At 37.2% G+C, this 144,179-nt stretch overlaps 1 protein-coding gene across 1 annotated transcript; it reads left to right on the forward strand.

Moving 5' to 3' along the window:
• Positions 1–23,457: 23,457 nt before the first annotated feature.
• LOC127080594 (uncharacterized) lies at positions 23,458–80,204 on the forward strand. The gene is made up of 3 exons (XM_051020909.1): positions 23,458–23,742; positions 78,708–79,514; positions 79,593–80,204. The coding sequence occupies exons 1-3, from the start codon at positions 23,458–23,460 to the stop codon at positions 80,202–80,204; spliced, it is 1,704 nt and encodes a 567-aa protein (XP_050876866.1).
• The last annotated feature ends 63,975 nt before the right edge of the window (positions 80,205–144,179 follow it).

The raw sequence follows: 144,179 nt of genomic DNA on the forward strand, positions 1-144,179 counted from the left end.
AGTTCGTATTTCCTCAGCAGGGTTGATCTTCAAAGATGGTTGATCTTCCCCAGTAGATCGCATTGGTTTCCCCACCAATCGTTATTCAACTTGCTCCCACTCAGAGTTTCCTCCTGGTTTCTGAGCAGCTTGTTATGATCATTCTCTATAGAGTTGTCTCCCATTTTTATGGTGTTGACCTAAAATTCCCCACAGATTGGATGTTCTTTCCTCGACATATCTCCTCCTTCCCCAGCTAGGGTTGAGTCTTGGGGGTGTTGATCTCTCTATTCTCTAGCATTTGTCTCCATATTTTGTGGATTGTCCGAGGATTGTACTGGTTGTTCAAATTCTTTGCGACACCTTTGTATCCTTCGTGATCGTTTTGTCAGCATAACCATCATGTATACATATACATTCATATAATTTCATAATTTGCATATTCTGCATCTCCATATTTGATTTGTTTGAGATTCTTATTCTCTGTTATGGCAGTATTTTATCCCCATTGTAAAGGCAAAGTGTCAGACAACGCACGATCGCAAGTTTCGATGATGACAAATGACCACCATGCACGTCTACAAACAAATGCAACACATTACTTATCATATCCTTTCCTACTTATCTAAATCTGTTATAATTCTTAAAAACATATGTGGACCAAGTGTGATCATGACGAAATGCATGAAAATCACAAAACACAATTTTTTGCAGATTTGAAGACTTTGAGTCGACCATAAGGGTCGGCGCATAGCTCACGGGTCAGCGCAGAAATCAGAAAAATTTGAGATTGGTCAGCGCATGCTTGCTTGAGTCGACCACAGGTCGGCGCATGGCATAATGATGCTAGCCACGGGTCAGCGCATGAAACCCTTGAGTCGACCCTAGGTCGGTGCATGGCATAGTGATGCTATCCACGGGTCAGCGCATGAAACCTTTGAGTCGACCATAGGGGTCGGCGCATTTCCCACGGGTGAGCGCACGCCGACCTATGGTCGACCGCTCGTGTGAAAACTCAGTTTTCTGAGTACTTTCTACTGTTTGAAAAGCTGTTATTTTTGGTTGGTTTGCTAGTTACTATAAATAGAAGTCAAAACACTTTTATCAACTAACATTTTGCAAATTTAAATTCGAGTGTTCAAGGAAACAAGAAAGAGTGAAAAAGGTGTCCAAGATTCATCATCTTCATCTTCAACATTTCACAACACATCAACTACAAACAATCATTTTTGATGTGGTTCGTGATCGATTAAAGGTGATAAGGTTCGAAGCTGTGATCGGAGAATCCGGTTCGGGTTGAAGCTTGTGGCAGGTTCTTTCTTGAATAAAACCGTTAGGGTTTTGTCCTCCAATACCGGTTTGTGTTTGAGGGTTTTTGGACGAATTGCTTCATCAATATTCAGCCGAGCGAAGGTGATTGAGAAGAGGAAGTCTTCATCAGTCTAGTAGCGGATTCAGTGATATTGTAGTGAAGGATTCGGGTTCGATTCGTTTGTGTTTGTGATCAGCCGGGCCGAGGGTTTGAAGAACGGAAGATTCTTCAACAACGTGGCTGGAATCGGAGGTCTAACAACAACGATCGAAGGTCTTGATTCATCTTGAATCAAGGAACAAGGATAGGAAGCAGCATTCAACACCTTAAGAGTTTTGTTGTTTACTTGCTCTGCAATCCTTGTATAAACGGTTAAATTTCACAGGTGATATCTAATTAAATCATCTCAATTCTAAGTTTAGAATTGAGGGCAGACGTACCCCGAAGCGAGGACGGCGAGGGAACTGCCTCATCAAATCTCTGTCGTCTTTAATTTTCTGCATAATTGTTTTTCAGCTTAAAAATTAAGTGATTTTAGTTTAAGCAATTTTACCAAACATTGATATAAGTTGAGTAAGAGATTAAAACTGCTGTTTGAATACAAAGTACAATAGTATATTGTACTAGGTCAATTTGAATTACTTACTCAACTCAAATATCACTTGGAGTGTTTATGCACACCAAGTGTTTGTTAATTTGCATAAGCCAAAGTTGTCTTAAGTTTGCATCTAGTTTAATTTGGTATTTTGGATCATTGGAACTAGGCTTGCTAGTAAGTGAAACATATCATTGATTGTGCAAATAGTGTAGTGATTCGTATTTCACTTTATCTCTATTCCATTAGCTTAACGCATATCCGGTTTTCCAATAACGGTTCGTTTTAGACTATAATTTTCCTCGGCCGCTTCCGCATTTAAAATAATTTTTCAAAACCAGTTTCTAATTGGTAGCGCCGATTCAAGTTTATAATTGGGATCTATTCAACCCCCCCCCCCTTCTAGATCCGTGCCATAGTCTAACACCCATACCCAAATCTGGTGTCTGTCTTCCTTCAATTGTAGAGTGTCAGCACCTTAAGCAGAAATAATTTAACCTTTCCCCGTTTCCCCACTGAGTTAGTTTCCTCGTGGATGGTTGTTATTCCAGTTTCTTCTCCAGTATATTTTCTGGATGGAATCACTCCCCTTGGGTTATGTCCTCATTGGGTTGAGTCTTGATTGACGGTTTTCTTTCTAGCTCTTACCTAGATAGATATTTTGGTCCCCTAAGAGTCTATTATCCAGTAACTGGTAATATCCTTCTTAGTTTGCAGTTTGTTACTTCTTGCCCAATACCTGACAAACGTACCCTTATTTTTCTCCATAGTAGAGTCCCTAGTGGATCTATTCCCCAGGAAGTATATCCTTGATATGTTCATCCTAACCGGTGACGGGTATCTTTCTTTCCCCTGCCTGAGTCTATCCTTGATATGTTCACTTTAACCAGTGACAAATATTCTCATTTTTTGGTATTCTACCCAGTAAAAAGGTAGTTGTAATCCCTATTTTGTTCCTCAAAGAGTTAATCCTTGATATGTTGATCTTAACCGATGACGGGTTTTCTTCACCTTGTGGTTTTCTACCCCAAAACCGGTAGTTGTAAATCCCACTTTATCCCCTTTTCAGAGTCTACCCTTGATATGTTCATCTGAACTGGTGACAGATTTTCTCTTTGATTGGTTTTCTACCCAGTAACCGGTAGTTGTAAATCCTACTTTGTCCCCTCGCAGAGTTAATCCTTGATATGTTCATCCTAACCGGTGACAGATTTTCTCTCCGACGGTTCTCTATCTAACTTTCAATAGATGTAATTCCTACCCTTTTTTAAGTTGGTATATCCTTGATATGTTCATCCTAACCGATGACGGGTATCCTCCTTGACATTTCCAGGCAGGTCTATCCTTGATATGTTCATCTTAACCGGTGACGGATTTTCTTCCCTGTTGAGTTTATCCTTGATATGTTCATCCTAACCGATGACGGATACTCTCACCCTTGGTCTTTAGCCTAGTAACTGGTAGTTGTAAATCCTATTTTTCTGCAGTTCTCCCAACAAGGCTATTCTTACCTAGAAACCGATAATGAATTTCCTCTCCTGGAATCCTCAGCGAGTCATCCTTGATATGTTCATCCTAACCTATGACAGATGTTCTCTCTGTTAGATCTTTATTATCTCCTTACCCAGTAACAGGTAGTAGATAATAGATTTCTGTTCCACCTGCGTTGAAGTTTATTGCTTCCCCAGTCGAGTTGAGTGTGCGTTTTTCCTTAGTGAAATCGCTTTTCCCTGTATGATTCAAGTTTTATCCTGACTTACTCATGTTCCTTGCAGATGTTGTTTTTTCCCCGATTGAGTCTTTCCATTTCGTATGGAATTCCTCTAGTCCCCCAGTAGTTTTAAGACGTAGCCTGGCCTATGCATAAATCCTTTTATCCCCCCAAAGTATCTGTCTCCCCAGTGAGTTTTTCTTACGGAATGCATTGTGCTCCTGCGGATTTTCAGTCTCTCTGATTTCTTTTTCCTTTGTGGCAAAATTTCCCCACAGAGCCTTAACTTTTACATTCATGTCATATGCATCATGAGGTCTCTTAGGGACCAAAATTTGTTTCTCTATGTTGTTATTTAAGCCCATTCTACTGATTCGAGCCGAAGATTTTAACGTTCACCTCCTCAGTTAGAATGTCCTTAAATAGGGGCATCTGTAAGACCCCAATTTTGACCCTAAGATCCCTCATGCAATTCCATCATAAGCATTAGCATTGGGATCATGCATTGGCATCCTCCTTACCCCTCTTTCATTGGGTTTGTTTTGGGAGAGATCACCAAGAACTTTGTGATTGTATCATACTTGTATTTTATCATTTCACTAACCAAAATACCAAAAATATGTCTTTGCATTTGTCTAACTCTTTTGTAGGAAGGGCATGATTCCATTGATTCATCAAGTTCACATCTAGGGTTTGAGACCCCCAGGAACAAAAAGAACAACCAAGAATTGATCCAAGAGTGGTTATGAGCATCATATATGAGTCCCAAAGTTCTCTACATATTATATTGATCAAGTTTTCTTCAAGAGTTTGAGGTCAAATTGCCTTGGAAACCCTAGTTTGACTGGGTATCTTGAGTAACTTCTCCAACAAGCTATCTCACCAATTGATCAAATTTCTCAAGGGACACTTCAAAATTCATCATCTTATGCATATATGATCTACCATGAGCCAAGAAAGTCAAGAGAATTGGAAGTTATCAAGTTGGTTGATGGTGGTTGGCCAGATGGATTCATCTGATCAAAACTGGGTCCCCCTAGACCCTATCTCCTACAATTTTAACAATATGAAAATTATTCCAAGAGAAACATTACTTTTAATTACATTCCAAACAACTTTCATGTTCATACATAGAGCTAGTTTTGCTTGGAAAATCATTTTCTATGTTGAAACATTATAGGTCATTTTGTCTAAACCCTAATTTGAAAGTCAACTTCCCAAGGCCATAACTTGCTCAATTTTTATGAGATGAAATATTTCCAAGTTTAAAAATCAAATTCAAGGTGTCTACTTCAACATTTATGTTTGGAGTGGGAGATAATTCAACTTTTTTGCGCATGTGATATGAGGTTACATTATAGGTCACTTTTACCATATACCATTGATCAAGTGATTTTTCCAAACTTCAAAAATGCATAACTCTATCATTTCAAATCCAAATTACATGAAATTGGTGACCATTTTGAATGTATTTAATAGATCTACAACGTTTATGAATACACTTTTCTCATTTGAAGCTCATATAAAAAGTTAAGCAAGGTGAAATATTGAGACATATGGCTTGACACTTAGAAAAATTTTGATATGTAAAAAATTTCCAAACTTCCACCTCAAATTTCTCCAAGTTACAAACTCCAAATGGAAAAGATATGAACATGAAAGTTGTTCCTCTTGATCTCACCTTTCCAAAGAGCTCAAATTCATTCATTTTGGACAAGGAATGCATAGGTTTCGCATGGCATGAACATGGTGTCATCACTTGGCAAAGATCAAACTTCAAATCTAAATGCACACTTGCCTTGCAATCCAAGCTGAATTCAGACTATCTAACATTCATTTGTGAACTTATGGCAATGATTTTATGGGCCTATGCGCGCCCATGCACCCATGCATCATCAATGACCCAATTTGGAAAGTGATTTTAAGTGTGCAAATATCAATGGTTTCAGCTATAAATAGAGCGTCATATGCTCAACAATGAACACACATTCGTGCCAACTTTGATCCCCCATCTCTAACCCTCACTTTGCAAATGATAAACCTGAGAAATTCATTTGAATTTGAGGTTGAATTTCCACTGTTTTGAAATTCAAATATCTAGGAATCCATAGCATTTTAAGCATTCAATCCTTCTTCTGCAAGAATTTGGAGTGAGATCAAGCACGAGCAAGATCAATATCAGTTGAATCCAGACCTCCATTGAAGGTAATTTCCAGAAATTTTGATCTCTTCGATTCTCTCAAATTCTTGCTCAATTCTATTGATTCTTTGGTTGTCTGAAGTCCTACCAATGTAGGCAAGAAGATTGAGTTGCTTTGAGGCCAAATCGAAGCAACTTAGTTCATGTACCTCAAATTTCAACTCCATGTATCTCTCAATATACTTGGAGTTAGAGTTAATTGAGGCCAGATTCGAGCTCAGTGCCATTTTTACTTTGAAATCATGTCCTTGTTTTAATTTTGGTGATGGTTGATGGTGGACCAGCCCAGTGAGGTCCACCGGAGAAGAAGACCGGAGCTACAGCTCCGACGATGTGTTGGCATCTCTCACAACCACATGATCCATGTAATTTGTTTTAATCACGATCGTTCCTTTTGAATACCAATGTTATGGCGCGCTGACTCATGTGCACGGTGGAACGCGTGTTTCTGGCCACTTGATCTGCCACCTCAATTAATGAGGGAGATCAAGTGGTCCACGTTTTTTCTGATATTTTAATTTTCATTTTAATTGCATTATTTTCAATAATTCATATTGAATTCAATATTGATCCAAAAAAGATGGGACTTTCACCAAAAAATTTCAAATATTTCTCTCTTTCATATTCTGAATTAAAATAATTTTTTGGATCATTATTAATATTTTTCATGAATGAATTGATTTTGCATTTGTTTTTAATTGTTTAAAAATATTTTTAAATGTCCAAAAATTATGAAATTTTTTCTCCAAGGTCCTTTGACCTTGTTTGACCTATGATAAATCTAATAGCCATTCCTTTGGTGTTTTGATGAGATTTTAGGAATTGGACAAACCATATTTAGTTTAAATGCATTATTTTAGTATTTTAATTTGAATAAATGCCAAATAAATTTGTTGACCAATTGTGATGGCTTGTTTATGTTTGACTCTTGTTGTTGGGCCTTGGTCAAGGTTGATTTGACTTTGTCAAATTAATATCATTGGATTTAGGGGATTGATGGAATGTACATTCCATCTCCCAAAATGAATGGATGATATTAATTTGGTAAAAGTCCTCCTTTGACCAATTTGTGTTTTGATCCATTCCCCTCTCTCTTCATCTCATTCCCTTTCTTTATGCATTCATCTCATTTGGCCTATGATATCTCAAAGTCCTAATGCTAGTTGATTGAAAAATTGACATGAGTATGGATGAGATTAGGTCACACCTTTTGCATATTCTTTTTGTGTGTGGTATGTTGCATGAGCATAGTCCATTATACTATGTCTCTAACATGCATTAACACCAAAATTTTATTGCTCGACCTCAAATAGTTGTGACTTCTACATAAGTCCTATTACGATTGCTTAACATAGCGCTAAATTTGTAACATAAAAGGCATAAGCATTCTAGTTAGTGAGATTGTAAGTCTCCCCTCTTTCATGGTATTGTGTGGAAACCCTGCTTTCTTTCCTTCCTTTGGAAGATGTTTTGGCTCAAGGATTCATGCTTGTGATAAGTGGGTTGAGTGTTCTCTAAAGAATGTCTTAAGATGAAAAGCAAAAAGCAAAACAATACTTCTTCTAACCTACTAACTACTGACTTTTAATTTCAAGCCTTTACTTTAATGCAATTTACTTTTATCACTCTATTTCATTTGCCATTATTCATATCATTCTAATTGTTATGTTACTGCAATTTTCACTTTGTCCACTTGGACCATATTGTGTGATATATTTTGTTTATGTATACTTTGCTTGTTTGTGTGGTCTTTGATCATTAATGTACATAATAATAACAAAAACCCTAAAATACTTTTATGTGGACTGTTGGCTTGATCTTGGACAAATGGACTTAGAATCTAGGCAACCTTCCTATGCTAAAGGACTTGGATAATGCCAACTTGTTAAAGAACCAAGTGCTTGCAATTTGAAATTCATCTGATACATCTTTGAAGACATCTCTAAGTTCATCTGCAACATGATCATTGTGAAGCTGTTATTTTGAATCTGTGACTTGTGGAATTCATCTGTTGCATGGGTTATTTTGGAGAAGATCATGGAATGGATAAGCTTGGATGTGGCCATCTTTATTTGATGCCTTTCTCTTCAAGATAATGTAATTGTGCATTTGTGTGTTGCAACCTGAAAATATTTTTGTCAACACCATTGAGGATGGCATTCAATGCTTTAGAATTTCCAAGGGCTAAGTCATCCTCCTCCTTGGACCACTGTTCTTCAGGCTTCTTCTCAGTAGTGGCTTCTCCTTCTTTAGTAATTACAGGATGCACCCAGCCTGTTAACACAACCTTCCAAGCCTTGTTATCAAGAGATTTTAGAAAGGCTACCATTCAAGGTTTCCAATAGTCATAGTTAGAACCATCCAAAATTGGTGGCCTGTGAACAGATCCTCCATCTCTCTCCATTGTACCAGAAAGTATTGTCCCTAGATCTCACCCAGAACCAGAGCAGGATGCCTGCTCTGATACCAATTGAAATTCTGGTATCAGATATAAGATGTCGAAGGTAATGTCACGACACTAATATCTGAGAACACAAACATGATAAAGATACAAAATGGTAAAGCAAAAGACACAAGCAATTGTTAACCCAGTTCGGTGCAACTCACCTACGTCTGGGGGCTACCAAGCCAGAAAGGAAATTCACTAAAATAGAATCAGTTCAAAGACTCTCCATACACTTCAGCAAGTTACAGTCTTTCTCACCTAATCTCTACCCGTGCAATTTCTACCTAAGCACTCTTAGATATGAGAACCCACTCACTTCCCTACAATCACACCTGTGATCTTAAACAACAATCCCTTGAGAAAAGAAAACACTTTTCAATAACACACTCTTAATTTTACTTCACAGTTTCAATCAAGAAGACACACACTTGATCTTGCTTCACAACTTTGATCAAGTAGACACACACTTGATCTTACTTCACAGCTTTGATCAAGTAGACACACACTCTTGCTTAATAGCTTTAGAGTGACAAATTACAACCATAAATTAGTCCAATTCAATCATCAAAAGATGACTTGAATGGCTTACAAGTCTCACGACTAAACAGACACAAACCCTAGCTCTCTCTCTATATTTTTCTCAGTATTGGTTATGTTGTAAAACAGGTTTTCTAAGTCCCTTTTTATAGAAGCTTCCAGCTGGGCTTGGACATCTTGAAAACCCTAAATCTGTTTTCCAATTAAATCTTCTCATGACAACTGGTTAGATCTCCTTGGAAAATAAGTAAATCAGGTTGTAATCCATGATTGAATGCACCTGCAAATCAGATCTTCAATCATACATAGATTTCCATTAATTGTGCAATCACAAAACACCAAACATTCATACTGAATGTTCTGTGTACAAGATGTCATGACATCGGGTCTGACATCCTGGAACAATTCCTACATAATTCCATAATTCCATTTATAACTTCCAACAGGTACAACCATATCAGATGCCATGACATTGTGTATGACATCTTGATACAATCCTGCATAATTATGTTTTCCATTTCAACTCCAGCAGGTACACATCATCAGATGTCATGTCATTATGACATTCTGAAACAATCCTGCATGATCATGTTCTTGAACTCCAGCAGGTACAAACATATCAGAAGCCATGACATTGTGTATGACATTCTGAAATAATCCTGCATGATCATGTTCTTGAACTCCAACAGGTACATAGGATATCTCATGTTAAGACATCACACATAACATCTTGTGAACACTCTTTGTTTTACCAAAATTGCTGCCAATACATAGAACCAACAAGTACCTAGGACACTTTAGGTGCTAATACCTTCCCTCTTGTAACCAACCCCCTTACCTGTAATCTCTGACATTTTACTAGTTTTGATTTGAAAACTTCTTACTGTTGGGTTTTGTTCGTAATTTTTCCCTTTTCCCTTGGAAACAATAAAAGCGAGGTGGCGACTCTTGTTATTTGATCTCTAGCTTGTTAATAGCTTGATGATCATGAATTTCCCACTACAGTAGGCGCGTTATTTCGGCAGTTTGAATGGATTCGACAAAATTTCGCTTCCCCGTAAGTCGTCCGAGTTACTCTTGATTTTGAGCAGCTATTGTGGTTATCCCCTGCAGGATTGTCTCCCATTTGATATGGCGTTGACCTAAAAATCTCCGTAGAGTTTGTAGTAGTTTCCTCATCGGATCCTCTCCTTGTGCTTTCCCCAGCTAGGATTGAGCCTTAGAGACGTTTGATTCTCTCCAGCAGTTGTTTCCCTCCTGTGAGGATTGGCTAGGAGTTGTTTCGATGATTCAAACCTGTGACATTTGTATCCTTTGTGTTCGTTTTGACAGCATAATCATCATCATCATATATATATATATATATATATATATATATATATATATATATATATATATATATATATATATATATATATATATATATATATATACATATACACTCATATAATTTCATTATTGCATTATTACAGTTGGTGATGCATTGTTCATTTTGATCCTCTTCTATGGGGGTATACTTTCCCCCCATGCAAATTTGGTTTATCTGTCCTCTTTCAATTGTAGAGTGTCAGCCCATTAAGCAGAAAAACTTTAACCTTTCTCTTTCCCCACTGAGTTATTTCCTCGTGGATGATCATTATTTCAGTTTCCTCCCCAGTTGATTATCTGGATGGAACCACCCCCTTGAGTTATATCCTCATTGGGATGAGTCTTTGATTGACCGTTTCTTTCTAGATCTTACCTAGATAGACACCTTCGGTCCCCTAAGAGTCTATTACCCAGTAACTGGTAATATTCTTCTTAGTTTGCAAGTATTGTCACTTTTGCCCAATACCCGACGAGAGCAACTTTTTGTCCCCAGCAGATTCATTTTCACGTTTCCCCAGGAAATACATCCTTGATATGTTCATCCTAACCGATGAAGGATATTTTCTTCCCTTTCTTTGAGTTTATCCTTGATTTGTTCATCTTAATTGATGACGGATATTCTCTTGTTGGTGTTCTACCCAGTAAAAAAGTAGTTGTAATCCCTATTTCTTCCCTAGAGAGTTAATCCTTGATATGTTCATCCTAACCGGTGATGGGTTTCCTTCTCTTTGCGGTCTTCTACCAAATAACCGGTAGTTGTAAATCCTGTTTCCCCCTTTTTCAGAGTCTATCCTTGATATGTTCATCCTAATCGATGATAGATATTCTCTTGGTGGTATTCTATCATGTATTCGATAGATGTAATTCCTATTTTTTCAGGCAGTTTATCCTTGATATGTTCATCTTAACTGGTGATGGATATCCTTCGTAATTTCCCCAGGCAAGTCTATCCTTGATATGTTCATCCTAACCGATGACAAATTTTCTTTCCTCTGAGTCTAACCTTGATATGTTCACTTTAACCAGTGAGGGATATTCTCTCCCTTTGGTCTTCTGCCCAGTAACCAATAGTTGTAAACCCTATTTTGGCTTTTCCCTAGCAATTTATTCTTACCCAATAACTGGTAACAAATACACTTCCTGTTTGCCCTCAACGATTCATCCTTGATATGTTTACCCTAACTGGTAATGAATGTCCTCCCTGTCAGATCTTCTTATCCTTTACCCAGTAACCAGTAATGGATAATATATTTATGCTCCTCCTGTGATGAAGATCTTTTCTTCCCCAGTTGAGTTTGAGTACGCATTTCCTCAATGAAATCACTTTTTCCTATCTGGATCGAGTATTTTAGTTTGATGCTGATCTACTCATTTCCCCCTGCAAATGTTCCTTTCCTTCCCCGACTGAGTCCTTTCATTGATTTATTTTCATGGAATTCCTCAAGTCCCCCAGCTGTTTTAAAAGTCGTAGTCTGGCCTACGCACAACCCCTTTTATCCCCCCAGAGTCTCTGTCTCCCAAGTGAGTTTTTCCTACGGAATGCATTATACTCCTGTGGACTTTTAGTCTCTCCAGATTCTTTTCCTTTATGGAGACATTTTCCCCACAAAGATTATTTTTAACATTCATATCATATGCATCATGAGGTCTCTTAGGGACCAAAATTTCCTTCAATATGTTGTTATTTAAGACCGTTCTACTGAGTCGATGCGAAGATTTTAACCTTCATCTCCTTAGCTAGAACGTCCTTAAATAGAGGCACCTGTAAGACCCCAATTTTGACCCTAAGATACCTCATGCTATCTCATCATATGCATTGACATTGGGATCATATCTTGGCATCCTCCTCACCTTTCATTCATTGGGTTTGCATTAGGGAGAGATCACCAAGCACATTTGATTCTATCATACTTTGTATTTTATCTTTATTTACTAACCAAAATACCAAAAATATGTCAATGTATATTTTAACTCTTTTGTAGGTAGTGCACATGCTCACCTTTGATCTATCAAGCTCATATCTAGGGTGTAAGACCCTCAATGCAAGGAGTTCAATCAAAAATTGGTTTACTATGACTCTAAGTATCATATATGGATCCCCATGATCTTCACATGTTATTTTTATCAAGAAATCATCAAGATTTTGGAGTTTGTTTGCCTTGGAAACCCTAATTCATCTGGGTATCTTGTGTAACTTCTTCAACAAGCTTCTTCAACCATTGATCAAATATTTCATGGGATACTTCATATTTCATCATCTTATGCATGTATGATCCTCCATGAGCCCCAAAAGTCAAGAAAATATTAAGCGAGCAAGTTGGTTCTGGATGGTTGACCAGAGGAATTCAACTGATCAAAACTGGGGTTCCCTAGACCCTATCTCCTACAATATTTATCATATGAAACTGATTCCAAGAGTAACGTTACTCTAAATTACATTCCAAAAAACTTTCATGTTAAGGTCTAGAGCTAGTTTTGCTTGGAAAGACATTTTTTATGGTGAAAGATTATAGGTCATTTTGTCTAAACCCTAATTTGAAAGTCAACTTCCCAAGACCATAACTTGCTCACTTTTTATGATATGAAAGCCATTCAAGTTGCATGATCAAATTCAAGATGTCTAATTCAATTTTTATGTTTGGAGGAAGAGAAAATTCAACTTTTAAATGCATGTGATATAAGGAGACATTATAGGTCATTTTGGGCCAATACCATTGAACAAGTGATTTTCCTCAACTTCTAAAATGCATAACTCCTTCATACTAAATCCAAATAAGGTCAAACTTATGACCATTTTGAAGTAATTTGAGATAGCTACAACTTTTATGAAGGAACGTTTCTCATTTGAAGCTCATATATAAAGTTAGCCAAGGTAGAAGAAGTGAACATATGGCTTGACACTTAGATTTTTTTTGATATGTTTGATTTTCCAAACTTCCACCTCAAGATTCATCATGATAAAAGCTTGAAATGAAAAAGTGCTCAACATTAAAGTTGTTCCTATTGATCTAACCTTTCTAAAAAGTACAATTTTATCCCATTTAGACATAGTATGAGTGACTTGCGCATGGATTAAAGTTAGATCACCATTTGGCATAATTGAACTTGCATCTTCCATACACAAATGCATGGCTTGCTAACATGACTTCAGTAATGTTTGTACACGATTTTAGACCTGATTGAATGATTACATAGGCCTATCACACGCCCATGCATCCATGCAAAGGCAATTGCTATTTTTGTAGTTTTAAAACAAGTGTGCAAATATCAAATGCTTTGGCTATAAATAGAACCCTCCATGATCAGAATTTAGGAGACTTGCGCGCCAACTTTGAATCCCCAACCCTAAACCCTCTCATTCAAAGGATAACCTTGAGGATTTCCATTGGAAATCGAGTTTGAATCTTCACTATTTTGAGATTCAAATCTCCAAGAGTCCTGCTTATTTTTTGATTCAATTCTACTCTATCAAGCATCCAGAGCAAGGCTAAGTGAAGTTGGAAGCAAGATCGTGGCCATCTGAACCTGCAGTGGAGGTGATTTTCTCATTTTTTCATTTCTTTGATTCTCACTCAATTCCCCATAATTCTTCTTCATTTTTGGTTGGCTGAAACCCTACCAATGTAGGCAATAAGATTGAGTTGCTTTGAGGTCAAATCGAAGCAACTCAGATCATGATCCTCAAAATTCAACTCCCTGTATCTTTCAATATACTTGGAGTTAGATGAAATTGAGGCCAGATTCGAGCTCCTGAGCATTTTTAGTTTGAATTCATGTCCTCCTTTTTTATTTTGGTGATGGTTGAAGGTGGACCTGTCCGGTGAGGTCCGCCGGTGAAGAAGACCGAAGTTGTAGCTCCGGCGGTGCGCTTGCATGTCTCAGACCATTGAATCTTCTCATTTTGTTTTAATCTCACACGTTGGTTTTGATTACCACTTGTGCATCGCTTTGACTAGACTCCATCATGGAACGCGTGTTGAGATACACTTGATCTGCCACCTCAATTAATGAGGGAGATCAAGTGGTCCATGTATTTTAGCATTTTCTGATTTTTAGTTTAATTGCTTTATATTCATTAATTCATAATAATTTTAATATGATCCAAATAATATGAGACTGTCAGTAAAAAATTTCAAATAAATTCCTCTTTCGTTTTCTAAATTAAAATTATTTTTTGGATCATTATTAATATTTTTCATGATTTAATTGTTTTTATGGATATTTTTAATTGTTTAAAAATACTTTTAAGTTTCCAAAAATGATGAAATTTTTTCTCCAAGGTCCTTTGACCTTGTTTGACATATGATAAATCTCATGGCCATTTATTTGGTTTTTTGATGAGGTTTTAGGATTTTGACCAACCATAATTTAATTTAATGCATTTTTTTAATTGATTTTAATTGTTTAATTGAAAAATAAATTGTGTTGAGCTTTTGTATTGACTTGTTGAGTTTGACTTGTGTTGTTGGGTCTTGGTCAAGATTGATTTGACTTTGTTGAGTTAAAATTATTGGATTAAGGGGATTGATGAAATGTACGTTTCATCTCCCAAAATGAATGAATGATTTTAATTAGATAAAAGTCCTCCTTTGACCAATTTGTGTTGATTCCATTTCCCCTCCCTCTTCATCTCAATTCCATTATCTTCTCATTCATTTCATGGACCTATGATATCTCTATATCCTAAGGCTAGTTGATTGCAAAATAAACATAAGTATGGATGAGATTAGGTCCACCCCTTTTACATTTTCTTTTAAGTGTGGTATGTTTTAGGAGTATGGTTCATAATACCATAACTTTAACATGCATTAGCACTAAAATTTCTATTGCCCAACCTCAAATAGTTGTGACTTCTACATAAGTCCAATTACGATTGCTTAATATAGCGCTAAATTGTGACACAAAAGGCATATCATTCTAGTAAGTGAGATTGTAAGTCTCCCCCCTTTCATGGTATGATGTGAAAACTTGGCCTTTTTTCCTTCCTTTGGAAGATGTCTTGGTTCAAGGATCCATGCTTGTGAAAAGTGGGTTGAGTGTTCTCCAAAGAATGGCTTAAATAATTGAAAAGCAAAAGCAATACTAATTTCTAATCAACTAATAACTAACATTTAATTTCAAGCCATTTACTTTTATGCACTTTTAAATTCAAGTCTTTATTCACTTACCATTATTCATACCATTTAATTTGTTTATTTTAATGTCATTTTCACTTTGCTCACTTGAGCCATGCTTTGTGATTATATTGTGATTGTATATACTTGTGTGTGTTTGTGGTCCTTTGACCTTAATGTACATAATAACAACAAAAACCCTAAAAGACATTTGTGTGGACTGTTGGATTTGATATGAGACATTTGACTTAAAATTAGGCAACACTCCCTATGCAAAAGGACTTGGCCAATTCCAAATTTCATGAAACCAAGTGCTTGTGAAGTGAACTTTCATCTGATATAAATATTGAAGATCCATTTGAGTTCACCTGCAACATGATTCTAATGAAGCTGTTACTTTGAACTTGTGTTTAATGCCTATCTCTGAATTCATCTGATACATGGGAGATTATGAAGAAGATCATGGAGTTGCTAAGCTTGGATGTGGCTATCTTTATTTGATTCCTTGTTCTTCATCTTGCCATTTGTGTATTGATATTGTTTGATCCTAAAGTTCAAGGGGAAATTGGGTTTCTATATGGCATTCTTGTCTATTGGATTGCATCCCATTGGTCAGATCTTTTCAACTCTTAACTTTTACATTTTTGCTTAGGATTAGTCTCTTCATCTCCTCCCACTTCTTTAATTTTAAATCTCTCCCTCCTTTTAAAATCTTCTTTGCTTGTGTTTTCTAAACTTAGACTTTATTGCAAATTAGAAACTTTGGCCTTATGCCATTGCATTTTAAAAGTCTTTTCTTAATCAAACTTGTAAATGAATCTAACTATATTGACTTAAAATTTCAAAAGACAAAAAGAACCAACACTCATTCAAACCTTTTTAGGCCTTTTGTGCCTTTGTGAAACTTAAATTTTTGTCAAAAAGCAATGCACTCACTTTGAAATTGTTACCACGAACTACGAGGTTTTGATCCCTCATTTTATATTGGTACATAGGCACAAGTACGAAGGTCTTGTCAAACATAAAAATATAATTAATGAATTATTTTCTCATCCCCCACTCTATTTATTGCAAACATCATTTTATACAAAAACACATATGCACACAAAAAAGGGCTTCGTCGGAGTACCTAGGACACTTTGGGTGCTAACACCTTCCCTCTGTGTAACCAACCCCCTTACATGTAATATCTGACATTTTATTAGTTTTAATTTGAAAACTTCTTATCTTTGGGTTTTATTCGTACTTTTCCCTTTTCCCTTGGAAACAATAAAAGCGCGGTGGCGACTCTGGTTTTATTGACGTTAATTTTATCCATAACTTAATGGTCATGAATTTACCGCTACAATATGCTTGGTATAATGTGCATAGGAAGGGAAGATTCGAGCTCGGTCCACGGAACTGTGTAGCCTTGGAAGCTTACACTATTTGGGTGAAGAAGAAGGCTTTAGAGCTGAAGATGTCGTATGCTTGTGAAAGACCTATGTCTGTGGTTGTGGTTGAGCCATCAAATCTCTTTAACTAAGATGTAGAGGAGTTGGAAGACGCACTTACCAAGATGAAGCAAGATAAAGATATTTGGGAAGAGTAGTTCCATGCTTTGAACCGAAAGCATGAGGAGTTGCAGCTTGAGTCAAAAGACAAGGACACACTTTCGAGATTCTTGAAGACCGAGCAATGAAGAGTCAGAGAGAGCCAGAGGGTTTATCTTCCTCTAGTATGCCTCATCCTTCTGGTGCTTGGAAGAAGATTGTTGATCAGCTAGTCCTCGAGAAGGCTCAGATGAAGACATCATTTGAGTCTGATATTCGACGCATCCGAAGGAAGTATGCACCCATAACCAGATCATCAGATGTAGTTGCTAGGGATCCTTAGGATGATAATTTCCTTTTCTCTTGTATTGATATTTTGGTTTCTGAAATTGTACTCAGTGTAATCCTTTCAAATTTTATGAATAAAAAGAGATTTTATGGTTAATCAAATTGTTATTATTGTTATTAATTGAATATATATTTGAAAATAGGACTTCGTATATTTCCTTGAAATCAAAAATAATTAAAACATTGCATTACATGCATCATTTGCATAACAGGTTTTCTTCCGCCAGATGTCTTATTAATTCTTCTTCTGTGCATTCAGCCAAGCTGACTCATGACTATAACACCCGTGCTAATCAACCTAAGATAATGGAGCATCTAGAGCAAGAAAACAGAGAGCTGAAGGATGCAATTGCAAGACTTACGGTGCTAATTGAATCCATGATTGCTGCTCAGTATCAGCCGTCACCGTCTCCTACAACTCCTCCTTCTCAGAGGACTGTTATTTCTGAGATTGTTTCTTTGACTGTTCTTGTTGTTGCTACCAGCCAGCCAATTCCTGCTATGCCTGCTAGATTCCCTTGGGGAATGCCATTAAATTTTATGCCAGAAGGGTATGCACCCATGTTTGTTTCTCCATCGGCATCTAGCCCGATCATGTTTGTGCCTCCTCCTATTGTTCACACTCTTCCTCGTGTTAAGGACATTATCTACCACTCTAAGCCATCTGAAGGTCCAGATGTCTATGAGAAGAAGGATGAAATGAACGATCAATTCCTTGAGCTGCACAAAGAGTTGAAGACTCTGAGAGGGAAAAACTTGTTCGGGAAGGGTGCTGCTGAACTCTGCTTGGTCCCCAATGTTAAGATCCTTGTGAAATTCAAGGTCCCAAACTTTGAAAAGTACAAAGGGAATACTTTCCCGTTAAGCCATCTCGTTATGTGTGCTAGGAAAATGTCTACTCAAACTGATAATGGTCAGCTGTTGATTCACTATTTCCAAGACAGTTCAATTAGAGCTGCCCTGAGATGGTATATGGGCCTGGATAGTGCTAGCATTCATACTTTCAATGACTTAGGCGAGGCCTTTGTCAAACATTATAAGTACAACGTGGATATGGTGCCTGATAGAGACTAGTTGACGTCAATGTCTCAAAAGGATAAAGAGACATTCAAAGAATATGCCCAAAGATGGAGGGAGTTAGCTGCTCAGATAAGTCCGTCTCTTGAAGAGAAGGAGATGGCCAATATCTTCTTGAAAAAACTGAGTTCGTTTTATTACAAACACATGATTGCAAGTGCCCCTAATCATTTTACCTAAATGATAAACACGGGGATGAGGCTATAAGAAGGAGTCCGTGAGGGACATTTGACTAAAGAAGAGGCGTCAGTCAGCAAGAAGTATGGTGGGAGTTACTCTAAGAGGAAAGAGGGAGAAACTAATTTAGTATTAGTGGGAAGGCAGATGAGGCCTCATGTAAGGAAGAGTTCTCAACCCCGTCAACATTAGCACCAGGTTTCTTCAGTAATTCTGGCTTTTTCTAACAATTCCAACAATCAATCAGTTCCAATTTAGCAACAACAACACCAACAACAATCGCCACAAAGAACCAACTACAACAACAACAATCATCATCAAATTTTTTTTGAGAGGAAGAAGGTCTCTTTTGACCTTATTCCTATGACTTATGCAGAATTTTCCCCGTCATTGGTCCTCAAGAACCTAATCCAGCCGAGAAACCCTCCACAAATTCTTGAGCCACTACGATGGTGGTTCGAGCCAGATATTCATTGTGCTTTTCACCAGGGAGCCCCTGGTCATGACATTGAGAATTGCTATCCTTTGAAGTACGAGGTTTAAAAGCTTGTGAAGAATGGTATGGTGTCCTTTGAGGACAGTGCGCCTAATGTAAAAGCCAATGTGTTGCCTGCTCATCGTAATGCTTCTGTCAACATGATGGATGGTTGTCCAGGGAATTTCCGAGTTTTTGATGTGATAGGTATCCAAAGATCTCTGGTGGAGATGCATAAGACTTTATGTTTAATCAGTGACTGTGAACATGACCATGACGATTGTATCATTTGTAGCGTGAACCCTCGTGGGTGTATGATTGTCAAGAGAGATATCCACAAGTTGATAGATGAGAATGTAATCCAGATTCAACAGTCAAGGGATATGGGATATGATGTGAATGTCATTGTACCAGTGTTTAAGACCCCTGAGCGAGTAGTCATTCAATTTGATAGCAGAAACAACAATAATGTCAATAGATCGATATCGCCATTTGTTATACGGTTAGCGGAACCTGTCCCTTATGCATCCGATAAAGTTGTGCCATACCAATATAACACCATAATAATTCAGAATGGTCAAGATATTCCTCTACCAGTTGTAGATTCGGTGGTAAATATTACAGATATAGCAAAGGTGACCCGTAGTGGTCGTGTGTTTAGTCCAATGTTTCTGAAGGTTGTAGAAGATGTTTCCTTGAGTAAGAAGGTATAGATTCATGTAGCGAATCCAGTTAGTGCTCCAATGTGTCAGTCTGGTGAATCCAACAAATTGAAGGCTAACGATGATGATGAGGTACTACAATTAATTAAAAGAAGTGAACTCAATGTTGTGGAGCAGCTACTCCAGACGCCGTCAAAGATTTATGTGTTAGTGTTATCATTGTCGATGAATTCCGAAGCGCACAGAGAGGCATTATAGAAAGTGTTGGAATAAGCTTACGTTGAACATGACATTAATGTGGATCAGTTTGACTACATAGTGGCCGACATCACTTCTTGCAATAATTTGATTTTTTGTGATGAGAAACTTCCTGAGGAAGGTAGAAATCACATTTTGGCATTACATATTTCAATGAATCGCAAGAAGGACGCTTTGGCCAATGTATTGGTTGACATTGGGTCATCATTGAATGTATTTCCAAAGTCAACTCTGTCAAGACTCTCCTACTAAGGCGCCCCAATGAGGTACATTGGCGTGGTTGTCAAAGCGTTTGACGGTTCTTGTAAAATTGTCATTGGAGAAGTGGACCTTCCAGTGAAGATATGACTGAGTGATTTTCAAATTACTTTCCAGGTAATGGATATCCACCCGGCCTATAGCTTCTTGTTGGGAAGGCCATGAATTCATGAAGCTGGAGCTGTGACATCTACTCTACACCAAAATCTGAAATTTATGAAGAACGACAAGCTTGTCGTTATGGGTGGAGAGAAGGCATTATTGGTGAGCCGTTTGTCATCTTTCACGTATGTTGATGCTAAGGAGGAGGTTGTAACACCTTTCCAAGCCTTATCTATTGCTGATGAATTGAAGAAAACTAGGGCACCCATGTCTTTTATTGAAAGATGCACAAGAAGCTATTCAGGTTGGCAGTGTTGATAAGTGCGGCCGTGTTGTGGAGGTCATTGAGAATAAAGGATAGAGCAGGGCTAGGATTTCAACCGAGGCCATTCAACGCCAAATTCACAGTTATGCAACCAGTATTCCACAATGGAGGGTTCATTCATGAGAATCATTAACACTCAGCTCCCATTATTGAGAACAATCGTGATGGAGATGAAGCTTGCACCAACTTTGTGACGCATGGCCAGACTTGCAACAACTGGGTTGTTGTTGATGTTCCTACTATTATTCACCGTTCTAGGTAGTTTGTTTTCATTTTTTATAGAAAAATCCTTCTCCTATGCCTAAGGGAGAAGTGAACATTGGTGGGCATTTTCCTTATTATCATCATTGAAATAAAATTTTATTCATCCATATCTATGATTTTTTTATTTTTACTCTTTGTTTTTCTGAAAATGGTAATCACAAAAAACATAAATAAATAATAATCTTCCCATCTACATAATATTTGTTTGCACTCCACCTCTCTAAAATCAAAATATCAAATCATTATGCAGGTTGGTTCTCAAACCCATTGAGTACAATGATCCTACTCCCTCTCCAAACTTTGATTTCCTTGTGTTTGAAGCTGAGGAAGAAAATGATGATGAAGAAATATCTGATGGGTTATCCCGTTTACTTGAGCATGAGGAAAAATCCATTCATCCATTTGAAGAGCAAATTGAATTAGTCAACTTGGGTTCCGATGATGATGTGAAGGAAGTCAATATTGGGTCTCAACTGTGTCCAGAAGCTAAGAAGGGGTTGATTGATTTTCTTCGAGATTATTCTGATGTGTTTGCTTGGTCCTATCAAGATATGCCCAATTTGGATTCTGAGATTGTGGAGCATAGAATGCCTTTGAAGCCATAATGCCTGCCAGTCAAGCAGAAGTTGAGAAAGACTCATCCTGACATAGTAAAGATCAAAGAGGAAGTGCAGAAACAAATTGATGTTGGTTTTCTTATTACCTATGAATATCCTGAATGGGTGGCCAATATTGTGCCTATCCCGAAGAAAGATGGAAAAGTCTGCATGTGTGTTGACTATAGAGATTTGAACAAAGCTAGTCCGAAATATGATTTTCCTCTGCCACACATCGATATGTTAGTAGACAATACAACTAAATTCAAAGTCTTTTTGTTTATGGATGGATTTTCCGATTATAATCAAATCAAGATGGCACCTGAAGATATGGAGAAGACCATATTCATTACACCCTGGGGAACATTCTGTTATAGAGTGATGCCTTTCGATTTAAAGAATGCTGGTGCAACGTAACAGAGAGATATAAGCACTCTTTTTCATGATATGATGCATAAAGAGATTGAAGTTTATGTTGATGATATGATTGCTAAGTCAAGTGATAAAGAAGAGCATGTTGAGCATTTGTTGAAGCTCTTCCAGCATTTGAGAAAATATAAACTCCGCTTGAATCCCAATAAATGTACTTTTGGTGTTCGCTCTGGTAAGTTGTTAGGCTTTATTGTTAGAAGGAAGGGTATTGAAATTGATCCCGCTAAGGTCAAAGCAATACAAGATATGCCCGCGTCTAAAACTGAGAAGCAAGTTAGAGGTTTTCTCTTCCGCTTGAACTATATCGCAAGATTTATATCGCATATATTGCCACCTGCACATGGTAGATGGTTGTCCTGGGAATTTCAGGGTTTTTGATGTCCGTCATATACGAAGATCGTTGGTGGAGATTCATAGGGATATGTGCTTGGTTAGTAATTGTGTTATCTGCAGCGTCAATCTTCGAGGATGTGTAATTGTCAAGAGGGATATTCAGAAACTAATGGATGAAGGTGTTATTTAAATTCAACAATCTAGGTATATGGGGAATAATATAAATGTTATTGTGCCAATGTTCAAGACCCCGAGCGGGTAGTTATTTAGTATGACATCAGCAAGAATGATAACAAATCGATATTATTGTTGGTTATACGGTTATCAGACTCCATCCCCTATTCATTCGATAAAGCTGTACCTTATAAGTACAATACTACCATGATTGAGAATGGGCAAGAGGTTCCTATTCTCGTTGCAAATTCAGTGGTAAGCATTACAGATGTCATTAAGGTGACCCGTAGTGGTTGTGTTTTTGGCCCGATATCTCCTAGAGTTGTGGAAGATGTTACGGTGGGTAAGAAAGCAGATGTTCCTATAGTTGATCCAATTAATGCTCTAACTTGTCAGTCTTGTGAACCCAACAGGTTGAATATTAATGATGATGAGGTTTTACGATTAATCAAGAGGAGTGAGTTTAACTTTGTGGAGCAGTTTCTCCAGACGCCATCAAAGTTTTTTGTGTTGTCGTTATTAATGAATTCCAAAGCGCATAGAGAGGCTTTGCAGAAAGTGTTGGAGAATGGCTACATATAGCACGATGTGACTATGGATCAGTTCGACCACATTGTTGCCAACATCACTTCTTGTAAAAACCTGGGCTGTTGTGATGAAGAACTTCCTAAGGAAGATAGGAATCATAACTTCGCACTCCATATTTCAATGAATTGCAAAGAGGTTGCTCTGTCCAATGTATTGGTTGATACTGGTTCATCATTGAATATGTTTCCCAAGTCAACTTTAGCAAGATTTTATTATTAAGGCGCCCCTATGAGGTACAGTTGCATGGTGGTAAAAGCGTTTGACGGTTCCCAAAAAACTATCATTGGAGAGGTGGAGCTTCTAGTCAAGATAGGTCTGAGTGACTTTCAAATTACTTTTCAAGTAATGTACATTCACCCGGTTTACAATTGTTTGTTGGGAAGGCCATGGATCCATGAAGTTGGTGTTGTGACATCTACTTTGCATCAGAAGCTGAAATTTGTTAAGAACAGCAAGCTCGTCGTTGTTAGTGGGTAGAAAGCGCTTTTGGTGAGCCATTTATCATCCTTCACCTATGTGGAAGCTGAAGAGGAAGTTGGAACACCGTTCCAAGCCTTATCTATTGCTGATGAATTGAATAAGACTGGAGCATCCATGTCTTCTCTAAAGGATGCAAAAGAGGTTATTCAGGCTGGAGGCACCGACAAGTGGGGTCGTGTTATAGAGGTTATCAAGAACAGGGTTGGTATGGGATTTCAGCAAGGGTCGTTCAACGAAAATGTCAAGGCTATGCAAGAAGTTTTCCGCAGTGGAGGGTTCATTTACAAGGATGATCAATACTCAACTGTAGTTATTGAAGATGACGATGAAGATGAAGCTTGTACCAACTTCGTGACACACGGCCAGACTTGCAGCAATTGGGTTGCTGTAGACGTTCCTGTTGTTATGCATTCTTCAATGTATTTTTTTTATTATTTAAAGAAAAATACTTCTCCTATTCCTAAGGGAGAAGTGAAACATTGTTGGGTATTTCTGATTTCTCATCAATGAAAATACAATTTTATTCATCCACATCTTTGATGTTTGTTTTTACTTTTTGCCTTTTCTGAAAATGGTAATCACAAAAAAACATAAGTAAATAATAATTTTCCCATATCTACATAATGTTTATTTGCACTCCATTTCTATAAAATCAAAATATCAAATCATTATGTAGATTGGTTCTCAAACCCATTGAACATAATGATCCTACTCCCTCTCCAAACTTTGATTTCCTTGTGTTTGAAGTCGAGGAAGAGAATGATGATGAAGAAGTGTCTGATGAGTTATCTCATTTTCTTGAGCACGAGGAAAGAACCATTCATCCATTTGAAGAGTAGATTGAATTAGTCAACTTGGGTTCTAAGGATGATGTGAAGGAAGTCAAGATTGGGTCTCAGCTTTGTCCAAAGGTTAAGAAGGGGTTGGTTGATTTTCTTCGAGAATACTCTGATGTGTTTGCTTAGTCTTATCAAGATATTCCAGGTCTTCATACCAATATTATGCAGCATAGATTGCCGCTGAAGCCAGAATTCCTGTTGATCAAGCATAAATTGAGAAGAACTCACCTTGATATGGAAGTGAAGATTAAGGAGGAAGTGCAGAAGCAAATTGATGTTGGTTTCCTTGTTACCTCCGAGTATCTACAATGGATGGGAAATATCGTACATGTTCCTAAGAAAGATGGAAAAGTCTGCATGTGTGTTGATTATAGAGATTTGAATAAAGCCAGTCCGAAAGATAATTTTCCTCTGGCACACATTGATATATTGGTAGACAATATAACTAAATTCAAAGTCTTTTCGTTTATGGACGGATTTTCTGGTTATAATTAGATTAAGATGGCACCCGAAGATATGGAGAAGACAATGTTCATTACACATTGGGAAACATTTTGTTATCGAGTGATGCCCTTCGGTTTAAAGACTGTTGGTGCAACATACTAGGGAGCCATGACCATTCTTTTCCATGATATGATGCATAAATAGATTGAAGTCTATGTTGATGATATGATTGCTAAATCAAGGACTGAAGAAAAACATGTTGAGCATTTGTTGAAGTTATTCCAGCGTTTGAAGAAGTATAAACTCCGCTTGAATTCCAATAAGTATACTTTTGGTGTTCGCTCTGGTAAGTTGTTGGCCTTTATTGTCAGTGAGAAGGGTATTGAGGTTGATCCTTCCAAGGTCAAAGAAATACAAGAGACGTCTGCGCCCAGAACTGAGAAGCAAGTCGGAGGTTTTCTCAGCCGCTTGAACTATATCTCAAGATTTATATATCGCATATGACTGCCACATGTGCATCTATATTCAAGCTCCTTCGAAAAGACCAGTCTTGTGATTGGATCGAGGATTTCCATAAAGCTTTTGACAATATCAAAGAATATCTACTTGAGCCTCCGATTCTGTCTCCACCTGTTGAAGGAAGACCTTTGGTCATGTATTTGACTGTGCTTGAAGAGAGTATGGGTTATGCTCTTGGTCAGCAAGACAAATCTGGGAAGAAAGAATATGCAATTTACTACCTCTGTAAGAAGTTCACCGACCGTGAGTCTCAGTATTCTATACTTAAGAAGACATGTTGTGCTTTGGCTTGGGCTGCTAAGCGTCTGCGCCAGTATATGTTGAATCATACTACTTGGTTAATATCCAAGATGGATCCAATCAAGTACATTTTTGAGAAGCCTGCTTAAATTAGGAGGATTGCCCGTTGGCGGATGTTGTTATCTGAGTATGATATTGAATACCAAGCTCAGAAAGCTATTAAAGGTAATGTCTTGGCTGACCTCTTGGCACACCAACCTATTGAAGATTATGAGTCAGTGCAGTATGATTTTCCTAACGAAGAGATTTTGTATTTGAAGATAAAAGATTATGATGAACCATTGCTTGAAGAATGGCCAAAACCTGGTTTTCGTTGGGGCATGGTATTTGATGGAGTTGTTAATTCATATGGTAATGACATTGGGGAAGTGATTATAAATCCTCAAGGCATTAATTTTCTGTTTACAGCTAAATTAACCTTCAAATGTACAAATAATATGGCTGAGTATGAAGCTTGCATTATAGGGCTTGAAGAAGCCATTGATCTCAAAATCAAATATCTTGATGTCTATGGAGATTCAACTTTGGTGGTTAATCAGATCAAAGGTGAATAGGAGATTAATCAACCCGGTTTGATACCATATAGAGATGATGCGGGGAGGATATCAACTTTCTTTATAAAGGTTGAGTTTCATCATATCCCTCGAGATGAAAATCGGATGGCAGATGCTCTTGCAATGTTGGCTTCCATGATCATGGTGAAATTTTGGAATGAAGTTTCCAATTTGACTATGATGCGTCTTGATAAGCCATATCATGTGTTTGTTGTTGAAGAAAGCAAAGATGATAAGCCATGGTATTATGATATCAAATGTTTCCTACAAAGTTAGATTTACCCGCCTGGGGCATCTTTGAAAGATAAGAAGACTTTGAGAAGATTAGCTGCCAACTTCTACCTGAATGGTGATGTGCTTTATAAGAGGAATTTCGATATGGTTTTTCTCAGATGCATGGATAGACACGAAGCAGACCCGTTGATGAATGAAGTCCATTAAGGTTCCTTTGGTACTCATTCCAATGGACATTCAATGGCAAAGAAGATGTTGAGAACAGGTTACTATTGGCTGACAATGGAATCTGACTGTTGTAAGTTTGTGAAGAAATGCCACGAGTGTCAAATATATGCAGATAAGGTTCATGTTCCTCCGACACTGCTGAATGTCATTTCCTCTCCATGGCTCTTCTCCATGTGGGGAATTGATATGATTGGCATGATTGAGCCCAAAGCATCGAATGAACATCGTTTCAGTCTGGTGGCTATTGATTACTTCACAAAATGGTTTGAAGCGACATCGTATGCAAATGTAACCAAGCAAGTTGTTGTAAGGTTTATTAAGAATCAGATTATATGTAGTTATGGTGTGCCATGTAAGATCATTATTGATAATGGATCGAACTTGAATAACAATATGATGGAAGCTCTTTGTAAAGACTTCAAGATTGCACATCATAATTCTTCTCCCTATTGACCCAAGATGAATGGGGTTGTTGATGCTGCGAACAAGAACATCAAGGAGATTATCCATAAGATGGTTGTGACGTACAAAGATTGGAATGAGATGCTCCTGTTTGCTTGGCATGGTTACCGTACCCCTGTCCGCAATTCAACAAGGGTAACCCTTTTCTCTCTTGTTTATAGCATGGAATTTGTGCTCCCCGTAGAGGTTGAGATCCCATCATTGCGTGTCTTGATGGAAGTCAAGTTGACTAAAGCTAAATGGTGTCAGACCAGACATGATCAGTTGATTTTGATTGAAGAAAATAGATTCACTGACGTGTGTCATGGGCAGCTATATCAACATAGAATGAAGAAAGCTTTTGATAAGGAGGTAAAGCCTCGTGTGTTCCGAGAAGGAGACCTCGTGCTCAAGAAGATTTTATCTTTCAAACATGATGTTAGGGGTAAATGGACTCCTAGTTATGAAGGTCCATATGTTATTAAGAGAGTCTTTCCAGGCGGTGCTTTGATTCTTACAACTATGGATGGTGAAGAGTTCACTAGTCTTGTGAACACGGATATAGTCAAGAAATACTTCGCCTAAAAAAGAAAAGAACAACTCGCTAAGTTGAAAACCCGAAAGGGCGACTTAGGCGAAAAATGAGCGTCTCGGTGGACTGAAAACCCGAAAGGGAGATCCAGGCAAAAGTTAGAGACATAAAATAGAAATTTATCCTGGTAGATTGAGTACCTCACCTTGGGGAAATCTAGGGAAAAGTTAGGGATTATGGCAAATAACTGCATCCGGCTAGTTCTGATCTTTGAAGCAGTTTTGACATTCATTTGGTTTTGATTCATCATTCTCAACCAAAGATAAGAGTACAGTTGATTTCAAAGTTGGTAGGGAGAGTAGTGGTCATTGATTTCAATGTAGCCTTTTTCCATTTAAATTACCATTTTCAAACTTTGTAAAGATCGATGGGGTCTCACCATTTGCGGGCTACCATTCTATTAAATAAAGTTGAGCTTTTATCCAATTATTTCTATTCTTATTTGTTTTTGTTTTAATAAAATTTAATTTTATGATGATAATTTTAAAATAAATAAATCAATGAACAATCATTTTTCTTAAATAATAAGGCATTTACTTTTTAAACAAAAGAATGTCAACAGCAATCTAAGAACAGTAAGTCTTGATGTGTGAAGCATTGTCGGTCTTCCCTAAGCAGTTGGTTGGTGTTTACCTCCCTAACAGTTCATCGTTCATCCCCCGACATAGTTGACAGGTTGATCCCCAAGCAATTCATCATCCCCGGTAGAGTTGATGTGTTGTTCCCTTTGCAGTTCATCCTTCCCCAGCTGAGGCTCGCATGTTTGCATCCTCAGTATGTTTGTTTGTGAATGAACCCTGGACCTCCGTGAAACCTTTATTTGGTTTTCAGACCCCTAATGTAGCGGTAAATTCATGACCATCAAGCTATGGATAAACTTGACGTCAATAAAACCAGAGTCGCCATCGGGCTTTTATTGTTTCCAAAGGAAAAGGGAAAAGTATGAACAAAACCCAAGGATAAGAAGTTTTCAAATCAAAACTAACAAAATGCCAGAGATTATAGGTAAGGGAGTTGGTTACATAGAGGGAAGATGTTAGCACCCAAAGTGTCCTTGGTACTCCTAGGGAGCCCTTTTTATGTGTGCATATGTTTTGGTATAAAAGATGTTTGAGAAAAAATAGAGTGTGGGGATGAGAAAAGAGTTCATTGATTATATTTTTATGTTTGACAAGACCTTCGGTCTTATGCCCACATACCAACATAAAAATGAGGGATAAAAACCTCGTAGTTCATGGTAAAAATTTCAAAGAAGTTGGTGAATTGATTTTAACAAAAATTTAAGAAGAGGGCACAAAAGGCCAAAGTTTGAATGGGGTTGTTAATTCTTTTTGTATTTTAAAATTTAAAGTCAAATATGGTTAAGTTTATTTACAAATTTGATTAAGAAAAGATTTTTAAAATTCATTGGCATAAGGCCAAAGTTTTCTAATTATTAAAACATGTCTAAGTTTAAAATCACAAGCAAAGAAGGTTTTTTGAAAGGAGTGAGAGATTTGAAATTTAAGAAGTGGGTGGAGATGAAGAGACTACCCTAAGCAAAAATTTAAAAGTTAAGAGTTGGAAAGATATGACCAATGGGATTCGATCCAATAGACAAGAATGTCATATAGAAACCCATTTTCCATTGGACTTTGATCAAGTAATAAGCATAAGCAATGAGCAATATCCAGACATCATAAAGATCAAGGCATCAAATAAAGATAGCCACATCCAAGCAAGCACTCCAGTATTAGTAGTCTTCATTGTCTTCCCATGTATCAGATGAATTATTCCTTGATCAACTCAGAACAAAACATCAGACAAAGATCATAATAAAGTAAGAATTAGGCACAAGGACAAAATAGCAGATGAAGCAAAGAGATCCAAATTCTCGCATCAGATGAAAGTCACTTGTCAAGACTAGCTCAGTCTCAGGTGTTGGCATTAGCCAAGTCCTTTAGCACAGGGAAAGTTGCCTACTTCTAAGTCCAAAGCTCAGATCAAGTTCAACAGTCCACCAAATGTTTATTAGGGTTTTTCTTGTTATTAAATGTTTTAAGGTTCTAAGACCACAAACAAAGCCAAAAGCAGGCAAATAATATATACAATCACAATAAATGGCTTGAAAGTAAAAGTATAATGAATAAAAGTTAATGGCTTGAAAGTAAAAGTATAATGAATAAAAGTTAATCAATGATTAGTCAAAAGTTAGTGTTGAGTTTTGATTGATTAAGTCATTCTTTGGAGAACACTCAACCATTCATTCACAAGTATGGATCCTTGAACCAAGACATCATCCATGAGAAGGGCTCCAACTTGGATAATTCAACAAGTATGCCACTAGCTTTCATGAAAGGAAATAAAGTCAAGTCTCCATGGAATGCCATGAATAATGGGAGACTTACAATCTCACTTACTAGAATGTTATGCTTTTAGGGTCAAATTTAGCTCTATGTTAAGCAATTGTAATTGGACTTATGTAGAAGGCACAACTATCTAAGGTCGGGCAATAAAAATATAGGTGTTAATGCATGTTAGAAATTTGGTACAAAGAACCAAACTCCTAAAACATACCACACACTAAAAGAAAAATGGGAGGGACCTATCTTAGTCATACTTGTATTGATTCATCTGACACAAAGTTATTGATGAATCAATTAGCCTTTAGACATTAGAGATTTCATTGGTCAAATGAGGAAATGGGAAATAATATGGATGAAGATGAAGAGGGAGGGGAAGATAGAAACACAAATTGATCATGAGAGGAATTTCATCGGATCAAAACTATCCATTCATTTTGGGAGATGAAATATACATTTTATCAATGCCCTAAATCCTATGGTTTTGATCCAACAAAAGTCAAATCAATCATGATCAAGGCCTAAACAGATAGTCAAACATCACAAGACCATAAAGATGGCTCAACATAATTTTTAAACATTTAATCAATTAAAAATCACATTAAAAATGAATTAAAATACATTTTAATTTCGATAAAACCTCAAATCCCTTCAAAACACCAAATAAATGGCCAAGGGATTTATCTAAGGTCAAACAAGGTCAAAGGACCTTAGAAAAAAAAATTCATAATTTTTAGAAAGTCAAGAGTATTTTTAAACAATTAAAAATATGCACAAAAACATTTAATTCATGAAAAATACCAAAATTAATCCAAAAAATAATTTTAATTCAAAATATAGAAGAGAAGAATATTTAAAGATTTCCAGTGATAGTCCCATATTTTTTTGATTAAAAATGGATTTATTATGAATTAAACAAAATAAAGCAATTAAATGAAAAATCAGAAAATGCAAAAAAAAACAAGGTCCATCAGATCTCTCTCATTAATTGAGGTGGCAAATCTGATGGCCACGCGCGTGCTATCCACCATATACCAAATTCAAAGCACTGCAAATGTGGTAATCAAAATGGATGCTCAAGATTAAAACATTTGAATCAAAACAGAAGGTTGGGAACACACCAACACACCACCGGAGCTAGGGCTCCGGTCATCTTCTCCGGTGAACCTCACCGGACTGGATGACCATCAACCATCACCAAAATGAAAAACAAGGACATGATTATAAAGAAAAAAATGCTCAGAAGCTCGAATTTGGCCTCAATTTTCTCCAATTCCAAGTATATTGAAAGATACAGAGATTTAAATTTTGAGGATCATGAATTGAGTTGCTTCGATTTGACCTCAAAGCAACTCAATCTTGTTGCCTACATTGGTAGGACTTCAGCAAACCAACAATCAATCAAAATGGATGATAAATGAGGGAGAATCGAAGAAGAAAAGTTTATGAAATCTCACCTTCGAGGAGCTTCAAATTAGCTTGATCTTGCTTCCAATTTGGCTTTCCTTGACTCTAGAAGCTTGTAGGAGATGATTTTGATGGTTAAAAAGCTTGGACGCTTGGAGTTTCAATTCTAAAACAGAAGGAGAATTGAAACTCGATTTCTCAAGAAATCTTCAAGATTATCCTTTCAATGGTGTTTGTGGAAGAAGGGGGTCGAAGCTTGGGCCAAAGGATCCATTTTCTGATCACCAGGGTCATGTATTTATAGCCATGTTCATTGCTTTTCACAAACGTCAAAATTGGCCAAAATTGGAAAGGTGAAGTGCATCCTTGCATGGGCGTGTGATAGGCCCATGAGATTATGTAATCAGGTCCAAAAATGATCATGAGTAATGCTGAAAGTCTAACATGAGGCCATGCATTTGTAATTGAGAAGTGATCATGAGATTCATCCAAATGGAACCAAGAAGAGTAACCATGCACAAGTCATTCAAACTTTGTCCAAATGAAGTTATTTTGGACATTTTGTAAAGTTAAGATCAAGGGGAACAACTTTCATGTTGAACACGTTTCCATTTGAAGTTTGGGTCATGCTGAATTTTGAGGTGGAAGTTTGAGAAATCAAACATAATTGAAAATTTTCTAAGTTCCAAGTCAAATATCCACTACTTCCAACTTGAATAACTTTTTCTATGAGTATCAAATGGAAAACGTTCCTTCGTCAAAGTTGTATCCCTTTTAATCGTATTCAATTTGGTCACAAATTTGACCTTATTTGGATTTGTCATAAAGGAGTTATACATTTTAGAAGTTGAGGAAAATTGTTTGTTCAATGGTAATGGCCCAAAATGACCTATAATGTTTCCTCTTGGAACATGCCCTTGTAGGTTGAATTTGACATTTCTCAAAGAATAAAATTTTGATAGGAAATCTTTAAATTAATTATGAAACTTGGATGGCCTTCATATCATAAAAATTGAGCAAGTTATGGTCCTTGGAAGTTGACCGCCTAACTAGGGCACAAATAAAATGACATATAATCTTTCACCATAACAAATGATTTTACAAGCAAAACTAGCTCTTGATTCCAACATGAAAGTTGTTTGTAATGTCATTAGGAGTAACGTTTCACTTGAAACAATTTTCATATGACAAAACTTATAGGAGATAGGGTCTAGGGAACCCCAGTTTTGATAGTTGACTTTCTATGGTCAACCTCTTTGAACCAACTTGAAAACTTGAAGTTCTCTCGATATTTTGGACTCATAGAGGATCGTATATGCATAAGATGATGTGAAATGAAGTATCCCTTGATATATTGGACCATATATTGAAGAAACTTGTTGAGGAAGTCACACAAGATACCCAAATGAATTAGGGTTTCCAAGGCAAACAAGCTTCAAACTCTTGGTGATTTCTTGATCCAAATGATAAATGAAGGACACGGGGATCCATAAATGATGTCTAGAACCAATATGAACCATTTATTGATTGATCTCCTTGCCCCGGGGGCCTTAAACCCTAGTTGTGAGCTTGATGAGGTATTGGTGGATGCACACACTACCTACAAAAGAAACAAAGCTATACATGGACATATTTTTGGTATTTTGGTTAGTAAACAAAGAAAAAAAGTATGATACAATCAAATGTGCTTGGTTATCTCTCCGAATACAAACCCAATGAATGAGGAGTAAGGAGGATGCCAAGGTGTGATCCCAAATCCAATGCATATGATGAGATAACATGAGGGATCTTAGGGTCAAATTTTGGGTCTTACAACTGCCCATATTTAAGGACATTCTAATTGAGGATGTGAAGGTTTAAATCTTCGTATAAACTCAGTAGAATGGACTTAAATAACAACATCTAGAAATAAATTTTGGTCCCTAAGAGACCTCATGATGCATATGATATGTATGTAAAAAAATAATCTTCGTGGGGAATATATTGCCACGAAGGAAAAGAATCCTTAGAGACCGAGAGTCCACATGAGCATAAGGAATTCTGCAAGGAAAACTCACTGAGGAGACAAAGACTCTGGGGGATAACAGGCTATGCGTAGGCCAGGATACGACTTGAAAACTGCTGGAGATAAGAGGGGTTTCCATGAAAATAAATCAATGGAGGACTCGACCCAGGGACAAGGTTATCTGCGGGGAATGTCGACTTCACCGAGGAAATACGCGCTCAAACTTAACTGGGGAAGAACGAACTTCAAAATAGAAGTAAAAAAAGATGTATTATCTACTACCAGTTACTGGGTAAGAAGATCAATGCACTCGAACAGAGGGACATACGTTACCGGTTAGGGTAAACATATCAAGGATGACTCGTTGAGGAAAAAGAGGTGTATTCATTACCGGTTACTAGGTAAGAATAACCTACCGGGGAGAGAAAATCAAATAGGATTTACAACTACCTGCTACTGGGAAGAAGACCGAAAGAGAGAGTATCTGTCACTAGTTAAAGTGAACATATCAAGGATAAACTCAAAGGAAGAATATTTGTCATCGGTTATGATGAACATATCAATGATAGACCACCTGGGGAAAGAGGAAGAATATCTGTTACCTGTTAGGGTAAACATATCAAGGATAAACTTCCAGGGAGAAATAGGAATTACAACTACTGATTACTGGGTAGAAGACCAAAGATAGAGAATATCTGTTATCGGTTAGGATGAAAATATCAAGGATAGACTCAGCAGAGGAAATGAGATTTACAACCACCGATTACTAGGAAGAAGACCACCCAAAAAATAGAGAGAATTCATCACTAGTTAAAGTGAACATATCAAGGATTAACTCTGAGGGGAAAAGTAGGATTTATAACTACCATTTACTGGGCAGAAGACCGCAAAGAGGACAAAATGCGCCACCGGTTAAAGTGATCATATAAAGGATTAACTCTCTGGAGAATGAAAGTAGGGATTACTACTACCTGTTTACTGGGTAGAAAACCAAAAAGGAAGAATATCCGTCACCGATTAGGATGAACATATCAAGGATAGACTTATCGGGGAAATGCGAAAACGAATCCTCTAGGGATAATAAAGGAAGTAGATTACATTTTATCGGGTATTGGTCAAAATTAACACACTCAACATCAAGAAAAATATTACCAGTTACTGGGTAATAGACTCTTAGAGACCAAAAGATCTATCTAGGTAAGAATTAGAAATAAACAGCCAATCAAAGACTCAACCTAATGAGGATATAACTCAGGGGGAGTGGTTCCATCCAGATAATAAACTGGGGAGGAAACTGTAATAACGTCCACGAGGAAATAACTTAATGGGGAATGAGAAAGGATAAACTATTTCTGCTTAAAGGGCTGACACTCTACAATTGAAGGAGGACAAACGCACCAAATCTGCATAGGAAACTAATATCACCAAAGCAGGGGAATAGAAGAAAAAATAAATGCGATAACATGCACAATAAAATATCTGATGCTGTGTTTTATGCATGACTATGTATGTATGTGATTATGATTATGCTCACAAAATAGCACAAAGGATACACATAACAAAGATTTGAATCATCACTACAACACTTAGCTAATCTCAACAAGATGGAAACACCAACTGGAGGACATGATAGAGATGAAAATAAATCATCTAGATCTGAATCAATCAACTCTTGTTGCGGAAAGACATGAAGAACATGCTTCCAATCAATCATGGCAAACTCCACGGGGAAAAGAGAGCACCGCGGAAGGATGACCAACCAATCATGCCGAGGATAGGGAAGTATCTGCTGAGGATCCAAACAAATCAACCCTGGGGGGATTTTAAGTCAACACCATATCAAATGGGAGATAACCTTGCAGGGGATAAAATCAAATACTGCACAGAAGCATTGCCATGAGCAGGCAACAAATTGGCTTTGACATTAGGCGCACGATCCTCTAAGGACACTATACCGTTGTTAATCAGCTTCTGAACCTCATACTTAAAAGGATAGAAATTTTCAATGTCATGGCCGGGAGCTCCCTGATGAAAAGCACAATGCAGATCAGGCTTGAACCACCATGGCAAAGGTTCAGGAGTATGTGGAGGAAATCTTGGTTGAATCAGATTCTTGACAACCAAAGAAGGATATAATTTTGCATAAGTCATCGGAATAGGATCAAAATAGACATTCTTCCTCTCAAAATTTTGATGATGATTGTTGTTGTTGTAGTTGGTACGTTGTTGCAACTGTTGCTGTTGTTGCTTACGAACGAGAACTGATTAATTTGCTGGATTATTAGTCAATACCGGAATTACTGACGATACCTGATGATGTTGCTGGCACGATCTAACATTCTTCCTCACATGAGGTCTTCTCTACTTCACATAGACATTGCATTGGTTTCTCCTTCCTTCTTTTTGGAGAAATTACCACCATATTTCTTGCTTAAAGACGCTTCATCCTTAGATATCCGTCCTTCTCGGACACCTTCTTCCAACCACATGCTCATGTTCACCATTTCAGTTAAATCATTAGGAGCACTAGCAATCATGTGTTCATAATAAAATGAACTCAGGGTCTTCAAAAATTTCTTGGTCATCTCTTTCTCCTCCAAGGGTGGGCTAATTTGAGCAGCAAGCTCTCTCTATCTTTGGGCGCACTACTTGAATGTCTCTTTATCTTTCTTGGATATCGACCATAATTGATCCTGATCGGGAGCCATATCAACATTATACTTATATTTCTTGACGAAAGCCTCGCCCAAGTCATTAAAAGTACGAACATTGGCACTGTCCAAGCCCATATACCATATGAGTGCAACACCAGTTAGACTGTCTTGAAACTAATGGATGAGTAGATGATCGTTGTCTGTCTGAGTAGACATCTTGCGAGCATACATGACAAGATGACTCAGAGGGAAGGTATTTCCCTTATGTTCTTCAAAGTTTGGGACCTTGAATTTGACAGGAATCTTGACGTTGGGCACCAAACACAACTCAACAACACTTTTACCAAAAACATCTTCCCCCTTAAGGTCTTTAGTTCCTTTCTCAGCTCAAGGAATTGGTCTTTCATCTCGTCCATCTTCTCATGAACATCGGGGCCTTCAAACAGTTCAGAGTGGTAGATGGTTTCCTCAACACGGAGCAAAGTATGCACAATGGGAGGATGAATACACAGGACCGGGCTAGATGCCAACATAGAAGCAAACGTTGGAGCATACACTTCAGGCACAAAGTTTGGCGGTATTCCCCACGGGAATCTGGCAGGCATGGAAGGCACAAACTGGCTAGCATCAACAACAAGCATAGACGTTGAAGCAAACTCAGAAATCACAATCCTTTGAGGAGGAGGAGCTGCAGGAGACAGAGATGGTTGATTTTGAGCGGCGATAACAACCTCTATCAAAGCAGTGAGTCTGTAAATCTCATCCTTAAGCTCTTTGTTTTCTTGTTCAAGATGCTCCATTCTTCTCTAGAGATTAGCTCGAGTGTTATAGTGATAAGTCAGCTTGTTTGATACACAGAATAAGAACCATAAGACATCTGGATGAAGAAACCTGTTATCCAAATGATGCATGAAATGTTTTTTTAGTTTTATTTTCAAGGAACATACAAAGTCCTATTTGCAAATATTTTTAATTAATAATAGTAATCAACAATACTAACAATTCAATTGATCATAAAATCTCTTTTTATTCATAAAATTTGGAAGGATTACACTGAGTACAATTTCAGAAACCAAAATATAATAACAAGAGAAAAGGAAACTATCATCCTAAGGATCCCTAGCAGCTGAACTAGCCAAGGGAGTGTACTTCCTTCATATGCGTATGATCTCTGACTCAAAAGTTGTTTGCATTTGAGCCTTCTCGAGGACGAGCCGATTAACAATCTTCTTCCAAGCACTAGAAGGTTGAGGCATACTAGAGGAAAATAAATCCTCTGGCTCTCTCTATCTCTTCATTGCACGCTCTTCGAGAACCTCAATGAGTGCATCCTTATCCTTCGACTCAAGCTGCAACTTCACATGCTTGCGGTTCAAAGCAAGGAACCGCTCCTCCCAAAGGTCTCTCTATTGCTTCATCTTGGCAAGTGCATATTCCAACTCCTCTACATCTTGGTTAGGGGGAGTTGATGTCTCAACCATAACCACATATATAGGTCTCTCGAAAGCGTATGGCATCTTGAGCTCCAAAGCTCTCTTCTTCGCCTAAATAGTGTAAGCTTCCAAAGCTACACATTTGCATGGACCAAGCTCGAATCTACACTTCCTATGAACATTGTGCCAAGCACGCACCATTCCGCTCTTCAGATTCTGAGGATCTTTACCCACTTGATAGAATATACCATCTAACTGAATGTTATAAGGCTTATCTCTCAAGGGGAACCCAAGATGACGATGGGCCAAAGTAGGGTTGTAGTTGATTCCTCCTTGTGTACCAATGAGAGACACATTAGGAAACTCACCACAACTGTCAATAATATCCAAGCTATCCAAAGCAGAATCATACCAAACAATATCATCATTGGTAAGAGACATAACTCTCTGGGACCACCGTAGACATTGTCGGTTCTCCAAGAAAGCAGGCGTCTGAGGCAAGTGCGAAATAAACCACTTGTACAAAAGAGGAACACAACACATAATGGTTCCACCACCCTTAGAATTCCTCAAATGCAAAGATAAATACATGTAAACCAACAAAGTCGAAACAAGATTCCCAATCAAGAATATTCTAAGGGCGTTAACATCAACAAAATTGCCAATGTTAGGGAACAAAGCTAGAACATAGATGAGCAAGACAAATATGGCTTCAAAAGCATCCATGCTACCGGCTTGAGTAAAAGCAGTAGCTCTACCAATGAGAAACTCAAAAGTCAACCCTAGAATCCCTCATTTCTTCACCATGTTGGCATCAATCTCAGATTTCTTCAAATGAAGAGCTTCGGCTATGACTTGAGATCTCAGAATCTCCTCCAATCTAGTGAAAGGTATATTGTTAGATACTGGCATACCCAAGAGATGGGCATACTCCTCTAACATGGGCACAATTTGATAATCAGTAAAAGTGAAGCACCGATAGAGAGGGTCATAAAAATGCACCAAGACACTCAAAAGTCCTTCAACTATATCAGTAGACAACACATATAAAAGCTTCCCATGGCGTTGCTTGAAATCCAAGGGATCTAATAAAAAGGATGATAAATTCCTTAGCTCTTTCAATTCGGTATATCTTAAACTATACTTCTTAGTGTTCCTTCGTCCACAATCCATGATATGAAAATATTTTCAAATACGACCTTAGTTTCCTTGAAATTATTTTATGTGATGAATGTTATGATGCACGTGTATGTATGAATGCAACAATCACTCACAAGGAATCACACACAAGGCAAAGACAAACAAAAGTCAGGGATGGATCAAGTCATCATCAAGATCAATCATCCATTTTGGTGGATTATGGTTTTCACCTTATCAACACCCAAGTTCCATTGATATTGACGAGACTGATCAGATCGACTAAGAATCAAAGGGTTTGTTGTGAGTCACGGGCATGGAGTAGGGTTAAGAACCATCCTAAATGAGTGTACTAAGGATGAAAATCGATATATCATGTTCTAAAAGGTTTCCAGAGTCGTAATCCCATTTATCAGATACTATAGGTTAGGATGGCTGACTCATAAACCCATAGTATTCTCAAGAGAAACTCGTCTGAGTGTAGTATCGTGTAACAACTGTTATCAAGTCTACACTTGAACAGTCTCCACACTACGTTCTAAAATAGGCCTAGTTGGGTTAAATGTTCTACGGTCCTCAACTTCTCAGACCCCCAAATTAGAGAAAGTAATGCCTATCCATGACTTACTCGTGTGACATCAGTAACTCCAAAGAGGTCTCCACTGATTGGGGGATCTCATGTCAACTCTTTCAGGACTACTCCTCCAAAGCCAACATGACTATACCACCCACCTATCTTATATTGAACTCAATTTCGGGTTAGAACTTATCTCACCACACAGAGATCACCAAGCACAACAGATATAGTATAATAGTATATACAAATAAACATCAAATATCAACAAAATATTGCACACAAAGAAGTAGGCTAAACCCATTGAGGACTACTCCCCAACAGAGTCACCACTTCTTTTGTAGCGGTAAATTCATGACCATCGAGCTATTGATTAACTCGACATCGATAAAACCAGAGTCGCCATCATGTTTTTATTGTTTCTAGAGGAAAATGGCAAAGGTACGAACAAAACTCAAAGATAATAAGTTTTCAAATCAAAACTAATAAAATACCAGAGATTACAGGTAAGGGGGTTGGTTACATAGAGGGAAGGTATTAGCACCCAAAGTGTCATAGGTACTCCTAAGGAGCCCTTTTTGTGTGCAAGTGTTATAGTTGAAAATGATGTTTGATAAAAAAAGAATGAGGGGATGAGAAAAAGAATTCATTAATTATATTTTGTGTTTGACAAGACCTTCGGTCTTATGCCTACGTACCAACATAAGAATGAGGGACCAAAACCCCGTAGTTCGTGGTAAAAATTTCAAAGAAGTTGGTGGATTGATTTTAACAAAGGTTTAAAAGAAAAGGGCACGATAAAGCCAAAGACTTAAATGAGGTTGTTAGTTCTTTTTGTCTTTTGAAATTAAATTCAATATGTTTAAGTTTATTTACAAGTTTGATTTAAGAAAATGTTTTGAAAAATCAATGGCATAAGGCCAAAGTTTCTACTCATTAAAACAAGTCTAAGTTGAAAAACACAAACAAAGAAGGTTTTGAAATGAGGGAGAGATTTTGAAATTAAAGAAGTGGGAGGAGATGAAGGGACTATCCTATACAAAAATTAAAAGTTAAGAGTCGATAAGATCTGACCAATGGGATGCAATCCACAAGACAAGAATGTCAGATAGAAACCCATTTCCTTTGGACTTTTAAGTAAGCAACAAACATAAGAAACATCCAAGAAATTAATCTGAAGACCAAGGCATCAAATAAAGATAGCCATAACATCCAAGCAAGCACTCCAATAGCAAGCAGTCTCCAATGTCTTCAAATGTATAAGATGAAAATATTCCTTGACAAACTCATAGAAACAATCATCTGATATGAATAATAAGATCAAAATAACAGCTTAAACATAAATACAAAGTAACATATGAACGAAGGGCACTCAAGGCTTGGTATCAGATGAATGGCATTGGCCAAGAATAGCTCAGTCTCAAATAGTCACATTGGCCAAGTCCTGAAAGCATAAGGTAGTTGCCTATTCTAAGTCCAAAAGTTCAGATAAAGTCCAACAGCCCGCCAAGATATTTTTTAAGGTTTTTGTTGTTATTAAGTATTTTAAGGTCCTAAGACTACAAACCGAACAAAAATCACAAGCACACAATATATACAATCACAAGATATGGCTCAAGTGAGCAAAGTGAAAATGACTGAAACATAAACATCTTCCATCAAATGTAAATGGAAATGAATGATAAAACTACTGAAATTTAAATTGCATTAAGTAAATGACTTGAAAGTAAAGCAATATTAATAAGAATTTAGTCAAATTTTAATTGTGGAATTCAATTTTTTAAGTCATTCCTTGGAGAACACTCAACCATTCATTCACAAGTATGAAGACATGAACCAAGACATCATCCATGAGAAGGGCTCTAACTTGAATAAATCGACAAGTATGCCACTAGCTCTCATAAATGAAAAAAAAGGTCAAGTATTCACACAATGCCATGAAGAATGAGAGACTTACAATCTCACTTACAAGAATGTTATGCCTTTTGGGACATATTTAGCTCTATGTTAAGCAATCGTAATTGGACTTATGTAGAAGTCAAAACTATTTGAGGTCGGGCAATAAAAAGGTTGTTGTTAATGCATGCTAGAGACATGGTACAAAGAATCAAACTCCTAAAGCATATCACACACAAAAATAAAATGGGAGGGACCTATCTCAATCAGGCTTATGTTGATTCATCTGACACAAAGTCTTTGATGAATCAACTAGCATTTGACTTGTAGAGAATTCATTGGTTAATGATGGATTGGGGAAGAAGAGGGATAAAGATGAAGAAGGAATGGGAATTAGAAACCCAAATTGATCATAGGAGGAATTCCATCTGATCAATATTATCCATCCATCTTGAGGGATGAAACGTACATTTCATCAACCCCCTAAATCCAATAGTATTGATTAAATGGAAGTTCAAATTAACCATGATCAAGCCCAAACAGAAATTCGAACATCCCAAAGTCAATCAAATGGCTCAACAACATTTTTAAACAATTAAAAAATCAAATTAAAATGGAATAAAATGCATTTTAAGAGGACAAAACCTCAAATCCATTCAAATCATCAAATAAATGGCCGAGGGATTTATCCTAGCTCAAGAAAGGTCAAATGACCTTAGACAAAAAATTTGAGAATTTTCGGAAAGTCAGAAGTATTTAAAAATATTTAAAAACAAGTAAAAAATCATTTAATTCACAAAAATTATCAAAATTAATCCAAAAAATGATTTTAATTGAAAATATGAAAAATAAAAATATTTAAAGATTTTTGGTGAAAGTCCCATATTTTTTCGATTAAAAATGAATTTAATATGAATTAAACAAAATAAAAGGTATTTAAAATAAAATCAGAGCAATAAAATAAATGGAAAAAAACATGGCCCATCAGATCTCCCTCATTAATTGAGGTGGCAAATCTGATGGCCATGCGCTAAGGGTCTATGATGTGCTTCAGTCAATGCGCTCGAACATGGGTCAAACAAATCAGGCCATGATTAAAACGCTGGAGCAAGATCAGATGGATAGAAACATGCCAACACATCACCAAAGCTATGACTCTGGTCATCTTCTTCGGTGGACCTCACCGGACTGGTCCACCACCAAAGTTCATGAAAATTAAAGATGCATACACTAATTTGAATAGAAAAATGCCATGAATTCGAATTTGCCCTCAAAATTTCCAAATTCTCACTTTATAGAGAGATATGTGGAATTGAAAATTAAGGAGTATGAACTGAATTGCTTCAATTTGACCTCAAAGTAACTCAATCTTGTTGCCTACATTGGTAGGTCTTCAAACAACCAAAGATCAAGCAAAATAGCGGAGAGTTGAGGGAGAATCGAAGAAGGGAAAATTCTGAAAAATCACCTTCGATTTGATGCAATTAAGCTCGATCTTGCTTCCAATTTGGCTTGGCTTGCTTCCACCAACTTGCGGGAAGTGAAGTGGATTATCAAATGGATTGGACCCTTGGAGTTTCAATCCTAAAACAGGAGTGGGATTGAAGCTCGATTTCAAATGAAATCTTTAAGGTTATCCTATCAATGGAGGGTGGGAGAGTTGCAGGATCAAAGTTGGGGAAAAGGGATCCCTTTTCTGAGCACAATGGCAATGTATTTATAGCCAATTCAATTGCTTTTCACACACTTTCAAACAAATCCCAAAAATAGCAATGTGAGGTTGCATGCTTGCATGGACATGAGAAGGACAATGAAATGATGCAAATAGGTCCATATTCATATGCCAATGATCTTGAAACAATAACATGACACCATGCATTAGTGAAATGAAAACTGATCATGAAACTTTCCAATTAGGGCCATGCATTACACCCATGTGCAAGTCACTCAAAAATACTCCAATTTCGATGATCTTGGAACTTGGATATTGATGAATGTTTAGGTGGAAGTTGAAAGAATCAAACATAGTTGAAAATTTTCTAAGTTAAAAGTCAAATGACCACTTTTTCCACCTTGAATAACTTTTGCTATGAGCTTCAAATGAAAATGGTTCCTTCTTTAAAGTTGTAGCTCTTTCATTCCACTTAAATTTGTTCACAAATTTGACACCATTTTAATCTTTCATGAGGGAGTCATGGATTTTAGAAGTTGAGGAAAATTACTTGTTCAATGATGATGACCCAAAATGACCTATAATCTTTCCTCTTGGTACATGCCCTTGCAAGTAGAATTTAACATTTCTAAAAGAAGAAAAGTTGGAGAATGCATCTTTAAATTGACCATGAAACTTGGATGGACTTCATATCATAAACATTGAGCAAGTTATGGTCCTTGGAAGTTGAACTTCTATTAGAGCACATGCAAAATGACCTATAATCTTTCACCATAAAAAATGACTTTGAAAGAAACATTAGCTCTTTATGCCAGCATGAAAGTTATTTTGGATGCCATGAAGAGTAATGTTTCTTTTTGAATCATTTTCATATGACAAAAATTGTAGGAGATAAGGTCTAGTGAACCCTAGATTTGACCAATTGACTTTCCCTGGTCAACCTCCTTGAACCAACTTGCAAACTTGAAATTCTGTTTATATTTGGGGCTCTTAGAGGATCATATATGCTTAAGATGAAATATAATGAAGTATAAATTGATATCTTTGACCAATTGCTGAAGAAACTTTCCGAGGAAGTCACACAAGATAACCAAATGAATTAGGGCTTCCAAGGCAAACAAGCTTCAAAATCTTGATGAATTCTTGAACAAAATGACAAATAAAGAACACGAGGATCCATATATGATGCTTAGAACCAATTTGACCTTTACTTGATTGATCTCTTATACTGAGGGTCTCAAACCCTAGATGTGAGCTTGATGAGGCACATATGGATGCATACACTACCTACAAAAGAATTGAAACTACACATGACATATTTTTGATATTTTTGTTAGTAAACAAATAAAAACAAAGTATGATACAATCAAAGTGCTTGGTGATCTCTCCAAATACAAACCCAATGAATGAGGGGTAAGAAGGATACCAAGGTGTGATCCTAAAGCCAATGCAAATGATGAGATAACATGAGGGATCTTAGGGTCAAAATTGGGGTCTTACAACAAGAATTTCTCAAGAATAAAAAACTTCCTCTCAATTCCGCCTATCCTCAGTCACCCAAGATCCGGGTCACTATTGCTACTCTCCCTTTCAGTCATATATCAAGCGATGGGTTCAGTATTCGTCCAAAAGGAAGATAAAGTAGAACGATATGTGTATTTCATAAGCAAGGTGCTCAAAGGCGTTAAGGTCCGTTATTAGATGATTAATAAATTATCTTTTTTCGTCATAACTACGACAATAAAGCTCTTATCCTATTTCCAAGGCTATAAAGCATTCATAAAAACTAACTACCTTGTCCGCTAGGTCCTCAAGAAGCCAGACCTAGTGAGGATAAATGTGTCTTGGACGGTAGAACTGTTGGAGTAAGACATCTAATTTGTTTCAAGAGGAAGCATCAAATCCCAAGTCCTGGTAGTTTTTCGGCGGAATTCGTCTCGCTAGTAGATGAGGAGGCACCCCCTTTATGGACACTATCAGTGGATGGCACCTCAAAAGTCAATGGGAACAACTCCAGATAGTATTAGAAGGAACATGAAACATAATAATTTAACATTCGTTAAGATTTGAATTCAGGGATAACAATAACCAGGAAGAGTATGATGCCTCCATAACCGGTATGGTCCTCGCCTTAGAAATGGGTGCTTCAGGATTAAAGGTGAAGAGTGATTCCCAACTAGTATCCAATCAAGTCTTTATGGAGTATCAGGCGAAGGAGCCTCAACTCAATAAAATTTCACAACGAACCTTCTGTCCAAACTCTCCATCATAAAGACAATAGGGTATAATCCAATAGTAGTACAAGAGACTCTCACCCACCCCAAATTTGATATGGAAAAGGCACACACCTTAGAAATCATCCCAAGGGAGAAGAGCTTCCCCATATGAGATGGAAGCGAAGAAGGTTCGAAAGATAGCTTCTAAGTACACCTTTTTGGCGGGAAATATCTATAAGTTGTGAAAGGCGTCCCCAATGCTAAGATTTATAAGAGAGCCCGAAAATTCCTTAGTCCTCACTGAGGTTCATAAAGAAGTATGCAGTAGCCACATTGGCGGTCGGGATCTCGCCCAGAAACTATTGAGGGTAGGCTATTATTGGCCCACCTTGATGAAACACAACATGGCGCTCGTCAAGAAATATGACCAATGATAGAGACACACCGATATGCACCATTCCACAACTGAGCTCCTTCCCTTTATGACATCTCCCTGGCCCTTTTAGTAGTGGGGCATTTACATTCTAGGATCATTCCCTTTGGCGTTTGGACAATTGGAAATTTTTATTGTAGGAGTCAACTACTTTACAAAGTAGATAGAAGTGAAGGTTGTCACCAAAATTACAACCAAAAGAATTCGCCAGTTATATTCGAAAAAGATCATGTGTAGGTTTGGGCTACCAGTTATCATCATATCGAACAATGGAACTCAAATCGCCAGTACCATAATTACTGACTTCTGCTGCAAACTAGGAGTGCAAAAAAAGTTCGTCTCTGTTGTCCAATCATATGCCAATGGACAAGAAGAGTCGACAAACAAGGTGATCTTAAAATGGATCAAGATAAAATTGGATGATGCCAAAGGACTATAGGCTGAATTACTCAATGAAATATTATGTTCGTATCATACCACCCCTCATTTAACTACCAAGGAGTCTCCCTTCACCATGTTATACATAGAAAACATGATGGTATCCATAGTGATCGACACACCCTTTTGGCGGTGTTCTCAGTTTAACCTAGAAGTGAATGAATTAGAGCTAAGATGCGTTGCCGATCTAATCAACGAAATAAAAGATGTCTCCCACACCCGGGAGTTCACTTCCAAGTAAAGGGTTAATATATGATACAACTATAAGGTAATGCGAATATCAATGAAGGAAGGGGAGTTGGTGTTAAGAAACATTGTTATGCCTGGTAAATAGGGAAAATTGCAGTCCAACAAGGAAAGACCATTTCACATATTCCATAAGCTACCACATGGAGCATATAAGCTAGAGGACTTGGATGGGCGGCTTATCCATATGATATTGAATTCCATCTACTTAAAGTATTATAGTTAATCTATTTGCAAGTTGTCGTAGGGAGCGTGTTTCCCACCCTTGTATGAATGTCTAAATATTTATGTGCAAGAAGAATATTTTGTTTTACCATCAAGTGTGTTAGAATTTCATATGAAGATCATTTCCTCCTCTTAAGGAAATACAACTGTGATGTCTTGTTGAACAAGTGACTTCAAGCACAACGGGGGGGGGGGGGGGGGGGGGGGGGGTGAATTATGATATTTAAAATTCGTGATTAATTTTATACCTTTCTTGATTTAGATCTTATTAGTAATTTTAATGGAGTAACTGGAAGTGGAAATAAAGTACTAAAAGTAAATTATGGAGTTTTAAAGAGATATGGTTAGAAAAATTGCACCCAAGAGGTATCCATGTTTGGCCAAATGTTGGCCTAGTCCTATCCGCAAGAGTTCTTCTTGAGATTTTGACTCTAAACTTTGAACTTTGAAAGGTTATACACACAAACCTTAATATAATCCGAATTGAGATTTTTATAGGCTTATCCACGACTATATATAGTAGTTGGAAAAAGCAGAAATGGAAATGATCGATGGGCCAAATTAATTATCTAATCAATTAGCATAAAGCTCTAATCAATTCGACAACTCAGTTTTATTTGATTACCACACCTAAAAAGGAAGTTATGGATATATAGTCATTCCAAGTCATTAATGTGTTGCCCATGTCATTTGCTTAGTTGATTACCACTCTTCTAATTGACTAGCTTAATGCTCTAATCGATTAGATGGCTCAAAGTAGTTTTCCTAATCAATTATCATAAATGGTCAATCGATTGGTTTGTTGAAAATTCATTCTAAAAGGCTTGGATAACTTTTTGATCACTTGGCTTGTCTTAGAAAATGATTTTTTAGTTTTGTAAGACCCTAATTTGACCCTAAGATCCCTCATGGCATAATGTTATTGCACAAGTGCACTGCCTTAAGGATCATAGCATGTTAGGCTCCTTAACCCTAAAGGTGAGACTTGTTTGAGTGTTTTGAGACCACCAAGCATGCTTGTATTGTATATTATTGCTTTTATTATTTGATTACTAACCAAAAGCATAAAAATATGTCACTAACTCTTTTTATTTTGAAGCTCAAGTGATCATGTGCTCCACAATATTCCTAGGAGGCTCTTAAGCCCAATGCAATGGCTAGATGAAGATGAGAAAAATCATGACAATGGTCCACCAAGTTCCTAATCATCATATATGTTTCCCAAATATCTCAATTTTCCAATTTGATCAAGATAACCCAAAGGGCTTGAGGATTGTTTCCCAAGGAAACCCTAATTTCAATGTGCTTTGATTGTGCCTTACCCATGAAGCAATCTCATCCTATGATCAAATTTAATCAAGGGAAGTTATTTTATTCATCATTTTATGCATATATGAGCCTATTTGAGTCCCCTCAATCATTTATTCATCAAGATTGGAAGTTTGGCCTTGAAAAGTTGACCAGTCAAGTCATCTGACTAAATTGAGGTCCATTGAGATACAACTTTTGATGTGTTTGTCAAATGAAGATGACCCCAAGAGAACACATGTTCTTATGAACCATATGAACAACTGTCATGTTCATCAAAAATCCATTTGAAACTTGGAAGTTCACCATTAATTTAAAAACATTATAGGTCATTTTGACTGAAACCCTAATTTTGGGTCAACTTACCAAGGACATAACTTCCTTAATTGTTATGATTTTGAAATGAGACCAAATGCATTAGAAAGCTTAATATGTCTACTTAAAATGTTATGTTGGAAAATATTTCATAATCCTAAAAGAAATACGTATGATAATGCAAAACATTATAGGTCATATTGGACCTAATTCATTGAATTTGAAAAAGTATCCAACTTCAAATGCCCATAACTTTGTCATAGAAAATACAAGTGATGCAAACTTTGGGTCTAAATTGATCATATTGAAAGGATATACAACTTTGATGTTAGAGGTGTTTCCATTTGAATCTTTCATCATGAAAACAAAGGGGTTATATTAAGCTTGCTTTTGGTGAAATTTTTCAAAATGATTTGAACATGTTTTGTACTTGGATTTTCCCAGCCAGTTTTGATCAATTTCCGAATTCCAAATGAATTTTTGCACAACATGACTTTTGTTCCTTATTTCAAGGGCTTTCCAACCATTACTCACATTACTTATAAGGACTTACCATTTGTGAGTTTCGATTTCATTTCCATTTATGTGCATTTTGGTATTTTATGATGAAACTTGATTATGCAAGCTTGTTCAATCCAATGCACATGACCATTTTCCCTTCACTTAATCTCAGCAAGCTTTTGCATTCATCATTGGGCCTTTCACACGCTTGCACAGGCCCATGCAAGCAAAATTCAAATTGCCATGCACATGAAAGAAGCGTGGGATTCAGCCACATTCAGTTATAAATAGAGGCTCCCTCTCGTTCATTCATCAACCTTTTGGAGATCTGAATTGCTGCAGCACTGAAACCATAACCATTACCATAGGAATCACCCAAAAAATTTCACACTTTCGAGCTTGAAACTCAGCATCATTAGTTGAGTTTTTAAGTCTGATTCCTTAGCCTTTCACTTCCATTACACTAAAGGATCAAAGAGGAGCAAGGATCTTGAAGGATTCGTGGCCAGAAGTTCTTCAATTCAGAGGTATAATCTCAAACTTTTTGGATCTAGAACTCTTAATTCAATGTAGCATTCTTGTGTTTGTGTGGTTTTCTGAAGTCCTCGCACTTGAGGCAAGCCATTGGTGCTTTCAATTCATCATTTCATGAACTTACAGTTTGAACACCATGATCTTCTCCTTCACATTTCTCTCAATATAGGAAGAGTGAGGAAGATCCAATGGTACAGTGATGATCTCCATCACACGAGCTTCATTTCCATGGCCTTATTTTTAATTTTCATTAAGTTTTATTTTCCTACAACTAATAGCCGGAATTCGTTGTCTGGACGGAGAAGATGGTGGTTTCCACCACCACAACCACGTGTTCTGACCAGGACCATTAGATCTAGTTGCCACGTTTTAATCTTGTTCATTCATTGTGATTACTTAATTTAATGCTGGATGTAGCGCGTTTGACTTGGATGTATCATGCGCCATCAGATCTGAACCATCCATAAGCGCCACGTCAATTAATGAATCCATCATGTGGCTGCGCTTTTTTCCATTTATTCCATTTTCTTTTTATTTTCAGTTAATTCATTTGATTTTCAAAAATTCATTAAAAATTCATCTGAAGTCATAAAAATATGAGACCAACTCCAAAAAATTTCTTGAAAAATCTAGTTTCACATTTTGATTTTTAATTATTTTAGTGACTTCATTTGATATTTTTCATGGATTATTTGATTTTTAATAGTTTTAATTCATTTTAAAATACTTTCTGACTTTTGAAAAATCCAAAAATATTTTCATAGCATCTATGGATCATGATAAGTCAATGAAAAGTAGTCTCATGAATTTATTATTTAATTTGAGATTATTTGAGATTTTAATTCATATTATGCTATTTTTAATTGTTTTTAATTGATTTCAATTACTTTCTGGTTTCAAAAATTTGTGAGAAAATTAGTCAAAACTTGTTTGACTATGTTGAACCTATGAGAATTTAATTGGACATATTGAAGTTGTTTTGAATTGAATTTGAGGTTTGACCTTATTTGTTTATTTTTTATTTTCATTTTATTTTAATTTAAAAAATACCAAAAATATTGTTGACTTGTTGACTTGTTATCTTCATTTCTTTTCTGTTTGGTATTGATTGATGTTGGTTTTATTCACATTTGATTAATTGGATTTGATGGTTGTCTTCTTTTCCTCTCCCTTTCATATTCACCCCTTTCTTTCCATCAATGACCAATGAGTTAAAGTCTTGAAGTTGGTCTTGACAAATGAAAGGTTTAACCTTCTTTGATCCAAACCAAACTCAACTTGATCCATGATCAAGTGAGTTGTTTTGTGTCCAAGATAGGTTGCTTCTTGGTCAAGCAAATAACTAAAATTCAATACAAGGCCCTTCCCCTTTTGTTTGGCATGACGAGTTTATGGAGCTTGGCTTACTAGTAATGATCTCTAACTTGTGTTCTTTTCCTATATTCTTACTGACCGGCCTCAGATAGGTGTGACTACTACATTAGTCCACTTACGATTGCTTAACATAGCGCTACATTGTCTTATGACAAGCTGACATAACCTTACTCACTACTAACTTTAATTTGAGCATTTAATTTCTTGCCATTTACTTTTAATGTCATTTATTTCATGCTCATTATTCATATTGATTTTCACTTTGCTCACTTGAGCACATATTTTATGTTTATGTCATTTTTCTTTTGCTCATTTGAGACCATTATTGTGTGTATATATTGCTATCTTGTGTTTGCTTTGTGTTTGTTTTGTGTGAACCCAATGCAAAAGGAGAAAGGACTTAGAATTAGGACTTACCTATGCTTAAAGGAGTTCAAGAGCAACTAGGCCTCATGCCTTTAGAATGTAAAATTATTGAAGAGCAACTAGTCCTCATGCCTTTAGAATGCTAAAATTCAAAGTTGATCTCAAAGGACTTCTCCTCCAAACTTATTCTTTGTCCATTCCCCTTATTGTGTTGTGAATTTTTTGATGTTTGCTTTTTTATGATAGGGATCCCACCTTGAGATTGTGAAAAGAGGACCATTGTCATGAGTAGCCAAGTTAAGAGCCAGGCCAAATGGAGATCCTAGGAGCTTGAACTCAAATTGTTTGATTGCTTGTTTGTTTTCTAAGTCCAAAGGAAATGAGCATCTTGAGTCATCTCTATATGACTTCAAGAAAAGGAACTCCAATGGTTTATCTTTCCTCTCTTATCTTTGTATGCTTTAGGACTAGCCCTTCTTTTCTTCCCCCTACTCTAACCAAGCCAAAAATCATTTTCAAAACTTTAATTTGTTTTAAATTAGAAACCTAGGCCTTAAGCCTTTGACTTTTCAAAACTATCTTCATAAATACTCATTGTAAGTAAACTTTAATCCAACTTTGACCTCATTTTGTAAATAAATCTAACTCGTAAATATAACTCATTTCAAGTTGTTTTGTGGTTCCAATGGCCACTTTGTTAAAACCTTTTCAAAACATTAGTCATAGGTTTGAGTTATCCTAGTGGTTGATGTAAATCTCACCTCATCCTTAGTGTTGGATTATAAGCCTTCCATGCTTATTATAGGGTTAACCCCTCACTAGAATGTTGAAGCCTTCCTCACATGGTGGATTGTTGGTTTAGGTTGAGTTTTCTCCCTTTGATAACAAAAGACCTTAAGGCTTTTGATCAAATCAAATTCACCAATCTTTGAGATTTTTACCCAGAACTACGAGGTTTTGATCCTCCTTTGTGATGGTACGTAGGCAATGGGTTCATCCATTCAAACAACAAATTTTGTAAATATAATCTATTCTATTCTCATCCCTCGAATCTTTTGCACAAATCTTTTCACAAATACCAACCTACAACACATATTTGCAAAAAAGGTTCCCTTAGAGTACTAAGGATGTTTTGGGTGCGTAAAAGCTTCCAATTTCATAACCAACCCCCTTACCTAGATCTCTGGCATTTTTATTAGTTTTTTATTTGAAAAACTTCTTACTTAGCTTTTGTTCGCTTTTTAGCCTTTCCTTTGGACAAATAAAAGTGCGGTGGCGACTCGAATTGTATGTTGACTTTTGGTTTAGTCAATAAACCTAAAGGTAACGAAAACCCCGCTACAAGTTTAAACACATCTGAGAAAATATTTTTAGGCGTGTGTGTGTGTGTGTGTGAGTTTCCTTAGTACTTTAAAGCTATTACCTTACTTTTACAATACTCGAGTCACTTAGACAGATAGACAAACATGACATGTTGAGCTTTAGTACCTTTCTCCAATATTTTAAGACTTTTGCAAGATAGTTTCTTATTTGTACCGACACTTGATCTTGAATCCTTTTGTCGATGAGTCATAAGATACTTTATTTTTTTATCATCATTGAGGTTGAAAGTTATTGATATACATTGTCGTCATCAAAGCTTTAGATGCATACATTATAAAACCTTCAGATGTAGAGCTTCATAACCTACAAGCACGTAAATCCATATTCTCCCCCTTTTTGATGATGACAACACATCTCTCATTGGTGGTGATAATAGAAATAGATAGACGTATTTTTTTGAGTAATCACACTCCCCCTTAATTAATCAGAGAGTATACTCTGCTCCTCATGAGAGTATACTTCTCCCCTTTTGTGAAAATCAAAAAGGAAAATGAGTACATAGATTCACATATATCATACGTAACTAATTTAGTTTATGCATGATTGATTTAAAATTCATATTTTAGTTCTTATGAAAAAGAAGTTTTCTTGAGTATGTGGCTTAGTAAAAATATCCGCGAGTTGATTGTATGAGCCTATGAAGTCAACTATACATTTCCTTTTTTCAACATGATTTATAATAAAGTGGTGCCTAATGTCAATGTCTTAGGCCTGAGAGTGAAGTATTAGATTTTTTTTGTGAGGTTTATGGAAATAGTGTTATCACATCTTATTGGTACAACTCCAAGTTTGACACCATAGTCACTAGGTTGTTCTTTCATTCAAATGAATTAGGCGCAATAGTTTCCCGCATCAACGTATTCCACCTCACCCGTGGATAACTCTACACTTGCTTGTTTCTTCCTATGCAAGAGACAAGAGAGTTCCCTAGTAAGTGACATGTACCTCTCATACTTTTCCTATCCAATATGCACCAAGCAAAATCAGAGTCGGAGTACTCAACCGAGTCACAATCCGCTCCTCTGGGGTACCCTAAACCCATATGTTGTGTGCTAGTGAGATATCTCTTAATGAGTTTGACGATATTGTGATGTGATTCTTTTGGGGATACTTGAAATGGTGCACCCATGCATACGTATAACAAACATTGTGTCAGGATAATATGCAATTAGATAAAGAAGAGAGCCTATCATACCTCTATATTTTCTCTCACCTTCGGGTTTTCTGTCTTCGTTTTTGTCTAGGTAGCATGATGTTGACGTTGGAGTTGTTATTATTTTGGACTTTTCCATATCAAATATTTTTAGTATCACTTTAACATATTTAACTTAATTTATAAATGTTTCATTTTTCAGTTTTATGAATTTAAGTTCTAAGAAGTATTTTTATTCTTCCATCATTGACATTTCAAACTCATTCTGCATGATTTCAGAAAACTCCTTGCACAAGGATTTGTTAGTAGCACCTAAGATAATGCCATCAACATAAATTTGAACTAATAAAATATCATGCTCGTTTTGCTTCATGAAAAGAGTTTTATCAACTTGTCCTCTCTGGAATTTGTTTTCCAGCAAGAATTTACTTAATCGGCCATACCATGCTCTAGGAGCTTGTTAAGAGACTATAATGCCTTCTTGAGCTTGAAAACATGATTCAAAAAGTTGGGTAGATAAAACCCACAAGTTGATCAACGAATACCTCCTCTTGGATGTAACCATTGAAAAATTCACTTTTTACATCCATTTGAAATAATTTGGAAATCATGATGCATGAGAAGGCTAATAAAATTCTTATGGCTTCTAATATAGCTGCATGAGCGTAGGTTTAATCGAAATATACTCGCTCTTATCAATTGTATCATGTTGGAACGAGTCTAGCTTTATTTCGTAGAGCAATGCCAGTTTCATTCAACTTGTTGTGTAAGACCTATCATGTACCAATAACTAGATTAGTTGAGTCTTTGGGAACTATTTCACAAACATTTTGCTCAAATTGATATAATTCTTCTTGCATAGTAAGAGACAAATGTCCGTCGACTATGGCTTCGTCAATTTTCACTGGCTCAATTTGTGAAACAAAAGCCATAAGATTACATACCTTGTTAAGATATCGCATAGTGGTAACTCCCTTGAATATATCTCCAATGACATTCTGAATTGGATGGTATTTTATTAGTCTCAATTCTTTAGGGATATCAAAATGTTATTGCAGAGTATCTGGAATTTGTTCCAGAACTGGTTCTTCAGTTGTGACATGATTTTCATCTTCCTCTTGATTTGGCTCTTGATTGTGTTCTAGGTTTGTCGTTTCTAAGATACTTGGATAATCAATGACTTCTACTTTTACAGTTTTAGGGTTAGATTCATCGAACGTAACATGAATTTATTCTTTGGTTGTTTTAGTTCTTTTATTATAGAATCTAATAGCTTTGCTCGAAGTGGAATATCCTATGAATATGCATTCATCAGTTATTGCATCGAATTTACCAAGGTTATATTTCTCGTTATTATGGATAAATAATTTGCATCCAAAGACATGAAGGTGAGAGATATTTGGCTTTCTTCCTTTGTATAGGTCACAAGGTGTTTGCTTTAGGATTGGCCGTTTTAATACACGATTCATAACATAGCAAGCGGTATTCACATCATCGGCCCAGAGATATTTAGGAAGATTAGTATCATTGAGCATCATCCTCGCAAGCTCTACTAGAGATATGGTTTTCCTCTCTTCTACCGCATTTTGTAGGGGAGTTCATGGAGTGGAAAAGGTATGTCGAATACCATTGTCTTTACATTATTCATTTTGGAATTCTCGCCATGATCACTTCTTATAAATGCAATGCTTAATCCTTTTTCGTTCTAGATAACCTTGGGTAGTTTTCAAAAGGAAACAAACACATCTCTTTAGAATTTTGTCCAGGTATATAGAGAGTAGTCATCCATAATAACAAGAGCATACAAATTTTCGCCTAAGCTTACATTTTTAGATGGGCTAAAAAGGCCCATGTTGAGAAGCTTTTAGGGCCGATTAGTAGAAACTATACTTTTAGATTTAAAAGAGGCCCTTACTTGCTTCCTCTTTTGGCATGCATCACATAATCTGTTATTTTCAAAATCTTTACGAGATCTTTACGGACTAGCTTGTCCAAGTGGTCCATGTGGATGTGTGTTATTCTCCTATGCCATATCCAAGATTCATCCTCATTCCTTAAGAGACATACATCACTTGAAGGTATTATATTTAAATTTACTATGTAAGTATTTCCAAATCTTGAGCTAGTAAATAGAGTTTCATTTGATTTTGATTTGATGACCATGCAACCATAAGAATCAAATGTTACATTGTTACTTTTTGTTTTACAAAGTTGACTTGTGTTGAGAAAATTATGATTAAGTTTTTTTTACCAAGAGGACCTCCCCAATCCTAGGATTTTGGAACTTATTGGTGGTGCCAAAACCTAGAATTTTCCCCTTATTATTATCTCCATGTGAGACAAATCCTCCTTCTTTGGGAAAGAAGGTGGAAAATAAGGTTTTTTTTGTTAGTCATATGCTTAGAAAAACCGCTATCAAGATACCATTTAGTGTTTGAGACTGTAAAGAATTCTTGCAAGGAAAATTTTAGTTCTTAACTTTAGGAACCCATATCATTTTGTGTGCTTGTTTTTTTATTTCATAATCAGTTTTCTTCCTTGTCACAAGAACGTGTGCCATCTCATATTTAGTTGATATTTTGGATTTTTTTTCATAGTGTTTTTTATAGAAGTATGAAGGAGAATTAACTTCTTTACTTTCATGGTTTTTCTAATGAAACTGAACATGGAAATGTGACCTTATTTCTTGTAATAGTTGTATTTTAATTTTATGCATTGAGATGTATTCTTAGTCTTACATATGTTCTCAAAGTTCTTGATATTGTTTTTTGTCTTATAACCTAATATGACTTTCTTGTAGGATACCCTTTGATTTCCTAACAATACTTATAAGTTGTCTCTCCCTTTGGTAAACTTGACAAGTGTTTTCTGGAGATTGCAAACTTCATTTTTAAGTTGTTGAAATTATCGCATGTGTCAGGTTCATTATTTGACGTGGAAAGGTTTTGGTTTGAGTTTTCTTCTCTAAGATGTTATATTTATTTTTAAAGGTTTTGTTTTTATACTCAAGAGAGGAAATAGTATCCTTAGATGCAAAAATAATTTGTTATAGTTAGCTTGTTTCTTTTGTTAGTTTCTTACATAATCTAAATAAATCATGATGGGAAAATTGAGAGGTTACCTCATCATCTTGATGCTTTGTCATTAGACATATGTTAGATTTTTCTTCTTCATTATATGAGGATCCCATATCATTACCCTCCCAGACGACATAAGCTTTCTTCCTTTTCTATTTTTTTCTGAATTTTTTATTAGCATTTTTAGTAGAGGACAATATGGTGTGATATGTACTCTCTTTCCACAGTTGTAGCATGTTGGAATGGATGGTTTATTTTATTCATATTTTCCTTGTTCTTCTATTTTCTTTTTCTAATTCTTCATAAATCTCTTAAAGTTCTTTACCATGAGAGCCATATCACCATCTGAGTCGAATTCTCCAGCTTTAAGTGTGAGGATCTTGATTTTATTTTCTCCTTCTTCATATATTTTGAGTCTTTCGAGTTCCATTTCATGTTCCTTTAATTTATCAAATAAAGTGTGAGTGTCCATAGTTTCCAGATCCTTAAATTAACAAATGTCATATCCTCATTTGAGAAACTTTCCCCCTAGATTTCTCATATGACTCATGATATGGGTAAATCGTGTGTGCATTTGACTTGTGTTCTCTTAAGGTTTTATTTTAAAGAGTTCATAATCATGGGTTAATGTGCCCAAACATGCCCTCTTTACCTCAGTAGTACCTTCATGGGTAATTTGGAGGATGTCTCATATTTCTTTAGGAGTTTCGTAGTGATAAACTCGTAGGAACTCATCAAATCCTAGTGTGGTGGTGATGTTGTTCTTATCTTTCAAACCACATTGCACATTCTCTTTATCCTCTTTGGACAAATCCTTTTCAGGTTTGTCAATTACAACACCATTTTTTGTGTGTGTAGGGACAAATGGCCTTTCTCTCACAACCTTCCACATACCATGATTTATCCCTTCTATGAAATTTTTCATTTTCTCTTTCCACAAAATGTACCCTTCTCCATTGAAGGATGGAGGTTTTTTTAGTGAATAGCTTAAAGTCATTTTTCCTTCTGAGATGATTAGTCATTAACAAGAGTTAGACTCTGTTTCCACTTGGTTGACAAGTGACTTCAAGCATAAAAGGAGGGGGGGGGGGGGAATTGTGGTATTTAATATCCATGATTAATTCAACACTTTCTCGATTTAGATTGTATTAGTAATTTTGATAGAGTAATTTGCAGCAGAAATAAATTACTGAAAGTAAATTGTAGAATTTTAAAGAGATATGGTAATAAAGATTGCACCAGATAGTTATCCATATTTGGCCGAAAGTTGACCTAGTCCTATCCCTAAGAGTTCTTCTTGAGATTTTGACTATAAATTTTGAGATTTTAAAAGTTATGCCCACGAACCTTAATTCAATCTGATCTTAAGATTTTTACAGGCTTATCCCCAATCAAATGACAACTTTTATCCAAGGCTGAGCTAACTAACCATTTTAGATTTATGGCTTAAGAAACTTAAGCGTTTTTTAGATTTATCCTCAATAACCAAAATAAGCGTTTTTGATCTTTAGATTTATCCTCAATAACCAAAATAAGCGTTTTTTTACGAAGCTTAAGAAACCAAATACATACGTTTTATGACAGGTTTATCTTATGAATCTAACTCAATCTATTAAGAGTATCACACCCTTAAGAATATAAACAGCCAACACAACCACTTACAAAAAATTCCTTCCTCAAAAGCAAAGCATCACTTACTAGCATTAAGGCAATATGAAGTGAAATAAATTTTTTTTAGAGAGAAAGGGAGAAAGATAAATTCCAAGGAAAAATAAAAACGTTGGAAAATGGCGTGATTTGAAGTGGAGATGTGCCTCATTTATATAATAGTTGGAAACACTATAAATGGAAAGGATCCATGGGCCGGATTAATGTTCTAATCGATTAACATAAAGCTCCAATCGATTAGACAACTCACTTTTAATCGATTACCATACCCAAAAGGAAGTTGTAGATATATTGCCATTGTAAGTCATTAATATGCTATCCAGGTCATTTGATTAATCGATTACCACTATTCTAATCGATTAGCTTGATGCTCTAATTGATTAGATAGCTCAAAATAGTTTTCCCAATCGATTACATAAATGACCAATTGGTTGGTTAGTTGAAAAATGGTTCTAAAATGCTTGGACATCTTTTTGATGACTTGGATTGGCTTAGAAAATGTTTTTAAAGTTTAAACACATACAAAAAAATATTTTTAGGTACATGTGTGAGTTTCCTAAATGATTTAAAGCTAATACCTTACTTTTATAGTACTTAGGTCACTGAATCAGACAAGCAGACATGACTTGGCGAGCTTTCACACCTTTCTCCAAGATTTCAAGACTTTTGCTAGATAGTTTCTGCTTTGTACATGCACTTTATCTTGAATCCTTTTCTTGATGTGTCATAAGATACTTTCTTTGGTTATCATCATTGAGGTTGAAAGTTATTGTCATGTGTTGTCATCATCAAAATTTCAGATGCAGACGTCATCAAACCTTAAGATACTGGGCTTCATAACCTGCAAGCACATATATACACATGTTGGAATTTTACAATAAGATCTTTGCCACCTCTTAAGGCAATACAACCATGCTAGACTTTCACAAGAATTTCATTAACGTCTCTTAAGGCAATACAAGTGTGTTGGACTTCAACATGAAGATCCTTGCTGCCTCTTTAGACGATACAAGTGTGCTAGACTTCCACAGGAAGATCCTTGTCGCGTCTTAAGATAATACATAAGTGCTAGAATTCCACAAGAAGACCCTTGCCCCACATAAGGCAACATAAGTCTGTTAGACTTCCATATGAAGATCATTGTTGCCTCTTAAGGAAATACAAGTGTGCTAGACTTCCATAGGAAGATCATTTTCTTCCTCTTAAGGTAATAAATGAGTTATGGACTTTCTAGGAAGATCCTTTCCTCCTTCATGGGAAGTATGAATTGGTTATAATATAGGGGATAAAGCTTCATCTAAAAGCCTTTCTTGAGGGACTAGACTAAGAGTTTCAGCAAATAGGCATATCTAAACGCCTCTCCTGAGGGGAATCAACTAAGAGTTTCATAAAAGAAGCTCATATAAACGCCTCACCTGAGGGACTTGACTAAAAGTATCAACATATAAGATCATCTAAACACCTCGCCTGAGGGGAGTAAGAGTTTAATCATATAGCCTCATCTAAATTCTTTTCCTAAGGGACTAAAGGTATCATCAAATAGACTCATATAAATTCCACACGTGAGGGAATAGAAGTCTTATCAGAAAGGATCATTTAAAATCTTCGTATGAGGGACTCGACTAAGAGTATTAGACAAGCTCATATGAACACCTTGTCTGAGGCACTAAGAGTATCATCAAACATGCTCATCTAAATGCCTTGCCTAAGGGAATCCACTGAGAGACTCATTAGATAGGTTTATACAAATGACTCACATGAGGGACTTGACTATGAGTTTCATCAAATAGGCTCATTTAAATGCCTCGCTTGAGGGACTAAGAGTCTCATTAGACAAACTCATATAAACGCGTCACATGAGGGGCTAAGAGTCTCATTAGACATGCTTGTTTAAATTCCTCTCCATAGGGAATCGACTAAAAGTATCATTAGATAGGATCATAAAAATGATTCTCCTAAGGGACACAAGAAAACATCAAGTTTGCACAAAGGCGTACAAGTTGGTTTGACCTAATTTGCAAGTATGCTATGCCTTTGGTCCAAACTCCATAACTTCTTCAATTTTTATCCAATTGCCAAGATTCTTTCAACAGTCAAACACAAATTCATTCATTAAGGACCTCATTTATGCAAAGGACCAAGTTGCCAAAATGGGCCAAAACCTTGCCATGACCCCCACTTTCTACCCTTGCCATTTTCAGCTCAAGTATCATTTTGATCCCATTCTTTTTGCATCTTGCTAATATTATGGCAAAGATCATTTAGCCTAAGTTTGGATCAAAATGTACGAGGGAATCAAAAGTTATGGTGTCATCAACTTGGGACCTCAAAATGACCAAACATGCCTCAAGATGCTTGACCAATTGCCCAGCCTAAAAATCAGGTCACAACCTCAATTTCCCAAGTGTGTAATTTTCACCTTAAACATCCTTTGGACTTGGTTCTTTTTGCATTGTGTTCTAATCCATGAAAGGGTCATTTAGCTCAAAGAAAAATTGGAAAACTCACGAGTCAATTGGAATCGACCTAAGCATGAACATGGTGACCTAAACTCTATTTTGCGCTGTGACCTATAATGTGGTATCATGCTAAAATCAACTTGGGACCACTCCCCACACATGCAAGCTTATTTCCCATGACAAACACATATGACCGTAACACAAAACGACTTATAAAGCACCAAAATCACGAGTTTGGTTCCAATTTTTCACACGGTTTGAATCTTAGATTTTCATATTGGATTCACACGTTTGGGATCCAATATCACATGAACCTTGACCTCCTTTAATTCCCTGTAAATAGAGGAAGGTTTTTCCTCATTTTCCAAGCTTCAAGAGCCAAGAAATTCCTACCTAACTGAAACTCAAAATCACCAAAAAATTAGTCACTCAAGCTTCAAGTCCTTTTGCCTTCAAATTTTTGCCCAGAATCCTTCATCGGCATTATCTGAAGCTGTCTGAAGCATTGTCGTGGTATGAATATCCCTGCAACCTTAATTCCAGTTTCACCATTGTTGACCTCAAGCTTCGATTTGGACAAGGCAGTTACGAGTGAAATTACAGTTCTAACAAGTTACCATTCTCTTAGTGTTGTTCAACTGATTGAAAACCCTCATCTCTCTTTGATTTATTTTTTGATTTGGTCATTTAATTTAACTTTGAAGAACTAGGGTACTTCACGATTTTGAGCAAATTCTCTCTACTCAAAGCAAATAAATTGCTCTGATGCAGAGGAACATGAACGATGAGTGAATTAGAAGCTTGCACGATGCATATTTGAGCTTAAAACTTCGAGTTCATGAACTTGCAAAATCAAATGCACAGAGGTTGAAGAAAAAGTGTTTCACACGCTTCAGAAGGAAATTTGAATCCCTTGGCAAATCACAGCGCGCCACCTCTCCTAGCCGTTAAATTCAAACATTTTATTTTCAATTTTTATTTCTTTTTATTTCTTTTTCTTTCAAAAATATTTTTAATTATCTCCTTTATTATTTTTTAGTCCAAATTTTTATCATAATTTTATAAAAGTATTATCTACCACAAATAAGTTTTGCAAATTTTTTAAAATTCATTTTGCATTTAATTCATATTTTCTTGTATTTTCCATTTAATTTTCATTTACCATTTTCATTTTAATCATTTAAAAACATTTTTCACCCTAACTTTTTGAGGTCTAGTTACTTATAATTTTGTTTACCTCCTCCATTTTTCTTGGACTTTTTTCCAATGTTTTGATACGTCTTTGACATTTTCTCTTTTATTTTCTTTTATTAGTCATTATTAAATCATTTTTTAATCATTTTTATACATTTTTATTTATCGACTTAATGTTTTGAATTAAGTTGATTACTTGGTTGATGAGGTCTTCCACATCTCAAATCATTGATAGATGAACTTGAGGTTGAATCAACCTTCTTTGATCCAAAACTGTTGATAAATGATCATGAATCATCTTCAATACTTTGCATCAATGATATTTTATCCCTTGATGCGCCATATTTTGAGTCCTTTGACTTATGGATAGATTGATCCCTATCTTCATCTCTTATCTTCTTTAGTCATTGTGTTATATGTTGTGGGAGATTAACTTTGTGTTAATTCTCTAATATGTCTGATACATACATTGTTAATGACCAACCTCAAATAAGTATGACTTCTACATAAGCCTACTTATAATTTCTTAACATAGCGCTAAATTGTCCCGACATAATTAATTGATCACTAACTCCTAACATTACTTTGTGCTCTTTACATTATTGCCATTTAACTCAAGTTATTTAGTTTATGTCATTTAATTTTATGTCATTTACTTAATGCACTTTATTTCATTTCTCATTAATAATCATCTCACTTCATACTTTATCCATCTTTCCTTATTCATCTATTGATTCTTATCTTTTTTTATTGATCTGCTTGTTAATCTTAATGAATCAAAACATGATAAAGTGATATTGACTTGATCTTAAACCTATGTTTGGCTTGGAGTGTTAATGACCTCTTGGAATATGGACTTTGACTTAGGTTTTAGACCTTTTTCTTGACTTGGACTGACCTTGGACCCATGGACCTTATGGACACTTTAACTTGCTCCGCCCCTATGAACTTTTGAGCTTGTGGTTTTATTCATATGTTTTATGCTTCTGATTATTGCATTCATCTGTTTAGGCTTATCACACATTTTCACACACATGGCTTACTCTTGGGCTACCTAACAATGAGACATAGGAAAAGTATACTCTTGCACCCACATGGCTTTCTCTTGGGCTACCTAACAATGAGACCCTAGGTTTAGTTGTTATATGATCATGCATATTTTTTGCTCATCAATCTCACTCCTTTGATTTGGCTTGATCAAATTCCGCTTTGACCAACTAGATCCTTTAATATGCTACACTTCCCTTTTGTATTTGTCAAAGTAACCATGAGTTCCTTGGTCATTGTTGGCTATGATTTCGACACACATAAAGGTTACAAATTGGTCATAGGATTCAAAGAAATATTCTGAAGAATATGTTGATTTCTACAAACAAATTAAATATTTTGACGAAGGAGTTGCGGTATAGGACTTAGAAATATTTTGGTCGAGACTGGGGTTCGACAAAACTTATATGGCGTAGTATAATTCGAATTTGAGGCTAATAGATGTTTTATGGCCTTATCCATTTTTTGAAGACGCTTGGAGAGTTTTGGGCAGCGGAATGCATGCAAATTGAAGACATGGAATCTTCTGGAGAAGAGACCGTCGAATAGCGGTTATTTTTTATTTAATATAAATACGACACTTAGTCATTAGGAAAAGGGTGTTCAACCTTGTACAAAAAACTCTACATTTACTCAAAGTACATGTGTGGGAGAAACGAGTGTTCCTGAGTAGAAATGTACGTGTGAATACCATAGTTTATACTTTTAATCAAGTCATTTAAGATTGTGCCTTATACATTATGTCATTTACATTTTCTACGATTTAATTTGAAACCATTTCAATATTTAAGATTTCGTCATTTGATTTGAAGTCATTTACTTTGCAAGTTTTTACTTTTGTAATTTGTTAAATAATGACAATATTCCTTTTAACAATTTTGAAGAACATTATCGAAATGTTCATAATTAACAAACCCAGAAACTAAATAACAACACATGTCCTAGGATCAATCTAGACGATCATACAAGTAACCAAAAAACATAGAATTTGGTAAACAGTCACTTAATGAGACTTGTCTCTGTTACTCTAGAGCTTCAGCTTCTCAACAAGTACAAGACTCCTAGTGGATCACAAATCTCCTGAGAAGATCTTAGTCAGCTGACTCATCCTCACAAACATCTGTAGCGATAAATTCATGACCATCAAGCTATGGATAAACTTGACGTCAATAAAACCAGAGTGGACACCGCGCTTTTATTGTTTCCAAAGGAAAAGTGCAAAAGTACGAATAAAACCCAAAGATAAGAAGTTTTCAAATCAAAACTAATAAAATGTTAGAGATTATAGGTAAGGGGGTTGGTTACACAGAGGGAAGGTATAAGGACCCAAAGTGTCCTAGGTACTCCTAGGGGGGCCTTTTTTGTGTGCAAGTGTTTTGATCAAAATGATGTTTGGTAGAAAATATAGAGTGGGAGGATGATAAAAGAATTCATTAATTATATTTTTTTGTTTGACAAGACCTTCGGTCTTATGCCCACGTACCAACATAAAAATGAGGGATCAAAACACCGTAGTTAGTGGTAAAAATTTCAAAGAAGTTGGTGAATTGATTTTAACAAAAGTTTAAAATAAAAGGCACAAAAGGCCAAAAACTTGAATGGGGTTGTTAGTTCTTTTTGTCTTTTTGAAATTAAAGTCAATATGGTTAAGTTCATTCACAACTTTGGTTTAAGAAAAAGTTTAAAAATTCAATGGCATAAGGCCAAAGTTTCGAATCATTAAAATATGTCTTAGTTGAAAACACAAACAAAGAAGGTTTTGAAAAGGGGGGGAGAGATTTTTAAAATTAAAGAAATGGGAGGAAATGAAGGGACTACCCTATACAAAATTAAAAGTTAAGAGTTGAAAAGATCTGACCAATGGGATGCAATCCACAAGACAATAATGTCAGATAGAAACCCATTTTCCCTTGGACTTTTGAGTAAGCAACAAGCATAAGCAATATCCAAGTAAACCATATGAAGACCAAGGAATCAAATAAAGATAGCCATAATATCCAAGCAAGCACTCCAATAGCTAGCAGTCTTTAATGTCTTCTAATGTATAAGATAAAAATAGTCCTTGGCAAATTCTCAGAAACAATCATCACACATAAACGATATTAACAGTATAAAAATCAAGCACAGAGACAAAGTGATAGATAAACCAGGAGCACTCAAGGTTTACATCAGATGAAAGGCACGGTCAAGGATAACTCATTCTCAGATAATGGCATTAGCCAAGTTCTCAAAGCATAGAGAAGTTGCCTACTGTAAGTCCAAAAGTTCAGATCAAGTCCAACAGTCCACCAAGATATTTTTTAGGGTTTTTTTCTTGCTATTAGGTATTTTAAGGTCCCAAGACCACAAACAGAACAAAATCACAAGCAAACAATATATACAACCACAAGATATGGCTCAAGTTAGAAAAGTGAAAAGAACTTAAACATAAACATCTTGCATGAAATGTAAATGACAATGAATGATAAAGGTACTGAAATTTAAATTGCATTAAATAAATGACTTGAAAGTAAAGCAATATTAATAAGAAGTTAGTCAATGTTAGTGAAGAATCTTATTTGTTTAAGTCATTCTTTGGAGAACACTTAACCATCCATTCACAAGTATGAAAATATGAACCAAGATATCATCCATAAGAAGGGCTCCAACTTGGATAAATCAACAAGTATGAAACTAGCTCTCATGAATGGAAAAAAGGTCAAGTTTTCACACAATGCCATGAAGAATGGGATACTTACAATCTCACTTACAAGAATGATATGCCTTTTGGGACAAATTTAGCTTTATGTTAAGCAATCGTAATTGGACATATATAGAAGTCACAACTATCTGAGGTCGGGCAATACAATATTGGTGTTAATGCATGTTAGAGACTTGGTACCAAGAACCAGACTCCTAAAACATACCACACACTAAAAATAACACGGGAGGGACCTATCTCAGTCAGGATCATGTTGATGCATCTGACACAAGGTCATTGCTGAATCAACTAGCATTAGACATGAAGAGAATCCATTGATCAATGATGGATTGGGGAAGAATAGGGATGAAGATGAAGAGGGAAGGGGAAATAGAAACCCAAATTGATCATAGCAGGAATTTCATCTGATCAATACTATCCATTCATTTTGGGGGATGAAATGTACATTTCATCAACCCCCTAAATCGAATAGTATTGATCAAATGGAAGTTCAAATCAACCATGATCAAGGTGAAACAGAAGACCAAACAACACAAGGTCAACCAAATGGCTCAACAATATTTTTAAACAAGCAAACAATAAAAAATCAATTTAAAAAATGAATTAAAATGCATTTTTAAATGGTTAAAACCTCAAATCCCTTCAAATTACCAAATAAATGGCCAAGGGATTTATCCTAGGTCTAACAAGGTGAAAGGACCTTAGACAAAAAATATATAATTTTTAGAAAGTCAGAAGTATTTTAAAATATTTAAAAACAAGTCCAAAATCAATTAATTCACAAAAAATATCAAAATTAATCCAAAAAATGATTTTAATTCTAAATATGAAAGAGGAAAGTATTTAAAGATTTTTGGTGAAAGTCTCATATTTTTTGAATTAAAAATGAATTTATTATGAATTAATCAAAGTAAGTGGATTAAACATAAAATAAAATAAACGAGAGCCATCAGATCTCCCTCATTAATTGAGGTGACAAATCTGATGGCCAAACGCATGGAATCCATGTTACACCTCGGTCAACACGCTTGCAAAATGAGTCATCTGAACCAATGGCCAAGATTAGAATGTTGGGACATGATCAAGTGGTTGGGACGTTGTCAACACACCACCGGAGCTAGGGATTCGATCATCTTCTCCAGTGGACCTCACCGGACTGATCCACCACCAACTTCCATAAAAATGTAAAGTGAATACACTATTTTGAAGGAAAATTCCTTAGGAGTCCAAATCCGACCTCAAATTTCTCCAATTCCAAGTATATTGAAAGATACATGGATTTGAACACGGAGGAGTATGATCTGAGTTGCTTCGATTTGACCTAAAAGCAACTCAATCTTGTTGTCTACATTGGTAGGACTTCAGCCAACCAAAAACCAAGTGAAATGATGGAAAATTGAGAGAGAATTGAAGAATGAAAGTTTCACAAAATTCAAGTCATGTGTGCAGTGGTGAAGCTCGATATGGATCTCAATTTGCCTGGGCTTGCTTCCACTAGCCTGCAGGAGATGAAATGGATACTCAAATGGTTTGGACTCTTGGAGTTTAAATCTCAAAACATAAGTGAAATTTAAACTCGATTTCAAATGAAATCTTCAAGTTTATCTTATCAATGGAGGGTAGGAATGTTGCAGGAGCAGAGCTTGGGCAATGTTTCCTTGATTCTGAGTAGAATGAGTTGCATTTATAGACTTACCAATTGAAATGCCAAAAATAGCAATTCTAGTGTGCATGCTTGCATGGGCATATGATAGACCCATTAAATGATTGGAAAAGGCCTAAAATCGTGCGTGAGTGATGCTGAAGCCTTGACATGAGACCATGCAATATGGAGTTAAAATTGGTCATGAGAAACTTCCAAATGGGGCCATGCAATGCAACCATGTGAAAGTCCTTCAAAAATATTCCAAATTCCATGATCTTGGACTCTTTGGAAAGGTAACATGAAGGGGAACACTTTTCTGTTGAACACTTTTCCAGTTGGAGCTTGGATCATAATGAATTTTAAGGTGGAAGTTGGAGAATTCAAACATAGTTGAAAAATTTCTAAGTATAAAGTCAAATGATCACTTTTTCCACCTTGAATAACTTTGGCTATGAGCTTCAAATGAGAATGATTCCTTATTAAAAGTAGTAGGTATTTCATTCCTCTTCAATTTTGCCACAAATTTGACACCATTTGAATCTTACATGAGGGATTTATGGATTTTAGAAGTTGAGGAAAAATGCTTGTTCAATGGTAATGGCCCAAAATGACCTATAATGTTTCCTCTTGACACATGCCCTTGCAAGTAGAATTTGAAATTTATCAAACAATAAAAGTTGGAGAATACATCTTTAAATTAGTCATGCAACTTGGATGGAATTCATATCATAAAAAATGAGCAAGTTATGATTCTTGGAAGTTGACCTTCCATCTAGGGCACATACAAAATGACCTATAATCTTTCACCATACAAAATGACTTTCCAAGAAAAATTAACTCTTTATGCCAACACGAAAGTTGTTTGGAATGTCATAAATAGTAAGGTTGTTCTTGGAATCACTTACATATGACAAAAAGTGTAGGAGATAGGATCTAGGGAACCCTAGATTTGACCAGTTGACTTTTCTGGTCAACCTCCTTGAACCAACTTGCAAACTTGAAGTTCCTTTGATATTTGGGGATAACGGAGAATAATATATGCTTGATATGATGTTCAATGAAGTATCCATTGATATCTTTGAGCAATTGTTAAAGAAACTTGCTGGGGAAGTCACACAAGATACCAAGATGAATTAGGGCTTCCAACGCAAACAAACTTCAAAATCTTGATGAATTCTTGATCAAAATGAAAAATAAATGTTGATATTTGTAAATATATAGTGTTGAGAATATTTGTATATAGAATAGTCCCACATCAACTATATCATGTAATTAGTTATAATCTCTCAATATATAATAAAGTCTCTGTAGTGCTTTTCAAAACACACGGTTTAACCTAAATATCTCTTCGTCTCTCCTAATTCAGTATGGTATCTGATCCTCATTTAAGATCCGGTGGGCCATCTACTATGGTTTTCGCTATCAGGCCACCCACCATTTATTTCCACGCTCCAGTTGTCCAGTTCTGAGCGTGAGGGTGTGTGTTAAGAGTCTCACATCAGATAATATATGGCATGAACATGTGTTTATAAGTGGGGACAATCCTCACTCTACCTACCGATTTTGTAGGGTTGAGTTAGGCCCGACCATATTTCTTAACATATTGAATTAGGAGAGACTAAGAGACATTTAGGTTAAACCGTGTGTTTGAAAAGCACTGCAAAGACTTTATTATATATTGAGAGATTATAACTAATTACATGATATAGTCGATGTGGGACTATTCTATATACAAATATTCTCAACACTATATATTTAAAAATATCAACACTCCCCCTCAAGATTGAGCATATAATTCAACTGCACCAAGTTTGTTACATATATAATTAGTTCTGGGACTTCGCAGAGATTTTGCAAACACGTCTGCCAATTGATCATTAGAGTTGACAAAGCTTGTGATGCTGTCACCTGACTCGATCTTCTCTCTAACAAAGTGACAGTCTATCTCAATATGTTTGGTCCTCTCATGGAAGACTGGATTTGAAGCAATGTGCAATTCAGCTTGATTATCACAAAAAAGTGTCATTGGTCCTGCTTCTTAAATTTGAAGTTCCTCGAGCAACTGTTTTAACCAAATAAGTTCACATGTTGCCATTTCCATGGCCCTATACTCTGCCTCGACGCTTGATCTTGCAACTACGTTTTGTTTCTTACTTTTCTAGGATATAAGGTTTCCTCCAACAAGTACACAATACCCAGAGGTGGATCGTCTATCAATGGGTGACCCTGCCTAATCAACATCAGAGTATCCAATTATTTGTGTATGTCCTTTATCTTCATACATTAAACCTTTTCCTGGAGCACATTTGATGTATCTCAGAATCCGGATAACAACATCCATGTGTTCCTGACAAAGGGAATTTAATAATTGACTTACCACACTAACCGCAAAACAAATGTCTGGACGAGTGACTGTCAGATAATTCAACTTTCTAACCAATCTCCTATACCTTCCTGAGTCAGATAGAGGCTCCCCCTGATTGGGTAGTAGTTTGAAACTTGAAACCATAGGAGTATCAACTAGTTTAGCATTCAACAAACCTGTTTCTTCCAAAATATCCATAGCATATTTCCGCTGAGAAATCACCAAACCATCTTTAGATTGGGCTACCTCAATACCTGTTGTACCCCAAAATTCGCACTCTCCTTTTTAATACTTTTGGCTTGTGCATCACCTCATTTGCATAACATTCACATATAATCAGCATTCATACAGGATCAAGGTCCCTGTTAACTCATTTCAGAAGGACTCACTGTGCTCGTCTTATTCTACAAGTGCCAGGATTTTCTTTATTAAAAGACTTGACAAAAAATGGAATTCGGTTTCGCCGTATGAAGTAGGAATTTAGGTTTCGAATCAAAGCGGGATCCACAGGGGTTCCAGATCATTTTCTCAGGGGATCGATCCTGTTCTTATTATTTCCAGATGTCATGTGATTATTTTCGTTAGAGTTGGCAAGAGTATCCGGGCGTTTTAGCCGATTCGACGCATTTTAAGCAGAAAACAGTGTTTTGTTGCAAGTATGAAATTCATAACTTTTTCTCGGAAGATTATTCCGCAGTGTCTCTTTCTCCATCTATTATGTATCAACTTATTCTATATTTCATATGTTGAGGCTAAAGGCCAATTCCTTGAGGAAGATAGCGGAAATTAATTTTCAACAGAAGTTTTAGAGTTTTCTGCTTACCGTCTCCCGGTTGTTCAAAATTTCGTAACTTCTCACCCGATCAACGTATTGATATCGTTCCTTTTCTATGTTGTCCGGATGGATATTATATTCATTTCATATTTTGAGGCTGAAGGCTAACTTTGTGAGGAAGGTCTCCAAATACGTCAAGTACATGAGTTTATACAGTGAAAAACTGTGCTGAACCGCTGTTTTCTGTGCAATAAAAAAATTCATAACTTCTGAACCGTATGTCGAAACCGGATGAATTTCAGAAAAAAGTCCATCTCAAGGACTCCTACATTTCGTATGTTGAAGCTGGAAGCCAATTCTGCATTAAAAATTCTAGAATATTACAAAAGCTTCGGAGGTCGACCGTGAATCAGGGTTTTTTCCCATTGTTCTGCGAGATTCAAAAATTCATAACTTCTTCGTTTTTTACCGTATCGGGATGGTTCTCGCGGAATTGCTTTAACTTTTTCTCGTCTACGAGTTCCCTTTTTGACCCCCGAGTTCAAACGGTATTCAGAAGATCGAGTTTCGTCGCGTTCTTTGGAAGGTGCGCACAAAAATCCTGCATTTGAATTTTCCGCCTCAGATGACTAATCGATTCTCGTCATTCGAATGTACGTAAATTTTGCTTCATTTATCCGATTGAGTCTATTCTCACGGAAACGGTTCAAAAACTTATTCATCTTCGACTCTTCTTTGAAGCTCGAGACTGAATTTCGCACCGAAACGCGTTTCCTCAAGATCGGAGTTTAAGCGGCATTTTGGAGGAAATTTCAAGTTCAAATTTTGGGACCACTATATATTCATTTTTCCTCAATTTTCTCTCATTTTGGGGGGGGGGGGGGGGACTCTCCATTCTCTCTCTTCACAAACACTTCTCTCTTTTTCTCTCCCTTCTCTATAGAATCAAATTGCATTTTCTTCTTGAGTTTTCACAACAACTTCATACAAATTCTCAAGAACGCGAAGAACATTCGAATCATATTTCCAGAAAATTACTGAAAACTCAACTGATCTCTCTCCAATTTCCGGTCCACTCTCTCGGGTGCTACATCTCGTCCGACCAGTTTCCTCCCGACGCGGCTTCACCGATCGCGGACGCGATCTCTGCCCTTGACCGCCGTGCGAACACGCGCCTCTCTCCTCGCGAACGGTGCTGCCATCCGATGATCCTCCGCCTCTCTGATTGCTTATTCCGGCCACAACTCTGGTTAAGTGCAAGTTCCGGCGACGCTTCGGTAAGCTTCCTCGTTTTAGTTGATTTAGGAATTCAATTGCTTGTTTGGATCATAATTGGAAGTTGTGTGATAATGTTGTGAGTAATTGGATTTGAGCTTAATTGATAATGATGATTAATCTTGGGATTGGCTAGAGTTGGGATAATGTTTGTTTATTGAGTTAATAATTATTGATGAATATATTGATTGTAATGGTGTTAAAATTGTTGGAATGAATTGAAGGTGATTATGGTGATTTCCAATCGATGTGGATTATGTTAATTGCTATGTGAGAATCATGTTGATTTTGTAAACTCTTGTTAAATCGTTGAAGCAAATTGTAAGAGTTCATTGTGGATAATTTGTTGAGCGATGTTAATGGAAGTTGGATGATGTTGTTTTGAGGTTAATTTGAATTTAAATGGAGTATTGTGTTGATAATCTTGAACCAAATTCATGAGTATTTATGGTGTTGCTTTATGTGTCAATTATTATGTTGAAAATGCATGATGCTTGACAATTTGCTTAAGAAGTAGGCGATATTTTGTTAGGTTTCAAGTGCTGGATTTGTGTGTCAAGGTTGATTAAATGCTTCAAATGTTGTTGAGATATTCCATTGAGAGCTTAATTTTAATGCCATTTGTTATGCTAAATCTTTGTGATGGCCTTTTGTGACAGTGTAATATTGTTTTGATTTGTGTTAACATTTGATATGGATTTGAATGTTCTTGTTTCCATGAGTTTGGATTTAATTTGAAATGTGATATCAAGTTGAGCTCAAGTATGCATTTGTTCATAACTTTTGATCTGTAGCATTTGTATGCGTTTTGTAATAATGGAAACCACATCGGTAAGTGATTCCGGAAGCATTCAGATGGTTTATTTTTTACTTTGGAATTTCACTTTTGCACATTTTCGGTTCTATTTTTTTAAAAGGCTTAAAATTCGTGTTTCCACTCGGTTTTTGGTAGAACCGAGTTCATTTTTGGGTTCCTTGACCCGTTTGCAAGTCACCGTGCGATTTTCGTCCCGTTCCGAGTCGGGGATTTATGACGCCTATTTTTCGATTTTATCGATTTTAAGTGTCGTTTTGTGTGAACTTTGTATTCTCACCTCTCTGTTTGCATATGTTTATGTTTGTGTGCTTGTGGATGTTCATTGTGATTGAATTTGCATGTTTTCAGATTAATTTTGCACGCATCTCAAGTGGTAATACGCGGCTGCCCTGGACGTTGCTCCGTTGTGTTTACATACTATTTTCGCACCTCTCTCACTTCTATTCTATGATTGTGATGAAGATATGATGTGCTTTGCTCTTCCTTGTTATTTTTTACTCGTTTGTTGAGATGTGCAAGGTACCCGATTGAAAGTTCCAAGCGCGTGATTGAATGCACTCCCCTCTATTTATGGGGGTGCGGGTTCGCTATTCTACGTAGAGTAGGCATTCATCATTGATGCCATGAGAAGTAGGACCTACACATTCATTGCATAAGTCCTACTTTGTAGGCCATGTTTGCTGGGAGTCTGTGCCATGTGGGCAGACAATCTGATTTGCTTGTTTATTTTTGTGATAAGACCTCCAAAGAGGCGTCCCCTTCCCAATACCCCTGATAAGTCCTCAAGAGAAGGCAAGCGGAGAGGGTCCGTAATCGACCCCCGCACTTTCGTTCGTGTCGTTCATTGGCTTGTGTTACACGTTGACTCCTTTGAACCGATTCCCCCGCTCTTGTTATCGAGTCGGTTAAGTGGAAAACGATCTTGCAATCGGATCCCCAAGCATTTTCTAGCTCGCGTCGCCCGACGTTGATGCTTTGTGCTCTAACGCATAATGATTGATATTCCCCATTTCTGCACTTGCCTTGGTGAATTGATACCATGGTTAAGGTAACATATTTCCAAACAGATGAGCTTGTTTGCATCGATCAACGCGGTCTCGAAGCTAAAGCCTTCCCATTTCCTACTTTGATCTAATATTACTTCTAGGTGCCCCCTTTCCCTTAACCAGCTTTGGTAATTCGATATCACTGTCTGGCCTCCTTCTTCTTTACCTACCATTGATGCCATATCATTTCGGTAGGCGTGTGCTACTCGGTGTGAATGGATATTCCCCAAGCGTGTGATTGTAATTGATTCTTGATTGTCTATTTTGACTTGCTTCGGCTTGTCCATCACCACATGATGCATTCACAAGCATGATTGCACAACACTTGCACATGCCATGATATTCTATCCCTGATTTGCATTCTGTCTCTAATTCGTATCCTATATGTCATCATTTCATGACCACTATACTACGTGGTTGAGTTTGTATGCACCGCGTTCACCACTATCCTACATGGATGCTCGCATTTGATTGCATTGCATTCTGCATTTACGTGCACCGTTATCCTATACGGTCGTTACGTTTTGTCTCCGTTATCCTACACGGACATTTAGCATTTACGTGCACCGTTATCCCATACGGTTGCTACGTTCCATCTCTGTTATCCTACAAGGACATTTCATTTTGTGTGCACCACTATCCCATGCAGATGCTACATCTTCTCTGTTATCCTACACGGACGATCCCATTTGTGTACGCCGTTATTCTATACGGATGTTACGTTATTTTACGTCTATCCTATGGTGTACATTGCATTTTTCATGATTACATATTCCATGATTTGATATAGTTTATGTATAGCTCACCGCATACAGTATATGGATTCTGTTATCCTATACGGATGTCCATGTACTAATTGCGTATATTCTATTGCGCATTTCCTTTCTACGTTCGATTATGTATATCCTATTGCATACATCTACACTTCATGCATATTCTATTGCACCTGTTTGTGATGGCACCTATTCTACTACGTACATCTTTTCGCGTATATTCCACTATGCATTCATCTGCATTGCTTGCGTGCGTTGTAGTTTGATACAGTAGTACACGCGCATCTCTCGTATCTTGTATGTGTGCTCCATGATTCGATACAGTGTTCACATACTAATTGCGTACATTCCATTATTCTTACTTCTTCTCACGAGCACTGTTATCCTATACAGTTGCCACGTTTATTCTACCGCACCTGGTACTTCAGCTCTGTTATCCCATACGGATGTTGAGACACCGATCGCGCACATGTTTCCACACGCATCTTTGTGTTCACTCTACTTTGTTTTCATTTATCCTATGGTTGTCATCCTATGTTTGTTTACCGTGTACGTTCCCTTGATATGGGTGTTATGCGTGTCTATTCACTCTGTGCGCTTTATGCGTTTACTTGCTATATGTTGCATCATCATGCATTGTATTTTGTTTTTTATTTTCACCCCTTTTTAAGGGGAACTACGAGTGACTTGATCTCTCACTGCACGAAGAGGGTACATGGCACAAAGGTTCGCAACCGCGGCAGGCACAATCATGCGTTTTTATTGTTTTTTATCATTGATCATTCACTGTTTATACCACATTCATGCATTTGCATTTCAGCCTAGTTGTAAGCAAACCAACCCATTTTGATAGACAACCAGAGTGGATCCCGTAGAGTACTACGGAAACATGGGGTGCTAATACCTTTTCCTCATGTAATCGACTCCATTACCCATCTCTTGGTCACGAGACCATCAGATTCCCTCTTTTAGGTTTGTCCAATGTTCCCTTTCCTGCTTAGGATTAATTACATTGGTGGCGGCTCTGTTGTTTGTTTTCTTATACGCCTTCTTTCTCTTTTGTACTATGGATTTTGAAAATCCCGGGAGAGAAAATACCCAAGAAATAGCGGAGTTTACCAAGATCTTTTGCCTGAAATTGATTCGAGGGATGTTGTTTTAACTGGAGTATACCCTGCTGATCACTACCCGTTGTGACAATATCATCTACGTACACAATAAGATAAATACACCCTTGGGCTGAGTGACGATAAAAAAAACAGAATGGTCAGCTTCACAACGGACCATACCAAGTTGTTGTACTACAACACTGAATCTGTCAAGCCAAGCTCTCGGAGATTGCTTAAGACCATACAGAGACATATGTAACCTACACACCCTATTCAATGACTCCCCCTGAGCAACAAATCCAGGTGGTTGCTTCATATATATTTCCTCTTCAAGATCACCATGTAAAAAAGCATTTTTGATGTCAAGTTGATGAAGAGGCCAATGTCGAATGGCTGCAATGGCTAGAAAAAGTCTAACAGATGCCATCTTGGCTACAGGAGAGAAGGTATCACTATTATCCAATCCAAAAATCTGAGTGTATCCTTTGGCTACCAAGCAAGCTTTAAATCGATCAATCTTGCCATATGGACCACTTAACATGGTATCAGAGCATATATTATCCGATGTGGGACTCTTAACAATAAAGAACATGGGGATCCATATATGATGATTGGAAACATTGTGAACCTTTTCTTGATTGATCTTTTGCGCTGAGAGTCTCAAACCCTAGATGTGAGCTTGATAAAGCACAAATGGATGCGCGCATTACCTACAAAAGAAATGAAACTACACTAGACATATTTTTGGTATTTTGGTTAGTAAACAAAAGAAAATAAAGTATGATACAATCAAAAGGGCTTGGTGATCTCTCCCAATACAAACCCAATGAATGAGGGGTGAAGAGGATACCAAGGTGTGATCCCAAAGCCAATGCAAATGATGAGATATCATGAGGGATCTTAGGGTTAAATTTGGGATCTTACAAATGCCCCTATTTAAGGACATTCTAGTTGAGGATGTGAAATTTAAAATCTTCGTATCAACTCAGTAGAATGGACTTAAATAACAACATCAAGAAACAAATTTTGATCCCTAAGAGACCTCATGATGCATATGATATGAATGTAAAATAATCTTTGTAGAGAATAAATTGCCATAAAGGAAAAGAGTCCGGAGAGACTGAAAGTCCACAGGAGCATAATGCATTCCATATGGAAAACTCACTGGGGAGACAGAGACTGTGGGGATAAAACTTATGCGTAGGCCAGGCTACAACTTGAAAACTACTGGAGACACGAGGGGATTTTCCATGAAAATAAATCAGTGGAAAGACTCAGATTGGGGAGAAGGAATATGCATATATCAGGATAACACCAATACAGCAAGAAACACACGCCGAGGAAATGTGTAAATCAGAACGAGGCTGAAATACTCAAACGCAAAAAGGGAATTCAATTTCACAAATAAATACAAAACCAAACTCAACTGGGGAAGAAAAACATTTACACAGGAGTAAAAGAGATATATTATCTACTACCGATTACTAGGCAGGAAGATAATATATCCGAACAGAGGAACATCCGTTACTGGTAGGGTAAACATATCAAGGATGTCTCGCTAAGGGAAAAGAGGAACATTCATTACCGATTACTGGGTAAGAATAACCTACTGGGAAAAGGAAACCAAATAGGATTTACAACTACCGGTTACTAGGCAGAAGACCAATGAGAGAGTATCCGTCACCGGTTAAAGTGAACATATCAAGGATAAACTCAAAGGAAGAATATTTGTCACCGATTAAAGTAAACATATCAAGGATAGATTGTCGGGGGAAATAGGATTTACAACTACCGGTTACTGGGCAGAAGACCAAAGAGAGAGTATCTGTCACCGATTAAGATGAACATATCAAGGATAAACTAAAAAGGGAGAATAGGATTTACATCTACCATGTACTGGGCAGAATACCGCAAATAGGAATTACAACTACCGATTACTGGGTAGAATACTAGAAAAAGAGAAAATCTGTCACCGGTTAAAGTGATCATATCAAGGTTAAACTCTCTGGGGAAAGAAGGAATTACAACTACCTTTTTACTGTGTAGGATACCAAACAAGAAGAATATCTGTCATTGGTTAAGATGAACATATTAAGGATAAACTTGCTAGGGAAACGAAAAAATGAATTCGCTGTAGAAAATCAAAGAAGTAAATTACCTTTTACCAGTTACTGGGTAAATTAACACAGGTAAAGTATTCAACCAACAGAAGGATATTACCGGTTAATGGGTAATGAACTCTTGGGGGACCAACGAATCTATCTAGGTAAAAACTAGAAAGAAACATCCAAACAAGACTTAACCCAATGAGGATATAGCTCAAAGGGAGTGCCTCCATCCAGATAGTGAACTGGGGAGGAGACTGAAATAACAATCATCCACGAGGTAATAACTCAGTTGGGAAAGAGAAAGGATAAACTCTTTCTGCTTAAGGAGCTGACCCTCTACAATTAAAGGAGGACATACACACGAAATCTGCATGGAGAAATATGCTTTAGGATAGTCTCTTCTTCTTCTCATCCCTTCTTTAATTTTCAAAATCTTCTCTCTTTTTTTCAAAACCTTCTTGTTTTTAAACCTGGACTACTTTCTCAATAAACCTTGACTTTTATCAAGTGATTTTACAAACCTTTTTTCTTAATAAATGCTAATCCATCTTAAGCATATACAGACCAATTTCAAGAGACTAAAAAATGCCTAACTCATTTAAATCATTTTTGTGCCCTTTGTGCACTTTTCCTTTTAAAAACTTTTCTTAAGGTATTAGACATGAGTCACTTCCATATTTGAGATATAATTCTCCTATCCTTATAGTATTGATGACAATTCTTTCTCATGATGATGCAAAGTACTCATATTTGTGGGTGAATAGTTGAGTATTCTCCTTAAAATGAAAAAATGTATTTCCCCCTAAAAATGAATCAAAACAAACTCCTTTTTTTATTTTTACCACGAACTACGAAGTTTTGATCCTCCATTGCACTTCGTTGGTACGTAGGCATGAGACTTCAAAAGTCTAGGCAAACACAAAAATCATAAAAAATATTTATTTTCCCATCTTGAGTGCTCTTATGATAGGATGGTGGTATAGTCTTATTTGGCTTACGTGGAGTTAATCCTTAATAATCTGACTTGAGATCCCCCGCTCAGTGGAGGCCCCTTTGGAATTACTAATGTCACACGAGTAGTCGTAGTTGGCATTACTTTTTCTGACCTCGGAACACGAGAAGCTGAAGACCTTAGAACACTTAACCCATCTTGGCCTTTTAGGATGTAGTGGGGTGGCTATTCAGGTGTAGACATGAATGAGTTGTTATGCGATACTACACTCAGACGACTTTCTCTTGAGAATATTATTGGTTGACGAGTAGTCGTATAAACCGGTAATGTCCAAAAGATGGAATAATGACTCTGGGAACTTTTTAGAACCTTGTTCTACAAGTGATTATATCCTCAATACACACATTATGGTTTGGTTCTTACCCTTGGCTCCATGCTCGTGACTTCGAACCTTTGGACCTTGTTTGTGTGATCTTGTTTATAGTTATTGCATCATGCACTTATGGCATTTATAAGAATATTTCTCAATTTTCAAGGAACTTAGAGACACTTTTTGAAAACATCACAGATATTTTGATCATGGATACTAGAGAAGGAATACTCGAAAATACAGTTTCAGATGTTCCAATCTTGTGGAACTAAGAAAGCTAACATCTTTTCTGGATGATCCTAAGGGTTTCAGAGACCGTTTTGGAAGACTTCTATCTATACTATCTACTGATGTTAAGGATGGCCTTCTTTGTACTTTGGTTCACTTCTATGATCATGTTTATCGGTGCTTCACTTTCCGTGATTATCAGTTTTTGCCTACCATGGAGGAGTATGCTCACCTTTTAGGCGTGCCAGTTTTTGATAGAGTTCCTTTTAGTGGAGTGGAAGGAATCCTGAAATCCCAAGTTATTGCTGAAGGCACTCACTTGAGGAAGTCTGACATAGATGCCAATCTCACTGTCAAAGGAGGTATCAGATGGTTTACTTCAAAGTTATTGATTGAGAAATCCTTTTCTTTTTCTAACGCTAGTAGCATGATGGAATTTGATACTATTCTCGCTTTACTCATCTACAATTTGGTTTTGTTTCCTCACATTGATAACTTCGTTGATGTAAATGCTATTAGGATCTTCTTGATTAGGAATCTCGTTCCAACTTTGCTCGGTGAAACTTATTTCTCCACTCATCATAGGACTTCTAAACAGGGTGGAACTATTGTTTGTTGTGCGCCTTTACTATACAAGTGGTTTATTTCGCACTTGCTGCAGTCTCCTATCTTCACAGAAAACAAGGATTGTTTAAGGTGGTCCCAAATACTTATGTTTCTCACCAATGATGACATAACTTGGTATTCTTCTGTTTATGACGACGTTGGGATTATTAATAGTTGTGGGGAGTTCTCTAATGTGCTTCTTCTTGGTACACAAGGAGGAATTAACTACAATTCGGCTTTGGCGAGACATCAACTTGGGTTTGCTTTGAAGGACAAACCTATTAACACTTTGTTAGAAGGTTTATTTTTCCAAGAAGGGAAATATACTCAAGGTTTAAAAGTTAGGATGGTACGTGCTTGGCACAATGTTCATAGGAAAGGAAAATGTGAGCTTAGATTGAAGAATTATACAACTTTGGAGCCTTACACTAGTTGGGTGAAGAAGAGAGCAAAAGAATTCAAGATGTCATATTCTTATGAAAGACCTATGTCCCTAGTAATGCTCAAATCGCCCACTATTAAAGGCAGAGATGAGTTGCAAGAGGCTTTGGATAGGATGAAGCAAGAGAGGGATTCTTGGGAAGAAAAATTTCATACCTCACACCTTGATAAAGTAGAATTTAATAAGCAGCTAAAGGAAAAAGACGACTTGATAGAATTGCTTGAGCAACGTGTTGTGAAGAGATCAAGGGACCAAGACGATTTATTTTCCTCTAATAGCTCATCATCTACTCATATTTCTACTTCCAGCATTTGGAAAGGCATTGTAGACCAGATCGTGATGGAGAAGGATGCTTTGGAAAGAAACTACGAAAGAGAGATCAAAAGGCCTCGCAAGAAGTATCAGCTTGGCGTTGGGTCGACATCAGATATGATTCCATAAATCTGGTTTCTTTTCGTTTATGATCATTGAAACAATATTTCTGATTGTAATCCTTTACGCTATTAATAAAATGAGATTTTTAGTACATCAAAATTGTGTTATCCTTATTATGATGTTTTCAATTTATGTCTTAAAGTTCCTTGAAAAATAATAATAACATTCGCATTTGCATATCATGCATCATGTTGCATCTTGGTCTTGCTTTAAGCAAGTTATCCAGAGGTCTTATTTCTTTCTTTGTCTTCATCCAGACAAGCTATCTCACTGATACAATACTCAAGCTAATCAGTTCAAGAAGATGGATCGCCTAGAGCAAGAGAATCGTGAACTCTGTGAAGAGGTAACAACTTTAAGGGACAACTATGAGAGGATTACTGCTATGATTGAAGCTTTGGTGGTTGCTCAGAATCAACCACCTCCTCCTCCTTCTCAGACTCCGCTTCAGAGAACCGAAATTTCTGAGATTATCTCTACACCCATCTTTGTAGCTCCCATCAGTTCTCTGCAGCACCACATGCCTACTAGTTTGCCTTGGGGCATGCCTCTTAACTTCGTGCCTGAGGGGTACCAACTTGTTATTGAAGTTCCTGTAGCTCAACTAGTAATGTTAGTACCACCTCCCGTGGTTCATGTTGTTCCTTATGTTGAAAGGCATGTCTTTCATGCTGACCAGAGCGAGACCATGGGTGTTTATGAAAGAACGGACGAGTTCCAAGATCAATTTCAAGCTATGCAGAAGGAGATTCAAGCTTTGAGGGGGATAAATATGCTTGGGAAGAATGCTCGTGATTTGTGTTTAGTTCCTAATGTGAAGATTCCGCATAAGTTCAAGGTTCTGGATTTCAAAAAGTATAAAGGCAACTCTTGTCCTCTGAGTCATCTGGTGATGTACGCTCGTAAGATATGGACTCAGACTGACAACCATCAATTGTTGATCCATTAGTTTCAAGATAGTTTGACTGGTGCTTCTTTGAAATGGTATATGGGGCTTGACAGTACTCATATTCGAACATTTAATGACCTAGATGAGGCTTTTATTCGCCAGTACAAATATAATGTTGACATGGCACCTGACAGGGATCAACTTTGTGCTATGTCCCGAAAATATAAAGAAACTTTCAAGGAATACGTGCAGACATGGCGCGAGATCGCTGCATAGGTTAGTCCTCTGTTGGAAGAAAAGGAAATGACAAAGCAGTTTATGAAGACGTTGAGTCCATTCTATTACGACCAGATGGTTGCAAGTGTGCCCAGCGACTTTACTAAAATGGTAAATATATGCTTGAGATTAGAAGAAGGAGTTCGTGAAGGGCGATTGAAAGAAAATGGTTCGACCGAGAGTTCCAGAAAGTATGGGAATGTGATACCCAAGAAGAAAGAATATAATGCTAACGCTATCTCATAAGAGAAACGTAGAAGGCTTCCAAGGAATAGTCAACGTCATCAGCATGTGGCATCTGTAACTCTAGTGATTAATTCTGCTTCGGTTGTTCAAGCAGCACCGAGTTATCAACGATATTTCCAGTAACACACAAATCAACATAATCGTGTCCAGAGGCCTGCACAATTTGACATGATTCTAATGACCTATATAGAGTTGTTTCCTGCTTTAATTCAGAAGAATTTGGTGCAAACAAGAACCCCACCGGCTGTTCCGAAAGAGCTTTCATGGTGGTATAAGCCTGATCGACATTGTGCATTCCACCAAGAAGCACCTGGTGATGATATTGAGAATTGTTTCGATTTGAAAGCCGAAGTGAGAAGGTTAATGCAAAATGGTATCTTGTCATTTGAAGATTTTAGTCCCAATGTACAAGCTAATTCATTACCCAAATATGGCAATGCAACTGTAAATATGGTCGAAGGATGTCCAGAAAAGTATCGAGTTTTTGACGTCAGTTTAATTAGAAGATCCCTGGTTGAAATGCATGCAACTTTATGTGAATTGAGCTATGATAAGCATGACCATGCTTCTTGTGAAGTTTTTTCCAGAGATCCCCGAGGATGTGTTGTTGCGAAAAGAGAATTACAAGAGATGTTGGACCAAAACCTTATTTAGGTTACGAGGGACATAAATGTAGATGAGCATGACATGAACGCCATAGTTCCCCATTTTAATCTCCCAGAACCAATTGTGATTGCATATGACGATCAAAAGACTGTTGTTTCCCCGTTACTCATTCGTTTGGCGGGTCCTACACCTTAAGAGTCTAATAAAGCCATGCCTTACAAGTATAGTGCTACTATGGTGGAAGACGGTAAAGAGGTGCCTATTCCTACTTTTTTGTCTGTTGTAAACATTGTAAATGTAAGTGGTGTGACCCGAAGCGGTATAATATTTGTTGCTGCAACTCCTAAGAGGACTGAAGATGTGGTGATAGAGAAATCAACTCAAGAGAAATCTCCTGTTGAAAAAGCAAGCCAATCTAGCATTGCAAATCAGAATGTTGATCAAGATGAAGTGTTGAAATTGGCTCAAGGAAGATTGTAATTAGGGAGGTTGATCTCTCAATAAAGACATGACCATGCTTATTTTAGATCACTTTTCAAGTGATGGACATTCATATCGCCTATAGTTGTCTCTTAGGACGTCTGTGGATTCATGAGGCTTGGGTAGTGTAAGACCCCAATTTTGGGCCCTAAGATCCCTCATGGCCCATATCATATCATATCATTGCCTCAAGGATCAATGCATGCCTTTGCTTTCCTCTTAGTGGATAGATTGCCTTGTGGGTTTGTTTCTTGATCACCAAGCATACTTTGCATTTGTATATCTTTGCTTTCATATGTTTATCATTCAAAAAGTACAAAAATATTGTCAGTCTAACCTTGTTGCTTGCAGTTGAAGCAATCATCAGCAATTAGGTCAAAGTCAGTCATTGATCAGTCAAAGCAATGGATGGTGGCCATTCTTGCAGAATTTGGGCACCATGATCAATAATCAAGAGCTCATACATCTTGAGACATCATTTGAAGTCAAGTTCTCAAGGAATTAGGGTTTGGAATTCATCAGAAGTGCATCAGTCATCCAAAACCCTAGAAAAGTCAAACTTGGTCAACTGTTGATTTAATCAAGGATTTGATGGATAGAATTGATCTGAAGAAGCTCATTCATGCTTGTATAAGCCTCATCTATCATGTCAAGCCTCATCATGGAAGAAAATCAAGTCAAATCAGAAATTTTCCAGAAATAGAAAGTGGACCTGTAATTTCAACTGCCAAAAATGGAAACTTCTTGATCTTAAACTTACATCATGATACAAGCTCCAAATGAATTTTTGCCCAACATGGAAGTTGAAGATCTTGTCTTCCCATTTTCAAAAAGTCCAAGAACTCTCAAATCCCATGTGTGGTTGTCAAGATATGATCAAATCATTTTCACCAATTTTTGAACTTCAACAAGCCATATCTCTCAAACCATAAGGCCAAATTTGGTGGGGTTTTTTCCTACAAACCACATTTTTCATCCTCTTTCCAAAAATATAAATTTCATGACCTAAAACCTTGCCAATCAAAATGGCATTTTTGGACCTTTCTCATTTAAATTCAAAGTTTGACCAAACTTTGACTTTTTGAGTTTTTGACTTTTTCTTGATTTGGTCAATTGGGAAATGTTCCATACATCATTTGTGATTTGCTCCAAACCCTAAACCATCATCATATCACCATTTTCCTACCATTTTGGACCAAGGTACAAAGTTGGCATTTTTATGCATTTTGGTTCATTGAGCAAAAACCAGTACAGCATGCTAGTACAAAATAAAAACAGCAAAGCATGATGGTTTGTATGCAGCCTGTAGCAGGCCCAAAAACGTGCAAGATACACCCTCCACTTCATTTGCACATAATTAGCAATTTGGCAAATGGTTTCATAAAAAGCAAAGCAAGGACAGCATTCATGAAACAACCAAAAACAGCAATTACTTAGGTGATTTGCAGCTGTTTGCCAGGCCCAACTCGAGCCAGTTTGCACCTCCATGTTCCACATTCTTCCACTTAGCAAAATGCAAATGGTTCTCATTAAACTAAACCAAGTTAGCACTCCCTAATCCAACTCTAAACAGGTGATATATAAGTCATTTTCTGACATTTGTGAAACCCTAGACAAGCAGCCACAGGACCAAATTCTCTTTTTCCTTTCATTTGCATTTTTGGCCAAAAGTGAATTCTGAGCAAACCATCAAAATACACAAGCAATCCTTGATCTCTCCTTCACCTAGACAACATATTGAGCTCAGTTTCATCATCCAATTCTTGCTGTAACTGCGCCTCCTAGTTCTGTTTTCACCAACCATCAACAATGGCAATCTTTGTTTTGGACATTTGCAAGCATTGCTGAGCCAAGGAACTTCATCCATACAACATTTAAAGCCTTTGTGTTCACCTGTATCGAAGGTTTGCAAGCAGAAAACATCAAGATCTTTCACTGCTCTTCACTTTGGTATTTTTTCGAATTCTTTATTCTCAAAAGCCATGCCATGTTTAATGAAGATCTTTGAATGCTGATTCTTTTAAGCTATGCCTTGTTTAAAATGATTGAGAGAGGAGTGAGAAATCTGAAATAACATTTTTATGTTCAAGCATATTTCCCCTCGATCTGGTTGGTGTAGGAAGATTTAATGAAAATGGCTACCATATTTGTATTGCTTGATGTTTGCTGAAGTTAATGATGTGCTTGTTTAATCTTTCTGGTTTTGTTGAAATTTCATGATGATTGATGAATGATGAAGCATGCTGCTGTTTGAACCAACCCTGTCCAAAATTTCCATGATCAATGTTTTTGGTTGTTGGTTAATGTTTGCTTGATGTTCATTATACAATGCCCTTGTGTGTTTTTGCTTGAAAACTTATTGGATGATTGTTGAACCATGGAGTTGAATTGATGAATGCTGCTGAAATTGATGCTGTTATGATGAATTTGCCAGAATTTTGCATGTGTGTGTGTTGGTTATTTTTGCTACATGATATCACCAAAGCCATTGCCATGATGTTGATGCACTTCATTCGAAGTTGTTTTTTGTTAATGCTGATGTTTGACTCATGAGTTAGAAGGCCATGCTGTTTATATGCTGGCGTGTGCTGTTGCTTTGTTTGATATAATGCTGATGAACACATGAGCTGCCATGCTAAATACACCTTGCTGCAGTTTAAAACATTATGAGCATGCTTAGAAAATTTACATGAACCATGTTGAATGTTGTTGTTTGCTGATCGAGTCTTGGTGTTGATGTTGGAAAATATCATGGAGCATGCCCTGCTGCTGTTATGCTTGAACCCAAGAAACCGTATGTTTTGTGCTATATGCTGTTGATTGTTTGCTATGAGAACATGATACCAATGCCATGCTATTGTTTTTGATGAACATTGTGGATGATGAATATGCTTGCTGCAGCTTAGAGAACCCTGCCTAGAAATGTTCCTGCTTGTGTTTGTTTTGGTGTTTATGACATGAAGCATACTGAGTTTTTCCCTGCTGTTTGTTTGAATGATGATGATGTATACCGTGTTGTCTATGTGCTGTTGTTGGATTAATTAACTGCTTGATGAATGATGCTGTTACATGAACCATGACTAGATTTCTCCCTTGATTAATGTTTGCCTTGCTGTTGGCTGATGCTGTTTAATAATGCTGTTACATTGTTTGTTTTGATTGTTGATGTTGATGCTTGGATGGTGAACCACTGAATGTTCAAACCCTGCTGCAGTTTTGAATTCCCATGATTATGTTGTTTTGCTGTTAATGTTCATTGCCATATGCTGGATATGTTTTGTTCATGTCCATGGATGATCGTTGTTTGAAAGTGAATGCTGATTGTTTACAACTGCCATGCTAATTGAACCATGCTGCTAAATCCTGCTATGATGAACTCTGTCATTATTTCCAGAAAAATCCAGCTTCATAGATGCATGAGGATTGGCTATTGTTGTTGCTCATGTTGCATGAAACATTTCTATGCCCTGCTGTTATTGCTTGAACCATAAACTTGCAAGATTTCCTCATGAACTGATGGCATTGGTTTGTTGTTGTGTTATGGTTGTATTGAAGAATCCTGTTAAATGCTATGCTGTTGTAATTGCTGACCAAGTTTTGGTGTGGATGTTGGTAACTACACATGTATGCCCTCCTGCTGTTTTGCACGAACATAACCATGTCCAGAAATTCACCTTGTTTCATATTCTGTTTGTTGGTTGACATTGCTTAATGATGTTGTTTCATGCCATGATTGATCTTTGATGCTGTTTGTGATTGTTGTTCATGAACATGAGTGAGAAGAATGCCTTTGCCATGTTAGAAACCCTAGGGCTTTTCCAAAACTCAGAAATTTGAATGATTGGCCGTGTCCACTGTTCCATTGGGTTTGGACCAATAGGAACATTTCCTGGTCGCCCCCCAAAACGCTGCAGTTTTAATTAATGAGCCCAGAATTACACATTTGCCACGGTTGACCTTGGTTTGACCCCATATGCTATGCCTTTTGCTCATGCTTGCACCAATTTATCATCCAACTTCCATAATTTATTTCTCTTTCAATTTAATCCCAAAAATCCTGAAATTTTTTCCACATGTTCACAATTGTGTCCTCTATTTTATGGTGAATTTTAATTAATTTTTCAGTGGATGGATTTTAATTGATAATTATTTTCCCAACATGTATGCCAAAATGACACCCTTTGCCATTTCAATTGTGAAATTCTCATATTGTATCCATTGAGTTTGAAATTTTTTGTGGTGAAACTAGACACATTGACCTTCATTTCCATATAAAGTTTGTGCATTTATCATTTGTGGATTGTGAGTTATGATTTTCTGAAGTTATGTGTTACATTTGGTGCAAATACCATGATCATACATTTTCCCAATTTTTGTTCACATGCTTCCTCTTATCCAAATCACTTGAAATTTTGCATGAATGACCTATCACATGTCTAGTTTGTGTATGAATTTTCTTGGATTTAATCTTGCTGTTTTCCATTTAATTGAGAATTTTCTTCCATATGTGGTCATTTGTTGACTTTTTGTGCTATGCCTTGCCAAATCTTTTGTGAAATTCTCAAATCTTATTGTATGATCATGAAATTTCATATGTGATAACTAGACATCTCAAGCTTTGCAATGGTGTTAATCTCATTCATTTCTCTTCTGTTTTCAAATTGATATGATTTTTTGAAGTTGACCCATGCTTGTTGACTTTCATCATGCTTACTTGAACTTGGTTTGACTTCATGATTTTACTTGAGTGCCTTCCTCTCATCCAAATGCCATGAAATTTTACATGTATACCATGTTAGATGTTAGGATTGAATGTGATTTATTTCATGATTTTTGAGATTGTTTGAGTTGACTTTTGAATGAAGTCTTTGCTGTTGACTTTTGTATGCTCCCTCTTGCCATGTTTTGACTTCTTTGGTTTACAAAATGACCATGATGCATGATATAATTATGAATCCAATTGAGAATGCTTCTTGAATGTTTAAACTTGGTTTGGGTTGACTTTTCCTTGCTGCCTTGACTTTTTCTTTCATCTTTGACCCTAGGCTAGTCCTAGTGGTCTTCCAAGCTTATGTTGAGTTCATCTGTTTCAGGTTAAGCACCAATGCCTTGAGGATCATTCAAATATTTGTTTGAGTTGAATTATATCATGTGCTAACCTTCGTTTTGTAGGTGACTCATATGCTTGAGTCTTTGTGCCTTGCACAATTGGTCCCTCTGTGGTTGACTATTGGTTCATTTCCTTTTGATTTTGACTGTTGAACTGTTTGCTAATAAGTTTGACTTTTGCAGGTACTTTAGTTGCTTAAGTTCTTTGAACTTGCTTGCTTTGCTTTTTTAGCATTTGCTTTGAGGTATAAATACTTCTTCTTCATGTAGTCTGGAGACCCGGTCTGTTATTTGACCGGGCAAACTGTCTGAAGTCCTCCTTAAGAGGCAATGCCTGTGTTTGTTTAAATTTGTCCTAAGCAGGAAAAGTCCTTCAAGTAAGGCAATTGGTGGAAGGTAGGGATAAGCAATCTATCCCCCACTATTCAGTGTGTCCTCTCTTTGCTCCCATTACATGGTTGAAGCATTGAGATAAAAACCCAAGATCTAATCGAGTCAATAATGTGGAGAGAGTTCCTACTTTCTGAACTCCCACACTTTCTTTGATGCTCTCTCTGATTTGAGATAGAAGCAATGAGGCACACCCCTCATTTCCTATTCATCTGCTTCACCTGAGCCCCTCAATGGCCAGGTTAAGAGCAACCTTCACCTATTACAGTGGACTTTCAAAGTCAAACCCTCTTGTGTGAGCCCCATTGTTTGGCTATAGAGTGTGCTGTTTGTTATTCATTGATTGATTGATTGCTTCATGCGCACTTGCTTGCCTGTATGTTATGCATTTATCATCATCATCAATTGCCATTAGTGCATGATCATACCATTTGTCTGTGTGACTTTTGTTATTGTTGTTTGCCCATTGAGGACAATTGTAAGTCCATTGCTTTGGCATTTGCTCCTATGATATGGAAGTGAGTTGTAAGACCATCATCTTGGCCACTCATCTTATCTTTGCTTAATGCATCTGTTTGTATGTGAGGATACAGTTATAAGTCCCTGTAAGTTGGCATCTGTTATCCTGTGATCACAATTTGGTTTGTTTGTTTATGTGAGGTTGCAGTTATAAGTCCCTGTAAGTTGGCATCTGCTTTCCTGTGATCATAGTTTGTTTTATCTGTTTGTATGTGAGGTTGCAACTATAAGTCCCTGTAAGTTGGCATTTGCATTCCTGTGATCATATTGTTGCTTTTGTTCTTGTATGTGAGGATCCATTGTAAGTCCCTGTAACGTGGCATTGGTATTCCTATGAGCATATTTGTGGAGTTAACCTAAGTCCAGACAGATTGGCAGTTGACTTCTATGTTTCATCTTTGTTTTCTTTTGAGGAGATTAGTGTAAGTCCATTGAGTGGCATCTGATATCCATTTCTGTTTTAGGAGACTGGTGTAAATCCATCTATTGGTATCCGGTATCCGCTTTTATTTCTTTGCCTGTGGAGATTAGTGTAAGACCATTGAGTGGCCTCTGATATCCCGTTTTGTTTTAGGAGATTGGTATAAGACCATTGATTGGCATCCGGTATCCGCCTTTCTTTGCTTTGTTTGTTTATTATTATCCATTGCTATTCCAAAGGACACACTTGAATCATCTGCTATATGATTTCAAGAAGTGAACCTTCTAAGAAGTTTTACAATCCATTTCCATCCATTCATCATTCATTATGTCCTAGACTTTTCACACTATACCTTTTAAACTTGACATAAGTGTTGTGCAAACATCTTCATGTTTTCAAATTAAAAACCTGGACTCAAGTCCTTGACTTTTTTTCAAACTCATTTCATAATACTTATCTGAATCAATCTTAATCATACTTTGACTTCATTTTCATAATCACAATCAATTAACTTCACTCATTCACTTGTTTTGGCTCTGTCCATTGTTAATCTTTTCACATTAGCCATAGGTTTCAATTATCATTGTGGTTGATGTAAATCTTGCCTATCCTTAGTGAGTCGACAGTAAGACTTCCGTACTTCAAACAGGGCTAACCCCTCTAGTACGTCGAAGCTATCCTCGCATGGTGGATGTTGTTTTGGTCGAGTGTTCTCCCATTGATAATGAAAAGCCTCAGTGCTTGTGTTTAAAACTGAATCCACCAACTTTTGGAAATCTTTTAGCCGAACTACGGCGTTCTGATCCTTACCTTTGATGGAAGGTACGTAGGCAACGGGTTCATCCGTTCGAACCCAATAACCCAATAACTAACTTGTATATTCTTTTCTCATCTTCCCAATCATGTTTGCACAATCTTTATGTCATAACAAATAATAATTTTGCATAACAAGTGTGAAAAGGGCTCCCTAGGAGTACCTAGGACGTAGTGGGTGCCTAACACCTTCCCATTGCGTAATTTACCCCTTACCCAGAATCTCTGATCTTTTTATTAGTTTTCTACGTGTAAAACTTCTTAGGCTTTTGTTCGCTTTTTAGCCAGTCCTTTGGATAAATAAAAGTGCGGTGGCGACTCGAAAATTTCAATGTATCTCTTAGCTTATGGTTTAATCGATAGATCATATAGCGACGAATACACCGCTACAGAAAAGTGGCGACTCTGCTGGGGAATTCACCAGAATCCTTGGTGGTATTGCCTACTTTTCACCCTTGTTGTGCTATATTATTATTGTTCACTTGACATATTTTTGTACAATTTGGGATCACTGTATTGATTGTAATGTGTGAATTGCTTGATATACATTTGCTGTTTGCTTTGGTGATCTGTGAGATGAGTTCTGTACCCGAACTCGAGTGCTCTCTAGGATAGGAGAATGGCATAGTCTTGTCGACTGGTGTGGAGTAGTCCTTAGCCAGTTGACTTGCGAGTCCATTCACTTGGTGGAGGTCATGTTGAACTAATAATGTCACACAAGTTATTTGTGGTTAGGCATTATTCTTTCAATCATGTTCCGCAGAAGCCAAGGACCTTAGTTTACCAAACCCATCTTGGCCTATTTTTAGGACCGTAGTGCGGAGGTCGTTCAGATGTCAGTTCTGATACGATTGTTACGCGATACTACACTCATAAGAGTTTATCTTGAGAATATTCTTGGAATACGAGTATTTGTTCCTCCGATAATATTCGAAAGATGGAACGATGATTATGGGAACCTCTGATAGAACATGTCTGGCAGGTTTAAACCCTAGTACACTCCCTTTGGGTGGTTCTTAACCGAGACTCCATGCTCGTGACTCTCAACAAACCCGTGATTCGTGGTTGAGTCGTTCAAGCATTGTTAATATCAATGGATCCCGGATCAGGTGTAAAACCTAAAATCCATCAAAGCGGCTGGTTGATATTAAGAATGTTAGAGCCGGTTCATGTACCGTTAATATCAATGGAACTTGGGTGTCGATAGGGTGAAAACCTAAATCCACCAAAATGGATGATTGATATTAGGGATACATAGAGCTTTCCCACGACCTTTGTTTGGTGTGCTTTGCTTGATCCTTGAGTGTGTTTGTTGCATTCATACATTCACGCATTCATCCGCATTCATGTCATCAGAAAAAGAGAATTTTCAAGGAACTTAAAGGGTTTATTTGCAAAAATTTTCAAAACATGAAAAAACCGGGAATTTTTTTCCACCTGATATATCTGATGAGATATTCTCATGTATGATCAAAATGCTTAAATATTTCAAAGTTTGCAAATAAAACCCTCGGGTTCCTTTGAAATAAAAAACAAGCATATGCATAAACACTTCATGCATCATTTGCATAAGCAGGTGTTTTGTTCCGGTCTCCCGTCCTGTGGTCTGACCCTGCGATCTTCATTTATTTTGAAGACGCACCTCGCCGGTACTATACCAGGGCCATCTCTGCCAGATTGATGGATCATCCTGAGCAAGAGAATTGGGAATTCAGAGAGGATTTTGCCAGCCTAAGTGCTTTTGATGGATTTATTCCTACTGATGGATATATTCATGTTGATGGATTTATTCCTGTTGATGGATTTATTCCTGGTTAACCGATCCCGGGCTGGCATTGGCTACTGTTCTGGGGCACTTAATGAGCAAGGTTTGTTCGCAAGTGGAGGATTCATCCATGCCAATCAACCCGAAGAAGCTGCTGCTATCATTGAAGATGATGCAGAAGATCTGAACAATTTCATCATTCCTAGTGGTGTCTTGCCACAATTGGGTCGCTGTGGATGTTCCTACGGTCATCCATAAATCAGCATGATTTGTTCACTTTGTTTGAAACCCTTCTCCCATGCCAAAAGGAGAAGTGATGACATTGTTGGCAGCATTTAATACAATGATATTTTCATTCAATTAATGCATTGCTAAACATTTGTTTTTCCGTTTGTTTTCACTTTTTGCTTTTGCATGAAATCAGTGATCACAAAAAACCATGAAAAACAATAAAATAACATTTTTCATCTGCATAAATGATTTGCTTGTTTAAAATATCAAAGCTTTTTATTATCCAGAATCATTATGCAGGGATTTCTAAACCCATTGAACATAATGATCCAACGCCATCTCCCAATCTTGAAGTCCTTGTATCTGAGGCAGAGGAAGATGATGTTGAAGGGGATTCCTGACGAGATTATCCGTCTTCTTGAGCACAAGAAGCTCATTCAGCTGTATCATGAGAATCAGCAAAACAGTCAAACTGGGGACTAAAAAAAAAAAAAAAAAAAAAAAAAAAAAAAAAAAAAAAAAAAAAAAAAAAAAAAAAAAAAAAAGAATAGAAGAGGGTGAAAAAGATGAAAAAATCAAAAATCAGCAAAAAAAATTTTCAAAGATTTTCCAAAGGAAAAAAGAAAAATTATACCCTCAAGTCCCTAGTTGACTGATGCTGAATGGATGACCAGTTGAATTTAATCGAAGAGAAGCGTTTAACTGCCATGTGTCATGGTCAGCTATATCAGCAAAGAATGAAGAAAGCATTCGATAAGAAGGTCAAGCCTCGTGTGTTCCGAGAAGGTGACCTTGTGCTCAAGAAAGTTTTGTCTTTCGCGCCCGATTCCAGGGGCAAGTGGACTCCAAACTACGAGGGTCCATATGTTGTTAAGAGAGCCTTTTCAGGCGGAGCTTTAATGCTTACAACAATGGATGGGGAAGATTTCACTCGTCCTGTGAATTCAGATGCAGTCAAAAGATACTTTGCCTAGAAAAAAAAGTATATGCAAATGAAAAAAGAATGAAAAAAAAAAAAAAAAAAAAAAAAAACAGAATAGCTCGCTAAGTTGAAAACCCGAAAGGGCGGCTTAGGCAAAAATGAGCGTCTCGGTGGAGAACCCGCAAGGGTAATCCAGGCAAAAATTAGAGACTTGAAGAATGATTATTTGCATCCCGCTAGATTGAGTACCTCACCTGGGGCAATCTAGGCAAAAATTAGGGATTTGGCAAGTAACTGCATCCTGACAAGACTTTCTGGTTCATCAGTCGTCATTTCGTCAGAAGATTCTCGATTCGTCGTCAACCGAAGCTTCGGATACATCGAGATTCAAATTGGTAGAGAAAGGATCATTATGTTCAATGTAGCCCTCTTCCAATATATATCACTGATTTCAAATTTGTACAGATCTATGGAGTCTTGCCATTTGCAGACTACCATTCTATCAAATCAATTTGAGCTTTTTATCCAATTTATTTGCACTCTTATTTGTTTCAATTCAACAAATGTTTTGCATGTTTTAATTGATAAAATGTCATTGTTTTAAACAAATCATTTTTTTCAAAATTTTGTTTTAAACAAAGTAAACATTCACAAGATTGAAAGGATACTCAAGAATATCTCAGTGCTCTCCCGAGGGTGGCATGATTTCCAACAGATAAGATATTTGTTCATACTTCTGGTTTGGTGGTATTTCTTTCTTCATATCTTTGTTGAGGTTGTTCCTCAGATAGAGTTGTTATTGGGGTTGTTCCCCAGTATAGTCACAGCAGAGTGTTGTTGAGGACTTCGTTTTTCCAACAGCAGTTTCCCAGCATGGGGTTTCTTGAGAAGTTTCGGCGGTTGATGGTTTGTCATCCTGGTGCCCCGTTACTTTCCTCCAGTGGGTCGTATGCCCCAGACTTTATTTGTCTCCTCAGCGCAGTCATGAGTATAGCCATTGATTGATACTCCCTCGGAGTCGCGAGTAGAGCTGTTATTAATATCCCCACCAGAGTTGCAAGTGGAGTTGTTACCGCTTTTCCCCTTGCAGTGTTGCCAGCGGAACTGTCTTTTTTCCTCAGCACGATCGTTTTCTTTTGAAGACTCGGTAAGTCAGTGGTTTGATACCCGGTACTTTACCTTTTCCCGGCGAAGTCGTCTGCGGAATTATTGCTGTCTCTCCAGCAGAGCAGGATTTATTTTCCTGAGCAGTTTTGATTTGGGTTGACATCCCCAGTTTTGCAACCATCTTTCCTCAGCTTAGTCTGCAGAATGTTTGCTGTGGCAGTTTTGCCTGTTGAGTACTCCTTCAATCCCCGATATGGTCGGATGATGGCTTTTGCCTCCGGTGAACGGATTGATTTCCTGACTGTTTGTGATCCCCAGTAGAGTGGCTTGTATTGCAGAATCTACTTGTCGTGATCAATTGCTTTGTATATTCTCCCCAAGAGGAATGGTTCGTTGCAGAATCTACTTGGTTTATCTGTCCTCCCTCAGTGGGTTGTTCCCCAAGAGAGTAGCCAACAGTTTTCCCCAGTAGAGTTGCTTATGCAGTTAGATTCTACCTGGATGATATCATTCTCCCTCAGTGGGTTGTCCCCAGCGGAGTTATGTGGATTTGCTTCTACAGCAGTTCGTGCTTATGCATTTTGTTTCTCAGTTGACACTGGGATCCCTTGCAGATACTTTGGGATTTCTCTTGTTCCCCGACAGATTCGTCTTGGTGGCTGCTTTTGCCCGTTGTGACTTTCTGTGCCCTGATTGGGTTGTTTCCTGATATCTCTGATTTCTCTGCTCTTCAGCAGTACCTGCAGATCTTTGCTTTACAGCATGTGGATCTCCGCAGATTGGCTCTCCAGTTGGTTATTCCCCTGGAAGTATAACACCGGACGTTGGTTCCTGAAACTGTTTGTGTTAGAATTGTCTGTTTTGTCAGCATTCATCAAACATAAATCACGCATATTCATGCATATTCATAAACATTCAGATATTCATGTTGCATTTCTCGCCATGTCTCTTTTGTTTGTCGTGTCTCCTGCTATGGTGATATAGATCTCTTTCAGATCTCCCCAAGCAGATGTTGGGTGTTTAAAATCTCTCCATATAGAGTCAGACCCATAAGCAGAGAATATTGTTTTTCCTTCTGCAGTTCCCCACCGAGATATATCCTCGTGGATGACGGTTTCTTCCGTTCCTCCCAACACATATTGGGATGGATTTTCCTATTTGAGTTACATCCTCATTAGGACGGGTCTTGATTCAGTCCGTCTTTTCGGATCATTCCCGAATTGGCTATTTGTCAAATGTCTTGTGCTTCCCAGAGGGTTGTTCCCAGCGGAATGTTTGGGGCTCTACCCTCATAACCGGTAGTTGTAAGTCCTATCTTTTCCTGGCTTTCTCGACAGAATTTGTGGTTATACACCTTTTATTCTCCAGCCAGAGTTTTTGGTTTCTACCTATTACCCGGTAGTTGTAAATCCTATTTTCCTGCTCTTCAGCGTTTTGTGGTTTGTTATAAACCCTATTTGGTTTTCCGTGCGGATTTGTGATTTGTTCTATCCCCACGCGGAGTTTTGGTCTTCTACCCCGTATTCGGTAGATATAAACTCTAATTTTGTGGTTATTCATTCAATATTATTGATGATGATTTGTTTGCTTGTATAAGTTGCTCAGATCAGCACTTATATCCTCAGCAAGTCTTTGTGGATAATTGCCGTATGCTAGCAATTTTATCCCCAGTGGGTCTTTTCACCGTATGCTAGTGATTTGTTCCCCGGATCATTGGTTGTTTACCAATGCATCCCCAGCTAGTCTTCTGTCGATAATTGCCGGATGCTTTGCAATTTATCCTCAGCAGTTCGCCTTCATTTACCCCTTTTGTTGGTAATGTCTGTTGCTTCTTTGATGGTCACCATCCTTAATCAGAGTCGTGTTTTGATCACGTTGTGTCAGTTTTGTTTTTTCCCAGTTTAGAGTCGTGTCTTGTTCACACATTTCTTTATTATCCCCATTAGAGTCTTGTTAGAGTCTCTGTTCCTGGTGAGTGTACTACTCCGATGGATCGTCTTTTCTTCTGTGTGAATCATATTCCCCACAGAATTTGTGTCTTTTGCATACATACATTTGCATCATGAGGTCTCTTAGGGACCAAAATTTGTCTCATTACTGTTATTTAAGCCCATTCTACCGCGTCGAGATGAAGATTTCTAAACTTCACTTCTCCGGCTAGAATGACCTTAAATAGGGGCATCTGTAAGACCCCAATTTTGGGCCCTAAGATCCCTCATGGCCCATATCATATCATATCATTGCCTCAAGGATCAATGCATGCCTTTGCTTTCCTCTTAGTGGATAGATTGCCTTGTGGGTTTGTTTCTTGATCACCAAGCATACTTTGCATTTGTATATCTTTGCTTTCATATGTTTATCATTCAAAAAGTACAAAAATATTGTCAGTCTAACCTTGTTGCTTGCAGTTGAAGCAATCATCAGCAATTAGGTCAAAGTCAGTCATTGATCAGTCAAAGCAATGGATGGTGGCCATTCTTGCAGAATTTGGGCACCATGATCAATAATCAAGAGCTCATACATCTTGAGACATCATTTGAAGTCAAGTTCTCAAGGAATTAGGGTTTGGAATTCATCAGAAGTGCATCAGTCATCCAAAACCCTAGAAAAGTCAAACTTGGTCAACTGTTGATTTAATCAAGGATTTGATGGATAGAATTGATCTGAAGAAGCTCATTCATGCTTGTATAAGCCTCATCTATCATGTCAAGCCTCATCATGGAAGAAAATCAAGTCAAATCAGAAATTTTCCAGAAATAGAAAGTGGACCTGTAATTTCAACTGCCAAAAATGGAAACTTCTTGATCTTAAACTTACATCATGATACAAGCTCCAAATGAATTTTTGCCCAACATGGAAGTTGAAGATCTTGTCTTCCCATTTTCAAAAAGTCCAAGAACTCTCAAATCCCATGTGTGGTTGTCAAGATATGATCAAATCATTTTCACCAATTTTTGAACTTCAACAAGCCATATCTCTCAAACCATAAGGCCAAATTTGGTGGGGTTTTTTCCTACAAACCACATTTTTCATCCTCTTTCCAAAAATATAAATTTCATGACCTAAAACCTTGCCAATCAAAATGGCATTTTTGGACCTTTCTCATTTAAATTCAAAGTTTGACCAAACTTTGACTTTTTGAGTTTTTGACTTTTTCTTGATTTGGTCAATTGGGAAATGTTCCATACATCATTTGTGATTTGCTCCAAACCCTAAACCATCATCATATCACCATTTTCCTACCATTTTGGACCAAGGTACAAAGTTGGCATTTTTATGCATTTTGGTTCATTGAGCAAAAACCAGTACAGCATGCTAGTACAAAATAAAAACAGCAAAGCATGATGGTCTGTATGCAGCCTGTAGCAGGCCCAAAAACGTGCAAGATACACCCTCCACTTCATTTGCACATAATTAGCAATTTGGCAAATGGTTTCATAAAAAGCAAAGCAAGGACAGCATTCATGAAACAACCAAAAACAGCAATTACTTAGGTGATTTGCAGCTGTTTGCCAGGCCCAACTCGAGCCAGTTTGCACCTCCATGTTCCACATTCTTCCACTTAGCAAAATGCAAATGGTTCTCATTAAACTAAACCAAGTTAGCACTCCCTAATCCAACTCTAAACAGGTGATATATAAGTCATTTTCTGACATTTGTGAAACCCTAGACAAGCAGCCACAGGACCAAATTCTCTTTTTCCTTTCATTTGCATTTTTGGCCAAAAGTGAATTCTGAGCAAACCATCAAAATACACAAGCAATCCTTGATCTCTCCTTCACCTAGACAACATATTGAGCTCAGTTTCATCATCCAATTCTTGCTGTATACTGCGCCTCCTAGTTCTGTTTTCACCAACCATCAACAATGGCAATCTTTGTTTTGGACATTTGCAAGCATTGCTGAGCCAAGGAACTTCATCCATACAACATCTAAAGCCTTTGTGTTCACCTGTATCGAAGGTTTGCAAGCAGAAAACATCAAGATCTTTCACTGCTCTTCACTTTGGTATTTTTTCGAATTCTTTATTCTCAAAAGCCATGCCATGTTTAATGAAGATCTTTGAATGCTGATTCTTTTAAGCTATGCCTTGTTTAAAATGATTGAGAGAGGAGTGAGAAATCTGAAATAACATTTTTATGTTCAAGCATATTTCCCCTCGATCTGGTTGGTGTAGGAAGATTTAATGAAAATGGCTACCATATTTGTATTGCTTGATGTTTGCTGAAGTTAATGATGTGCTTGTTTAATCTTTCTGGTTTTGTTGAAATTTCATGATGATTGATGAATGATGAAGCATGCTGCTGTTTGAACCAACCCTGTCCAAAATTTCCATGATCAATGTTTTTGGTTGTTGGTTAATGTTTGCTTGATGTTCATTATACCATGCCCTTGTGTGTTTTTGCTTGAAAACTTATTGGATGATTGTTGAACCATGGAGTTGAATTGATGAATGCTGCTGAAATTGATGCTGTTATGATGAATTTGCCAGAATTTTGCATGTGTGTGTGTTGGTTATTTTTGCTACATGATATCACCAAAGCCATTGCCATGATGTTGATGCACTTCATTCGAAGTTGTTTTTTGTTAATGCTGATGTTTGACTCATGAGTTAGAAGGCCATGCTGTTTATATGCTGGCGTGTGCTGTTGCTTTGTTTGATATAATGCTGATGAACACATGAGCTGCCATGCTAAATACACCTTGCTGCAGTTTAAAACATTATGAGCATGCTTAGAAAATTTACATGAACCATGTTGAATGTTGTTGTTTGCTGATCGAGTCTTGGTGTTGATGTTGGAAAATATCATGGAGCATGCCCTGCTGCTGTTATGCTTGAACCCAAGAAACCGTATGTTTTGTGCTATATGCTGTTGATTGTTTGCTATGAGAACATGATACCAATGCCATGCTGTTGTTTTTGATGAACATTGTGGATGATGAATATGCTTGCTGCAGCTTAGAGAACCCTGCCTAGAAATGTTCCTGCTTGTGTTTGTTTTGGTGTTTATGACATGAAGCATACTGAGTTTTTCCCTGCTGTTTGTTTGAATGATGATGATGTATACCGTGTTGTCTATGTGCTGTTGTTGGATTAATTAACTGCTTGATGAATGATGCTGTTACATGAACCATGACTAGATTTCTCCCTTGATTAATGTTTGCCTTGCTGTTGGCTGATGCTGTTTAATAATGCTGTTACATTGTTTGTTTTGATTGTTGATGTTGATGCTTGGATGGTGAACCACTGAATGTTCAAACCCTGCTGCAGTTTTGAATTCCCATGATTATGTTGTTTTGCTGTTAATGTTCATTGCCATATGCTGGATATGTTTTGTTCATGTCCATGGATGATCGTTGTTTGAAAGTGAATGCTGATTGTTTACAACTGCCATGCTAATTGAACCATGCTGCTAAATCCTGCTATGATGAACTCTGTCATTATTTCCAGAAAAATCCAGCTTCATAGATGCATGAGGATTGGCTATTGTTGTTGCTCATGTTGCATGAAACATTTCTATGCCCTGCTGTTATTGCTTGAACCATAAACTTGCAAGATTTCCTCATGAACTGATGGCATTGGTTTGTTGTTGTGTTATGGTTGTATTGAAGAATCCTGTTAAATGCTATGCTGTTGTAATTGCTGACCAAGTTTTGGTGTGGATGTTGGTAACTACACATGTATGCCCTCCTGCTGTTTTGCACGAACATAACCATGTCCAGAAATTCACCTTGTTTCATATTCTGTTTGTTGGTTGACATTGCTTAATGATGTTGTTTCATGCCATGATTGATCTTTGATGCTGTTTGTGATTGTTGTTCATGAACATGAGTGAGAAGAATGCCTTTGCCATGTTAGAAACCCTAGGGCTTTTCCAAAACTCAGAAATTTGAATGATTGGCCGTGTCCACTGTTCCATTGGGTTTGGACCAATAGGAACATTTCCTGGTCGCCCCCCAAAACGCTGCAGTTTTAATTAATGAGCCCAGAATTACACATTTGCCACGGTTGACCTTGGTTTGACCCCATATGCTATGCCTTTTGCTCATGCTTGCACCAATTTATCATCCAACTTCCATAATTTATTTCTCTTTCAATTTAATCCCAAAAATCCTGAAATTTTTTCCACATGTTCACAATTGTGTCCTCTATTTTATGGTGAATTTTAATTAATTTTTCAGTGGATGGATTTTAATTGATAATTATTTTCCCAACATGTATGCCAAAATGACACCCTTTGCCATTTCAATTGTGAAATTCTCATATTGTATCCATTGAGTTTGAAATTTTTTGTGGTGAAACTAGACACATTGACCTTCATTTCCATATAAAGTTTGTGCATTTATCATTTGTGGATTGTGAGTTATGATTTTCTGAAGTTATGTGTTACATTTGGTGCAAATACCATGATCATACATTTTCCCAATTTTTGTTCACATGCTTCCTCTTATCCAAATCACTTGAAATTTTGCATGAATGACCTATCACATGTCTAGTTTGTGTATGAATTTTCTTGGATTTAATCTTGCTGTTTTCCATTTAATTGAGAATTTTCTTCCATATGTGGTCATTTGTTGACTTTTTGTGCTATGCCTTGCCAAATCTTTTGTGAAATTCTCAAATCTTATTGTATGATCATGAAATTTCATATGTGATAACTAGACATCAAGCTTTGCAATGGTGTTAATCTCATTCATTTCTCTTCTGTTTTCAAATTGATATGATTTTTTGAAGTTGACCCATGCTTGTTGACTTTCATCATGCTTACTTGAACTTGGTTTGACTTCATGATTTTACTTGAGTGCCTTCCTCTCATCCAAATGCCATGAAATTTTACATGTATACCATGTTAGATGTTAGGATTGAATGTGATTTATTTCATGATTTTTGAGATTGTTTGAGTTGACTTTTGAATGAAGTCTTTGCTGTTGACTTTTGTATGCTCCCTCTTGCCATGTTTTGACTTCTTTGGTTTACAAAATGACCATGATGCATGATATAATTATGAATCCAATTGAGAATGCTTCTTGAATGTTTAAACTTGGTTTGGGTTGACTTTTCCTTGCTGCCTTGACTTTTTCTTTCATCTTTGACCCTAGGCTAGTCCTAGTGGTCTTCCAAGCTTATGTTGAGTTCATCTGTTTCAGGTTAAGCACCAATGCCTTGAGGATCATTCAAATATTTGTTTGAGTTGAATTATATCATGTGCTAACCTTCGTTTTGTAGGTGACTCATATGCTTGAGTCTTTGTGCCTTGCACAATTGGTCCCTCTGTGGTTGACTATTGGTTCATTTCCTTTTGATTTTGACTGTTGAACTGTTTGCTAATAAGTTTGACTTTTGCAGGTACTTTAGTTGCTTAAGTTCTTTGAACTTGCTTGCTTTGCTTTTTTAGCATTTGCTTTGAGGTATAAATACTTCTTCTTCATGTAGTCTGGAGACCCGGTCTGTTATTTGACCGGGCAAACTGTCTGAAGTCCTCCTTAAGAGGCAATGCCTGTGTTTGTTTAAATTTGTCCTAAGCAGGAAAAGTCCTTCAAGTAAGGCAATTGGTGGAAGGTAGGGATAAGCAATCTATCCCCCACTATTCAGTGTGTCCTCTCTTTGCTCCCATTACATGGTTGAAGCATTGAGATAAAAACCCAAGATCTAATCGAGTCAATAATGTGGAGAGAGTTCCTACTTTCTGAACTCCCACACTTTCTTTGATGCTCTCTCTGATTTGAGATAGAAGCAATGAGGCACACCCCTCATTTCCTATTCATCTGCTTCACCTAAGCCCCTCAATGGCCAGGTTAAGAGCAACCTTCACCTATTACAGTGGACTTTCAAAGTCAAACCCTCTTGTGTGAGCCCCCATTGTTTGGCTATAGAGTGTGCTGTTTGTTATTCATTGATTGATTGATTGCTTCATGCGCACTTGCTTGCCTGTATGTTATGCATTTATCATCATCATCAATTGCCATTAGTGCATGATCATACCATTTGTCTGTGTGACTTTTGTTATTGTTGTTTGCCCATTGAGGACAATTGTAAGTCCATTGCTTTGGCATTTGCTCCTATGATATGGAAGTGAGTTGTAAGACCATCATCTTGGCCACTCATCTTATCTTTGCTTAATGCATCTGTTTGTATGTGAGGATACAGTTATAAGTCCCTGTAAGTTGGCATCTGTTATCCTGTGATCACAATTTGGTTTGTTTGTTTATGTGAGGTTGCAGTTATAAGTCCCTGTAAGTTGGCATCTGCTTTCCTGTGATCATAGTTTGTTTTATCTGTTTGTATGTGAGGTTGCAACTATAAGTCCCTGTAAGTTGGCATTTGCATTCCTGTGATCATATTGTTGCTTTTGTTCTTGTATGTGAGGATCCATTGTAAGTCCCTGTAACGTGGCATTGGTATTCCTATGAGCATATTTGTGGAGTTAACCTAAGTCCAGACAGATTGGCAGTTGACTTCTATGTTTCATCTTTGTTTTCTTTTGAGGAGATTAGTGTAAGTCCATTGAGTGGCATCTGATATCCATTTCTGTTTTAGGAGACTGGTGTAAATCCATCTATTGGTATCCGGTATCCGCTTTTATTTCTTTGCCTGTGGAGATTAGTGTAAGACCATTGAGTGGCCTCTGATATCCCGTTTTGTTTTAGGAGATTGGTATAAGACCATTGATTGGCATCCGGTATCCGCCTTTCTTTGCTTTGTTTGTTTATTATTATCCATTGCTATTCCAAAGGACACACTTGAATCATCTGCTATATGATTTCAAGAAGTGAACCTTCTAAGAAGTTTTACAATCCATTTCCATCCATTCATCATTCATTATGTCCTAGACTTTTCACACTATACCTTTTAAACTTGACATAAGTGTTGTGCAAACATCTTCATGTTTTCAAATTAAAAACCTGGACTCAAGTCCTTGACTTTTTTTCAAACTCATTTCATAATACTTATCTGAATCAATCTTAATCATACTTTGACTTCATTTTCATAATCACAATCAATTAACTTCACTCATTCACTTGTTTTGGCTCTGTCCATTGTTAATCTTTTCACATTAGCCATAGGTTTCAATTATCATTGTGGTTGATGTAAATCTTGCCTATCCTTAGTGAGTCGACAGTAAGACTTCCGTACTTCAAACAGGGCTAACCCCTCTAGTACGTCGAAGCTATCCTCGCATGGTGGATGTTGTTTTTGGTCGAGTGTTCTCCCATTGATAATGAAAAGCCTCAGTGCTTGTGTTTAAAACTGAATCCACCAACTTTTGGAAATCTTTTAGCCGAACTACGGCGTTCTGATCCTTACCTTTGATGGAAGGTACGTAGGCAACGGGTTCATCCGTTCGAACCCAATAACCCAATAACTAACTTGTATATTCTTTTCTCATCTTCCCAATCATGTTTGCACAATCTTTATGTCATAACAAATAATAATTTTGCATAACAAGTGTGAAAAGGGCTCCCTAGGAGTACCTAGGACGTAGTGGGTGCCTAACACCTTCCCATTGCGTAATTTACCCCTTACCCAGAATCTCTGATCTTTTTATTAGTTTTCTACGTGTAAAACTTCTTAGGCTTTTGTTCGCTTTTTAGCCAGTCCTTTGGATAAATAAAAGTGCGGTGGCGACTCGAAAATTTCAATGTATCTCTTAGCTTATGGTTTAATCGATAGATCATATAGCGACGAATACACCGCTACAGAAAAGTGGCGACTCTGCTGGGGAATTCACCAGAATCCTTGGTGGTATTGCCTACTTTTCACCCTTGTTGTGCTATATTATTATTGTTCACTTGACATATTTTTGTACAATTTGGGATCACTGTATTGATTGTAATGTGTGAATTGCTTGATATACATTTGCTGTTTGCTTTGGTGATCTGTGAGATGAGTTCTGTACCCGAACTCGAGTGCTCTCTAGGATAGGAGAATGGCATAGTCTTGTCGACTGGTGTGGAGTAGTCCTTAGCCAGTTGACTTGCGAGTCCATTCACTTGGTGGAGGTCATGTTGAACTAATAATGTCACACAAGTTATTTGTGGTTAGGCATTATTCTTTCAATCATGTTCCGCAGAAGCCAAGGACCTTAGTTTACCAAACCCATCTTGGCCTATTTTTAGGACCGTAGTGCGGAGGTCGTTCAGATGTCAGTTCTGATACGATTGTTACGCGATACGACACTCATAAGAGTTTATCTTGAGAATATTCTTGGAATACGAGTATTTGTTCCTCCGATAATATTCGAAAGATGGAACGATGATTATGGGAACCTCTGATAGAACATGTCTGGCAGGTTTAAACCCTAGTACACTCCCTTTGGGTGGTTCTTAACCGAGACTCCATGCTCGTGACTCTCAACAAACCCGTGATTCGTGGTTGAGTCGTTCAAGCATTGTTAATATCAATGGATCCCGGATCAGGTGTAAAACCTAAAATCCATCAAAGCGGCTGGTTGATATTAAGAATGTTAGAGCCGGTTCATGTACCGTTAATATCAATGGAACTTGGGTGTCGATAGGGTGAAAACCTAAATCCACCAAAATGGATGATTGATATTAGGGATACATAGAGCTTTCCCACGACCTTTGTTTGGTGTGCTTTGCTTGATCCTTGAGTGTGTTTGTTGCATTCATACATTCACGCATTCATCCGCATTCATGTCATCAGAAAAAGAGAATTTTCAAGGAACTTAAAGGGTTTATTTGCAAAAATTTTCAAAACATGAAAAAACCGGGAATTTTTTTCCACCTGATATATCTGATGAGATATTCTCATGTATGATCAAAATGCTTAAATATTTCAAAGTTTGCAAATAAAACCCTCGGGTTCCTTTGAAATAAAAAACAAGCATATGCATAAACACTTCATGCATCATTTGCATAAGCAGGTGTTTTGTTCCGGTCTCCCGTCCTGTGGTCTGACCCTGCGATCTTCATTTATTTTGAAGACGCACCTCGCCGGTACTATACCAGGGCCATCTCTGCCAGATTGATGGATCATCCTGAGCAAGAGAATTGGGAATTCAGAGAGGATTTTGCCAGCCTAAGTGCTTTTGATGGATTTATTCCTACTGATGGATATATTCATGTTGATGGATTTATTCCTGTTGATGGATTTATTCCTGGTTAACCGATCCCGGGCTGGCATTGGCTACTGTTCTGGGGCACTTAATGAGCAAGGTTTGTTCGCAAGTGGAGGATTCATCCATGCCAATCAACCCGAAGAAGCTGCTGCTATCATTGAAGATGATGCAGAAGATCTGAACAATTTCATCATTCCTAGTGGTGTCTTGCCACAATTGGGTCGCTGTGGATGTTCCTACGGTCATCCATAAATCAGCATGATTTGTTCACTTTGTTTGAAACCCTTCTCCCATGCCAAAAGGAGAAGTGATGACATTGTTGGCAGCATTTAATACAATGATATTTTCATTCAATTAATGCATTGCTAAACATTTGTTTTTTCCGTTTGTTTTCACTTTTTGCTTTTGCATGAAATCAGTGATCACAAAAAACCATGAAAAACAATAAAATAACATTTTTCATCTGCATAAATGATTTGCTTGTTTAAAATATCAAAGCTTTTTATTATCCAGAATCATTATGCAGGGATTTCTAAACCCATTGAACATAATGATCCAACGCCATCTCCCAATCTTGAAGTCCTTGTATCTGAGGCAGAGGAAGATGATGTTGAAGGGGATTCCTGACGAGATTATCCGTCTTCTTGAGCACAAGAAGCTCATTCAGCTGTATCATGAGAATCAGCAAAACAGTCAAACTGGGGACTAAAAAAAAAAAAAAAAAAAAAAAAAAAAAAAAAAAAAAAAAAAAAAAAAAAGAAGAAAAAAAAGAATAGAAGAGGGTGAAAAAGATGAAAAAATCAAAAATCAGCAAAAAAATTTTCAAAGATTTTCCAAAGGAAAAAGAAAAATTATACCCTCAAGTCCCTAGTTGACTGATGCTGAATGGATGACCAGTTGAATTTAATCGAAGAGAAGCGTTTAACTGCCATGTGTCATGGTCAGCTATATCAGCAAAGAATGAAGAAAGCATTCGATAAGAAGGTCAAGCCTCGTGTGTTCCGAGAAGGTGACCTTGTGCTCAAGAAAGTTTTGTCTTTCGCGCCCGATTCCAGGGGCAAGTGGACTCCAAACTACGAGGGTCCATATGTTGTTAAGAGAGCCTTTTCAGGCGGAGCTTTAATGCTTACAACAATGGATGGGGAAGATTTCACTCGTCCTGTGAATTCAGATGCAGTCAAAAGATACTTTGCCTAGAAAAAAAAGTATATGCAAATGAAAAAAGAATGAAAAAAAAAAAAAAAAAAAAAAAAAAACAGAATAGCTCGCTAAGTTGAAAACCCGAAAGGGCGGCTTAGGCAAAAATGAGCGTCTCGGTGGAGAACCCGCAAGGGTAATCCAGGCAAAAATTAGAGACTTGAAGAATGATATATTTGCATCCCGCTAGATTGAGTACCTCACCCTGGGGCAATCTAGGCAAAAATTAGGGATTTGGCAAGTAACTGCATCCTGACAAGACTTTCTGGTTCATCAGTCGTCATTTCGTCAGAAGATTCTCGATTCGTCGTCAACCGAAGCTTCGGATACATCGAGATTCAAATTGGTAGAGAAAGGATCATTATGTTCAATGTAGCCCTCTTCCAATATATATCACTGATTTCAAATTTGTACAGATCTATGGAGTCTTGCCATTTGCAGACTACCATTCTATCAAATCAATTTGAGCTTTTTATCCAATTTATTTGCACTCTTATTTGTTTCAATTCAACAAATGTTTTGCATGTTTTAAATTGATAAAATGTCATTGTTTTAAACAAATCAATTTTTTTCAAAATTTTTGTTTTAAACAAAGTAAACATTCACAAGATTGAAAGGATACTCAAGAATATCTCAGTGCTCTCCCGAGGGTGGCATGATTTCCAACAGATAAGATATTTGTTCATACTTCTGGTTTGGTGGTATTTTCTTTCTTCATATCTTTGTTGAGGTTGTTCCTCAGATAGAGTTGTTATTGGGGTTGTTCCCCAGTATAGTCACAGCAGAGTGTTGTTGAGGACTTCGTTTTCTCCAACAGCAGTTTTCCCAGCATGGGCGTTTCTTGAGAAGTTTCGGCGGTTGATGGTTTGTCATCCTGGTGCCCCGTTACTTTCCTCCAGTGGGTCGTATGCCCCAGACTTTATTTGTCTCCTCAGCGCAGTCATGAGTATAGCCATTGATTGATACTCCCCTCGGAGTCGCGAGTAGAGCTGTTATTAATATCCCCACCAGAGTTGCAAGTGGAGTTGTTACCGCTTTTCCCCTTGCAGTGTTGCCAGCGGAACTGTCTTTTTTCCTCAGCACGATCGTTTTCTTTTGAAGACTCGGTAAGTCAGTGGTTTGATACCCGGTACTTTACCTTTTCCCCGGCGAAGTCGTCTGCGGAATTATTGCTGTCTCTCCAGCAGAGCAGGATTTATTTTCCTGAGCAGTTTTGATTTGGGTTGACATCCCCAGTTTTGCAACCATCTTTTCCTCAGCTTAGTCTGCAGAATGTTTGCTGTGGCAGTTTTGCCTGTTGAGTACTCCTTCAATCCCCGATATGGTCGGATGATGGCTTTTGCCTCCGGTGAACGGATTGATTCCCTGACTGTTTGTGATCCCCAGTAGAGTGGCTTGTATTGCAGAATCTACTTGTCGTGATCAATTTGCTTTGTATATTCTCCCCAAGAGGAATGGTTCGTTGCAGAATCTACTTGTTTTATCTGTCCTCCCTCAGTGGGTTGTTCCCCAAGAGAGTAGCCAACAGTTTTCCCCAGTAGAGTTGCTTATGCAGTTAGATTCTACCTGGATGATATCATTCTCCCTCAGTGGGTTGTCCCCCAGCGGAGTTATGTGGATTTGCTTCTACAGCAGTTCGTGCTTATGCATTTTGTTTCTCAGTTGACACTGGGATCCCTTGCAGATACTTTGGGATTTCTCTTGTTCCCCGACAGATTCGTCTTGGTGGCTGCTTTGCCCGTTGTGACTTTCTGTGCCCTGATTGGGTTGTTTCCTGATATCTCTGATTCTCTGCTTCTTCAGCAGTACCTGCAGATCTTTGCTTTACAGCATGTGGATCTCCGCAGATTGGCTCTCCAGTTGGTTATTCCCCTGGAAGTATAACACCGGACGTTTGGTTCCTGAACCTGTTTGTGTTAGAATTGTCTGTTTTGTCAGCATTCATCAAACATAAATCACGCATATTCATGCATATTCATAAACATTCAGATATTCATGTTGCATTTCTCGCCATGTCTCTTTTGTTTGTCGTGTCTCCTGCTATGGTGATATAGATCTCTTTACAGATCTCCCCAAGCAGATGTTGGGTGTTTAAAATCTCTCCATATAGAGTCAGCCCCATAAGCAGAGAATATTGTTTTTCCTTCTGCAGTTCCCCACCGAGATATATCCTCGTGGATGACGGTTTCTTCCGTTTCCTCCCAACACATATATTGGGATGGATTTTCCTATTTGAGTTACATCCTCATTAGGACGTGTCTTGATTCAGTCCGTCTTTTCGGATCATTCCCGAATTGGCTATTTGTCAAATGTCTTGTGCTTCCCAGCGGGTTGTTCCCCAGCGGAATGTTTTTGGGCCTCTACCCTCATAACCGGTAGTTGTAAGTCCTATCTTTTCCTGGCTTTCTCGACAGAATTTGTGGTTATACACCTTTTATTCTCCAGCCAGAGTTTTTGGTTTTCTACCTATTACCCGGTAGTTGTAAATCCTATTTTCCTGCTCTTCAGCAGTTTGTGGTTTGTTATAAACCCTATTTTGGTTTCCCGTGCGGATTTGTGATTTGTTCTATCCCCACGCGGAGTTTTTGGTCTTCTACCCCGTATTCGGTAGATATAAACTCTAATTTTGTGGTTATCTTCATTCAATATTATTTGATGATGATTTTCCTTTTGCTTGTATAAGTTGCTCAGATCAGCACTTATATCCTCAGCAAGTCTTTTGTGGATAATTGCCGTATGCTAGCAATTTTATCCCCAGTGGGTCTTTTCACCGTATGCTAGTGATTTGTTCCCCGGATCATTGGTTGTTTACCAATGCATCCCCAGCTAGTCTTCTGTCGATAATTGCCGGATGCTTGCAATTTATCCTCAGCAGTTCGCCTTTCATTTACCCCTTTTGTTGGTAATGTCTGTTGCTTCTTTGATTGGTCACCATTATATACCTAATTTGGTATCCCGATGCCTTTCTGTTCGGTTGATTTATCCTTTGTTAACCCAGTAACAGGTTGTGGATAATCTTCCATGCGAGTATATTATTCACGGTCTGCCGGTAATGAATAATATATCTCATGCACTCTTCAGTCGAAGCCTTTTGTGTTTCCCCAGTCGAGTAAGATTCGTTATTTCCCTTTGTGGAGTCGAATATTTCTTTGTTGTCGGATAATTGCCGGATGCTTGCAATTTATCCTTTGAGTTGTCTTTCGTTTACCCGGATGCTTGGTATCGATTGTCTCTCTTTTTGGATAGTCACCTATTATATACCCAGTAACCGGTATCTCTGGTGTCTTTTCCTTGCGAGTATATTATTCACGGTCTGCCGGTAATGAATAATATTTCTCATGCGCTCTTTAGTTGGAATCCTTTGTTGATTTTCCCCAACTGAGCAAGATTCGTATTCTTTGTAGAATCGAATAGCCATCCTTTAACCAGTTTGCGTTTTGGATGATGAGTGTTTTGGAAGTGAAAACCAATTCACGTTTTCGGTAGATCACCTATTATATACCCAGTAACCGGTATCTCTGGTGTTTCTTACCATGCGAGTTTATTATCTACGTTCTGACGGTAATAGATAATATATCTCATGCGAGTATCTTATCCACGGTCTGCCGGTAATGGATATTATATCTCATGCACTCTTTGGGTTTGTGTCCCCAGTTGAGTAAGATTCGTTTTCCCGTTGTGGATTCGAATGTCCATCCTGTAAGTTGTTTTGCTTTTTCAAGCCCTCCTTTCGGATGATGAGTGTTTTGGAAGTGAAATCCAATTCACGTTTTCGGTAGATCACCTATTATATGCCCAGTAACCGGTATCCCTGGTGTTTCTTGCCATGCGAGTGTATTATTCACGGTCTGCCGGTAATGAATAATATGTCTCATGCGCTCTTTGGTTGGAGTCCTTTGTTGATTTTCCCCAGTCGAGTAAGATTCATATTCCTTGTGGAATTGAATATCCATCCTATAAACAAGTCTGCTGTTCTAGCTTTCTTCAGGGTGATGAGTGTTTTGGAAGTGAAAACCAATTCACGTCTTCGGATTTTATCCTATAAACAACCCAGTAACCGGTTCAGGATAATTTTCCTTTTGAGTATATTATTCACGGTCTGCCGGTAATGAATAATATGTCTCGTTCACTCTTGGGTCAATCCTTTGTTGCTTTCTCCTCAGAGTAAGATTCATATTCCTTGTGGAATTGAATATCCATCCTATAAACAAGTTTGCTTTCGCTCTCTTCAGGATGATGAGTGTTTTGGAACACAAACCAATTCACGATTTCGGATCTTATCCTATAAACAACCCAGTAACCGGTTCAGGATAATTTTCCCTTTCGAGTATATTATTCACGGTCTGCCGGTAATGAATAATATGTCTCATCTGAGTATTCTATCCACGTTCTGACGGTAATGGATATTATATCTCGTACGCTCTTGAGTCAATCTTTTGATTGTTTTCCCCTCAGAGTAAGATTCATTTCCCTTGTGGAATTGAATGTCCATCCTATAAACAAGTTTGCTTTTCTAGCTCCTTCAGGATGATGAGTGTTTTGGAACACACACCAACTCACGTCTTTGGTCGGTCACCTGTTACATACCTACAACCCGGTATCCTTGGTGTTCCTTCCTGAGTTTGTTACCCTTGTCTGGTAACATCTCATTTTCCTTGTTACTTCCCCAATGGAGTTTTCTTTTGCTTCTCCTCAGGAGTCAGCTTGTGTCTCTCCAATGGATTTATTTTCCTTTGGAAATCTTTTCCCCAGTGTGAGTCCTTCACTCCCCAGTGAGTTCTCCTGTCTGTTTTTCTGTTTTCCTTAATCAGAGTCGTGTTTTGATCACGTTGTGTCAGTTTTGTTTTTTCCCAGTTTAGAGTCGTGTCTTGTTCACACATTTCTTTTATTATCCCCATTAGAGTCTTGTTAGAGTCTCTGTTCCTGGTGAGTGTACTACTCCGATGGATCGTCTTTTCTTCTGTGTGAATCATATTCCCCACAGAATTTGTGTCTTTTGCATACATACATTTGCATCATGAGGTCTCTTAGGGACCAAAATTTGTCTCATTACTGTTATTTAAGCCCATTCTACCGCGTCGAGATGAAGATTTCTAAACTTCACTTCTCCGGCTAGAATGACCTTAAATAGGGGCATCTGTAAGACCCTAATTTTGGGCCCTAAGATCCCTCATGGCCCATATCATATCATATCATTGCCTCAAGGATCAATGCATGCCTTTGCTTTCCTCTTAGTGGATAGATTGCCTTGTGGGTTTGTTTCTTGATCACCAAGCATACTTTGCATTTGTATATCTTTGCTTTCATATGTTTATCATTCAAAAAGTACAAAAATATTGTCAGTCTAACCTTGTTGCTTGCAGTTGAAGCAATCATCAGCAATTAGGTCAAAGTCAGTCATTGATCAGTCAAAGCAATGGATGGTGGCCATTCTTGCAGAATTTGGGCACCATGATCAATAATCAAGAGCTCATACATCTTGAGACATCATTTGAAGTCAAGTTCTCAAGGAATTAGGGTTTGGAATTCATCAGAAGTGCATCAGTCATCCAAAACCCTAGAAAAGTCAAACTTGGTCAACTGTTGATTTAATCAAGGATTTGATGGATAGAATTGATCTGAAGAAGCTCATTCATGCTTGTATAAGCCTCATCTATCATGTCAAGCCTCATCATGGAAGAAAATCAAGTCAAATCAGAAATTTTCCAGAAATAGAAAGTGGACCTGTAATTTCAACTGCCAAAAATGGAAACTTCTTGATCTTAAACTTACATCATGATACAAGCTCCAAATGAATTTTTGCCCAACATGGAAGTTGAAGATCTTGTCTTCCCATTTTCAAAAAGTCCAAGAACTCTCAAATCCCATGTGTGGTTGTCAAGATATGATCAAATCATTTTCACCAATTTTTGAACTTCAACAAGCCATATCTCTCAAACCATAAGGCCAAATTTGGTGGGGTTTTTTCCTACAAACCACATTTTTCATCCTCTTTCCAAAAATATAAATTTCATGACCTAAAACCTTGCCAATCAAAATGGCATTTTTGGACCTTTCTCATTTAAATTCAAAGTTTGACCAAACTTTGACTTTTTGAGTTTTTGACTTTTTCTTGATTTGGTCAATTGGGAAATGTTCCTATGATATGGAAGTGAGTTGTAAGACCATCATCTTGGCCACTCATCTTATCTTTGCTTAATGCATCTGTTTGTATGTGAGGATACAGTTATAAGTCCCTGTAAGTTGGCATCTGTTATCCTGTGATCACAATTTGGTTTGTTTGTTTATGTGAGGTTGCAGTTATAAGTCCCTGTAAGTTGGCATCTGCTTTCCTGTGATCATAGTTTGTTTTATCTGTTTGTATGTGAGGTTGCAACTATAAGTCCCTGTAAGTTGGCATTTGCATTCCTGTGATCATATTGTTGCTTTTGTTCTTGTATGTGAGGATCCATTGTAAGTCCCTGTAACGTGGCATTGGTATTCCTATGAGCATATTTGTGGAGTTAACCTAAGTCCAGACAGATTGGCAGTTGACTTCTATGTTTCATCTTTGTTTTCTTTTGAGGAGATTAGTGTAAGTCCATTGAGTGGCATCTGATATCCATTTCTGTTTTAGGAGACTGGTGTAAATCCATCTATTGGTATCCGGTATCCGCTTTTATTTCTTTGCCTGTGGAGATTAGTGTAAGACCATTGAGTGGCCTCTGATATCCCGTTTTGTTTTAGGAGATTGGTATAAGACCATTGATTGGCATCCGGTATCCGCCTTTCTTTGCTTTGTTTGTTTATTATTATCCATTGCTATTCCAAAGGACACACTTGAATCATCTGCTATATGATTTCAAGAAGTGAACCTTCTAAGAAGTTTTACAATCCATTTCCATCCATTCATCATTCATTATGTCCTAGACTTTTCACACTATACCTTTTAAACTTGACATAAGTGTTGTGCAAACATCTTCATGTTTTCAAATTAAAAACCTGGACTCAAGTCCTTGACTTTTTTTCAAACTCATTTCATAATACTTATCTGAATCAATCTTAATCATACTTTGACTTCATTTTCATAATCACAATCAATTAACTTCACTCATTCACTTGTTTTGGCTCTGTCCATTGTTAATCTTTTCACATTAGCCATAGGTTTCAATTATCATTGTGGTTGATGTAAATCTTGCCTATCCTTAGTGAGTCGACAGTAAGACTTCCGTACTTCAAACAGGGCTAACCCCTCTAGTACGTCGAAGCTATCCTCGCATGGTGGATGTTGTTTTTGGTCGAGTGTTCTCCCATTGATAATGAAAAGCCTCAGTGCTTGTGTTTAAAACTGAATCCACCAACTTTTGGAAATCTTTTAGCCGAACTACGGCGTTCTGATCCTTACCTTTGATGGAAGGTACGTAGGCAACGGGTTCATCCGTTCGAACCCAATAACCCAATAACTAACTTGTATATTCTTTTCTCATCTTCCCAATCATGTTTGCACAATCTTTATGTCATAACAAATAATAATTTTGCATAACAAGTGTGAAAAGGGCTCCCTAGGAGTACCTAGGACGTAGTGGGTGCCTAACACCTTCCCATTGCGTAATTTACCCCTTACCCAGAATCTCTGATCTTTTTATTAGTTTTCTACGTGTAAAACTTCTTAGGCTTTTGTTCGCTTTTTAGCCAGTCCTTTGGATAAATAAAAGTGCGGTGGCGACTCGAAAATTTCAATGTATCTCTTAGCTTATGGTTTAATCGATAGATCATATAGCGACGAATACACCGCTACAGGTAGTTACATCAACTTTACATCAAAAGCTGAAGTTTGTGAAGAACGGGAAGTTAGTGACCATGGGTGGCGAACAGGCCATGTTGGTGAGTCATCTCTCTTCATTTTCATACATTGATGCCGATGAATCTGAGGAAACATCGTGTCAAGCCATTTTTGTTGATAATATTGCTGCTAGAAAGAATGGGGAATCCATGGCATCCTTGAAAGATGCCTAACATGTGTTGAAGAATGGTCAATCGACTAAGTGGGGACAAGTTATCGAGCTTGTATATAACAAGAACATAATTGGTTTGGATTTTTCACCTGGTGCAACCCAAAGAGAACTAAAGTGAATTCAGGAAGTGTTTCACAGTGTTGGCTTTATTCATTCCAAAGATCAGACTGCTGCCGCAATTTTGGAAGATGATGAAGAGCAAGGAATGCCAAACTTTGTGACATGTGGATTGATGTGCCAAAACTTGATTGTTTTTTATGTTCCTTCTGTTATTCACTTATCGAAGTACTATGTATTTTTGTTATTTTCAAAATCCTTTCACTATGCCCAAGGTGAAAGTGGATCTATGTGGGCTTTGTTTCAAATTTCATTATGATTAATAAAGTGTTATTTCGTATGTTTTTCCTTTTTGCTTTTCCTGGAAAAAATGGTAACATAAAAAAAAATATAATAATCACTTTGATATCTGCATCATAATGTGCATTTATTTGTTCATATTCTAAAATCAAGCATAAAATCATTGTGCATATTAATTGTTAAACCCATTGAAAACAATGACCTTATGCCCTCTCCCAAATTTGAATTCCTTGTGTTCAAAATGGAAAAAGAGGATGATGAAGAGATTCCTGATGAGATTTCTCAGTTGCTTGAGCGCGAAGAGAAGACCATTCATCCTCATAAAGAGCCATTATATATAATTAATTTGGGTTCCGAGGATAACAAGAAAGAAGTCAAGATAGGGGAACTGCTTTGTCCAGATGTTAAGAAGAGGATGATAGAGCTTCTTATAGAATATGTGGATGTGTTTTCTTGGTCTTATCAAGATATGCCAGGTCTTGATACTTATATTGTGTAGCATAGATTACCATTGAAGCCAGAATGTTCGTTGGTTAAGCAGAAGTTGAGAAGAACTTAACCTGATATGGCTGTCAAGATTAAAGAGGATGTGTAAAAGAAGATTGATGATGGGTTCCTTGTTACTGCAGAATACCCATGATGGGTGGCTAACATTGTACCTTTTCCAAAGAAAGATGGTAAGGTTCGGATGTGTGTTGGTTATAGAGACTTGAACAAAGCTAGTCTGAAAGATGATTTTCCTCTGCCACACATTGACATGTTGGTAGATAATACAACTAAGTTCAAAGTCTTCTCCTTTATGGATGGGTTCTCTAATTATAATCAGATCAAGATGGCACCCGAGGACATGGAAAAGGCAACATTTATTACACCCTCGGGAATATTCTGCTATAGAGTAATGCCTTTCGGTTTAAAGAATGCTGGTGCAATGTACCAAAGAGCCATGACTAATCTTTTCCATGGCATGATGCACAAAGAGATAGAAGTCTATCTTGTTGATATGATTACTAAATCAAAGACTGAAGAAGATCATGTTAAGTATTTTCTGAAGCTGCTTCAGCGGTTGAGAAAGTTTAAACTCCGATTGAATCCTAAAAAATGTACTTTCGGTGACCGTTTAGGAAAGCTATTATGTTTCATTGTCAGCCAGAAAGGTATTGAAGTAGATCCTGATAAAGTCAGAGATATTCAAGAAATGCCTGCACCAATGATAGAAAAGCAAATCAGAGGGTTACTCGGGCTTCTGAGTTGTATATCCAGATTTATATCTCACATGACTGCCACGTGTGGGCCAATATTCAAGCATCTCTGCAAAGATCAAGATTGCGTTTGGATAGAAGATTTCCAGAAAGCTTTTGACAACACCAAGGAGTATCTGCTTGAACCTCTTATCTTGTCTCTCCCAGTGGAAGGAAGACCTTTGATTATGTATTTGACTGTGTTAGAAGAGTCCATGGGTTGTGTACTTGGACAACAAGATGAAACTGGTAGAAAGGAGCATGCCATCTACTATATGAGTAAGAAGTTTACAAACTGTGAGTCTCGGTATTCTATGCTTGAGAAAACATGTTGTGGTTTAGCATGGGCTGCCAAGCGTTTACACCAGTATATGATCAATCATACCACTTGGTTGATATCCAAAATGGATCCAATCAACTATATTTTTGAAATGCCTTCTTTGACTGGAAGGATAGCTCGTTGGCAGATGCTATTGTCTAAATATGATATTAAGTACCATACTTAGAAAGCAATTAAAGGGAGTATTCTTGCAAATCATTTGGCTCACCAGCTGATTGAGGATTATCAATCCATCAGGTTTGACTTCTTTGATGAAGATGTTATGTACTTAAAAGCTAAGGATTATGATGAACCGTTGCCCGAAGAGGGACCAGAGCCCGGATCTCGGTGGGGTTTAGTGTTTGATGGAGTTGCTAATGCTTATGGTAAAGGAATTGGGGCGATCATTATTACTTCTAAGAGTTCTCATATCCCATTCACATCAAGATTTCTGTTTGATTGTACGAATAATATGGCAGAATACGAAGCTTGTATCATGGGTCTTGAAGAGGCCATTGTTTTAAGAGTTAATATCCTTGATGTGTATGGAGATTTAGCCTTGGTGGTTAATCAGATTAAAGGAGAATGGGAGACTCGTCATCCTAGTTTAATTCCTTACAAAGATTATGCAAGAAGGTTGTCAACTTTATAAAATAGAGTTTCATCATATACCTCGTGAAGAGAATCAAATGGCGGATGCTCTGGCTACGTTGTCTTCTATGTATAAACTAAATCGTTGGAATGACGCACCTAGTATCACGATTATGCGTCTTGATAGACATGCTCATGTGTTTGTAGCAGAAGAAGTTACGGATGACAAGCCTTGGTGTTATGACATTAAATGTTTCCTCCAAAGTCAGGAGTACCCACTTGGGGCATCCAACAAAGATAAGAAGACTTTGAGAAGACTGGATGGAAATTTCTTCCGAAATGAAGATGTGTTGTACAAGAGAAACTTTGACATGGTTTTGCTCAAATGTGTGGATAGACACGAAGCAGACATGTTAATGCAAAAAGTTCATGAATGATCCTTTGGTACTCATGCGAATGGACATGCAATGGCTAAAAAGATGTTAAGGGCAGGTGACTACTGGTTGACATGGAATTTGATTGCTGTAAATATGTGAAGAAGTGTCATAAATGTCAGATCTATGCTGATAAGATTCATGTGTCTCCGACACTTCTCAATGCTATTTCATCTTCATGGCCTTTCCCTATGTGCGGAATTGATATGATTGGTATGATTGAACCCAAAGCTTAGAATAGACATCGTTTCATCCTGGTAGTTATTGATTACTTCACAAAATGGGTCAAAGCATCATCTTTTGCCAATGTGACCAAGTAGTTAGTGGTCTGATTTATCAAGAATTAGATTATTTATCGATATAGTGTTCCAAGTAAGATCATTATTGATAATGGGTCGAACTTGAATAATAAGATGATGAAAGAGCTCTGTGATGACTTCAAGATTGAACATCATAACTCTTTTCCTTATAGACCTAAGATAAATGGGGTTGTTAAAGCTGCGAATAAGAACATTAAGAGGATTATCTACAAGATGGTCGTGACATATAAGGATTGGCATGAGATGCTCCTGTTTGCTTTGCATGGATATCGTACATTTATCCGTACTTCAACAGGGGAAACCCCTTTCTCTCTTGTGTATGGCATGGAAGCAGTGCTCCCTGTAGAGGTTGAGATCCCATTAATGCGAGTCTTGATGGAAGCCAAATTGTTTGGGGCTGAATGGTGTCAAAACAGATATGACCAGTTGAATTTGATTAAAGAGAAAAGAATGAAGGCTTTGTGTCATGGCCAGTTATATCAAAGGAGAATTAAGAAAGCATTTGACAAGAAGGTTCGACCTCGTGTATTCAGAGAAGGTGACCTTGTGCTCAAGAAGATCTTGTCTTTCAACACTAATTCTAGGGACAAATGGACTCCTAATTATGAAGGCCCATATGTTGTTAAGAGAGCTTTCTCTGGTGGTGCAATGATTCTTAAAACTATGGATGGTGAGGAGCTCCCTCATATTGTGAATGCCGATGTAGTCAAGAAATACTTCGCCTAGAAAAATAAAAGAACAACTCGCTATATTGAAAACCCGAAAGGGTGGCTTAGGCAAAAATAAGCATCTCGGCAGATTGAAAACCCAAAAGGGAGGTCCAGGAAAAAAATTAGAGACATAAATAGAAAGTAAGCATCCCGATAAATTTACCCTTAAATCTAGGCAAAAGTTAGGGATTATGGCAAGTAGCTGCCTCAGGCCAGATTTGATCGTTTGAAGCAACAATGCCTATCAAGGGTTCCTACTCAGTCATTCTCGACCGAAGTCCAGAGCATAGTGGAACTCAAAGTTGTTAGGGGGAATAGTGGTCATTGTATTTTAATGTATCCCTTTCCATGTATTTACCATTTTCCAACTTTGTAATGATCCACGGAGTCACGCCATTTGCGGACTACCATTCTATTAATAAAATTTGAGATTTTTTCCCATTTGTTCGCTATTTTTATTTTGTTTCAGTTTACGAAATTTCATTTATTTTTTATGATGGTTTTTAAAACAAAAATATCTAAACAATAATATTTTTGAAAATTTACAATAAAAGATATGTATTCTCCTCGACTTGTGAATACAAGAGAGGAATGTTAATAGCAATCCCAGGGATGGTAAGATCCTGAAGAATAGATTTCAGTGACTTCCCCATGCCGGATTTTCTTTTGTTACATGTATAATAGTCTCCCCAGCATCAAATTGTAAGAACGGTAGAATTGAAGGAGAATAGCGATCCAAAATGTAGTGGAATTTAAAAATTTCTCCTTTAGTGATCCTTACGAATGGGGCACGATCAGTGATAGAATCGTTACCTCTTGTGGCGATTGTAACCTTTGATGCAGATCTACGGAGCGATCACGAACGTTGAACGATGACAACGCCTCTATTCAATCCACACGAACGGATTCCTTCAATCACATTGCTAGTTGCTACGAATGAAGGCTTTGAGTGAGTGAGGGAGAGAAACGAAATTGCAATTGCACAAATGCTTCTACACAAGGGTTCTATTTATAGAACCACTTGTGTGGGTTGCAAGCTAAAAGGCCCACTTAAGTGTATGTGGCCCATATCTTATAATATGCCAAAATCACTTAAGCGCGTGATACCTTACCATATTTCGTATTCTATTTAAGTACACTGTACCTTACAACGTCCTACAATTCACTTAAGTGCACCATACCTTACGGTGTTTCTTAGTTACTCTATCTCTCATCAATCTGTCCTTTTATGTGTGACCCTGTAGGTTTTCGCGGCATTGGCAATTATATTAAATCATGTATTTAACATAATAAACAATGAGCGGTATCTAGCAACACATCACTGCTACCAAATACACGGAAATGTCATGTGATCTGACAAATCCTTTTGTGATAATACTTATGTGTATAATTGCCCTTTTGCCCTTATGTCTATATTGAACACAATGCAAGGACCATGTCATCCTTGTCCAGTTTAATATTGGGCCCATAGACATTTATCCTGTTATGCAGGATGCGCAAATTCCATCTAGGTCACTCATGTCCCTTAGCATGCTTCGTGGAGTACCCATCAACTGTCTTTATGGTCATCCAGTTACGCACAATGTTTGATCAACAATAAGGCACTCGACTCTACATCTAGGGTCCATAGTGGTTTCAGGTCGAAGGGTGGTATACACCATTATTACCATGAGAATAACTTATGACACTTTGCATAACATTCTATATAGTATTCTCATAGCGGGTCAATCCAGTATAAATATTACTCTTAATATTCATACCTATGTTTAAGACTTGATAACTCCTTATCCATGATCCATGAGATGTGATCATCAGTCTATATACATAATAGTATTAATGCTTTAATGTTATCCCACTTCACAATAAGGCTCAACTACGGATACTTTAAGAATAGTATCCTTATGTTTAATGTGATCTCATGATTAAGTCACACTTGATACATTAAACGGACTAGCTATTCTAGGGACTTTATTAAACAACCATAATAAAGAAAAAACCTTTTATTATTAATAAATAATTCGATGCAAGTACCAAAAGTATTGGCCTTTAGGGCTTAATTCGATACGCATGTGCATAGATCTAGTATGGCCACAATGCTTCTGTTGTGCAAGAGGCTTTGTCGGTGGGTCAACAATATTGTCAAGTGTAGGTACTCTGCATATTTTCACATCTCCCCTATCTATTATTTCTCGAATGAGGTGATAACGCCTAAGTATGTGTTTGGATCGTTGGTGGGATCTAGGCTCCGTAGCTTGTGCGATAGCACCTTTGTTATCACAATAGAGACCAATGGGATCCACAATGCTAGGAACTATGCCAAGTTCACTAGTGAACTTTTTGATCCAAACAACTTTCTTTGCTGCACTTGAGGCAGCAATATACTCGGCCTCAGTTGAAGAATCGACAACTGTATCTTGCTTTGAACTTTTCAAGCTCACAGCGCCACCGTTTAAGCAAAACACATAACCAGATTGCGATTTAAAGTCATCCTTATCTGTCTGGAAGCTAGCATCGGTGTATCCAATTACAACAAGCTCTTCCTGGCCTCCATATACCAAGAATGAGTCCTTAGTCTTTCTCAAATACTTAAGGATATTCTTGACAACTACCCAATGAGCATCACTAGGATCAGATTGGTACCAACTCATTGCACTTAAAGCATATGAGACATCTGGTCAAGTACATAACATGGCATACATGATAGATCCTATTGCAGATGCATATGGAATCTTATTCATGTGATCCCTTTCTTCCTTATTTGGAGGAGATTGTGTTTTTGATAGACACATGCCATGTTGCATAGGTATGAATCCTTTCTTGGAATCATGCATATTAAAGCGTCTCAGCACTTTGTCTATGTATGTACTCTGACTTAGGCCAAATAGTTTTTGTGATCTATCTCTATAGATTATGATTCCTAATATATAGGTTGCTTCACCTAGGTCCTTCATAGAAAAGCATTTCCCCAACCAAGACTTTACTTGTTATAGGGTAGGGAAATCATTTCCAATTAGTAATATGTCATCTATATATAATACCAGGAAAATGATCATGCTCCCCCTCACCTTCTTGATGAATCCATATTGTTTTACTGTTTCATCAAAACGAAGATTCCAACTTCTGGAAGCTTGCTTCAATCCATAGATTATCTTTGTAACTTACATATCTTTTGGGCTTCTTCTGGTATGTCAAATCCTTCAGGCTGTGTCATGTACACATCCTCAAGAAGATTCCCATTAAGGAAAGCAATTTTGACATCCATCTGCCATATTTCATAATCATGATATGCAGCGATAGCAAGTAAAATCCGAACAGATTTAAGCATTGAAACTGGTGAAAAGGTTTCATCATAGTCAACCCCATGAATTTGTTTATATCCTTTTGCAACCAGTCTTGCCTCATAGGTATGTACCTTACCATCCATGTCAGTCTTCTTTTTGAAGACCCACTTGTATCCTATAGGGTTAACTCCTACAAGAGGTTCTTCCAAGGTCCAAACTTGGTTTGTGTACATGGAATCCATTTCAAATTTCATGGCTTCTAGCCACTTCTCAGACTCGGAACCAGTTATAGTCTCTTGGTAGGTCACAGGCTCATCTTGATCCATGAGTAATACATCACCTTGATCAGTTATGAGATATCCATATCTCTCAGGTAGGTGACGTATCCTGCTTGACCTACGTTGGTCTTGTTCTACTTGAGCAGGTTGCTCTTCCACAACTACTTGTGTTTCCTGCTATAATTCCTCCATAGGTGTATCAATGCTTTGTGATTCTTGAATTTCTTCAAGCTCTACTTTCCTCCCACTAATTCCTTTGGAAATAAAATCCTTTTCTAGAAAAACTCCAGTTCGAGCGACAAACACTTTTCCCTCAGAAGGATTGTAGAAGTAATACCCTCTTGTTTCTTTAGGATACCCCATAAATAAGCATTTGTCAGATTTGGGCTCAAGCTTAGTTGAAATTTGTCGTTTCACATAAACTTCGCAACCCCAAATCTTCATGTAAGACATATGTGGTTTCTTACCACTCCATATCTCATATGGTGTCTTCTCAACCTTTTTGGATGGAACACGGTTAAGTGTGTAAGCTACTGTCAATAGTGCATGTCCCCAAAAGGAGTTTGGAAGATCAACGTGACTCATCATGGATAGGACCATGTCTAATAGGGTTCGATTTCTTCTCTTAGATACACCGTTCCATTGGGGTGTTCCAGGAGGAGTAAGTTGGGATAGGATCCCACACTCTTTCAGATGGTCATCAAACTCTAGGCTTAAATACTCACCACCTCGATCTGATCGAAGAGTTTTAATATTCTTACCTAGTTGGTTTTGTACTTCATTCTTGAATTCCTTGAACTTTTCAAAGGACTCTGATTTGTGTTTCATTAAATACACATAACCATATCTACTGAAATCATCAGTAAATGTGATGAAGTACTGAAAACCTCCTCTGGCTGGTATGTTCAGTGAACCACATACCTCAGTATGTATGAGGGCCAAAAGATCATTAGCTCTTTCACCTTTTCCTGTGAATGGAGACTTTGTCATCTTTCCAATTAAACAAGATATGCATGTCTCATATGATTCATAATCAAAAGAGTCCAAGAGTCCATCTTTATGGAGTTTGGAAATGTGTTTCTCATTTATGTGGCCTAATCGACAATGGTAAAGGTAAGTTGGATTTAACACATTAGGTTTCATCCTTTTAGTATTAATGTTATAAATAGGCATTTCAAGATCAAGGACATATAGTCCATTGTTCATTTGTGCAACAGCATAAAATATATCATTCAAATAAATTGAGCAACAATTGTTCTTTATTATAAATGAAAAACCAAACTTGTCCAAACAAGAAACAGAAATAATATTCCTGTTAATTGCAAGTACATAATAACAGTTCTCTAACTGAATTATTAAACCACTAGGTAAAGTCAATACATAAGTTACTACGGCTAAAGCAACAACCTTTGCTCCATTGCCAACTCGTAGGTCAACTTCACCTTTTGCCAAATCTGTACTCCTTTTTAGCCCCTGCACATTGGTACAAATGTGAGAACCGCATCCAATATCTAATACCCATGATACAGAAGTAGATAAATTAATTTCAATAACAAAAATACCTGAAGTTGAAGTCTCTACTCCATTCTTCTTATCTTCCAGGTACTTTGGGCAGTTTATCTTCCAATGTCCGGTCTTACCGCAATGGAATCAGGTGCATTCCTTTTCTATGCCTCCACTAGGCTTCAAAGCAGCAACGGTGGGTTTAGGTTTGGCAACTTCCTTAACTTTCCCTTTATCACCCTGCTTGGTGGCTCTTTTGTTCTGTCTCTTTCCATTTCCGATCATCAGAATGGACTTCCCTTTTGACTTCAGACTCTGCTCAGCAGTTCTTAACATGGCTAGCAGTTTAGGAAGAGATTTGTCCATATCATTCATATTGAAATTAACAACAAATTGACTGAATCTATCTGGCAACAATTGCAAGATCAAATCAGTCGCAAGTTCCTTTCCGAGGGGAAAACCCAATCTCTCAAGGTTCTCCATATACCCAATCATCTTGAGCACATGGGGACCTACAGGGGCCCCTCAGCTAACTTGCCTTGAAAAAGGGCTTTTGAAACTTCAAACCTTTCATGCCTTGCTTGTTCTTGATAGAGCATCTTCAGGTGTTCGATCATATCGAACGCTGCCATATTCTCATGTTGCTTTTGCAACTCTGAGTTCATGGTAGCTAGCATGAGGCGAGCAGTTTCATTGGCATCATCGACATGCTTCTTATAAGCATCTCTTTCTGCCTTAGGTGCAGAACTAGGAGGTTCCTCTTCAGGAACAGGTTTCTCCAAGACATACAGCTTTCTATCATGTTTGAGGACAATCCTCAGATTTCGGTGTCAATCCAGAAAATTTGTCCCAGACAATTTTTCCTTGTCAAGGATTGATCGCAAAATGTTGTTAGAGATGTTTGTTGTCATGGTAATCTACATGAAAATAATAAAAATATAAGTATCAATAACATATTTAATTAGGCCTTTAATTAAATATGCTCCCACTATTTTACTCAAAACAAATGACCCTCACCATTTGATTCGGAAAATCCAGTTGGATGATTTTCTAGTGGGTCAATATCCACATTTCACTTTGTTTTAAGTCCGCGTAGGCGGATTACACAAAACTAGGTTATTTAGGTAGGAACTTCTTCCAATTGTATCTAATACAACTCTCAAATATTTTAGTTGGGTGAATAACTCCTTATTCCAATCCATCACATGGATCATTTCCAACTCTTGCTTCTAAACATATATAATCTTATTATAATTTGTTTAGTTAAGTTTGACCCATTATTTTAGCAATTGGATATTACAATTATCCCATCGCACCTTACTAATATAGAACATGCACCTCGCGTAGGCGAAACCTACATTATCCGATACTAGTCTTGATGAGTGCTAAAACTTGGAAAGCATAAACTTAATAATTAATTTGAGGGAATTTGCAATTATTCTGATCTCACCGACTTACTTATCATATAAATCGTCTCTCACATGCATCAACATACATTCACATGCGCAACATACATAATGAAACAGTTATGGCCCCTAGCGCAATTGTTCTCCCAAGCCAATGAGAGAACCTAAGCTAACCTAATAACGATCTAAGCTTCTCCAAGCAAGATCTTCAAGGTTGTCCTCCTTTGATATTGTATTTTTCTCTTTCTTCATAACATTACTTTACATAAAAGAAACTCGATTTACATACGAGGGAGTGAGATGAGAAAAGAAGTTACATTAAGAGATTAAAAGAGAGGCACGACACGCAGGTCGTATTTTAAAATCCCAAAACAAAATAAAGGAAAACTAAGGCCATAACCGATCACCACAAGACAATAATAATAAACACATTATTATTAATTTAAATTCTGTTAATTAATTAAAACCAAATTAAATTTCGGCGACCGATCACACTACGTAGAGTTAGCTGGGGGATTCCGCTACTCGATCAACGGACGGGGGTTTCGCTGCCCGGTATGCGGACGGAGGTTCCGCTGACCGATCAGCGAACGGGGGTCAAGGGGGAAGCTCCCCGACTCAAATTTTAATGAACAATTCATTTGAAATCGACGTCATTTTTCGCAAACACATGATGCCAAATTTAATTACTCGTTTATTCTTTGATGCCAAATCGTACACACATGATGCCAAATTTAATTACTCGTTTATTCTTTGATTCATTCTGTATTTTAATCGTATTAATACAAAAAATACAAAAAATAAATAGCTATCAGATGCATGGTTTCGTAAGTGGCTCTGATACCACTGAAGGAGAATAGCGATCCAAAACGCAGCGGAATTTAAAAATTTCTCATTTAGTGATGCTTACGAATGGGCACTATCAGTGATAGAATCGTTACCTCTTGTGGAGATTGTAACCTTTGATGCAGATCTACTGGGCGATCACGAACATTGAACAATGACAACGCCTCTACTCAGTCCACACGAACGGATTCCTTCAATCTCAGTGCTAGCTGCTACGAATGAAGGCTTTGAGTGAGAGAGAGAGAGAGAGAAACGAAATTGCAGCTGTACAAATGCTTCTGCACAAGGGTTCTATTTATATAACCACTTATGTGGGCTGCAAGCTAAAAGGCCAGTTAAGTGTACGTGGCCCATATCTTATAATATGCCAAAATCACTTAAGCGTGTGATACCTTACCATATTTTGTATTCTACTTAAGTACACCGCACCTTACAATGTCCTACAATTCACTTAAGTGCACCATACCTTACGGTGTTCCTTAGTTACTCTATCTCTCATCAATCCGTCCTTTTGTGTGTGACCCTGTAGGTTTTCGCGACATTGGCAATTATATTAAATCACGTATTTAACATAATAAATAGTGAGCGGTATCTAGCAACACATCACTGCTACCTAAGACACGAAAATGTCATGTGATCTGACAAATCCTTTTATGATAATACTTATGTGTACAATTACCCTTTTGCCCTTATGTCTATATTGAACACAAGGCATAGAATGTGTCATCCTTGTCCAGTTCAATATTGGACCCATAGACATTTATCCTGTTACGCAGGATGGGAAAATTCCATCTAGGTCACTCATATCCCTTAGAATGCTTCGTGGAGTACCCATCAACTGTCTTCATGGTCATCCAGTTACAGAAAATGTTTTATCAGCAATAAGGCACTCGACTCTACATCTAGGGTCCATAGTGGTTTCAGATCGAAGGGTGGTATACACCATTATTAGCATGAGAATAACTTATGACACTTTGCATAACATTCTATATAGTATTCTCATAGCGGGTCAATCTAGTATAAATATTACTCTTAATATTCATACCTATGTTTAAGAGTTGATAACTCCTTATCCATGATCCATGAGATGTGATCATCAGTCTATATACATAATAGTCTTAATGTTTTAATGTTATCCCACTTCATAATAAGGCTCAACTACGGATACTTTAAGAATAGTGTCTTTATGTTTAATGTGATCTCATGATTAAGTCACACTTGATACATTAAATGGACTAGCTATTCTAGGGACTTTATTAAACAACCATAATAAAGAAAAAGCCTTTTATTATTAATAAATAATTCAATACAAGTACCAAAAGTATTGGCCTCTAGGGCTTACACCAACAAGAATCCCTAGTGAATCTCTGTCAGCATCTCTACCTTGTTGAGATTAGTCGAGTATCTGGTTGTATTGTGCTATCAGTCTCATACTCTTTGTTTCTATTATGTCAGTATAAGCATACGCATGTGCATAGCATCATGATGTTTATTTGTGCATTTTGTCATTTCTCAATGCTTCCCCCTTCTCTCTGGAACTTTTCTCCCCACAGAGTGTGTGCATCCTCTCTCCAATAGAGTGTTGACCTTAAGGAGAAAGAGTTTATCCTTTCTAATTCCCCACTGAGCCTGATCCTCGTGGATGACTTTTATTTTAGTTTTCAACTCCAGTTCATCATCTGGATGGAATCAATCTCCAGTTGAGTTCATGTCCTCATTGGATTGAGTTTTCCTCGATCGCTTCTCTCTAATTCATTCTTGTGTTGAACTTTGGTCCCCTTTTGGTTGGTTACCTTTTTTAAGATATCACTTGGTTGGTAGTTGGTAATTATTCCGTTTTAGCTTATTACCTTTTTCTAAGCTATCACTTGACTGATAGTAGGTAATATTCCTTTTACTTTTGGTTGGTTACTGTAAGACACCAACTTTGACCCTAAGATCCCTCATGTTATCTCATCATATGCATTGACTTTGGGATCACACCTTGGCATCCTCCTTACCCCTCACTCATTAGGTTTGCATTGGGAGAGATCACTAAGCACATTTAATTACATCATACTTTGTTTTTTATTATGAACTAACCAAAATACCAAAAATATGTCTATGTATAGCTTTGTTTCTTTTGTAGGTATTGTGTGCATCCACCAATGCCTCATCAAGATCACAACTAGGTTTTGATCAAGAATTTGAAACTTGTTTGCCTTGGAAGCCCTAATTCATCTGGGTATCTTGTGGGGCTTCCTCAACAAGTTTCTTCTACATTTGATCAAATATTTCAAGAGATACTTCTATATACATCATATTATACATATATGATCCTCCATGAGTCCCAAAGATCAAGAAAACTTCAAGTTTGCAAGTTGGTTCATGGTGGTTGACTAGACAAAGTTAACTAGTCAAAACTGGGGTTCCCTAAACCCTATCTCCTACAATTATTATCATATAAAAATGATTCCAAGATAAATGTTACTCATTATGACATTCCAAACAACTTTCATGTTGAGGTCAAGAGCTAGTTTTTCTTGGAAAGTCATTTTTATGGTAAAATATTATAGGTCATTTTGTCTGAACCCTAGTTAGGAGGTCAATATACAAAGACCATAACTTGCTCAATTTTTATGATATGAAGGCCATCCAAGTTTAATTATCAATTTCAATATGTCCTCTCCAACTTTGATTCTTTGAGAAACTTCAAATTCAACTTGCAAGGGCATGTCCCAAGAGGAAACATTATAGGTCATTTTGGGCCATTACCATTGAACAAGCAATTTTCCTCAACTTCTAAAATGAATAACTCCTTCATGCCAAATCCAAATGAGGTCAAATTTGTGACCTAATTGAAGAGGTTTGAAAGAGATACAACTTTTGATGAAGTAAATTTTCAATTTGAAGCCCATAGCAAAAGTTATTCAAGGTGGAAGAAGTGAAAATTTGACTTGGTACTTAGAAAAATTTCAAATATGTTTGACTTTCCAAACTTCCACCTCAAAATTCACCATGATAAAATATTCAAATGGAAAAGCGTTAAATATGAAAGTTGTTCCCCTTGATCTCACCTTTCCAAAAAGTCTTAAATCGCTTCATTTGGCCAAGGATTGAATGATTTGTGCATGACTTTTCTTCAAGGTTCCATTTGGATGAATTTCATGATCACTTTTCAATTCCAATTGCATGACTTCATGATACACTTTCAGCATTGCTCATGATCAATTTTGGACCTTTTGGCATCACTTCATGGGCCTACCACACGCCCATGCATCCATGCAAGTGAGAATTGATATTTTTGGCATTTTGATGGAAGTGCGTGGAAATTAATTGCCTAGCCTATAAATACATTGCCTCATGCTCCAAATTTTGGACACCTTGCCCAAGCTTTGATCCTACAACCCTACCCTTCACCATTAGAAGATAAACTTGGAGGTTTTCAATTGAAAATCGAGTTTCAATTTCACTTATGTTTTGAAGTTGAAACTCCAAGAATCCAAGCCATTCTTTGATGCAATTCACTTCCTGCAAGCTTTTGAAGTCAAGCCAAGGCCAATAGGAAGCGAGATCAAGCAAGATTCATGCTCCTCGAAGGTGATTTTCCAGAAACTTTCTCTCTCCGATTCTCTTTCAATTCATCAACATTCTCTTTGATTTTTGGTTGGCTTAAGTTCTACCAATGTAGGCAACAAGATTGAGTTGCTTTGAGGTAAAATCGAAGCAACTCAGTTCATGATCCTCAAATTTCAAATCTCTGTATCTTTTAATATACTTAGAATTGGAGAAAATTGAGGCCAGATTCGAGCTCCTCAGCATTTTCTCTTTGAAATAGTGTCCTTGTTCTTTTATTTTTCATTAAGTTGAAGGTGGACCAGTCTGACGAGGTCCACCGGAGAAGATGACCAGAGCCCTAACTTCGGTGGTGTGTGGGCGTGTCTAGAACCATTTGATCAGCATCTCCTCTTTTAATCTCAACCTTTCCTTTTAATTACCAATTGTGCGGCGTAGTTGACTGAGGTGTTTGTGGAACGCGCGCGCTTGGCCATGAGATATGCCACCTCAATTAATGAGGGAGATCTGATGGCCCTTGTTTTTTCTATTTTCTTTTTTATTTCTGTTTTTTTCATTTAATCCATTTATTTAGTTTAATTCATAGAAATTTCATTTTTAATCCAAAAAACCTTTAAATATTTTTCTCTTCCATATTCTGAATTAAAATTTTTTTTTGGATTAATTTTGATATTTTTCATGAATTAAATGTTTTTGTGCATATTTTCAATTGTTTAAAAATACTTCTGACTTTTCAAAAATAGTGAATTTTTTTGTCTAAGGTCCTTTGACCTAGGATAAATCCCTTGGCCATTTATTTGGTGTTTTGAAGGGATTTTAGATTTTGACCAAATAAAAATATATTTTAATTCATTTTTAAATTGATTTTTAATTGATTAAATGTTTAAAAATATTGTTGAGCCATCTTTATGGTCTTGTGATGTTTGACTTTCTGTTTGGGCCTTGGTCAAGGTTGATTTGACTTTTGTTGGATCAAAACCATTGAATTTAGGGGATTTATGAAATGTACATTTCATCTTCCAAAATGAATGGATGGTTTTGATTTGATGAAATTCCTCCCATGATGAATTTGTGTTTCTTTCTTCCCCTCCCTCTTCATCTTCATCCCTATTCTTCCCAATTCCCTCAATTAACCAATGAAACCTCTAATGTCTAAAGGCTAATTTATTCATCAATGACCTTGTGTTAGATGAATCAATACAAGTATGACTCAGATAGGTCTTTCCTTCTTGATCTTTTCTTTTAGTGTGTGGTATGTTTTAGGAGTTTGGTTATGTATACCAAATCTCTAACATGCATTAACACCTAAATTTTTATTGCCCGACCTCAGATAGTTGTGACTTCTACATAAGTCCAATCACGATTGCCTAACCTAGAGATAAATTTGACCCTCAAGGCATATCATTCTAGTAAGTGAGATTGTAAGTCTCTCATTCTTCATGGCATTGTGTGGAGACTTGACCTTTTTTCCTTTCATGGGAGCTAGTGGCATACTTGTTGAATTATCCAAGTTGGAGACCTTCTCATGGAAGATGTCTTGGTTCAAGGATTCATACTTGTGAATGAATGGTTGAGTTTTCTCCAAATAATGACTTAATCAATTAAAAAAAATCACCACTAACACTTGACTAACTTTTAAATAACATTTGACTAACCTTTGTTAATATTTCTTTACTTTCAAGTCATTTACTTTATGCAATTTAAATTTCAATCATTTATCATTCATTGCCATTTACATTTCATTTAACTTATTTATGTTTATGTCATTTTTACTTTACTCATTTGAGTCATATCTTGTGATTGTATATATTGTTTGTGTGTTTTGGTTTTTTTTGTGGTCTTAGGACCTTAAAATACCTAACAATAACAAAAACCCTAAAAAACATTTGGTGGACTGTTGAACTTGATCTGAACTTTTGGACTTAGGATTAGTCCAAATTCCCTGTGCAAAAAGGACTTGGCCAATGCCAACATTCTAAGACTAAGTTATCTTAAACTGAGCCTTCATCTGATACAAGCCTTGGGATTTGTTTGAATCCATCTGCTACTTTGTCATTGTACTTAATTGTTATTTTGATCTTATGTCTGATGCTTTGCTCTGAGTTGATCAAGGAATATTTCATCTGATGCATTGGAAGACAAATAAGACTACTATCTATGGGAATTTCTTGTTTGGATGTGGCTATCTTTATTTGATGCCTTGATCTTCATGATATCTAGATATTACTCATTGCTTATTGATTATTGCTTGATAAAAGTCCAAAGGAAAATGGTTTCTATATGACATTCTTGTCTGTTGGATTGCATCCCATTGGTCAGATATTTTTAACCCTTAACTTTTAAATTTGTGCTTAGGATAATCTCTTTATCTTCTCCCACTTCTTAAATTCCAAAATCTCTCCCTCTTTTCAAAAACTTCTCTGCTTGTGATTTTAAACTTAGACTTCATTTTAATGATAAAAACTTTGGCCTTATGCTAATGAACTTTTAAACTCTTTCTTAAATCAAATTTGTAAATAAACTTAATCATATTGACTTAAAATTTCAAAAAGACAAAAAGAACTAACAACTTCATTCAAACGTTTGGCTCTTTGTGCCTTTTCATTTAAACTTTTGTTAAAAGCAATTCACCAACTTTGAATTTTTTATCACGAACTACGAGGTTTTGATCCCTCATTTTTATGTTGGTACGTAGGCACGAGACCGAAGGTCTTGTCAAACACAAAAATGTAATCAATGAATTCTTTTCTCATCCCCACACTCTATTTTATCAAACATCATTTATACCAAAAACACATACACACATAAAAAAGAGCTCCCTAGGAGTACCTAGGACACCTGGGTGCTAACACCTTCCCTCTATGTAACCAACCCCCTTACCTGTAATCTCTGCCATTTTATTATTTTTGGTTTGAAAACTTCTTATCTTTGGGTTTTGTTCATACTTTTCCCTTTTCCTTTGGAAACAATAAAAGCGTGGTGGTGACTCTGGTTTTATTGACGTTAAGCTTATCCATAGCTTGATGGTCATGAATTTACCGCTACAGTTACCTTTGTTAAGTTATCACTTGGTTAGTAGTTGGTATCATTCTGTTTTAGCTTATTACCTTTGGTTAAGCTATCACTTGGCTGATAGTAGGTTATATTCCTTTTACTTTTGGTTGGTTACCTTTGTTAAGTTATCACTCGGCTGGTAGTTGCTAATCATTCTATTTTAGCTTATTGCCTTTTGATAAGTGTCATACCCCAAAATTTGCCCGTTGATATTACAAAGCATTCCTCAAGACCCTCCGACTTGTTCTGCAAGGCACTGACACTAAAGGAACAAAAGCCCAGCTCACAACAGGCCCAATCCAAAAGTGGCCCAAACTAGCTTGCTCGCTAGGCGAGCAATTCCTTCGCCTAGCGAACACTTCATCATGACACTCGCCCAGCGAAGCATCAGATCCAGAAAAAAGCCCAGAATAGCTTGCTCGCTAGGCGAGCAATTCCTTCGCCTAGCGAAGCTTGCGAAAATCTGAAGTTTTGGACCTCATTTTAAGCCCATTAGGTCACCACTACTACTATAAATACCAGCTCTTCAGCCACGAAAAAACACACAGACCCAAAAGGGGAAAGACAGATACAAACAGACGGACGGACACCGAGACGGAGAGACCAAGACGAAGGACGGAAACCCTGGTGCAAAAACCCTGCTAACCTGAAGGCAGCCCATCCGCGCCGAAGCTACCGCCGTCCAACTCAATTCGGCCTCCAAGCAATCAGTCACTTTCAATATCGCAATTGCACACAGGTTTGCGTATCACCGCTGTTTTATGTTTCCAATTGATATTCTTTACATACATGATGCATTTCGATTAAGGTTTTGATATGTGATTTGATTTCGTATGTGAATCTAAGTATGAACATCCTGTATAATTGTATATGCTATGCCTATAATCCAATGCCATGAAAGTGCAGGTTTTCGGAAGTCATGCTGCTATCAAACTCCAAACCTGTGGCCGCTCGCTAGCTCATCGCTAAGCGAGCCTGCAGCGAGCCTTCGCTGAGCCTTCGCTAGGCGAAGCAGAGGCGAACGGGACAGTGGCTGCTTTGCCTCTTTGCTGTTCTATATTATGCTTATCTAATTACGATTTTTGCATCACTTGGCCTGAACTCATGACGGTTATGTCTATTTTATGGTGCAATTGTCAAATCATATTTTATCTCAATGCTCTAACCCGTGTGTTGAATGGTGTAAAAGCTTCCATATCCCCAATGAAGTGGCCGGCTAGGTACTCCACTTTACGTGTGGGAGACCTTCGTGGAGATGGATTCTAAATTACTTCACTTTAATGTGAAGATTCATATTGATTGCCTAATTAATTTTAATGTATTAATTTTTAATGTATTGATTTTAATGTGTTGATTTTAACGTGGAGATTCATCATAATTACCTAATGAACGTTAAAATATGGACTTTAAATAAATGATATCGGACCTCTCTTTGTTACCCCCCAATTACGTAATACGGTCATGTCCCGCGAATATGGGGATACACTTAGCAATGGCCCCTCGGTTAAATCATCATAAAATAAATCATGGTCCCTCGGATGTTGCCTTCGGAAATACGATTTTGTCCCTCGATGACCCTTCGGAGTAGCCTACGGTTAAATGATGATAGTCCCTTCGAATGCTAAGGTATCCTCATAACTGTTGCCTTCAATGACCAATCAATGACCCTACGATGACCCTTCTACATCCCAAGGATAAACTACTTACTTCTCAATAGTAAGGACAGTTTTACCCTCCTAAGGATAGAAAATACCCGGAAAGACCTCGGACAGGTATAACCCTTAATTGCTCATTCATAACCTAAAATATTTTTCCCACCTTACACATTTCAAACATCCTTTTTGGAAAATCACCACTTAGTATACATCCGTACTAGGATCATTGCTGAGTTATATTTCTCTGAATAACTTTCAAATCTAAACGAGATAACCACTTTGTATACATTCATGCAAGAATCATTACAAAGTTAAATTCTCATTTTCAAAACATTTTTTCACACATTTCTCAAAACACTTTTTCAAACAAGGAAAACATAAATGATTGAGCAATTAAGAGCCCATGGATAACCATGGATACAAAGGGTGCTAACACCTTCCCTTTGTATAATGTACCTCCCGAACCTAAAAATCTATTGAGGTCTTTCCTGTTCTTTTCCACCTTTCCTTATTGGATAAAAGAAAAGTCGGTGGCGACTCTTGCTATCCGCGACATTGCGATAAAAAGCAAAACACCCCAAGTCAGTTCACCGTATGACAATAAGCTATCACTTGGCTAATAGTATGTAATATACTTCTCTCACCTTTAGTTTATTACCTTTGTTAAGTTATCACTTGGCAGATAGTTAGGTAATATTCATTCCCTATTGGAGTTGGGGTTTTCCCCTTTATGGTGATTTCTTTTCCCCGACGAGGTCTTGCTTTGATAAGTCTTCCCCATTGGATCTTTAGTTCGTTTATTTTCTAATTGTGTATTGGTTATTCTCGAGCCTTTTATTTTTCCCATGCAGAACTTTGTTTATCCCCAGCTGGTTCTCCTAGTGAAAATTATTTTTCCCCACAGAGATCCTGTTTTACATTCATATCATATCATAAGCATCTTGTGGTATCTTAGGGCCAAAAATTGGGTCTTTGATATTTGAGTCTCTTAAATCTATTCGAGACAAAGATTTCAACCTTCATATCTCCAAATTGAAGAAACTTAAATAGGGGCATCTGTCATACCCTAATTTTTAACCCTAAGATCCCACATATCATTTGCATCATTGCACACAAACAAGGTCACATCCTGGTATTTCCCCTTTCCCTTCTTTGGTTTTGCTTCTTGTAGGGATCACCAAACACCCCTTTGTTGTTTTGTTTTACCTTTGTGTTACATGATTGATTTCTTATCTAACCAACTAATCAAAATATAAAAAATATGTCTTATTTCCCTTAAGTTTATTATGCAAGGTATGGGCTTTTTAACAAAGGGCGTCTCAAAGTTTTGTGACTTACTTCTAAAAGAAAGTCAAAGGTTCATGTGTTTATTTCCATGCCTTCTTCAACAAGAAACTTCAAGCTTTGAGCAATTTAATAAAGATGAATCAAGTAAATCGTATTTTGAGTTCATATGATCATCCATGTGCTTTGAAATGCAAGGAAAGTCCAAGTACACAAGCTTGTTTCAAGAGGTTTGACAAAAAAGTCAACATTTTGAAGTCAAAGTTCCAAGGATTACAACTCCTTCAATTCTCAACATTTTTGAATGCTTCTTTTTGCATATGACTCTTCTCAACATCCTTTACAACTTATATTTACAAGACTAGAGCCAATTATGCTTGGAGGGTGATCAAAAGTTTGAAGACATTATAGGTCATTTATGTACTTAGTGAAATTTGACCTATTTTCAAGTAACTTTTCCCCAACTTTAAAAGATCATAACATCTTCAATTTTAAACATATGAGGATGATTCTTTTTGCATAATGTCATTTGTGATGCCCTCTACAAGTTTGCTTCAAGGACCAAGGTCATAATATGCTTGGAAGGTCATGGAATTTATTGAGATATTACAAGTCATTTTCATCCATAAAGCACTCAAATTTTTCTAAGTTATATGGTCAAATTTTCATGCCAACTTCAACATGACTTAACTCTATGCTAAAGCACACAAATGCAACCATTCTGAAATGCTCTAACCAGATCGAGCTTCATCAACTTTTGATCACCATCTAGACAAGGTAGTTATGAGCATCTTTTGAACTCAAGCATGTTACCATAATGTAGTCCTTCATTCTCTTATGGTTTCCCCTAACTTATCTGGTGTTGATTGATCGTGTTCATCATTTGATTTGATTTTTTGTGGCTTGCTTATTTTTTACACTTCTCTGAAATTCTATTTGCTCAGTTTATATAAATGAATTTGGAGCATAAGGTTGAATTCAGGATGAGAAGAGGATCACAATAGTGGTGGTCTCGTGTCTTGAATTTACCAAACAATGAAACTCCGGTGAGAGCTCACTAGAGAAGATGACTGGAGCTTTCTTAGGTTTTCTGAGTTTGATTAGACACATTGGTAGAATGAAGTGTTTTGATAGGTTGGATTTAAACTGGATCATGTGTTTGGCTTGCAGCATGTTCCATCGTGTTCTCTAACATTTGGAGTGTTGGATCTGCCACATCAATTAATGAGGTGTGATCCAACACTTCATGTTTTTTCTGATTTTAATTATTTTTCTTTTATTATTTTTGTCGCTATGCAAAAAATACAGAGTCACCATCGGTTTTTATTTTTTCCAAAGGAATGGGAAAATATCGAGAAAACCGCAAAGGATGGTCATTGCAACCACGAACAGGTTCGGAAGTCGGTTATGCAAGGGGAAGGTATTAGCACCCCTCACATCCATGGTACTTCGTGTGAACCATCTAGGATGTTTATGCTTAAATATATGTTGTTTATCGAATTATCTGCTTGCCAAAGGTTTGCGGAGTGGAGGTAAGTTATAAATTAGTGCGCTCACCAAGGATTGGGTCCTCGTGCCTACGTATGCCCACTTGGTGAAGTGAGAAATCAGAGCCCTAGTTCGTGGGTAAAAAAATGTTGTTTGTTTTGTTGATTTTATTACCTTGAATAAGGGTTTTCGATTGTGTCACCCCAAGGCTCAAACAAAAGGTTTAAATGAGTTGGTGTTCTTTTAAGGTTTTGAGAAAGGTGTTATTGATTTTGGATTGCACTAAAGACTATGGATAAAGGCGAGTATCTCGAACTACCAAGCCAAACATCTTGTGTTCAAGATACTCAAAACGAGTGTAGGAAAGCTCCATTCTCATCCCTTCTTTACCACTTAAGTCTCGTGACGTACAATCCTAATCGTATTTATTGAGTTTTTGAGTTTGATTTGAAAAAAAAGACCGCTTGACGTTGGATCAAGGGTTTGCTTATTGATTTTGAAATAGTGATCGTTCTTAATGCCTAAGGAATAGATGTCAAGCAATAAGAAAGAAGGCGAGTAAAAGAATACATCTGAAAGGGGAGGGGGTACATGTTAATTACAAGGGAGTGCAGGAAATTAAAGGTCTCATTGCCAGGTAGCTCAAGAGAAATCCTTGTGTGTGCATTGTGTCCTAAACTAACAGTTGGATAATGGAAATATGAATCAAGTCTCCCTCGGGTAGTGCCATAAATGCATTCCATTCTTGTAATAAAAGATTACAAGTCCTCGGAAACTCCAAGTTGCATAGGTCAATCACACAAGTCCAAGTCCAAATGCAAGGGTCCTAATGAGTCCCTAAGTCTTTTGTCCAAAGTTCTTTCCATGCATGAGAATTATTGTATTTTTTAGGTCTTTGCCCTTTTAAGTTCATTTTCAAAGTGAGAAGAAGAATGTACAATATGTAATATAAAGCAAAATAAAAGAAAAGTAAAGTAAATGACAAAAGTTAAATGTTAAAAGTTAATTGCGGAATTTAAAAGTGTTAGGAGTTAGATGTTAGGTGTTAGGAATCAAGATTAATCAAAACCAAAAGAGGAATTGTAAGAGAATTGCAATCAAATATTAAATCTACACAATTAATCAATTAATGAAAATATAACAAATCACATTAATTCTAATTGTTAACAAAAATTAATCCCAAACAATTACCAAACCAATTCTAAAGTATTAACAAATTATAAATTCTAAACCGATTATCAACCAATTCTACCAATTAATCAATCTACAATAAATTAACATTCTAATTACAATTATCAATCAATTAAGTTCTAAAATATTAACAAAGATTAAACTCTAAAACTAATTATCAACAATTCTACACAAAATTATCAATTAGAATTCTAAAACAGAATCATCAATTAAATTCTAAAACAGAATTATCCATTAATAAATCTAAACAGACTTATCAGGATGGACCTTGGAATCAAATCTTAAGCCCAAACGGGACGTGTGCAGGCTAACTAGGGGTGTTGAAAGGAAAATCGGACGGATTGGGCCTAAATGCAAACGGCTGGGCCCAAAGTACATAAACCAAAATGAAGCATGACTCTCGTCTTCCTCACATTCATCTCTGAAAACACGCAGAAGCAGAGCCGTGTCGGTTCGTCACCGGCGGAGGCAATTCAAGATCATCATCCTGACTCTCACATCTCTGGCATCTTACACATAAATGCAACACACTACTCACCATCGAAAATGCCAGAATCCTAAGCTACAACATTGTGAATGAAATCCTCTGGCGGATTCGGCTCAACTGAAATAAACAACTTAGGGTTCACGATCTCGAGGAAGAACTCTATAATCTGAAAACGAAATTGAGGCGAAACGGTGGAATATTGGCCACCTATTATGGATACTCAATGGTAACAAGGAAACCAACATCAATTTGCTTCTGCACTTCTTCCTTGATCTTTACTTCCATATCAGGATGAGTCCTCCTCAACTTTTGCTTGACTGGCGGGCATTCTGGCTTCAACGGTAATCTATGCTCCACAATCTCAGAATCCAAACCAGGCATGTCTTGATAGGACCAAGCAAACACATCTGAATACTCTTAGAGAAGATCAATCAACCCCTTCTTAACCTCTGGACACAATTGAGATCCAATCTTGACTTCCTTCACATCATCTTCAGAACCCAAGTTGACTAGCTCAATCTTCTCTTCGAATGGCTGAATGGCTTTTTTTTCATGCTCAAGTAGACGAGATAGTTCATCAGATACTTCTTCATCAATCACTTCCTCAGCCTCATATACAGGGAAATCAAATTTTGGAGAGGGAGTAGGATCATTGTATTCAATGGGTTTAGGAACCAACCTGCATAATGATTTGATATTTAGATTTTAGAGAAGTGAGTTGTGACCAAATATTATGCAGATGGACAATTATTCATTTATTTATGTTTTTCCTGATTACCATTTTCAGAAAAGCAAAAAGTAAAAATAAAACACCATAGATGTGGATGAATAGAATTGCATTTTATTGATGATAAAACTTGAAAAATGCCTAACATTGTTCACTTCTCCCTTAGGCATAGGAGAAGGATTTTATAAAATAATGAAAAGAGAAAATTACTTAGAATGATGGACAATAACAGGAACATCCACAACAACCCAATTGTTGCAAGTCTTGCCATGCGTCACAAAGTTGGCACAGTCTTCATCTTCATCGCCTTCGATTACAGCTGTCGCTACGCGAAAAATACAGAGTCGCCATCGGTTTTTATTTATTCCAAAAGAAAGGGAAAATATCGAGAAAACCCCAAATAATGGTCGTCGCAACCACGAATAGGTTCAGAAGTCGGTTATGCAAGGGGAAGGTATTAGCACCCCTCACATCCATGGTACTCCATGGGAACCATCTAGGATGTTTGTGCTTTCGTGTGTATTGTTTATCGAATGTTTGCTTGCCAATGATTTGTGGAGTGGAGGTAGATTTTAAATTAGTGTGCTCGCCAAGGAATGGATCCTCATGCCTACGTATGCCCACTTGTTGAAGTGAGAAATCAGAGCCTTCGTAGTTCGTGGGTTTGAAATTGTTTGGTTTGTTTTGTTGATTTTATTACCTTGAAGAAGGGTTTTCGATGGTGTCGCCCTAAGACTCAAACAAAAGGTTTGAATGTGTTGAGCTATTTTTATGTTTTTGAGAAAGTGTTATTGATTTCGGATTGCACTAAAGACTATGGATAAAGGTGAATGCCTCAAACTAGCAAGCCAAACGTCTTGTGTTCGAAGCATTCAGAATGAGTGTAGGAAAGCTCTAGTCTCATCCCTTCTTTATCGCTTAAGGCTCGTGACGTACGATCCTAATCTCCATTTATTGTGTTTTCGAATTTGATTTGGAAAAGACCGTTTGACGTTGGATCAAGGGTTTCTTTATCGAGTTTGATTTGAAAAGACCGCTTGACGTTGAATCAAGGGTGTGATTATTGATTGTGAAAGGGTGAACGATCCCAATGCCTAAGGAGTAGCTAATCAAGCAATAAAAGAAAGCAAGTAAATGCATACATCGGAAAGGGGAGGGGTACATCTAAAGTACAAGGGATTGCATGAAATAAAAGTAAATCAAACGGAAATTAATTCTAAAATATAGACTAGTCCTAAAACTAAGGGAGCATACAAGATTGAACTATTTCTAAGCCTAGGGGTAGAATCGTCATTTCACAATTATGGACTAATCGAATTAAATTTCTATTTACGAAAATCCCTAATTAAAGTCAACTAAATTCTAAACTAGATTCAATATTTCTACTATTCTAAATCATGACCTAATCTTAATTAATTCTAAATTTAGATTCTAACCAAAATTTCTAACTAAAGTTAATATTTCTAATTATCTAATTAAAATGTAATTAACTTCTAACCAAATTTTAATATTTCTAATTAATCTAAGATTATCTAATAAGAGCTCTAAAATCTAATTAACCCCTAATCACATTTATTAAACTAACTAACAAAGTAAAAGAAGAAACAAGCCTTGTACTGACCAGGGGGTGTAGGCCCGAATTTGGTGATGTGTGCGGCAAGGCCAAAGTATAGATGCAGCCAGAAATTGTTTGGGCTTCAAGCCCGGTCCCAAATCAAACTTAACATTGAGTCCAACACCATCAACAAACACAGGAGCTTAAACCAAAAGTCGCGGCCAAAACCGCTCATGAACAATGGAGCAACAAACATGAATTCCAAGTTGAGAAGCGCTTATGAAAGAAAGTCCATTATCGTAGATGAAATGGAAGGATCCTTGAACCGAAAACGTTTAATCACAAGTCGGAGCGGCAACGTGTTTCACCACTAATCGTCGCTTTTACGTTCGCGCATTCACAACCACATCGCTTTTTGCAGCAGAGCGTCACGTTCATCATCAACTTCGTCTTCTTCAAATCACAACGTACAAATTAAAGGAGCACGGCTCCACCTCATCGATTCATGACTTAGAATACTCAACAATACTCGATCCGATTTACTTGCACGCGTGAAAACAAAATCAGACTCGCGTGGCTCGTGGAGATGAAGACGAAAGTGAAACATTGCTCAGATTCGTGTGCGAAAACCAGTACGCTATCCTTCGCTTCTTCTATTCTATTCTTCCTGTTGCACTTCATTTTTTAGATCTTCTTCGATCTTGTTCCAATGCCATTTTGGATGTGGTTTCAGTTGATAGAAAGTTGAAGCTGGTTTCGATTATTGCAGGTTGTTGAAGGTGGCTGAAGAATTGAGGTTGAAGGAGACGAAGGGAGAATGAAATGGTTCTGTTAACGGTGAAGCAGTTTAAGCCGATGGAAAAGAATGGAATGAAAAATTTGTATGATGAAACTCCGATCCCCCCTCGCCTCTGAAGCGTGAATGAATATATAGGGTCTGGAAGAATTCTGTTATGACGCGCCGTAACAGATTCGGTTACGGTTCAATTCCTTTCTTATTATCTAATTTTCTTTTCTTTTCTATTTTTGGTTTTCTTTTTCTCGCTCACTCTGTTGCGAATTGGTGTCCTTACTGGTTGGTTGGCGTCGTTGTCGATGTTCAGTTTGCGTATGGCTTATTCACTGTGTTTGCTGTTGTGTTTTTTTTATGCAGGAACTTTTTGTTATGTGGGTGGAATTGGTTAACTTAATGAATTTGGATATTTGGATTGAATTGGATATTGGTTTTAAATTTCGGATATGGGCTAAAAGATGGATTGGTTAAATGGTTTTGGATATTAGTTAATTGAAATTGGATATGAATGAATAAACTAAATGGACATGGATGAATTATTAATCGGATGTTAGTGAAATCAAAAAAATTAAATTCTAATAACTAAAATAAAATGTCACGATTAATTTGTACTCGAAAACAATGTTCTAGAATTAATTGACTAACGAAAAGTGATGAAATGGTTATGAAATCGAAATAAATCTCAAAAGTCGATTTGAATCTCAAAAATCAAAATTTGAATTAAATCAAATTTGAACCTTTAAAATCCATTCACAACTTCTAGAATTAATTCGAAAATGACGGAATAACTAAGGATTACCCGATCAACGATTTATAGATTGGTGGTTGACTTTGGTCAACTGGTTGACCAAAAAGTCAACACAGACAAAAATGTGTATTTTCTCACGGACAAACGAATATGGACCACAACATCCTGAACCAACGACTTATGTCAAGGCCATGAATCAATTCAGATGAACATCGACCAAACAACAGTTCGTACACAAGATCTCTGACTATCAAAGTCATGAATCAGGATTCAATCCATATGACGTGTAATACCATAAACTTCAATTCGAATCTGATTTTATCAACCACAAACCCTGAATCCGTGACGCCTTAGCAGCAGATGTGAATGAATGAATGCACATGAATGAGCATGAATGAGGTTAGAGGGATATCAAGTTATAGTCAGACGAAAAAGCGAAAAGGAGGGCAAGTTTTTGGGTATGACAGTTGCCCCTATTTAATCTTCTCGGACCTGAAGGTATGAATAGAAACTACTTTCAAACATTCATGGTAGGAGAGGATTAAATACTAAAATAACCAAGAAATTTTCCCACAGGGAATGAATAAAATGAATGAATGAGATGTAGGTAAAGGGTGTTTATGGAGAGTTATTCAATGAGATGCTTTATAAAGTCATGCATACTATATGTAATATGCTACGTATGTTGATCTCTTTTTTGTGTCTTTCTCTATATTTCCCATTCTTTTTTCTTGTTTTGCCTCCCCTAACGAGTTTTGGCTTGAGATTGATAATCGAGGTATTCCCGCAGGATTCCGCGAAGGTAAAGGAACAGGTGTTTGCGAAAGGCCAACACCTGTAGAAGGATTTGAAATGAGATCTTCTGTGAAAGGCAAAGAGATATCTTGCTAAAGGGAAGTAGCTCAACTGAGAAGCGGCCTTATCTTGCAACAGGAAGCAACGGCTCCTTGGCAAGAGAAACAGAATCTTAAGACACAACTGAGAAAAGGTGAACAGACTTCTCGCACAAAAGGTGATGAGAACTCCTTAACAAAAGGTTAAGAAGTGAATGGGAATGAGGGACAACCTTGCTGGGGAAATATGATTTTCCCGCACAATAGATAGCAGCGGTTGCTTTACATAAGAGAAGGAGTCTTCCAGACAAAAGGTCAAGAAGAAAGATGGTCGAAATTCTCATATGAAAGGTAGTGAGAACTCCTTAACAAAAGGTTAAGAAGAAAATGGGGGATGAGATTCTCGTACAAAAGGTAACGGGAACTCTTTGACACGAGGTCGGCTAGGGATTCTCACACAAAAGGTAGTGAGAACTTCTTGACAAAAGGTCAAGAAGAAAGTTGAAGTCCACACAGACGAATGATGAATACTAAACAAATGAGTATCAAGAATGGTTTAACAACACGGACGAGCGTTGAGATTAACCCAAACAGCTGACATAGATCAACACGGACGAGTGTCAAGGATCCACACAGACGAGTATGGAAAAAGTAGGTATCAACACGGACGGGTGTTAAGATCAGTACAGATGAGTATTGAAGAAAGAAGGCCAACACGGACGAGTGTCAAAAGATGGCGACTTCAATGGGGATCAATATGAACGAGTATTGAAAAAGAAAGACCAACACAAACGAGTGTTGAAGATCAATACGGACGGGTATTGTAAAAGACCAACACGGATGAGTGTGGATGCCTAATATCGACGAGTATTGAAAAGGAAGACCAACACGGACGAGTCTCGATGCCCAATACGGATGAGTATTGAAAAGACAGTATCAACACGGACGGGTGTTGGAAAAAGGATCAACACGAACTAGTGTTGAAGAAAGATTGAAGAAGGAGGGGTCAACACGGATGAGTGTTGCCACCTAATACAGATGATTATTGAAATATGGTATCAAACCGGGTTGATTTGTCTCCAATTCACCTTTGATATGATTCACAACCAAAGCCGGATCTCCATAGACATCTAAGTACTTGATTATAAGATCAATGGCCTCTTCAAGCCCCATAATGCAAGCTTCATACTCAGGCATGTTGTTTGTACACTTGAAGGTCAATATAGCTGTAAATGGAAAATGCGTTCCTTGAGGAGTATTAATCATTTCCCCAATGCCATTA

This window comes from Lathyrus oleraceus, chromosome 5, assembly GCF_024323335.1.
Source record: "Lathyrus oleraceus cultivar Zhongwan6 chromosome 5, CAAS_Psat_ZW6_1.0, whole genome shotgun sequence".
Lineage (NCBI taxonomy): Eukaryota > Viridiplantae > Streptophyta > Magnoliopsida > Fabales > Fabaceae > Lathyrus > Lathyrus oleraceus.

What these genes read in the sequence shown, in the direction of transcription:
- LOC127080594 (XM_051020909.1), top strand. Translation starts at nt 23,458, where the DNA reads ATGTCTTCTCTAAAGGATGCAAAAGAGGTTATTCAGGCTGGAGGCACC. An exon ending in GGGTTGCTGTAGACGTTCCT is followed by an intron (nt 23,743 to 78,707) that starts GTTGTTATGCAT and finishes CATGGATACTAG; the next exon opens with AGAAGGAATACTCGAAAATA. An exon ending in GTTGTGGGGAGTTCTCTAAT is followed by an intron (nt 79,515 to 79,592) that starts GTGCTTCTTCTT and finishes TTTGCTTTGAAG; the next exon opens with GACAAACCTATTAACACTTT.